Here is a 104,675-nt window from a genome sequence, read left to right as displayed (position 1 = left end):
ACCAAACTTTGCACACACATCGACCATAATGAGCAGCTGAGTCTTTTCATTTATTTGTTACACATCTTATTTTTTGACTTGTCCAAGCTAAGATCTTTTAAAGTCTCTCTAAAGATTGGCCTTCTTCTACAGAGCTCAAATCCTAAATAAAAACTAGGTAACTCATGAAATGTGGTGGGACGTGTTGCAAAGAAGAACCTATTTATATTTGGAACACATCAAAATAAAGGAGGAAATCCAGATTTTTTTCCCATTACTTTTGGATTGAATAATTCTACTTTTTCTAAATTTTAATGTATTACGAAGTGAATTTTAATTAGATATGCTCAAAGGATTAGACTTGGAGCAACATAGATACCATTAGATACTGGAGAGGATCCATATAAAGTATTTAGGAGGGTTGTTTTGTTTTTGACAACTAAATACTGCTAACAAGATACAATGTTTTTGCTTTCGTATTTCTTCTATAAATGACTTATAAACTACTACACCTTGTGTAGGTATTATCCCAAAGGAGGAACCATTGAGTCCTCGAATAAATATGGAATTTTTTTTTCACTTTTCTATAGCATTACAAGAATCCAGATAGCAGCCATTTAGCTAAAAGTAAAAATAATAACATACAAATCTACATGAAACTGAAGGATCAAGGATTGATATTATGGATGAAACAGGTGACTTATATTTTTTAGGAGGAATCTGCCATGTGGAACAGGAAATGCTGTTTTCCATACACCCAAACTTGTGAATCAGTCCAGGTAGTAGGCGTATGTTTTGTTGGTGAAATACAGGTGTTGCTTCCAAAAGGAAAATAACTGCGGGTGCAAAGTGACTCATCTGAGTTAATGCTCAGCATTGGCAGAAAACAATCAGTCCATTCTATAGATGTGCTACATGAGCGATGGGTGTATTTAGAGACGAGCTTCCATTTTCAGACCTCCTGTACTATCACCAGCAACAGACTGGCAATCATGTGTTTCTCCAGTGAAACAGAATCAGCATGCCTCGCTGCTTTTTATGGCAACAAACCTGCCCTATTTTCCCACAAGCAATAACTCTGCAACCACTGAACTCCCATCCCTTCTCCATATATCCTGACAGCTACCTTGTTGTTCAATTTGTTAGTTTTAGTTCAAATTACCCACAACACACACAGACTCTTGATCTTATCAGTAGATTAAGATACTCTAAATAACATGCATGGCCAACGATGCACGCTAGTGACCCCTGAGTTCAATTAGCCCTGGCATGCAGCCTAATTTCACAGCCTGTCCCCTGCTGCTGGACAGACACACTCACGCAGACAAGACAATGCAACTCCCTTAAACGTATATCTGTGTCTGCTGGTGATCAATGCATTCTTTAAAGGAAGCCCCGGCCGGAGGGTGTCAAAGCAGGGGGGGTGTTGAGGGAACGCAGGCTCCTAAGTAGAAAACAGAGAGAGCAGGAGTGAAGAGGAGAAGAGATGCAGCATGTGATGAGAGGTGAGGAAGGTGGCATTACGACTACAGTGATTGATGGATGCTCACATAAGGAGAGATGGTATCTTAGGAGGCTGGATGACCCCTGACCCAACCCATTAGACAATACGTGAAAACAAAAATCGCTGAAGAGAGATACTACAAGAAGTCCTGTCCTTATTTACATATTCATGGAAACTTTTATGTAAATGTCTTTGATTTTATAACTCTTCATAAGTGAAATTTTTTTTAATACAGTAGCAGAAACGACAATAGAAACCAAACAACATGACTTAAGTCATATAATACACTAAACATCATATTATACATACTAAATTGTGACTATGACAATTTATGTGCTGTTTAATGATGTCGTGTTTCATATATTGGTATTATTTACCTTATTGCATGACTTTAATTATTTTTTCTATGGATCCCAGGCTAGAAATATGATCATTCAAACAAATTAATAAATCCAATAATACTGCACCTCGATTCAAAACGATGTTGCCGATCAGCTGAAATTGGTGCATTACTTCTTAAATCTACCCGTTATGACCACAATTCAAGACGTAATTGTAACTGAATTATGAAAAGGTCTTAAAATCAAACGTGCACGACAACATAAAGTCAAACTACCAGGTAACACAAGCTGCAGGGGAGGAGAGGTGAAGGGGGTCCGGGGAAGCCCTCTGCCCTCTCTGTCTCCAGTCAGTCTACGCCAACATCTGGAGTCCACATCAGTCCTCCTCAGAGACTGGCACTGATGGAGAGAGGGATGAGAGGAGGGAAGGAAAACAGAGAAAACAGAAGAGAGGAAATGTATAGAGGTAAAGAGAATAAATCAGTGCTCTATATGTGTGACACACACATATATAAAATAAATATATATATGTATATATGTACAGTATAGGTAAATGTAGGTATACATCTGTGTTTGTGGTCGGGTGTTCATGTGTGGTGCTGATTATTTTTCAGTCATCATTTCACAGCAGATGTACACAGGTTAGCTTCTGTGGTGAAACACAGGAAACAGAGCAACCTGTGATCTCTGCAAAAACACTAATGGAAAACCGCTCAGTGAGAGAATATGGGTGTGTGTGTGTGTGTGTGTGTGTGTGCATAAATGCACAAGTGTGTGTTTATGCTCATGCATTCGAGTACCTGAAAGTTTACTGTCAAACTGAAGAACACACAAATGAAGGATTGCGTTCCCTTCGAGGGGAGTGGATACAGCGCATGTCTGCTTTTGCAGTAAAAATTGAGCTGAGTCTGTTTGATTTTTTTTTTTTTTGATAAATCAAACACCATTAATACTTAATTCATTCATCAATCAATCAGTTCTCACAAAAACCCATACGGTTAAATGACTTTTTCAGAATAGCTTCAAAAGCCATTTAGTTTTTCTGTTATTTGTTGCAAACGTTTCTAACTCTCTGATCGTTCCACTAATCCAGATATCTGCGCTGATTTGGATTCTAAAACAAGAAACAGACATCACTGACCTGAGCTACATGTGTTGGATGTCAAGATGACCCAAAACCTGATCTAAGACTATTTATCTTGGCCATTTAGATTTTCCCAGTCATCCCACTGACTTTGATATCTCAACTGTTTGGACTCGTGCTGGTAAACGAGATTTAACCGAGCCGGTGTAAACAGGTTGGAACCAAACACGCTTCTACCATTGCAAAAGAGATGTTACTGTGTGGGCGTGGGTGTGTGTGTGTGTGCAGGGGTGGGGTGGGGGTGATGGGGGGTCACAAGGATGTTCTTGACTGTGTCATCTCCAGCAGCTGTTTCCCTCAAACCCTGCCTCAACCACCCCCCTTCTCCCCCCCCCCCCCCCCCCCTCCCATCCCATCGCCTCACAATGAAACCAATACAAAGGAAGAGGAAGTGCCTCCCGTTAACTGGGGCCCAATCAAAGCCATCATTATTCCCGTGTCAGAAATTTTACAGGAAATAGCTTCTCAGAAAATATGCCAGCTGTGCAGGGAGTGTGGTATTATTGTCTCACAGGTCTTGTCTGTTTCTGCTTTCCTTTTTTTTTTTTTTTTTTTTCACTTATCAGTCGTGTGCTAACAAAGGGACACATAAGCCTTCTCGACCACATCACCGCTGTGCATTCACCAGGCAGGCAAGGCAGCGTGTTCTCTGGGGCGGGGTGGTTATTGTGCGTGCTGTGAAATGGGCTCCCCCGCTGTGCCTGCACCAGCTTCTTCAGTTCCCATCCTCACCCCAGCGATTGTCTTTTTTAAAACCGTGTGAGCAGACCTGCGCCCGGATAACACACAGATGCGAGTTTACATCCATGATCGCACACACACACACACACACACACACACACACTCACAGCTCTGCCTAAATCACATCTGCAAGAAGGGTGCTCAGATTACAGCGTAAACGGTGTGTTCAGGTGAATTCTAACATTTGCCAGATGCTGCGGTTTGAGTCACCAGAAGGTTAGCCTAACATTGGAGTGTTGTTGTTGGTCGGGGAGGGTGGAATCATCTGCCTTCCCTACCAAGGATGGGAGGTTAGTGGGGGGGGGGGGTTTCACATCTGGCAGGACCAGAAAAGGTCATTTATGAGCATTGTCTTCAGTGAGCACCACCGCTTTTGCTCGTCTGTGATATTCAAACCACAGAGCGCACTTTGAAATCGATAAACGGCGCAGTGGAAAACAAAAGCTTGCCTCTCGCTTGATGTGATCTTTGTCCTCTGTAATCTCCCTGTTTCACTGAGGCCTTACAGACATCTGGAGGACAATAATTAACTCGGTCCCTCGGCGCGTTGACACAGGTGAGCATTACTGAGGCTGTTAAACAGTCATTACAGGGATTCTACACACAGACACTCACAGAGATTGACTGCTAACATTCTTATACTGTAGTTAGTTTGTTCCATCAGACTGAGTCTCATTACCACTGACTGTATTAACACTCGCTTGTAAAAGATGACGTCCCATCCCACAGAGTCCTCATTCTCCGTGTGGAAATGAAATAAATTGACAGTCACTCTTCTTTGCGATTCCAAACACATTGTGATTTTTATCTGCTTCACACCTCTCACCTCTCATAAACTGGGCTTTGTCAGGCCTGTTGCTTGTTTTGGCCAAAGGAGCTGCTCTGCGTCCTTCACTGTGAAGCTTATCAGCAGCGTTTGAAGCGCTCATCTTTATCTGAGCTCACTGTGTTGAGGTCATCGGCCCGTCACAATGCTTTTCTATTTTCCTGGTGTCCCGCTGTGCAGATAATCTTTATTTTATTCACCCAGATTTTGAGATATCCAGCTCTGGAATCGTAAAAAGTGGCATTCAGAGGGGAAATAGCATGTGTTTGTGTGTTAACTATTACCTTTCGAACAGTAAAATATGATCCAACATTAACACAATACATAGAAAGCAGAAATTATTTTATCAATAGTTAGAAATTTCACTGTTGCACTGCTCTGTCAGATGATGCTGCATCGGGTTGCAGCATATAAACCATTACATTATGCAATCATGCACACCATAAAATACATTTCCATTTAAAGGGGTTCAGAGAGAATGAATTTAACAAAACAATTCAGAGTAAACGTAAGAAAAGCCACAAAAATAACAGGGTACCAAAGGTTGCCTTTCTGGAACATCCCTCCATGTCTCCACGAGACATAAAAGTTGTGTCTCGATCGGACATGCAAGACTTTTAAAAGGAGCTCCAGTGAAAATACATTCACATCAAAAAAAGCAACCACCAGAATAACCGCACCGCATTTTACTGAGCACCAAAGTTAAAAGAGGGGTGGGGGTCCGGGTTGGGAGGGAGGTCATTCATACAAATTTGACTGAAGAGACCAGAACTTGTGTTTCTCATGACATAAAAACACTCAACACTGATTTAATCCTGAACTGAAGCATGTCAAACAGGTCGTCCATCTTTTTCTAATTTCTGGTTTTGTCAAGGAGGCCAGGCAAACGCTTGATATTCTCTGTTGCACCGACTGGACAAGCGAAGAAATAAAGGATTCAATAACTAAATTTTGCGGGGGCTATGTGAACCACAAACCCTTGTGGTGAGTCAGTTCCACAGAGGAGACTGTGTGCCTTGTGAAAGTATTGGCCCCCCAAAAACTTGTTGACATTTTATATTGTGTTTAGAAATAAAAAACTGAAAAGTAGGATGTGCAAATGTGAGACCAAATGACACACAGATGAACTCTGTTTGTCATTGTTGTCATTTAGGCCAACATTAGATCATTCAGAAGTCATCGGGGAACTTCTGGAGTCGTTTAACTGAGCTGAGAGAACAGGGGGCCAATACTTTTGCACGTCCTACTTTTCAGATTTTTATTTCTAAACACAATATAAAACGTTGAATAAATTTGGTTCCACTTCACGATTGTGTCTCACATGTTGTTGATTCAGGAAAAATATTTTCAGTTTGTTATCTTTAAGTTTGAAGCCTGAAATGTGGGAAAATGTCAAAAAAGTTCTTGTGGGGGGCCAATACTTTCGCAAGGCACTGTAAGGTTTAACAATGCTGCTTGTGCTGACTTCAAAAGTTGTTGGTTGCTGTGAGAACTCAAAGTCTAATTATTCAGAATAAAAACAAACCCCTGTTTCTAAAACGATGGACTGCTATTGATCATTTTATTCCATTTTGTATTTTCATTCATTCATTCTAGTTCAAATCACTTTCAGTCTGTGAGAACAGACCAAACTTCTTATTTTGACTCTGGAGCATTGGAGGAAGCAACATATTTAGAAATCTTGATGGACTTTGACCCTCGACTCTTGCCAACTTTGTGGGGTGTGGATATTTTAAGTAAATTACAGAGTAACCAGAGAATGTTTGCAGGAAATTTCTATACAACAATACAGACATGGCTAAACAGTAATCGGGGTTTCCTGGTAGTGTTCCTCTCTTTGGGAGTGACTCATTGTTGTGTTACACAGAATTTCAAGCGATTTTACTTGGTACTGTTTAGTGTGCAGCTTTAAAGGGTAACACGGCTCAGGAAATGAACAAAACATAAGTTTCAAAAATTCCCACGGCAAAGATAAACACTGTTTCGAATTTAAGTGACGTGTTTTTGATTGTTTTTCATGCAAATCCCAAGTAAGACCTATTCCAACATGTCAAGCAGACCAGAGCAGCTGGCAGCGACCTTTACCCAGAATCCTTCTGTCTAGTCCATGATGACATGTGCAGCACACTGTGCTCCTGAGACGAGCAGCAGGTACACGACGACTAGAAAGACAGACAGACGGTCCAGTAGCGAGGCCGGGGTGTGTGTTTGGTTTGATTGGTTACAGAGCTCAGTGGTCTTTGTAAGCTTTTAATCAGGTCACACAGAATCCAGACCTCTCTGCTCCCGCTCTGCCCCCCACCCCCTCTTCTGGAGCTCTCTGCTAGGGGTGACCAAGAGGGGCACCGCTGACCCAGATTAGGGAAGGGAAAGTGTGTGTATGTGTGTGTGTGTGTGTGTGTGTGTGTGTGTGTGTGTGTGTGTGTGTGTGTGTGTGTGTGTGTGTGTGTGTGTGTGTGTGTGTGTGTGTGTGTGTGTGTGTGTGTGTGTGTGTGTGTGTGTGTGTGTGTGTGTGTGTGTGTGTGTGTGTGTTGGAGCATTGAAAGACGTCTTGGAAGAACACAATGCTAGAGACAGAAGGAGAAAGTCACTGCTGTGGCTCATCTTAGATTTCAGGGACACACTTGACCTAGAAACACATGACACGCACATGCACTCACACACACACACACACACACACACACACACACACACACAAACACACACACAGGTGCAGAGATACCCACCAGGGACCTAATGGCCTCTGTCTGTGTGTCTCTGTGAAGCCTGACCAGCTGAACCCCCGCAGCAGCGGAGCTAACATCAGACTCCTCTCTTTCTTTCTCTCTTCTCTGGTCGTCTCTTTCTCCTTTATGACGATTTGCCCCCGAGTCCTGCACTCATTTTCCACGCTAATGTTCTCTGCCCTCTGTCAGCTTGTTCTCCTCATTCGCCTCTGTTTCCTGATCAGCCATGCCAATTTCCTGTTAATATCTCTCCATCTACCCCCCCCCTTCCCAGTCCATGTAGCCCCCCCCCTCCACATGAACACGTGCATGAACTTGCATTGTGTGGGGTCTGCAAATACATTTTCGTCGTTTGCGACTTGCACAGGCTGGACACTGTAATGAGCTGTTGAATTTGACCACAAATGATGGGATTGTTTCATTTCCATTACTTTTAAAATCACATCCTTCCACCTCAACTTGCAGAGATTTTTTTGCAGTCAACATATCACTATGACATCTGACCGCTTTGTGTCCTCCCAACATTTTATTCAGCACAGTTTATAGCAGCCACAATGGCCTTAGCTTAAGTACGCTGGAGCCATTACAGTCCATTAATCGATTTGGATCTGACTCTTAACCACTATTTGCATCTTTACGTATCGGCCAGACTCCGTGTGAGGTCTCAGAGTACGAACCAAAACAGTCATTACAACGTCAAAATTGTAGTTTAGCTGAGTTTAAAGTAGATTTACCACAAATGTCCCACTTGCAAAACAGCAGTACGAACAACAATTACACGCGAGTGTTTTGTGATTATTATGGTCATCATCTGGTAGTCATTTGCAAATGGTTGCAGAGGACTTGATTTGGGTTATAACCATTAACACTGTAGCTCCACAACGGGAGAGCGTGAGACTGGATGAGAATCAGACTCATTCCTCCCTGGCGACGTGGGGATGACTAGCAATGTCTGCAGACGCTCATTCTGGTGTTTATTTGCAGTTTTTAAAACAGAGGAATGGTTTTAAGAAGGAAGATTAAGGCTTGTGCTGCTTCCATTAATGGTCATCCAGTGGACGAGTACTGCAAAAAGTTCTCCTTCGGCCCTAGAGGGGCTGTAAATAATAATTCTGAGTCTGACTACTCGACAGACATATGGGCAGCGGCGTCTATTCCGCAAAATTAGAATTCAAGGGTGTTTTGACTAATCAGATTCTCCTACACCAGCTGGAGTTGACCATGATCACTACATCTGACCTTAACTGTGCTTACACAAAGCCAGATGTTGCAGAATAAATGGAATGTTGTACTCAGGGATGATGAAAATGCCAAAACAATAGTGTGACCAAGAGCTGGCAGCTTCTCCACCCACCCAGGCCCACTGGAGATTACAACCAGCTTGTTTTGGCCACATGTGTGGTGGCCCTGAGCTTTATGGCCTTCTGTGGCTCGTGTCCCACCTGCAGTACGGTTGACCTCCGTTTATTCCTGCATGGACCAGTGAAATATTCACACCCAAGGACGTAGACGGGGCCACCTGACAACATGATAATGGTAACAGCACGGTTCCCACAATGGGCTGCCACAGGTGTGTGAAACCATTGTGTTATGTTGCTGACTTCTAGGTATTTCAAATCAAGGTTCCTCCTGGAATCACATCACCAGGTTTTGACCACTGCTGTTATCAAGGTATTGTATCCATTTTGCCGCCAACTGACTAACTTCACCTGAAAATGATAAGGGATTCCTATTTATAGATAAAAATGGAAGCCCTATTCATAAAGTGAATATACAACTCAGATGCTCCAATCCCAAAAGAATACTCTGACTTTTTAATATCACCACCAAGATGTTTGAAGAATTACAAAAGATCAATTATTTTTTCAAAATTATAAGTGAAAGCAGCAGCAAAATGAAACCAAACAGTTTTAAACCAGCATCTGCGGAAAATTGCCAGGTGATGGGACAGAATAAGGGGGTAATGTTTAATGACATAATGTGTGCATGACCTACAACCGTAAGATTTAAAAAGCAGCTTGTGCACATTAGAGAATGTCTATAAAATTCAAATGAGATCAAATTCCACGCAAAAGATATAAGAAATGATTGTTGATGCCACTAGACGATGATGTGGTTCTGTTTGCTTGCAGAGCAGCATCATGTGATTTCAAATCACACACGGGAGAGGCATTATGCACCCATTGTTTTGTGTACTGTAAACAAACAGAGGCCTCCTACAGATGTGCCTGCTCAGCAGGACGTATCTCCGTGTAGAAAGGACTAATAATATGCACCCATAATAGGTAAGCATGCATATATTTCCTTTTGCACATCTCACTGACTTCATGCCAAAAGCTTGAAGTTTTCAATCAACACAACTGATGCAAAGAGGAAGAGTCTGATTTTTAAAACACAGGAACAGATGACATTAATGAGGACCCAACTGTTGATTTCGGATCAACAGTTGGGTCGTCATCCACCTCGAAAGCGTGTGAATGTAGTCACATCTGTAAACCGGCTCAACATCGAACTTGCATGTTTAACAGCTGGCCAGAAAGCAGCAGTTTCATCGACATAAAATGCTTGACCTTCACAGAACATATGAATGTCTGTTCCTAATCTCGATGTGCAGTGTGTACAATGCCTCCTTACACACACAATGGGCGTATAGCTTGTAAATGAATGAATCCATGAATATCCTATATGAGAGTTTTTTTCTTAATGCATTTGGGACACTCTCTCTTAAAAATCAAGCAAGATCTTTGTGCATAAGCATGAACAAACAGACTTTAAGATAAATAACAAGTGACCAGTGCAAATCAACAATGTGCATAAAATGTCACTTCAGTGCCTGCGTCACATGGGAACAAAAGACTGGGATCTGTGGGCCGTTCAAAGCTGATGAGGAAGACTGTGGCGTCTTTGATCGGGGATAGAGCGAAATCAGGGGAATGAGGAGAAGCAGAGGAATCGCACGACACACATTTCAGAGAATTCAGTTTCACCATTTCTTAATTACCCCCCCCCCCAATCCCCACCCTCTTGTGTGTAGAAAAGATAACCTTCTGCATACAAGCAGGCCTCTCCACATGACAGTATGGAGGTTTACCCCCTTGGGCTCTCTAGTCTGAGTCCGTAATAGAAAGGTGTGTGTGTGTGTGTGTGTGTGTGTGTGTGTGTGTGTGTGTGTGTGTGTGTGTGTGTGTGTGTGTGTGTGTGTGTGTGTGTGTGTGTGTGTGTGTGTGTGTGTGTGTGTGTGTTTGGGGGAGGAGGAGGGGGGGGTGACCTGCAGGTATGGCCTCACACACGCGCAGTAGAGGAATAGACGTTTACGTTTATTATGACGGGCTTGTATTTTTGTCTGTAAAATACGACGGATTGAAATTTAATTGAGAGAGAAGAGAAGTGGAGGCGTTGCTAATTATGCACAGCGATTGTTGATGGCTTGATTGTCTGCGTCCAGCTGCACGGAGGAGCGGGGAGAGGGAGAGGGAGAGCGGGGAGAGGCAGACTCACTGACGCCAGGCTCGGAATTCTCCCATCCATTGAAAGAGAGACCCGATTGTGTCCGGGGCCTTTCCGACAAGCACCTGATCCCTGCTTAGACACACTAGTAAGTGTGTGTCTGTGTGTGTATGTGTGAGTGTGTCTGTGTTTGAAGGCGCGCATTTACGCACTGAAAACTCTGAAATATGCAGATAAACGAACAACACTCGTCACTCGAACTTCTCCAAGACTCACTATAAACTAATAAAAGTATTTTTTCCTGGTAGAACACCCCTAAACTCCTGAAATCTACCCAGTCTGTTCATTCCGCAAATATACAATTATATTCCCACCAGACGTGGGAAATTTGGGGCAATATTTGTCCTCCCTTGACATATTTAAGCAAGATATTTAAGGTCAAAGTCTTGTTTGGATACTGTGCTCTGCTCACACAATATATTTCAAAAATAGCACTGGACTCAAGTCCTGTCTCATGGTTCAATATTGTGGTTTGCTCTAAAATGGGTGACTTCTCATACGGGGTCAATGGTTGTGGGGAGGATGGCGGGGGTGTGAGTGCCAGGAGGAAGGCAGGCACTTGAACATCTGTTCAACCTCTGCGTGATGAGTAGGGTGTCTCCAGCCTCTGCGCGCTTACGCGCAAATGTGAGCGTTTCATCATAAAAATACAATCCTGCGTTAATTTTAACCCTCCCTCTGAGAGCCTCGCCAGAGTCACATAACCTACCATTTCTAGTGAAACGGGTTGTTCATAAACTCAGATCTGGGTGGGGGGGCATTTTTTAGGCTGTTAATGTTACGTGAATAATTCCATGCGACCTTTTTAGGTCGTATCCTACGCAATTAATCACAATAAACTCTGTATTTGTCCCAGTTTTAGTAGAGATCACTTGATGGCTGTCACTTTTCATAAGACATTGTAGTCTAGTTCATGTCCGCATATTAGTTTTTACACAAGTTACTGAGAATTTGCAAAGTTTTCCTCTAATTTTTTTTAGCGCAACTCCAGACGGGAGGAGCGCAGATCCACGTCCCTGATTGACAGAATGTCTCATCCAATAGGATCTCTGAGCGCCTCTGTTCCTCTCCCCTCTTGGTGGTGGACTGGGGAGGGCGGGCCATCTGCCAAAGGGAGGAAGGGGGGGGGGAGTGCGCGTCGGGGTGAATGGATGACGTCGGGAGGCTGGCGCCAGCATGTCTAGGACTGGCGCGTTAGATCAACACAGCTGGGCCGGGATAGGACACACAGCTGGCTCAGGCCTGCATTCCTCCACAAAACAGGATTGTGAGAAAAGGGGAAAATAAGACCCAAATAGGAGCAGAACGGAACGTGCTTTGATGTAAACTAAAAAGGAACAATATTTGTAAAATATTAAATTTTTAGGAACCATCTTCAGAAACCGGTTCAGTCAGATTGAGTGACTGAACCGATCAAGTGCCCTGATATCTATCAATTAATCCTAATCCCAAGATTGTTTCAGGCAATAAAAAGTGTTTAGCTATTTGATCCTAAAAGGTGAAAATAATAGTTAAAGTAATATTCATCTAACTATATTACAGAAATATCATATTTTCGTTCCAAAACTGCATTTTGATGTCTATCTATTGAATCTAAGGCTTCTATCTATCTATCTATCTATCTATCTATCTATCTATCTATCTATCTATCTATCTATCTATCTATCTATCTATCTATCTATCTATCTATCTATCTATCTATCTATCTATATATCTATCTTATGGAAGTTAAGTGAAATCTAAACTGTATCAAAACACATTTAATATTCGTTTAGAAACTCGTCTCCTCATTCTTAAAGTTAGTCGTGAGTTTTTCTAAACTTTGACTAACTGTGGGAACATTTTTCTATTCTTCTTAGATAAATGTCACCACCTGAAAGGTAAATATTCGATTGACAAAACCCTGAAGGCATCACAGCCTAGTTTCCTCATTCTTTCCACCCCGTCTACAAGGTGATGCTAGCCAATGAGATTCCGCTTGCCGTGTACACTGACCAATCAGAGCCCGCGGTGAGAAAGGGGGCGTTAGCGGGCGTGAAGCGTATAAAAGCCTAACTGTACATCGCTGTCGGAACATTATCGCTTCTAGGACTGTGCTGGAGAAGAAAACACCCGCATTAAACAATCTGCTTTAGCATTTTGGAGCTTTGTCGCTATCGTTTCACCTTCCGGTTCCACCATGAAAGCGATCAGCCCCGTCCGCTCGGTGAGGAGCTGCTACAAGGCCGTGTGCTGCATCTCGGAGCAGAGCCTCGCCATCAGCCGGAATAAACACTCGTGTCTGGAGGAGCCGGTGGGCGCCCTGTGCGACATGAACGACTGCTACTCCAAGCTGAAGGAGCTGGTGCCCAGCATCCCCCAGAACGAGTCGGTCAGCCAGGTGGAGATCCTGCAGCACGTCATCGACTACATCTTCGACCTGCAGATCGCATTGGAGGCGGAGGACTCAGCCGCGCCGGAGGTGCTTTTGTCAATAAAGGTGAGGGGGAGAAGATGCGGACGCTTTTACCTCAACGATCAGCAGTCTGTGTTGATTTTTTTCTTCATATTTTAATTTCAATTAAACCACATTTAACATTGCTTCCTGTGGATTTTTGTAACAATCCCTCCTCTGATGTATAACTGTGATGCGGCAGCAGATGTTCTCAGCTTGTTGTGTTTCTGGGAAACGTGTTCCACCCCCGCACAGTCTTGATTGTGTACTGTTACTGTACTGCAGTAAGAGTAAAAAGTGTCTCCATCTAACCCCTTTCTTCCTGCTCTCCATCCAGGCTGCGGATCTTACTCGTAATTTCTCCAAAGAGGAAAAGCGGTTGTGCCACTAGGTCGGACCCTTGGCGCGTTATGGTAAGTGTTTATCATTTGAATTATCCATCCTATCCTCCTGAAACAGTGTGATCATGAGTTGAACATATTTACTCTATGAGTAACAATGACTAGACTTTATTTTTTATTTAAGCTTGAAATACTAAGTTTTTCTGTTGGAAGATGAGAAGCTTTTCCATCCGCGTTCAGCGGGGCAGCCAATTAGAATGGACCATTGAATACGCAGCCGATTCCTCGCTATCTGCCTGGGGTTAATGAAAGTTCCATGCTAGGCGCCAGTCTGTCTGCTCTCCTCTGCAGGGAGGGAGGGTGAGAGGAGAGATCTGACTTCACTTTTCTTCCTTTCTCTCCATGCAGGTGCGGGGAAACACATGTCTCCACTTCACTGCGGGCAAGAGGACAAGAGGGGCAGAAAGGGTGGGATAGGTATTTGGAAGAGAAGAAGAAGAAGGAGGAGGAGGGAGGTGGATGGTTTAAAGAAAGACAAGTAAAAAAGTGGACCATTTCCAAGATGAGAGGGGATCAACAGTAGTGCATGAGCAAGAAAACAGAGACTCATTGTTTGGCCCCTGGACAGCCAAATCAACACACCAAAGCAGAAGCCAGGATTAGAAACTGAAAGCAACTGGCTTTATATTGCCCTGCTTGTGAAGAAAAAACCCTTTGGATCCCCTGTATGTAGAAGTAGAATTATTGGTACATTGTTATTTTGCCTTTTTTTAATGTGTTGCATTCCAAACAAACTTTTTTGTGGGTTAAAATCAACGCCAAAACGCAAACCCTTTCGACACCAAATCTCCCATCTCATTTAATGACCCCTTCATTATCATGCAATCTGATTTCTAACGATCTGGAAACTATTAAGAATTCATACTGACGTGTACATATCCACTGTGTGTGTGTGTGTGTGTGTGTGTGTGTGTGTGTGTGTGTGTGTGTGTGTGTGTATGTGTGTGTGTGTAAGGCATGAAATGTAGATGTTTTTTTCTGAATGGGAGTTTGAGTTTCCTTAGATATAATCAGAACTCTATACTAGAGTTTATTGTAAATGTTTGTAGGGATTGTGTTATTTCTACAGACAATGTACTGTGAGTTTTATAAACTCTTTATGAAGTGTGCTTTGTATGTATGTTCTTATGTAAAGAAATAAAAAAAATGTGAAAGAGTTTTTTTCTTCATAGTGTGTTTGATATAACGTTATGTTTGAGCTCTGGTGATTTCATGGAGTTAAGGCTGATCTAAATGTTGCTTGTCTAAATGTTTTGTTTTAGGATGGTACAAAATGATGCTACAGGGTGTAGTACCATTTCTGAATAATCTTGAGGTTAAGTGGTTTGGAATCAAACAATTTATTTTCCCAAGAAATAAAAGCTACCAGTCTGAAGTAGCTTAACTTTCTAAATTATGGAGGCTTATTATTCATAAATCAAGACTTTTACATCACGATCAATGAGCAACAACCACACATGCCTAAATCCATTCCTTTGGGAAATGTAATCAGTAATTCCTTACTAATACTGTATATTGGATGTATTTTAACTATTGGAGAGCTGGACTAACAGGAGGGGAACCCTATCTGACACACAGGCACAACATGACAACCTCACATCTGGATTAATACCCTGAATTCTTGCTGTGAGGCAGCAGCATTCCTGCTCCACTTAAAATGGTGCTTCACTGATCTTGGAAGATGACTGCCCTACATGTAAAGCAACATTTATGCATTAATAAGGAAAACTCAACTCTCATGACTCCTGGTCAGTTGTGTTTAGTGCCTTGAAATCTTGTCATACTACTCCACCTAGTGAACTTTCGGACATTTTTTTTTAGTGAGTGCCAAGGCTGACTATGCTTCATTTAGCAGCGATATTTCAACAACAGAAAATGCTTCTGGTCTTCGTTGTGTCCGTTGTTGTATATTTGTTTTTTGTTTTTTAAATACCGTAGTTTTTAGTTGATTTACAAAGATGATGAACAACAAACTCTTCAGCAAAAGGTTGAATGGAATGGGCCGGGTCTTCAATAATGAGATTACAGCGCCATCTAGTGGCAACAACAGCCTGCTTCCATCCCGTTTTACCACTAGAGGTTCGTTACAGATGATGAAATCTGTCAGTCAGTCATCTTCAGATTACCACCGCTGTATCCGCCGCAGCGGGTCACGGGGAGCCGGAGCCTATGTCGGCGGCATAGGGCGTGAGGCGGGGGACACTCCGGGCACGACGCCAGTGCACCGCGGACACACACACAAAGACATACAACCATGCACACACACACACACACACACACACACACACACACACACACACACACACACACACACACACACACACACACACACACACACACACACACACACACACACACACACGCGATCTTACTTCTGCTGTCCATTAGATGGCGCTCTGAGGCTAAGCAGCTGATCCTGTCCCTTGCCTTTTGTAGTCAAATACAAGATAGAAACAGAACGGAGATTTTTATTATTGTGACTTTTCCTTTTTTCTAATTTAAATATTAATTAATTTAACATTAATTTATTCATGTCACACATTATCTGCAATGTTGACATATGTTATCTAAATGAACAAAAGCACTGTACCAGTTTTTTCCCACAACCTCAATATTTTGGATATATTGTTCATAAAGTCATTGCATCCTGTCTTGGAGTAATTTAAAAAAAAAACCCCACTTCATTTATAACATTTTAGATTTTATTATTTCAACTGACTATATATATTTCAAACAAAGACATGACAATAGCCCGGCCTTCGTCGCAAGCCTGTTTTTGTCTTGGCCAATGGGGGTCAAGTCATATGGCTGGGTTTGGTAGCTGTGTTTGGGGGAGGGGTTGTTTTCTTTCAATATCTCCTCTGAGCCAATGGGCAAGAGTTGTACTGAATGAATCCAATTATCAATAATTATCTGTGAACTTCTCCCAGTAGCACTTTACTAGGAGTAGTTCTTTGTTTGAACTATAGTCAGGCCACAGTATTCTTACATCCAGTGTGTTATACTGGCTTAGGAACAATGTAACTGCCCTACATTATAGAACAGATCCTGGAAGTTAACTTCAAACTAATATTTACATATAATTTATAATGAATCACTTCACATGACCTCACCTAATGTCTTCAACTTTTTCGCAAGTGTAGTGAGCTGACGTTTTATTAAAATACATTTTAACAAATACACAGACAGACAGATAGACAGATAGATAGATAGATAGAAAGATAGATAGATAGATAGATAGATAGATAGATAGATAGATAGATAGATAGATAGATAGATAGATAGATAGATAGATAGATAGATAGATAGATAGATAGATAGATGCATACATACATACATACATACATACATACATACATACATACATACATACATACATACATACATACATACATACATACATACATACATACATACATACATACATACATACATACATAGATTCTGCAGTGATGGACAGGAAAGGAAGAAGGTCAGGATGCTGAAGGACACCAGACATGTGTCAGTTTGTCGTTTGCTTGTAAACAACAAGTAAATCGTGTTACTAACACAGTTACAAGAGCTTTGTATATCTGATTATATTTATTCACTCAGTCATGCGCCTCAAGCTTGAGAGCAAGTGCTTTATGTGGAACTCCTGCTACTGTCTCTTTAAGAAGAGCAGCGCCACCCGCTTATGACTGTTTAATGCAAATATGACACACAGAGCGTGCCGTCAGCCAATCAGAGGCGACTTCTAACCGCGGGAGATCTAAATTTCGCGGGAGCAAGTTTGGCGCTAAAATACTGTTCTTCCCCATCTCTTGTCCCCTTGTATGGAGCGCGGAGCTGTGAGCTGGACGGACAGGAGTCACTGCCCGAGCGGAAGGAGCAGAAGGAAGGAGACGAGGCTGGAGAAGACGAGGTGGAGCCCGGATCACTGAGACGTGGAAGCCCTCTGCTATCGGACTTTAACAAATTCTGGATGTTTCACATTTCCTCAGCCGACACTTTTTTTTAAAATAACTTGTAAGGCAAGTTGGATCTGCACTTTAACGGACAAAGGAAACAACAGCGACCCGTCTGCTGCAGTTACTGTCGAACATGAACAGGAAATAACGTCAGGGTTGCTTTTAACTTTCACATTTCATTGACTCATCTAGGTCGTATGGCTATTTTATAAGAGTAGATATTATATATTTAGTATAAAGCAGCAGCTACGGACTACTAAAAGAGGGGTTGCGCGCTGAGTGCTCACCACCATCACACATTTCGACTACCTCAGCTTTAGTTGGACTCAGGAACATGATGAGGATGCCCAGACGCGTCTCCCCGGCGGCGGGTCGGCACCAGGCCGGCCTGCCCTGCTCCCAGCCCAAGATGAAGGTCCTGTCCACCGCAGCAGTGAAGACTGACTTCTTCAGCAGCGGACTGTCCAGCCCGTTAATACACACGGTTCCGACCGGCTACTTCACCCAGATCTGCAACACGACCGAGGCCGAACAAAGAGCCAACAGCCTTTATTCAACCCCTAATGGACCGGAGGCGAAGCCCATCAGAGCATCCTCCGGCCGGCTGCCGGTAAAGAACCACACAGCACAAATACACGTTTGTTTGTTTCTTGTTGTTCAAAGTGCATTCATTGTCTTTCCACGTGTGGGTGGAATAATTCATCATTTACATCGGAATGCATGTGTGATAACATCTAACAGCACATTTGAATATGTTTGGAAGTGACAGGAGGCAGAGGAGCAGCTGAATGTGGATGGATGGATGGATGAATGGATGGTTGTGGACTCTGTGAAGATAGATAGATAGATAGATAGATAGATAGATAGATAGATAGATAGATAGATAGATAGATAGATAGATAGATAGATAGATAGATAGATAGATAGATAGATAGATGCAACAATAGTTAGGGATTACTTATTTTAAAAAGTCAGCTGCAGTTGTACAAGAAATGTTCCTTATAACCACGTGACACCTTTCATTAAGATAAAACACAACCTAACCGGTTCATATGACTGTGTGGTGGTGGAGGGGGATGTCAGGGGTCCCGACCAACCAGTTGGTGTGCTTTCCTGTAAACTGATGTGTCAGATGAGAATGTTGAACAAGGCCAATCTCATTTCTTTATGCAAGAAAAATGTAACCCACTTCCTGTTCTTTGAAAGGCTTAATAATCTGAGGGAACTGTCGAATCTTCGTTGCTCCAAACCTGCTGATGTTGGGGGTTTTTTAAATTACTTGGTCTATTTTTTTTTCCAGCCACTCAGCTTCCAGTATTAGATTTACTGATTGCTCTCAGGCTAAGGGGGTTAGGGGTTAAAAGGGTGTGCAGGGTCTCCAAATCTCATGTTAACCCCCTGCCCTTGGAGCCTCATTCTAGTGGAATAGGATTAGTGGGATATACAGTAAGTCCAGTGAGAAGCAGGCTACCAGCTGGCCTATCAGCAGCCAAGACGAACGTACAGTAATAGAAATACAAGGTGTCTTGGATGTGGGTCGACCTATACCATCATCAAACGTCTGTGACTGAGGAAAAAGAACTCTCCTCCTTGTGTAAAAAAGATGATGAATGTTTGAAATAATAGTGAAATTCTTCAATAAATTGAAGAAAATCAGGTAAATTCTACATGTCTTACAAATACTGATGTGATGGACTGAAATAAAACCTTTGCCAAATTCCTTAAATGTAGATTTTGACACATAGAACTGTCCCTTTATTCATTTTTAAGTTGTTATATGTAAAATTTGTTTTAACTCTTGATTGCCTCAAGAGAAAAAGAAGACTGTCTCTGACTCACAAGCCTGCATCTTATGCAGGATGGAGCTGAATTATTTTAACTATTTAACAACCTCCAAGATATAAAGAGACCGTTCTTTGTGATGCTGACGCAGCAGTTTCGCCGGACCAGGACGTGCTGCATCATCATGTGGAGCTGAACTCACTTCCTTCACTGTAAACAACATAACAACTATTGTTGTGTAGCCAAAAAGTTGGTTTCCTTTTGGGAGAAAAGTGAACGTTTGACTGAATGTCAACAGAGTCTGTAGAGATGTGGGTTTTACTCATTTATGATTCGAACTGGAGTAATGACGGTGTGTGTGTGTGTGTGTGTGTGTGTGTGTTTGGACTAGACTTGTGACGTAGATGTGTCGTAGAACTCTGGATTTTCCTCCAAAGTCCAGTGAAGACCATTTCCTTGCTGATGGCCGTAACGATCTGCGTCTCCACAGATAAATGAACTTTTCTGTTTGCTACACGACAAGCGACCTCAAGTCCAGTCAAACGGCGGTTTTGGGCCCACGACTCGCATCTGCATAATGTCAATGAAACAGTGTCCTGTTTATTTCGCATTCTTGTCACATGTGCGCGTTCCCAGAGTTCTAAGGAATGTGCACAAGCTGCCAAAAAGGCATCATCTCTGTTATCAACGTCGTGATCCGCCTGTTTCTGCCGCTTCGGCGGAGAACAAACCTCCTCTGTCGCCTCTCTACTTCCAGAAGCTGACAAGCTGGTGTGACGCTGGCCGCGTGCACTCCCTCAAACTTTGTCATTCACCCCGGAGCACTCCGGCCTCAATCGGGGGGGGGGAGTTGTGTATTTCACAGTATAACCCCTCCACCCTTCCCTCTTACCTCTCCCACCTCTTGAGGGGCAATAGAATGAGCACTGTAGGCTGTTTGTGGGGTAGTGTTGATGCCCGACCCATCTTGACTGAGGATGTGAAGAGACTTCGGGCTGCAGAAATTCCTTCACGTGGTTCTGACATGGCGTGTGATGTGTCGCCATGGAGATTTTCAACACCGCGGCTGAATAAACCACAAGATTCAGCCAAAAGAATGCACAGAACACAGAGGAGGTCACGTGCAGAGGTTGGGTGGAACTGGGCATGCAGGCGGGGTGGGGTGAGTGCAGACGACAGCGGGGTGATAATGTAGGAGATAAAGGGTTACTGGAGGTGTTTCTGGCTCCGGCCTTCAGCTCCTCCCTCGTACACACACATTTGTCGACTAGTTGAAGTAGTGTTTGCGTAATATGGATGACACACCATTGAAGGGAGCACCCAAACCCCCACCCTGCCTGTCTACAGCTGCAGGGTGAAACGGTTGGTGCTGCTCCTACAGCATGTCGCCATACCTGTAGCCGCCGCTCACAATAAAGACATTTAGGCAAAGGAATGAAGACATGGGTGCAGCTTGATCCCAACATTCAGGTCACGGAGGTTGTGGCCCTGGTCTGAAGAGAACGGAAGCAGATCGTTGGAGTCGTGCATCAAAATGTCGCCTTGAGGAACTCAGATGAACTCGACAGAGTCTGTTGTGTTCCGTTTGAGTCTTTTTTTTAGAGGAGACGTTTCAAAGTTGTAACCTCAGGAACGTGTTGTCCTGAAAAACAAAGACAGGAATGATACAAAAATAGTAAAACAGAAGTAAAAACAAGACAACTGTCACTTCACCACCGGGGGGGCTCGTCATCAGTCCATTTCTGTGAGGACATCCATACTTTCATTTGAAAACATGCCTCCCACCTACTCAAGGTTTATGCCCATTAAAAGGAAGTTTCTCAGCAAGTTCTTGTTCAAGGGGGCATTTGTTGGACCTCTTTTGGTTAACGTGGAAATTCAGTACTCTATAAATAAATTCATTTGGCAAACAAACTAAAGAATTGCATTCAACAAAAAAGCTAAACCTGACTACAGCCTTATTCATTAGAATCTCACCCTAAATGCCATTGCTGACCACCAGCCCTTTGCTGTGAGTCTGAGTCATAGTGGGGGTTTCTGTTCGGTGCCTCATGGATTAACAAACCCACTGAGAGCTCATGCACTTGCTGTGCTGCTCCAGATGTCGCCGGTCAAACAGGTGGACGTGTCAGGGGGCACGCAGAGACAAAGGCAGCCTTCATCTCCCCCCTACACTTATGTGGCATTTCATTCTCCTCTTTTCCCATCTCCGAAAAAGTCAAACGCCTGAAGCCATTAGACTAATAGAGGATCAGGATCAGAGGAAACGATCACAATCACAGGTCGACACCGGGCTCGGTGACACTCCGCTGGAGTCTGGTGAACTCATTCGGACCGGCTGCAGACTTTATTTCTGTTCTGCACAATTATTTTAGCTTAACATTAAGTTGCAGAAATATAGCATGTCGGGGTTTTCACCAGCATTCCTCAGCACTTTCAGTTGTGTTCTCACTCGTCTGCGGTGGCAGCAGGAACGAATGATTCCATGTGATTTATAGCTATTGTGTTCCAAAGGTTGTGTGTTTCTGACAGAAGCTGCCGACGTTAGTGACCCTCACGTTTACAATTATGGTAATCGACCTGCTGTGTGTGTGTGTGTGTGTGTGTGTGTGTGAGAGAGAGAGAGAGAGAGAGGAGAAAGGTTATGTGGGGTGGCTTCTGGGAGGGCGTGCGGGGGGGGGGGGTTGTTGAGTGATTCCAGGGACTTCCTTGGATTTTTGGATGCAGTGGGTTGAGAGTTAATCATCCCCCTTCCCACACACACACACACACACACACATACATACACACACACACACACACACACACACACACACACACACACACACACACACACACACACACACACAGACTCACACACACACAATCAGCCCCTCTTGAAGTGTGAGGGGGGTGCTTTGTTCCAGCACTTGAGGGTTGTTGGCACATTTACGACACTTCAACAACCCCCTATTTAGCACATTCACGTCCCATTTTCATGGAGGGGCCGGGTTTGGACGACACATTTCATTTTTTTGTGATTCAACACTGAACTCGACCTCATGTAAAGTCTTCATTTGTCACCGGAAAGAATGAAAGATGGTTTAACAAAGACAAATCACTCCTAACTGTAAACTGAGGATGCTGTTGTTCATGCAATGGCAGAAAGATCGGTGGAACCGTACGCCGAGGTATTTCTCTTTAATTCATGTGCATTTCTTTCTTTTTCTTTTTTTTTTCTTAAGGCTAAAAGGAAGCTGGACCTGGAGGACCCTCAGTACCTGCCAGAGTTCCGTACACCGAAAGGACAATGCAACATCACACCCAGAATATCAAGTCCAAGGAGTGAGTCCACCGTTCTTCTTTTTCACAGGAGAGATTTGAATGACAGTAATCTCGCTTATTCGCGCTTCAAGATGCCCAGCTTCACTACATCGCGGATTTTTAGTACGTGAATACGCTGCTTTCCGAGACTCACGGAAAGCAGCACACTTCTATGTAGTAAAGAAACACTTAAAAGTGCTTTAAACAGTCTGAGAATGTGGGAAAAGGTAATACAGGTAGAAGGTGGTTTAATATCAGTATGGGAAGGGTTTATAAATGTTTAAATAACCATAAATAATCAAATAAATAGGTCATCACTATATTAAAGATTTTCTTTTTGTGTGGGTGGTTCCTAGAACACATTAACCGCGAGTAACGAGGGATTAGTGCATTTAAACTTCTCAGGAAATATTATGACTAGTGCTGTCAGGCAATTAAGAAAATTAATCTAATGAATTACAGGATTTGTAATGAATTAATCTAAATAATCGCATTTTAATCTCATACCTGCTAAAGGCCCCCAAATAAAGGATTTGAATTCTTGGACATTACAAAATTGTAGTGCATGACTAATCAATAGAATGAACCAAGAAGAGAACATTTGAAATCTACATTTTTATTGATTAAGTGTGCTTTATAAATGGAATTCAAAAGAAAAAAGGTCAAGCACACCAGGGCCAAGTGCATTTTTCAAAAATGCAATACAAATACAGTTAAATGAAATAAATAAAATTCAGAAATAAAATAAGCCTGAGTCTCAAATAGGCACATAAGCAGAATCTCAATCAAAATGAATACTAAAGCTGACTCAATACAAGTCAAAATGAATAGTATAGCATGTCTCTAAATAAGGAAACATTAATAGTAAGATGCCAACAGGGTGGCATTTCCTTTAAAACGGTAAGCTAACGTTCAACTCTGTCCTTGACATGTTTTGCATTTAAATGATACGTTAGGCTGGAGCTGCTTCGGTGATATGAAAATTCTCTTTTACAAAAGGTACAAGTCACTGCGTTTTTGTTGATAGTCCCGTCTTTGTTCTTTTTATAAGTAAACTTTCCGCCCAAAGGTCCGGGTTTGCCTCACTCTCCTGTGTCGCGTCCATCTCTGTTGTCAGTCACCCTGTTTTTGACCAGTGGCGCAGGTACGAAGTGACTTCCACTGCAGCCTACGGGTCCCTCAATGGGACAAATTTAAAATGCTTGTGGAATGACTTGTCACTCATGATTAATTACGTTAATTTTTATAGCGCGTTAATTTGCAGCGAAATTTATTAATCTAATTAAAGCGTTAAACTGACAGCCCTAATTTTGAGTAAATAAATCTATAGAAGTGCGGTATTTTAATGTTAAACAACCATATATCTTTCTTGGTCTTTTCTCTTAGCTCCCAAGTCTCCCGGTGAACGATCGCGCTACGACACGTCTTTGGGCCTGTTGACCAAGAAATTTGTTGGTCTTCTCGCCGAGTCTCCTGACGGAGTTCTCGACCTGAACTGGGCCACTGAGATCCTGGAGGTCCAGAAAAGACGCATTTATGATATCACCAACGTCCTGGAGGGAGTGCAGCTCATCCGAAAAAAGTCCAAGAACAACATCCAGTGGCTGTGAGTATACTGCATGTGTATAAAAGCTTTGCTTCACAATCAATGAGGCTACAGCTGAACTTACTTCTGTTTACCCATCTGCCCCCTTGTGGCGATCAGGGAGTATGTAATCTTTTTCTGTCCACTGTTGAACAACCTCCTCTGGGTTTTGTCTATCACAATCTTCGTTTCTGAGTTCTTATAACCACTCCAGACCTCTTTTTATATATTTGCGTTTATGTGTCTCCTCCCAGCGTTGGTGACGTATTTGAAGGCGGTACCAACGGAGGACAGAAGGCATGCAGCCTGAGGAAAGAGATTACAGACCTGGAGAGCAAAGAGAAATTTCTAGATGACCTGATCCACAGCAGCACAGCACAGCTCAAACAATTGACGGAAGTTGACGACAACAAGAGATATCCTTTACCTACATCTGTGTGTGCGTCTGTACATTTCTCTGTTTTCTGCTCACAAATACCAGCTTCACTTCTGCTGCTGTTCTGACCCTTGACCCTGAGCCGTACGTTTGGTTATGTGACATATCAGGACATCCGCTCCATCGGCAGTCTTCGAGACCAGACGGTCATCGCTGTCAAGGCTCCTGCTGAAACGAAACTAGAGGTCCCAGACACCCCAGGGGTGAGCCAAGTCATTGTTGGTTGAGTCTTTCAGCTTGTGTGCAGCTGTACCCTCATCTTAATATCTGTATATACAGATCAGAGTCACATCACTCACAGAAGAAACTATCTTTTTGTTTTCCTGCATCTTCCTCCTACAGCAGGGGTCGTTACAGATCTATCTGAAGAGTAAGAACGGCCCCATCGAAGTTTACCTGTGTCCAGAGGAGGGTCTGGAAGATGCCAGTCCAGTCAAAAGTGCGGTCACCCCTAAAAAAGAGTTCCCTCAATTCCTGTGCCCTACAGCCGTCACCCCAACGGAGCCGCCGAGCTACGGCGTCAAAGAGGAGCCAGCTGAACGTAAGCGAGTCTCCCTGAAGGACAGGAGGCGTCTGTTGTTTTTATTCTACCATTATTACATAGAGGGTAACCATGAAAATACATTTTTTTTGTTAAACAGTTACCATACCTACACCAGCAGTGGCTCCAGCCTCCACTTCCTCTCTGCTAGACGTGGAGGGTCTGTTGGGTTTACCCCCCAGCTTGCTCCAGATCACAGAAGACCAGCTTCCCTCCACCTCCTTCACCCCAGATCCCAACACCCCCTTCGTCAGTTTCTCTCCACCTTTGGATCACGACGATTACCTCTGGAGCCTGGAGGATGGCGAGGGGGTGTCGGATTTCTTCGACGCATGCGACCTCGGAAATCTCTTGTAGTGCAGAGATAGAAGCGGGGCAGTGTTTAATTCCTTGAGGTATTACACTATGAGGCCATCTGCTTTTGGAAGCCTATTTTCATGGTCATAAAGTTTTTTAGAAAGTATTGTACAGAGAATTGTAATAAGGAATAAGAGATTGACACCGATGTGTGTCATCTCCAGCCTTTAAGAAGCACTGCTTACAAAGTAAGGATTGTTTGGGAATTTGCGTCACATTTTCAAAGATAGAGATTTGTAAAATCAAACCGATAGGGACGTTATGACGGATGTTGTATCAGCAGCAGCAAAACCTGATGAATTTGTGGATCAGGGAGTCTAAAGGATGTTTTTCCTTGTCCACGTAGCCTGAATGTGTTTGCTGTGACCTGTAGGGGGCAGTCTTATTTCAGGTTTAAAACACAGTTAAGTACAGAGTCTATTTCCTTCAACACTGGACAAATGAAGCTGTGAATAACCAATCGTTGTAGATCTGAAAGTTTCTGCAGCTTCTTCACAGATTACGTTGTGAAATCGGACTTTGAAGGCGTCCGTGTTGCTTCTGCCTCTGCTTTAACCTGCCTTAAGCTTTACGTCAGGGCATCATCTGAACCCACACAGGAGGGTCACCGTCGCTCTTGATAGTCCGGCAGCTTTATCTCAAATCCAGGTGCTCATCTATTGATGGGAGTTCGCTCATTTTAATTGTTGTTTTTTTTAGTTGTGTTCAACTACTCTTGTATTTTTGAGGAAATAACCCAAAAACTAAAGCAGAATCTGTGAAGCAGGGGTTGATTTAATATAATTCAGGTACAATTAGAGTAGTTGTTTTTCCCCTCCTTTATCCTGAAATGAATTGATTCTGTTGAAGTAACAACAGAATTAATTTGAAGTTTTTTGAGTCCATGTGTGCTTTCACCACACGAGGTTGGAGCAGCCATTACTTTACTTCGTTCGATGGGAATCGATCTAATCATTTGGCAATTTTAATTTTGTGCTGAAACGTGTTGGGTTTTTTTGTTTTGTTTTTTGGCTTTCCCTCTACGCTGCAGAGATAAGCTAACTGTCCTGTCCTATTGAAACTTGAAAATTGTGTGTTTTTATTATGTATGTTATTGACAACTTGGGAAATGGAAGTCATGGTGTGCCTGTGTGTGAGTTTTTACAATCTAGTTAGAGCATGTGAATCCAGAATTTGTAGTAGGGGATGGGGTTTCAAAGAGCATCCTTTTTTTGGGGGTATTTGTATATAGTTTATATTTATGGCTATTTTTCTTATGTTTTTCTTTTTCAATTGTTGATAATGGCCTTTTTTTCCCAGGAGGCACAATTGTTTTTTATGACGTGCAGCACTTCATATTTGGTAATATTGTGTGGTCTGTTTGACAAATAAATTCTCAAGCCATGTTTTCCACTGAAGATTGTGTGTCAGTTTTTATATTATCTCTACATTCTTTTACATGACCTGAGCAATTAACTAGAATTAACTAGAACTCCAGAATCTACAGAAGGAACCCTTTGAGATGTGGAGCCAGGGTATTGATCTAATATGAGGTGACAGTCCCATGAGCAGAGAGAATAGCCTCACTTGGAGAGCACAGTGATGGTGAACAAGCTTTAAAGCACAACCAGGAAGACAAAAGCCACCCATCATTCCTTGGGAGTCCATTGTTATGGAGACACAGTCACAAAAGGGAGCTGAGCGTGGTTACCCAGAAGGTCAAAGTTTAGTGGGTCACTATGGAGTGCTGTTCTGTGGGGAATAGCCATTGGCAAGAAAATACATCACAATTCAACAATCAGCAGTAAATGACATTTTTAAAAAATAAATTATCCCCGCCGCCATGAATCCCTTTGAATGTTTCATTTGTGTGGAGGACTGAGTGTCTTTTTCCCAAAATAAACTTTCAAATTCTCTTCTAAACAGGAGCCAAACACTCGTCTCCTCCTGAAATAATTTAGTTAACTTTAGTTAAGTCGTTCTCAGAAGTTATGTATGATGACAGAGGAAGCACACAGTGTTTGCCAGGTCCGATAAAGCAACACAGATCAGGCAGGAGAGCTCTCATTAAGGTTAAAGCTAACAAATGAAGTCCTGGTAAGGTGTGGGGTAGTAAAAAGGTTCAAACATGCTGGAAAAGTGATTTTATGATTCTATATTGCCAACAGATTGGGCGTAAATGTGAATGGCTGTGGTGAACCTATCCGGTAGCGAATGAATGAATGGATGGATGTGAGAAAGGCCCTCATGCATCTGCAGTAGTTTCCTGCAGTCCCTTATGTGTGCTCGCTTGTGAGCCCACATCAGGCGTCATTAGTTAGGCGTACGTTAACAGATGTTTCACACAACTTGTGTGTTAAATGCATAGAACTGACTGTTAAGTTGCTTGTGAAAGAGCAGACCGGCATCTGTTTGGTGACATCACACCATGAGACCAATTACCCTGACAACAGAGGACTGAGGTAAATATAAGCTAAACAAGAAAACCAACAAAAAGCAAAGGGTTCCTGGTACGAGTGAAGTGACAGCTTGTCCACACATGGACCAAACCCGTGGCTGAAACACTGCATGTCTTTGTAAAGGACCGCCATCTTTAAAAGCCACATAATGAGGTCCTTACTTTAAATAGAAGTCAGAGCAACTTAGGAACTATGAATGGTGTGTTTAAGGACACACACAATCTCATCCAGAGCTGCCTGAAAGTTCTGGCTTTTAATCGAGGCGGTGGACGTTTGAGTGAGTTGAGTTTGTATGAAAAAACAAAACAAAAAAACAATTCCTGGGAGGAAATAAAATAAAAATCATCTTTTAAACTTGCAGTCTGCAGAAAGGAGGAGCAGTCTGAGGAAAAGGAAGCTTCATACGTGCCACACCGACGAGGGTGGGGCTGATGGGGCAGAAATGACACATCTGCTGTCAGTTGGGAAGACGATCGAGGAGTTCCCCGCTACTTATTCTCAGTGCAGTTGTGCAGGTTCTGGAGGCAGATTTGTTTCCAGTGGGGTCCCTACCCTGTTCAAGACACTTCATGTGTTTATTCCAGAGGGGGAAACTAGAGTCCTGTGTTCAACAGTAAATCAAATCTCCTCTCTCTATCTTCCTCTTACTCTCCCCAGTCCTCCCATTCTCAGTCATCCGTGTCGACCAGAAGAAGGGGTATTTTACGGTAAGCCGGGGCCTCCTGGCTTGACAGGGGTAGTAAATTGATAGCAGAAGTAGTGAAGCTGAGTCAACATGCAGAGCGGAGAGGGAGAGGGAGATTTTTCTGTTGGTGGGGGTGAGTGTATGTATAGACGGGGAGGAGGGTTCTTGTTGCCTCACCTCCGTTGGGGTGCTGGGAAGCAGCTAGGAAATCCTGGCAGCTTTAATTGTTACTGGAAGACTTCTTTGGGCCGTTACGCCGCTTGCATCACATCCTCACAGAAGAAAACTGCTCTGATTTCAGTGGAACAGGACATTAGCAGGAGCAGCGGCAGTTTGACAAAGGAAAAGGGGGGAGAAAAGAAAGGAAAATATGAAGTGAATCACCCTGGTTTGTGTCCTGACAGCCATCATCCTCACCTCTTCTTTCTATTGTCTTGCGGCCAATCACTTCCCCTCTGCGTTCTGGGCGTCTACCCCACCCTTAAAGCAAGCTACTCTCCAAAAATATTTTCGGTGGATTCCCTCAGACCTTCTCTTCCTCTACCTAATCCTTGATCTTGTGTTCTCTGCCATATGTTCAGCGTGTCGCCAAAGTAAACCGGTTTGTTCAGTTTTACAATGAGATCCACGTTGGAAGACTGGCAGACACATGAAGGCTCTGTTTCTTTGCAGAAATTTGGAGCAACACAGAAAGATTTTAAATAAAATCAATCCGGACAGACAATTGTAGGCAATAAAAAAGCATGCAAGAAGTCATGGAGACGCTCGTTTGTTGCACATACATGAAGTGTAGGCACCTACTTGTATCATTGCAAAATGTGTTTGTACATCTTAACTTTTTGTCAAAGGAAGTGCTTGATAAAGTGGGTCGCCAGAACTATTTTTATGGCCCCTCATTGTTTGGATTTTGTCGTGTGCCTTCACTTCCTTGCATGAATGGATTTTTTTTCTCCTCAATGATTAATAGGTTTAACAGAGACTTGGAGCCTTTCTTCTGGACACTTTGGTGCTTAATTCTACAAATTAGTTCTGGCTTCTGTCAAATTTCACCTTTATGTTTCCGGGAGCTTTTGCTTAAATGTCATGTGTGTGTACATGTGTGTGCAAGTACAACACATATGTTGCGATGTGTCGGCATAATTACCACCCAGGAGCAAGTTTGACGTTGTGACTATAAGCAGCTCCACAGTGAGCGCACAGCAAAGACACAACCCGACTAGTGTACCCCATTCACTTTGCAGTTAGAGAGGATGGGTAAAACACTTAAACCATGCCTCGGATCTGCTTTTTCTTTGGGTATATTTGTTTAAAATAATCTTTATTAATCTCAAAATATAGAAAGTATTTTCCTGTATAAATCTAATGTGTACAAATATGTGGCTTTGAGGTGAAACCAGAGCTACTCCATTTGACTTGGGTTTCTAAAATCGCCCATCTGCCTTACAGAGTGTCTTGTGTCACCACTCTGCCCCAGGCGAGGCTCAGTGCTACACCTCCATTCTAGGTGTTGACAGGCTTGACAATGCTAGGCATGCAGGAATAACAGTAGTTTCTATAGGTCTACGCTCTTGTAGCTTTTCCCATCTTACCAATATTCTCTCTTCTTATTGTTGACTTTGCCAGATTATTTCAAATCAGCTCCAGGAATCCTCCCTCTATGAAAGAAATGGGTGTTTTCATGAGATGAAAAGAAAGACGCTTTGGTGCCTACAGCCAGAAGGATCATAGTGCACCATGAGTTCCACCCACAAAATTCCTACTGAACTGCAGCTCCTGCAAAAGACTTGCTTCAGATGGATGAAAATGTGTGTGAAAATGTTCACATAGAAAGCACTTGGATTCTACGCACCCCCCGATCATCATTAATCCATTGTATCACAGTACCTTGGACACACAGTTTATGTTTCATGTCTCAACCATCCACCCATTACCTTAACATGACCTAATTCAAGTATATATCTAATCTTCCAGGATAAGATTATGGCCTGACTCTGGATCCAACTATGTATGGAAATGGAACATCATAAGTTGGACATGTCTTTGTATTTTATTTCCATGCCAAAGAGGTCAAAGGGACGGTATGGGGTTACCCATGTCCATCTGTCCATCCATATGTTAGGCTGAATAGTAGACCCACATCAAAAAACCAGCAGACAGAAAAGTCACATAATTATCACTTGTTTTTGCGATAAAATGTGTATCTCATAATTGTTTTCTTCAGTTTGTTGGTTTCAAGATTCTTCTGCACATTTGAAAGTTCAGGTGATTGTTGTGTAATTTGGCTGACATTCAATGGTAAAGGGTGATCCCCGTCTCCTCAAGAACGTTTGTACACGATTCATTAACATTTCACACATGCTTTGTAGGGAGTGTAAAGGGGAGTATTTTATAATTGGTTCCTTCAGTTTGCTTATTTTCTAGAATTTCAGCAATTTTAAAATTCCAGGATTTCCATGTTGTTTTGTTAAGATGCCACTATGATAACGGTTATCGTCTGTCCACAGCAACACAAATGGAATTTCACCAGCTCTGAGTGACCGATTAGTGTTCATGTTGGGGAAAAAAAAACTTTACAGAAACAGACCAATGTGGCACTATTGAAAACGAAAAAAGAAAAAAAAATTACATAAAATCTGAATCCACAATAGGATCGCTCCTTAAAATCAATATATTCGTAATCAGACCGATATCCATTCATCAAAATCTATGAACAACTTCATGAGATGTGTCAACAAACACATAAACAAAGTTGACCAACTAAATGTCCTTTTTCATCCCTCAAAACGTTTCAAAAGCCCCTCTACAGTCTGGGGGTTTTAACATAACAGTCTGATCAAGTACATCTCCCCCTCTACCTCTTTCATGGAAATTCCTTGAGTTTTTCCCTTGCGCTGAATGAAGCATTCTGCGTCACCATGGTGACCAAAGCGCAAGGCTGTGGAGCTTGCATTGAAATGAGAAGTGCGAATGAAAAGAGACGGGCCTGTTTTCTCCCTGCTGCGAGCGCAAACATTCCCACGTGACGACGGGAGGTTTGCGCCTCCCTCGCTGGGCGGACAATAGCGTGTGGCGCACCTCAAGGCGCGCACTTTCAGTCCCAACTCCACCAGGGAGGTATCAACCGTCCCGAGGACTACTTTTCCAAATACATGGAGGAATAACATTAACATCTCTTCAAAACGGGAATGGCATGCATGCGTAAAACTTTGGCGCACTTTTCTCTTGAGTGATTTTTTTTTACACGCAGCTTCTCTCCAAACATGCCGGAACGAATCAGCGTTTCGGACTTTGTTATCCTGACAAACGAGGACTTATCCTCGCCGGGGACGTCAAGTTTTCAGTCCAAAATGACCGACTGTCGGAACACAGTTTCAGCCGTGGAGGAGGTGAGAGAGACACACACACACACACACACACACACACAAAGATCCGCTCCACATTTGTCTGTCGCTTACCTGTGCGTCACACCGAGCGCGTCACGCTCCTCCGCTTCACAAACACAAACACACGCACACACACACACACCTGAACTAGAACTAGAACTCGAACTCACCCAGGTTTTAAAAGGATGAACGACAGATTAAGTGTTTGTTTAAAATTTTTCAAAAGTTCCTGGGTTTTCCCCAAAACTAGCGGTAATACCTTTTCATCAGACCCATTTTAGGGGTGGGCGACCCCCTTGGCCTTGAACCGAGGAGCCACATCAAAAAAATGTCAAAGTTCCTAAAAATAGAAGTGCATTAATTTAGATTATTTTGGTGAAACAGCACCTTTAAAGGCTTTATCATATCATTGTCTTTTATCTCTATCTAATATATCCATACTAGTTTGAATGTCCCATTCAAACTAGTATGGATATATTAGGCGTCCCGCAGATCATAATCTGTTAATCCACATCTGATTGAATTATTCACTTTGAAATTTTCTGCAAAATTAAATATAAAAATAACTTTTAAATATTTTCCATAATAAAAATTATTGAAAAATAACTTGCACCAGATATCTTTATTTTCATATGAAGGGTTTTGACTTCCAAGCCAAAGTAATATGGAGGTCTCCATTAAAGACACAGCGGGAGCCAGGGCCCCCAGTAGTTCTTTGATGTCTGGCAGCATCCCTGAGAAGGACTGAAGTGTTTCTATCTATATCGACCAGTGTGTTCGTGGTGACGTGAGCAGGGTGACCTGGGAGCAAGACTAGTCCCGAACTGAGTCTTTTTGCCCCCCAAACTGCTACAGAACTTACGGAAACTAAAGGTTACATGAGGCAACGCAGCATTTAGAGCATTTTGTAGACCTTATCTCCCATCTCAAGGAGTCAGACTGAGATGGGACACGAACAGAACCCACATGGAAACTCATGTTTGTCCATGGTCCTGTTTGAACTGTCACCTTGGCTGAAGGCCTGTTCTTCTGTGTGTGTTCGCTTGTGTTTGTTTGAAATCTGTTCTCCCATATCTCGCCATGACAAAGGAGGAAACTGTGTGGCCGCCACAAACTCCACCATAAAACAAATAAAGTGTGCACACAAGCCTGCCCTTCCTTGTTTGTTTTCCTTGTAACCTGAGTCCGGTTTTTATTTTCAGTCGCTGTCGTTTTGCTGATACAGATTGGAAGAAAGACTTTAAATTCACACCCATTTGGGGGAAATGATTCCTTTCCTGTTCCATGGTTGTTTGACAGCAGCTTGGTCTGAAGTAAGAATCCGGTCTGTTTCCCAGATTGTTGTGATGGTTCCTCCTTTTGGTGCAGTGGATTCATTGCCCAGACATAGAGAGCCTTAAAAGAGTCTGTGAGAGATGAAATATCTTTATTATTGTCTAGAGACAGACTGCTGAGCGGCGCGGGAGACATCAGAATCTAGGATTCATAAAGAGAGCCGTTTTGGCAGCCGTCTGATCTGTTTATCTTGAACTGATATCCTAATTTATGACTATGACATGCTTGAAAATACATAGCTGGAATAGCTGCTGCAGGGAGGGACATGCTGGAATCCTACACATGTGCAGACAGACAGACAGACGGACGGACAGAATCCACCCACGGACACATGTAAATGAAACAGTCCCTTTATAGAGCTATGGTTATTGTATTTAATCTGCTTAGCTGGGGCCGGCTTGATTAATGGTTAGAGGAGTGTGTAGGCTTTTACCACCACATAAACCCAACTTGTTACTTATTACTCACAATTAAAAGGAAAGGTAATGACCAACAGATAAGGAATGGGTTTGAATCTTGTGTAATGGGCTTCATTTAAATGTATTTTTAAGACAGCAGCTTTTCCAAACACGATGTGGTTAATGTTGAAATATAATACTTAAAGTTTCCTGCATCAAAACGTGTCATCATGCCTTCTTAATGCAGTAAAGACATATCCCATATCCATAAAACGGGAAACATATCTGATGGCACTGCAGAAAGAGTGAAACTACTTTCTCAATATCAACATTCTTCCAGGTGAAGCTCTTTACCCTCTCCAGTGTGTGTGTGTGTGTGTGTGTGTGTGTGTCATCTGTTGGGTTCCCTGCTTGTTTGTGTGTCTTTGTGCGTCGTCACATTTCACTCAGTCCAACAACCTGTTTCATTTACTTGCAGCAGCTTGTTTCCACTTTTTATTCCCTGCATGCCAACTAGGCAGAGAGGAAAATATGGCTGAAGCTGCAAGCAACTCACCCTCACCAGCTCCCACTAAATCACTTTCCCATTCATTGTCTGCAATCACATCACACAACACCCACACACCGCCTTTTAATTAGAGAACCAACACTTAGGGAGTGGACTTGACCGAAGGAGACAGCGGTGTGTAAACAGCGCCATCGAACAAGGCAGAGCCTCCTTTTGGTCTGGATCACTGGTTCATTAAAGCTATTTCTGGTGACACATACTGTAGGTGGAGTACAGTGTGAAACGAGGCCTGTGTGACGAGGATTAACCGGATCCGGTTTCAAACTGTCTTGCTTTTGAATTGATCGATGACCCGAATACGATCGAGGCAGCTCGCAACTTGTGAAGATCTGTTGTCGCTGTGAGAAAGTGTCGTCTGAGCCCCGAAGGGCAGCAGCTCGTCGGACAGGTGGAATTAGACATGATGATGTCATTCCGTGTTGTACGTGTTTGTATAAGCAAATGCTGACTCACCTGTTCACACTTGTTCCACTGCATGAGGAAATGAAGCATTATTAAATGTAGGCATATCGCTACTGTCAGCTTGCGCTGGTGTTTGTGCTTTTATACGAGTGTGGGTTCCACTCATTATCTCTCAGTGTATATAATCTGTATGTTTTATGTGCAGAAGCAAATTCTTACAAAATTTACTTCACCGTATCATCAAAATAGAAATGTCGGTGTGCTGAAAGAGAATTCACAGGAATTGAAGTGTCAAGTCCAATCATAAAAATTTTTTCCTAAGTTTGTCTCGTCTCACCTTTCATTGCAGTCTCTGGAGATGGACCACACCACTCTACAGAGGATGAAGAAGATGATCAAAAGTATACACACCTCCGGACTCTGTAAGTGTCAATAAGTCAGATGACATCATTTCATTCACATGATATATATATATATATATATATATATATATATATCTGTTGTTTAAAATAAAAGAATCATTTCCTTGGTATTCCTGGACCTTTTACCTGTTTCCCTGTTTTATCAGCGAATGGAGTTTACTCAGGTGGCTGCTGTTCTGTCATTCATAGAATCTGGACTCGGACTTCAAATTCATGTTTGCTTTGCCGGGAAATTCAGCCTTGATCTTTGAAATGCTAGTTTAGACAGGACTGAGGTCTCCCTGCAAGTTTAAATTTATGTTTGGGATTATTTGTTAATGTGTAACATCACGCAAAAGTTTCATTTTTGTTGTCCATTATTACACCGCAGATATGTCCTCTGATTAAACATGTGTTAGTTTCCGAATAGAAGCCGACCTCTGTCGAGGCAGGGTGAGCTGTTCAGTGCTTCAATCGCGCCTGATTGAGGTGACCTCATCCAGTTTGTGTGTGTTTATGAGGGAGGCCTCATAATATGGGAGCAGGCCACGTGGGAAAACGTTGAGTGATTGTGTTTATATCTATACAAAGTATCTGGGTTTTGTGGTTTCTGCATGTTGGTGTGTTCAAGTGAATGGTATTCGCAGCCCCTGCAACAATGAGCTGCCATGCAGATCCATGGGGTCATTCATTTGATGTCGGTGCGTCACTTATTTGTCACGCAGGCCTAACCTCAACGACACGTCACCGTCCATCAGAAGTGAACATGACTAAGATGCAAACGTTCACCCCAAAATCTGTGTGGGAGCAGCAGAGGAACTGCTCAACATATCCTGGACTTGTTTTCCTGAACTTTTTTTTTTACAAGCCTGCTTCCCATTTCGAGGAAGTTTTAAGTAAAAAAAAGAAAAAAGAAAGAAAGTGAGTCACAGAGCCAGTTCTACACCAAATGCACTCAATAGTTATAATGGAGCTGCGGATCTCTGTGGCAGTTCTGCATTCAGGAATAATAATATGTCTAAGTTCTGGTAAAATCACATTGCTCCTTAATCAGTCCTGACTTTAATCAATGGTCTGACTCAACATGCATGCAGACACATTCAAACGCCCACTCCTCCCCTCCGTTACTTCGTCACTCAGGCAAAAACATGCACACATGGTAATATGTTCTCCTCTTTCATTCTCCGCGCCACAAAAAAAAACAAAAAAACAACCCACTAAGTATCACTGTTCTGTGAAGAAGCCGTGGGCTGAGAGTCTGTGTGTGTTCTGTCAGCGAGGGTCGGAGGAGACGAGCCGCTCTGCTGGTTAAATGTCAGCTATGAGATCATTTGAGCTCCTCTCTGACTCACCTGGTTGTCGTTTAAAACATGCATGTTGTTGTATTTAGTTTTTAGTTTTGTTTTTATGAACGCCTTGTTTCACCTGTTCTTAAATCTGCTACAGAAAAGACGACCTTACTGTACTCTTCCTGCTTTTGAATGTTTAGTCTGATGTCGGCCCTTCTGCAGATGTCCGGTCCATGTGTTGCTCGTTTCTCATCAGTTTCCCATCTTTGTTGTTTCAAAAATGATGGTTTCCAGGTCGTGAATTTGAATTTGTTTGATTGTCCTCATCTAAACCTTGCTTAAAAGCAGCTGTAGGGTAAATCCTCAGTGTAACGTAAACATCACTAGTGCCAGTCGCTTCTCACATTCTTTTCCATCATCCTTTTTCCATATGAATTTGAAAGACTTAGACCTCACAAAGGTCATGACCCTGAAGGGATTGAGGGGGGGTATGAGCCCAAGAGAAACCTGGTTCCCTTTCACTAAGATGGGTGGAAACCAGTTTTTAATTCATCCCACATGTCTTTCTTGTTAAAGTAATCTCATTGCAAACTAGGCAAATCAAATGTGTGTGCTTGTGTGTTGTGTTTCAGCTCATGTGGACAACAAGGAGCATTATATTGAGTTGCTGGAGAACCTGGGGAACAGCCACCTCACCCAGGACAACAACGAGGTCTCCACGGGTTTCCTCAACCTGGCTGTGTTCACCAGAGAGGTCACGGCCCTCTTCAAAAACCTGGTGAGGAGAATGGATAGGTCACCTCAAGTTACCCTAAGGTTTTGTGTTTTAAAGCACTCAAATAAGATCAAACTCACACACTAAAACATGTGGAGTGTGTTTGTGAATAATAAATGTGTGCACATGCACGCACTAAAACATGAACGAAAGGGGTTTTCAGCAGCTGCTGACTCAAGTCTCTCAGCTCCAAAATGTGGGGCAGCGCAGAACCCTCCCTCTGATAGTTTCTATGGCGTTGATAATTCATCCCAGACCTCCATGTGTGTGTTAACACAAACCGTCTCACTCGGTCCCACCCTCCCAATGTCAATCAAAGCCTCACAGGGGAACCTGGGAATTACAGATGCGAAGAGGAAGGGAGTCTAGAAGTCTAACAGGAGGGAGGTTTAAGGAGCGTAGAGTCGATCCGATCCGATCCAGTGTCCCCTGTCGCACGACTGCAGCATGTTGATCCATGTAGGTATTCAAGAGCTGACATTGATTATGTTCATTTTCATGTGTCAGAACTTGTAGAATCTGAATGACCTCAGGTTCAGATACCAATAGTGATTTTACTAAAAAAAACAACAAACAAGCCAGCTCTCCAGCAAGTGATCGGACATTATTTATGTTCAGATCCAGGTGCAGTTTGGTTGAACTCCAGCAGGATCTGTGAAAAAACTGCAGGAACATTTACAAACAGACCTTTCACATTTAAACACTGTGAGACCGGAAATTTGTGGATGGGAGGTGAGAAAACACAACCGTAACCACGCTGCATGCCCATGATGCGATAGGGGAGCCGTTGCTAATCGTGTGTTTCTGTAAAACGCAGCTGGTTGGGGTTATGTTGTTCTCTGAGTCATTGTCATCAGATCCCCAACAGTCTCAGTTCATCTGAATTTCATCCAAACCTCAAATTAATCTCCACTTCCACTTCTTTACATAAAAAGTGAAGAAAAACATTGCATCATGCTCTGACTCGGAGTAAAAAACATGTGCAGTGGTTCAAGTTATTGAGTTTTCTTTCAATGAATCACCAAAAGTGTCTGAATCACCGTGTTTTTGGGTCTCGTTTCCACACTAAATTTCCCCGAAATTCCAAGTCTATGGGGAACTGGTAATCTGAAGAGCAGTTAGAATGGGAGCGTTGGCTAACGCTGCAAGAGATAAGAGCCACCAGTAAACACTGTCCGGAATTTTTCTAACGTCTTTTCTGGTTTCCTGCTCTCTCTCATCTCACAGGTGCAGAATCTCAACAACATCATGGCGTTTCCTCTGGAAAATGTGTTGAAGTCAGAACTCAGGGACGGCAGACTAGTGAGTCTAGATTTTATTACAACTTCATTAAACACTATTTAAAACAAAAACATGTAAACTGGTCATGATTGTTGTGAGTTGGCCACTTTCACAGCCCTTTTGCCGCACCTGTTTGAAACTTTTTGAAACAGGTTGAACATATTTTTAGAAAAATGAACGAAATACGCACCATCCTCTATACTAGTGTGTTTAGATTTATTCTTCTGCTAAAGATGTTCTGTTTTCCAGCTCAAGAACTTTGTTGGCTTCATTTGTAGATATTGACACCAAAATCCAGTTTTATTCTGTAATTTCCTCTTAAAAGCTCTTTGCTTGTATCACAGAAACAGCTGAGCTTGCTAAAATATTGGATAAAATGCGTTTGTTTGTTTGTTCTGATTAACGGATAAGAACTTGGGTTTTTTCCAGTCCTGGAGCGATCTGCCTTTCCCAGTATTTGCTTTTTGCTTTGCCATGACAACAGGTGAGTTAGCCAAAGCAGGCTAATGCCTCTGAAAGCTCCTGTTGTTGTCCTGTCAGTGAAACAGCTGATATGACAAAGGAGCATTGCTTCACTTTAGACAAAGAACAAACTGCTACTGAAATCCCGTTCAGCCAGATATCCGACTAGTCGGCGCGTTGTGAATAATCGTGTGTCTGGTCATTAACTGTCTGGCTCCACCCTGATCCAGGCAGGTAACAACAGTAAATGTGGCATTACTGTGAAATAAGTAGGTCAATTAAATACTGATGTTTGATGGCAACATTTTCCATTGTTTTAATTAGTCTCAAATAAAATGTGTTTATTTCTCTTCTTCTCTTCAGGAGCTCAAGAAACAGATGGAGAGAAGTTGGAAGGAGTACGACATTAAAATGTAATCCACCATTTTTCTACCTTTCGCTTGTTGTCACACACTGTTATTCATCTTCAAACTACAGTATATTGCCTCATGAAAAGGAAAGGAAATGAAGCCTGAGACACGTTGCTGTTTCTGAGGAGGATCACGTTACACATTTACAGGTCTTACTCATCTTTTATGGTTCACAGAAGTTGCCGTTACAGCAGAGGTTAATGGGATAATGGTTTATTCCCCTCGACCTTTCTTCACTGCAAGTGCTGTGAAGTACATCTCGGATGTTGCACTTTGTTTCATTTTAAAATGCTACCAGAAGTGCTCACCTCCTTTTGGTGAGCACTTCATTCAGTCTCCTCTCCCTCATTTCTGCGCGAGGACGCAGATAAATCTGACAGAAGAAGAGAGTTGATAAGACCTGTTAGCAAGAATTACTTATTAATTAATTCTTACTACCCCCCCCCCCCGTCAGAGGGAAGCTGGAGAAGGAGAAGAAGGAGAAGACCAAGCAGCTGGGGCTGATCAGGCTGGAGGGATCCGACGGAGGGGAAGACATGGAGAGAGAAAGACGGAGCTTTCAGCTGCAAATGTGTGAGGTGGGGGATGAGTGCCAGTCAAAATACCAAACCCAGACATTTATTTCACATGGGTGGTCTACATTCTGGATTCTGTGTCCGATCTATGTTCTCAAATGCATCAGGGACTTTCTGTATATCTACAGTAATTGTTAAGATGGAGAAAATATGCTTTGGAAATTGAAACGTGTCTCCAAGAGCTGGTTCACCGACATTAGACACTGTTGAAAGGCAGATGCAAACACTTCATGACCCACACCTGAATGCTGAATTCTCCTGCAATGCATTGTCAGCAGTCTTGCAGAAACGTTGAGAAAAAGCGGTCGGGTTTGACTGAGACCAGCTGTTGAGGAGAGGAGGGGAAAATGGAATTTCCACTTGCTGCTATCCGCTCCACCCGTCTGTCGCTCTGTATTTCTTTTCCTGTGCCAGAATACAACAAATATACACAAAGAAGACACACTTCAGTGAACCTGTGTGTGCTTCAGCTGCGGGGAGACGGATGGATTTAGACTTGGTTTTATGGAGCACATACGATGCAGTCATTCCCTCCACACAGAGCTAATAAAACCTCTATTAGAACTCCCTGTTTTTTGCGGGGGGGGATATATTTTGGCTTGGTGAAATGAGACAAATGACCTTTAAAAAAAATGAACTGTGGCCTAGAGAGGAAGATACCCCACATGAAAGACCAGTTTGTCCAACTCGCTGTGTGTCTTTGCTTCCAGTACCTTTTGAAAATCCAGGAGCTGAAGGTGCGTCAGGGTCCGGATCTCCTCCAGAGCTTCATCAAGTACTTCCAGGCCCAACTCAGGTCAGTTGTAGTGAGTTGAGTTTTGCACAACAAGGTTTTAGTTTTCACCTTTCTCTCACAGGCTGCTATTAGTGTTGTTATCCATTTACCCATTTTATACTGAGAGGTTTACGTGACAAGAGAGTCTCCTCTACGGCCTCACCATGTGATGTTTGGGTGGGTGTGAACTAGGACGTCTGGACTCGACCGTCGTGACTCAGCATCTGTTCTCTTTCTGAACCCAGTTACTTTCAGGATGGACTGAAAGCTGCAGAGAATCTCGCTCCCTTCATTGAGAAGCTGGCTGCGTCTGTTCACACGGTAAATGGACGAAGCGGCCGCTGGTTTGTCGGTCTACCTGTTTTATGTCATTCTGTGTTTATGGGGGTGAACGTTAGTCATTGCACGGCTGAAAAAAACATTGTTTTCATCCAGTTTTGTTATGGTTCCAGAAGAATATTTCATCATGACTAAGAAGTCTGTGTAGGGTCTGAGCTGGTTGTTGCTGTCCTGACTCAAACTGATGTTATCACAATACAGATGCAATATCTCTTTTTCGTCATGTTTTCTTCATTTGTCATCTGTTGCTGTGTTATAAACGGGTAAATCTCTTAATAGAAGTGACTTTGTGTTTTACAAGCCCGTCTCAGAAACAGCCAGAGACCGGGAACACGAGCAGAGACTGTTACCAGAGCCTTTTCCCAGAAATACTTCCCCCCGTTTTCAAGAGATGAAACTGAAAGCATCTCTAATTTTCATTCCTTCCCTCCTGCCGATCTATTTCTCCAACCGCTCTGACTGGTTTCCAGTCTTCCATTCCTCTGGATCGCCTACTGGAAACGGACTGTAAACTGCGTTGCTGTGTGTGTGTTGGAGGTTTTTCTGGTTATGTGTGTGGGGAAAGCAGAGACCCGCTCAGACATGCCAGACCTCACCCTCAAGAAGGAAACTCATGCAGAGTCTGCCTAATAGTTCCCACCAAGAAAGTGAAAGATATCAATTGAACAAATGCAAATTTTACACTTGACTGTTCATTTTGCTGCTTTAATACAAAATGAATAACCTCCTGGGGCGACAAACCCCTGCACTGAGCTCCGGTGTTTATTATTTAATCCATAACACAGGTCTTTCTTGTCTTAACACACCCAATTCTTGGAACTAAAATAAAAAAAATAGGCATGACCAAATGGACATGTGAAAGCACAGGAAATAAGCTGTTGATCTCACTAATTAGAGCTTTTCTATTGCTGCGACTGAATGTGTCTTTGTGTGTGTGTGTGTGTGTGTGTGTGTATGTGTGTGTGTGTTGCAGGTGCGTGTCGACCAAGACGAGGAGGTGAAACAACTCACACAGCTGAGGGATTCCCTCAGATTACTTCTACAAGTGGAGGGGAAAGAGGTGTGCTTATTCACAACGCCCCATTAATTATACGCTACACACACACACACACATATATAGTACTTTGAATGAGCACTGTTTAGTAACACTGTTGATATATAAACAAGTTTGAATTTCTTTCTCACACAGGAGTATCTGAACCGGAAGAACTCCGGCAACGGCTACAGCATCCACCAACCGCAGGGCAACAAGAAGTACGGGACGGAGAAATCTGGCTTCCTGCTCAAGAAGAGCGATGGGTGGGTAAAGGCTTCAGTTCCGCTGTCCAAGTGTTAAAGGGAGATGTAACATCAATACTCTGATAGAAATTAACTTTGAAATAGGCTGTAAGATCTGCTCACTGACTCAGTGGAGGGAATTCAGAGCTGGGTAAGAAGGGAAGGTGTGGGGGGAGAAAGTGGGAGTCGGTCTGCTCCACCTGGTCCTCATTACTGCGAGATGAAGACTCCAGCAGGGGCCCCTCCTGTGGAACTTATTGGCAGACGGTCTAACTGGGCAGATCCAACCTCTGCGTCATGCTAGCGCACACACACACACACACACACACACACACACACACACACACACACACAGTCGGAGTGCTCGATTACAGCGCGATAGGGGGACGGGATGTGGTTGAGAACGGTGAATAGGAGACAGGAAGGAAACAAACTTTTCTCAGGTCACTGACAGCCATATGAATCCAGTCAAGATGAGGAGACGAAAGTAAAATATTTAAATCATCATTACTTCATCCAAAGGAAACATGTTAAAACTCTTAATAACTTCACATCCTTGTTGTCTTTCTTGGATGTTTCACGCATCTGACCTCTCATCTAACAGGATCAGAAAGGTGTGGCAAAAGAGAAAGTGTGGAGTGAAATTTGGCTGCTTGACCATCTCACACAGTACGGTGAGGACACACTGGATGAACTTGTGACTGTTCGCCCACATTCAAATGAAGTCCAGGAGTTTTCTGATGCTTACTTGTTGTCTATCTGCAGATCAACCGACCGCCGGCAAAGCTGAACCTACTGACTTGTCAAGTGCGACCGAACCCAGAGGACAGAAGGACGTTTGACTTGGTCACTCGTACGTTCAATCCTAACGTCACCGTTAAATAATGAAGCTGTGCTGCCGTTATGGGGCCCTGCCTGTTTTACATGAGTCACTATAAAAGCTGAAGAACCTGCATGATTCATTCAACTGTTGTGATGTGAAACAGGGGTTACTACGATGCATCATGCTTGTTTCACATCGTTTTATGCAACCATTATTTCCACCAGCCGTCTTCACCCTCTCCCTATTGAGCAACTAATTAGTGAGATACACTGACAGTGTAACCGTGGTGTCTCCGTTTCCATAGATAATCGGACATACCGCTTCCAGGCAGAAGATGAGCAGGAATGTGTGATGTAAGTATTGCAGCCCCTGAGTGAAGAGGTTTCACTTGACTCACTTTTTGTTCTCTTTATTTCTCAGAAATAAATATACATAAAATATAAAGAAATTCCTGCATGAAATGTACCTTTATTTATTTCTATGTGCATACTGGGAGTATCTACACAAAAGCTGGTGTTAGGAGGAATTTCTCATTATAGATACAGAGAGCAAGCAAATGGTCTTTTGTTTTGTGAATGTGGGACTAAGGGGGGTGCATGACGGCTGTTCTGTCCTCTGCTCTTCCCCCGTGTGGGGGGGCCTCCCTGCGTTCTCTTTGATGCGATGCGATGTGTCAGTTGAGGGTCAAAGTCGGCTTCTAGAGAAAAGTTCCACAGATTCAGAAATGGAAGATGCGAGGTTTAGTTTGAGTGTCTGCGGCAGAGGATTGTTGGAAATGAGAACGTCAGATTGATGATGAGAATTGAACAAAACCCACGGTGGACCACTTTGGATTTTCTTTTAGAAACGGTTCAAATGAGTGATCGTGGGGTTTCCCCTCTGAGTTCTTATGAAATCTGAACAAAACCATTTTGTGTGTGTGTGTGTGTGTGTGTCTGTACTTCAGTTGGGTGTCAGTGTTGCAGAATAGTAAAGAGGAGGCCCTGAACACAGCACTTGGAGGAGATCAGCTCCACCTTCAGGACAGCGGGCTTCAGGATCTCTCTCGTAGTATCATCGCTGAGCTTCGTCACATGCCTGGGAATGAGGCGTGCGCCGACTGTGGAGCTCCTGGTCATTCAGACATTTCTAATTATCATTTTAGAATTAATACATACACCAGGAGATAAAATTAGAATATTTTCTGACCAATTTTGAATTATTAATTGCACTTTTTATGACTTTTGTTTGTCGTGTGCCTCAGATCCCACATGGCTGTCGACCAACTTGGGCATCCTGACCTGTATAGAGTGCTCTGGCATCCACAGAGAGCTGGGGGTCCACTACTCCAGGATCCAGTCACTCACTCTGGACCTGTTGAGCACATCTGAGCTTCTGGTACAAAGTGCACACATGGAGAAACACTAAAACAGACAGTCTTTTATATTTCCTGATTTGACACATTACGTAACTCTCTGCTATTCATTAAAAAGTCACGACTGCTTTGTGTGTCGCTCCAGTTGGCTGTCAGCATTGGGAACACCAGATTCAATGACATCATGGAGGCTGGTCTTCCAAACGACGCTGTCAAACCAATGCCGCAAAGTGACATGTGAGTGCCTGATTTCTTTCAAGCTAACAATCTGACTCTAATAAAGTAATAAATACCAGTTTGTTGATTATTTATTCCCCTTCCTATATGTTTCCATTCAATATGTCTACGGGAAAACTAGGAATGCCAGAAAGGAGTACATCGTGGCAAAGTATGCTGACCGTCGGTACGTCGTGCGTAGAGAGGAAGCGGATCCAGGGCGTCTGTATGACGCAGTGAGAAGTCGTGACCTCACGTCTCTTCTGCAGCTCTACGCTGAGGGGGTGGACCTCACCAAGCCTCTCACTTCACCTGATGGACAGGTAAAGAGGATTTTCTCTCTCAAATGTGCTCCTTCAGGGAAGGACTGCTTGCCGTGAGGCCACATCGTCTTGTGACAAATTGAAACCCTAACATCTGCACAGATGTCATTTATTTAGCTCGAACGAGGGGCTACATCCTGACAAGGCCGCCCACCCGGCTCTTTCAAAGACCCACAGGATTTGTGCAAAGTGTCAAAAAGTTATGAATTTGTTCCTGTGACTTGAGAAGCGGAGCCAAAACGGCTAAAAATAACCCAAATCCTCCTCCTCTTGTGAGGACGTACAGTATGCAGGAGGTGTGGACGGGTGGAGTATGTGAAGAATGTGTTAATTGTCTTCTTGTGAGCTCAGTGCATGTGGGGAAGTCGTCAGGCCGTCTGTCTCCTCTGGCCTCTCGTCCGATCCTTCTCTGCTCTCCACTTATCCTCTCATCTTGTTTCCCACCCACCTCTGCTGTCTCCCTCTCAACGCCTCACCCTGTCTTTAATTACCTTCTTCCATCTCATCGTGCACTTCCTGCTCAGCGTAAGCAGCGTGTGCATTGTCACCCTCTGTGTGTGTGTGTGTGTATGTGTGTGTGTATGTTTGTTTTTCTCAGCGCTCAGTTTATTATTTCAGCTTTCAGGCCAGAGCTCACATCTCTGGAGAACAAGCGAGTTAAGCTCATTGAATTACAGACACTTCCGCCTTTCTTTCTGCCTTTCTTCTCTTTATGCGCGTCACATGAAGAGACCTGTTTTCACTTATAAACACACAACACAAAGGAGTCATAGTGCAGTTCACCCTCTATCAGCTTCACTATATTTCAGCCTGTTTTGAGTTTTTTGTCCTAACTTGTCCTGCTCTTCCTGTTTCAGGGGGTCAGAGAGACGGCTCTCCATCTCGCTGTGCGTTTGGAGGAAAGAAGCTCTCTGGCGCTGGTGGACTTCCTGTGCCTGAACAGGTGAGACTCTGAGCAATGGTCGAGTCTTGATTTTGTAGAGGATTAAGCGATGGGTTGCCTAGAAAGTTGCTAATATTTTACTCCATCTGTTTAAACAGCAACTGTTTAGAGAAGAAAACGGCAGAAGGAAACACAGCTCTTCACTACAGCGTCCTGCATCACAAGCCAGAGTCTCTCAAGCTGCTGCTCAAAGCGAAGGCGGCTCTACTCACAGGTACTTTTAATTCTGTTTACTCTGTTCCTCACTGCGGAGTGAATTCTGAACCCGCGTCCTCTTCTCCATCTCCGGTAGTGAACTCTGCAGGAGAGACGCCTCTCGATGCTGCACGCAGGCTGCAGCACCCGCAGTGTGTCGAGCTGGTGAGAACCCACTTTACCCTCATCGTTTTTGTTTTCTTGTGCATAAATACAAAGAAGACACACAGTTAGGAGAGTTCAGGGGAGGAATCGAGTTGCAACATTAAAATGCTGACCAGGAAATGGATAACAGAAACAAAACAAGACAACTTGTACAGATGGAAATACTACCTTAAAGTAACTCCCTGTACAGCCAAGCTCAACCAAGGGTTCACTCTCAGGACAAATTAAACTTATCCTCAATAGGATCCAGTGTGTATCGTATATAAAATGGTTTTATTACCCGTCATCCGCCCTACTCAATCAGCCGTACCCTGTGGAATATCCTGTTTTATTATGTACAGCTTTACAATTGTCCCTGTTTCCCAGTTGGCTGTATTTCATTTAGCATTTCTTTGTTTTCCGGTCTTTTTTTTCTTTTTTTTTCCTCACAAGCCACAACCGATGTGGTCTGGCCACAGATTATTTTGTTCACTTTGATAAAACATAGTTCTTTATTCGTATCTGTAAGGGAAATCCTGGCTTTGAAGCAGCAAAACGACAACAATGATAAATAAAGACTGAAGAAAAAAAATATAACCTAAGTTGTAATATATATGATATATAACTTATTTAAAATTTTTGTGTTCATTGGAGAAATGTATAGATGATCTTGCACGTTTGTGGTGTTCTGTGTTATAGCTGGAGCTGGCCCAGAGCGGGAAGTTTAACTCTCAGATCCATGTGGAGTTCGTGTGGGAGACGCAGCCTCAGGAGTTTTATGACAGTGAGGATGACTTGGATGAAAGGGTAAAGACAAGGAGGAGGGCAAAAAATAAACTAATCAAAGTTGAAGCGAGATGATAAAGTAACCTACTCATTCTGACTTCCTGCTTTGTCTTAGGTGAGCCCCCTGCCTAAAAACCGCTCTCCTCCGTCGTCCGGTGGAGGTGGCGGATCTTCTTTTGCCCGGTGGAGCGTTGCTAACGGGGTCAGCAGTGCTGTGGGAAGCAGGCCTTGTCAAACCTATGAGAATATAGACTTCTTATACAAAAATCAGGCAGCCAATAGCGCCCCCTGTGGAGCGTCAGCCCCTCCACCACCGCTGCCAGTTAAATGCATCCAGAGAGGTGAGAACCAATCCGAAATTTTGAAACAATACATGACAGTGAGACAGAATTACAAAAGGTGCTAAAAAAGAAATAGTAATTACATCCCGCTTCAAAGCGGGGATGTATTGTAATTATCAGCGTTTGTGTGTTCGTCCGTCCATTAGTCCACCAAATATCTTCTCAACCGTTGCAGATAGGAAGATGAAACAAAAAGCACATTAGTCGGGCGGCAAAGGGGATGAAAATGAGATGATGACCTTGAGAAAACTAGGTCAAATTTAAACTTTTATACACTTGAACCGGATAAGATAGAAAGACAAGTGAGAAGGCCAGTGTAAGACCATAGATCAAAGCTAGTGCTTTGATTTATGAGAGTAGTTCAGGGTAAAATTTTGAATTCAGGGGTGTCTCTGACTGCCTTGTTTGCATATTGAGTTTGTTTTACTGTTTATTCTAGAATATTTGGGGACATTGTTACCAGATAGGATTTGAATGGGTGTCAGTGAGAGGTTAATAAAGATGGTGTAACGTGCTGTGTTCATGTGTTTTTATTTTCTCGCCCTCCACAGGTCGCTCAGACCCTCAGATCTCAGCCACATCACAGGAAGCCAGCTCGCTTCCACGACGACGCTCAAACCCGCCCTCCCACTCCTGCAGTCCTCAGACGCAGACCAAACATAACGCCCCTTCACCCAATACAGAAAGCCAAGGCCAAGGGGGGAGACCACCGAGGTCTCCACATGGACAGGGAGGTCTGCTCAGGGGACAGAAGCAGTCCTGGGAGGGTCAACCTGGTGCTAGTTGTGGGTCTCAAAGCAGTACCATGACAGCATCCACTGTGAACCACATCGGGCCCGTCAGGTGAGGCAGACACTGCAGTTCAAGTTGATTCAAAATGTAAGGCCTTGTTCAGTCAGCGTTGTTTTAACTTCTCTTCACTTCAGTTCAGAGAAAACCACGTCGTACCGTCGGACCAGCAGTGGAGGAGGCAGCCAGGGAAGGTGTAGTGTGTTTTCTCCAACCTGTGTGGGCAGCCAGGAGGAACTGTACTGCAGCCTAGTGGGGAACAATCAGGGCCACGCTCCAGCTCCAGCTCCAGCTCCAGCTCCATCACAGCCACCTCCAGTGACCTGTATACCCCGATCCCGCAAGAACGCTATGGTACAACCGCATAGAAACCTCTTTCTGTTATGCCTGTCGCCTGCAGTTCAAATTCTTTGTTTCATTCTTGAGTTTCATATAACTTTGTAATGTGGAAAATCAGAAAAGGACCAAGAGAATCAAAACTGAATGGCATGTGTCCTCCAGGTTTCCGGCACCAGGCTGCATCAGAAGCGTGTCAAGGCTTTGGTGGACTGCAGGGCAGTCAGTTCAGAGCAGCTGGCCTTTTTCAAAGATGAGATCATTGTGGTCACGGCCACTACTGACCCCCACTGGTGGGTAAGTGTCACTACAACCTCTTCAGGATGGATGTCTTTTCCACCCATGTGGAAGATTTACATCTAATTTTAATCTATGATTTTTTTTTTGTCAACATATGTTCACATCACACATGTTTTTTATTATTCTAACAGGTTGGTCACATCGAGGGGGACCCGAGCAGGAACGGGACCTTTCCTGTCAACTATGTACACAAACTGACAGACATGGAAAGATGAAAGTAAAGTACATTAACAGTGAAGCAGCATCAGATGTTTACTGGAATATAGTGGATTTTATCCAAAGGAGTGGATAAGGACCTGGATCTAACACAAACTCATGGCTTGGATCACACTGAGACCATTAACCCATCAGGACATGCTAGGAAAAGGATGTTGGAATACGTAAATGGCACGTTTTAGAGATTTTGATCATTTAATATTTACTGTACTTATCCTGGATACCATCAAGGGAACTAAGACTTAAACTTTTTTTTAACTGCATCGTCTCTCTTGTTTTCTAAACCCATGAATGACTTTAATAGGTACGGATGCATTTGTGGTTGAGGAAAAGACTGCACTATTGTCCATTTAGCCATTACTGTTTTGTTTAAGTGTCCATACTGATCTAGCATCTGTACCTAGAGGGAAGACTTTACTGCAAGGCAAAACCCGCTTGGCACTTTAAACTCACTGAGAAGAAATGAGAACTGTAAATATGTATATAGTCAGCTGCTTGTGTAAAGATGGAGCAGCTTTTCGTTCTGACTGGGAACTTTCTAGTCTAAACGGCAGTATACTTAGGTTCAGACCTGCCCTGCGTCCTCCCCCGAGGTCTCTAGAGTGGCGTTGTGCCTTCCAGTCCGTCTACATGAAAGCGGCAGGCGTCTGGGCAGCCGAGGAGCGATCTGAAACTGAAGGTCTGGGCACGGCTCCCTGGCTTCCAGGAAAACGGAGGATCTGGTTTCCTGGGGCTCCAGGCATCTGTCTCTGGAGGAGCTGGACTAGCACAGAGTGTCATTTAAAAAGAAGACTCTGTTCTAGCAGAAAATGGCACTCTGAGAGTTTAAGGACAGAACCCCACTGCACTCATTTGTTCAGTGAACACACACTGTCTGTGGACACATCACCCGATGTGCACAAGCACACTTACACTTAACACACAGGTATCAAGGATTTTAGGGCCATTTACAGAAAGAGACGAGGGTGGAGATGGTAACCGGTGTAACCGGACCAAAATGTAACATATTTTAATATTTTATGTACAAGTTATTGTGCAGAAATTGTGTAAATCTTGTGTGTACTACCTATTTTCTCATCAGTTATCTTTATAACGGTAGTATCACTCAAGACGGTATTACTTCACGTCAGTGAATTAACGTCCTTTGATTCAATATCACTTTGAAAAAAAGTTGAAATAGACACACGGTGTTCACAAAGGATCTCGTCTCCCATCGATCCCAAACCGGGCCGGAGGGCAAGGAGCAGGTGTTCATTTCTTGTTAATAGTTCCTGATTGTACACAGACGAGTCCGTTTGTTTGTTCTGTCTGTTTCTGTCAATGTAATTTTGTTAAATAATTGATCATTAAGTAAACACCAGACTGCGGTGTGATCAAATAGTGGTGGTACAGTGATTGGCTGTAGGTATGAACTCATTTCAGATGTATTTGTAACATACATAAACTTCCTTTTAATAAAGTGCCAGTTTTTTTATATTGTAAATTGTGTGTTTTTTTACTCGTGTGGCCTTTGACTCATGGAGCATATAGAACCACTGAGTGATATAATTAAACCTGTAATGTACAGCTTGCGGCAAAATAATCCTGATCAATATAATATTAAATTGTTTTGGATACCATTTGGTCCAAAAATGAACTGGCCAGAAACTTAAATAAAGGGAAGAAATATAAAATGTTATGTATAGAAAATATATGATTTTGAAAGGCATTAAAAAAAAAAAGGCTATAAGGCAAAAAAAAAAAAAGCCTAATGGTGCAGTGAGGACTAGAAACTGAAATGGAAAAAGGCTGAAATATAGCAGACTTTGTAGCTTATATGCTGTGCATGTGGAGATTGTTCTCCCAGTAATTTCTCATGATCTCACAGGGTTTTTTTTCTGCTCATTTTAATGCCTCCCTAAAGCTAAATAGCTCCACATCCATCTTTCCTGGCAGCTTCCTCTGCTGCACACCATCATTTTGTCTCTGTCCGGATGTCACTTCGCTCTGAACCAGGATGATGGAAATCCAACCTGTCATTTATGTAACCAGCCAGCTCACTAACAGAGAGCGATCATTACTCCGCGGCCTGTTCTGTGCTGCCTGTATAGCCCATTCCTCCATTAGGCCTGCCAGCGTGGGCTAATGCTCAATATAGTAGGTTTATTATGTTTGTATGTATTCATGAATGGATTTTATTCATGCACATTTTATGTAATGCTAACGTACATCCTGCGGAATATAACTGTAATCCATGAAATGTTGAGTAAATCCTGCATTAATCTCCATTTATATTCTGGATGCTGGTTAAAAATAGTGTAGCTCAGGCTCATTATTAGCATTTATTATTATATGTAAGTAGTTTGAGAACATCTATAATTTGTGAATGAAATGTCACAGAGGATGCTCTAACCTTTTAATGTTCTACATCATCAAATCTGCCTGTCGAAAAGCGGTCTACATGGGAAAAGCCCTTCATTAAGTGAGCAGCAGCAGGAACAGAAGCTTAATAAGACTTTACAAATCCTGGCTTGCAATAATGAGCACTTGGAAATGGGATATATTTCCAATAATTCTGCACTTTCCATGCAAACACTTGGTTATCTAACCTCCATTAAACCAAGTAATCAGTGGATGTTCTGGCAAATAACTCTGAATGACTGTGTGCAGCTTTTTCCTGAGACATGAAACAGAAAAGCCTTTTTGTCATTGATCCTTTTATTCTAATAATTCAGTCTATATTACAAAAACCTGATACTGATTTAAATCTATTAACATTTGTGAGAGTTGTACATTGTAGATCTGTGCTAATGTAAATGATATTATCAAGGAATTGAAGTAAGTGGTAGCAAATTTAACCATCAGAATATCATTCTTTCACTGTACAGCAGAAAAGAAAAGCCTTAATAGAAGAAGTGCAAGCACATTAAAATACTAAATTCAAATCCAGCTGTTTTTCAGCACATGGACATAAATCTGTCGCAAATTTAAAGTTAAGGCTCTAAAATTATGCAAATAGCTGTGCCATTGAACATTTAAAACTCATTAACGACAGTTAAAATGAACATTCATACTCGTAGAATATACAGCGTTCAATCAAAAATATTGTACTATGAATAAAAAGTTATAAACACCTGATTAAGGTTCATTGAACTTGAACATATCTACATACATTACTGCACGTCATACAAATAAACACACAAAAAATTATTGAAAAGATACAAACAGAGTTATTTTCGGACCTGTGGTTGTAAATAAAGGGCCGTGAGATTCTACTGCTGCTGTGTTTGGGTTCTAATCTCTTCTATCAAAAGTCATGTGACTTTAAATGTAAACCAATGAATACCACATGATTTATTGCCAACCACGGGCTCAAACAAAATAGATATGATTATAATATACTGTGTAGTCGTGTTGAGGAAAAAAGATCCTTTACTTTAAAATTAATATTACATTCAATTTGCAAGTGGGCCCAGAGATCTTTGGGAGATATTTGTCACTGACAGAAAAACACAAAAAAGGTGCAGTTCCAAGACAAGGTGTGACAAGACAATTTCAACTTCCTCTGGTGCTTGATGGTCGTGAATCCACCTATTTAATCAATGTCAGAAATATCATCGCTGTTACCATCACTACCAATGCACAAACACTGTATAAGGCATATGAAAAGCAATAAATAGGCCAGCTGTATTTTCTGTAATGAATCTAGCTATTTACATAGGACCATGGATACATGTTTAAGGCCCACTAGACCTTTTTTTTTTTGCACAAACCTTCTACCTGCAGCTAGCGTAGTCATATAAATTTTTTGGTATGAATGCAGATGAAGATGGCAAGCAGTAATATCCTTGGACATGTGGAATGTTTATACAGTATAGAGATAATTGACATTCAAGTTACGTGAAATGTGAACGCTGAGAAGGTCAAAAGTGACATCAAGTCGGTCATTTCTTTGCTTGAAGGGATGCTCTACTGATTTAAGGGGCATCTATTAAACTAGGGGAATTACATGGGACTGGTTGGTCAAAAGTGGATCGCAATTCTATATGGGTCAAATCCTATATTTCCAATAATGCCACAGGATCTCTGCCCTTCATGTGTAAAATCAGAGGAGTGCCATCATGGACAAATGGATCAATTAAGCCCTTACTTTTAAATTTAAAACATTAACCAAGGCTACCATGTGCCATGGTTCTATCTGAAAAAATACTTTACATTATTGAACCTGTCCATTTATAAGGATCACAAATAAGAATACTGGGTCTGCAGGGTCTCTGGTGCATGCAGATCGATGAGGTCAACCTGCTTGCATCAAGACATCTTTTGTCTCCATCACTGCAACTAGGAAGAAATCCATATTAAAATATCTCAGGGCATGTGATGATTATTATAGAAACCTGGGATATTATACAATCAAATCACATGGTTCTGTTGGAAACAGCCTTGCTTTGTTCTCTGCTGAGGTTGTTTATAATATGATAGCAAACCTAGCACCATCAGGGAATCTGCTGCCACAGAAACTGCTTGTTATTCTTCAGTAGTAGCACATAGATAGACGGATGCTTAGATACGGATCCCACTCTGTACATGCTTTTTTTTTTTTCCTCCAAATGCTGCAGTGAGATTTAACACCTGCCTCTTTTCTATAACCTTCAAATGCCTAAAATAGCTACCTCTGGTGCATTGGTTGTGCGTTTCACACACATGCAGTGCTGAAGCTAGGATTTAGTGTCATAGATGAAAACAAGAGATACGTACTTCTTGCTAACACAAACACAACAGAAAAGGGAGGAAGAGAAGGAAGAATTAAGCCAAAAAATGAATATGATCTATAAGTAGAAATCAGGTCACCTACTGCTTATGGGATAAGGGTACACCTGTGCAATTGAACTAAATTATTGACCAATTTTTCAAATGAATGAAACTCTTTTGGCTTTGACATGCAAACCCTGCATGAAGCCATGTTTTCAAAATGCCACAAAAATAATTACAATACCAGTGAGGCACTTACTGTGCACTCATATGGCTTCTAAAAGCTTGTCATTGTCGCATAAAACGCCAAGATGCAATCAACAACTATGAAAGTCTAAACTTATTATTGAATTTAAGTCCAACCATCGAATTATCAAGTATGAAAACATTTTGAAAATCTTGTCAGTTGTAAGTAATATTACATAAAAGCAGCAGATACATTATAATAACCCTAACCCTTCAGGGGGGCCTCTGTCTCATGCTCTGCTGGACACATTCTAAAGGTTTGCGGGAAAGGATTTACAATCAATGCATGGTTGCTAGGCGACTGGATTAAAAAGGAACCACATGTGGGATGGTCCCAGTTTCAGCTCATCCAGTGATGTGTTCACACCGAATGTAAAGTGGATTTTCATCAGCAATAAAAAATTTCGGGACAATGCACATCTGGAGGTCAGAAGGTTGACGCAGAGTTTACTTTAGTTGTTTATGGACAGCCTCACAAAACAACTTCATAAACTTCAAGATTATAAAAAGGAAGAAAAGTCAGGGAGAAAAGTCAGCATGGAGAATCTGATAAATCCTGAAAATGAATTCCTTAATGTAAGTAAATGCAGAAATCTGATTTACGTTCGGCATGATAACGTAATAATGCTCTCTCTCTAAAACAGAGATTGTGAACATTGGATTGAATGTCACAGAGAAGCCAAGGCACATTTTCCATCTTTTGTCCGAGCCATGTAAATGCACACATTGCATATTTTGTCTTTTTCAGACTCTCCATTTCCTTCCTGTTTACTGCATTCTTGGTTTTGTGTAACCGTGTGACATTCAGCATCAGAGCCTCACCTGTGATTCTATCTCACCGTCCTTCACTTCACACCCCGAAGAGACAGATTGTGCAGTGCTGTCACCTTTCTTTACCTCACTTCTTTTTGTTGACTTTTTTATTTTTTCACACATTCTCCTCTCCTGTTACATTTTAAATCACCTTTACTGGCTTTTTGACAAACAAAAATGAAACATTAAGCGATGTGCACCCACCTCTTGCTGTCTAACAGCCCTAACAGTTCCTACCTCTCCTCCCACATCACCTGAAAAATGACTCATCCACACAACAAGAATTCTCCATCAATGAAGAATCTCTCCTACACAAATCCAACGCCGCTCTCACAAGCAGTGAGGGATTTCTGACAAGGATGGAGACATAATAACACATCCTGCACGCGTTGCATCGGAAATGATATGATTGGTTTACTAGGACGAGACTTTCCGCAGGACGCTGAACAGGAAGTTTCTTACTTTCATTTGTGATAATTGTAGGCACTCTAAAGACCTGGAGGACCAGCCTCAGAAGACAAGAGCAAAAAAGTGGAAACTGGAAAGCAGCCATGTCGATGAGTGATAAATAATCTATGTCTATCCTCCATTTAATGTAAAGCACATTTTAATGGCGGAAAGTCAAGCTTCTATTGTCCTATTTGAGCTTCACAGGCCAGGGGAGGCACGTGCGGAGACCCAGCATGGAGGAGAAGACGATTGTCGGTCGATGTTTCTTGAACCTCAGGCCTTTCTTCAGTCGCTGGCTGTTCTCAGCCACGTAAATCTCCCCCTGCTGCACACCACCAGACATCCGTGACACCAGTTCCCCATGAACCACCACCTCCTGCTCTGAGCGCACAAACACCTCCCTGAGCTCCTCCAGCCGTCGCTCCATCTCTCTGATGACCCGCTGACGCTCCTCTACCTCCAGGAGGCGGCGCCGAGCCGCCTCGAACTCCATGCTGGAGCTGGGGGTGACCAGCTTGGAGGACGGGGCAGTGGCAGAGGTGGACGGTGGGTCCGAGCGGGACAACAGAGCCCCCGTGACCCTCCGGAAGTCTCCCATAGATATGGACCGCCTGGTGGCCGGAGAAGCCAGAGCCAGGAGGGCAGAAGCAGATGTAGAGGATGGCATGGCTAATGGAGGGAGAGAGGGAGAAGATGATGATGGAGAAGGTGAATCCGGTGGGAGGAGATCAGGATGTGGGTCCTTATTCTCCACCGCTGCTGCCGCGTCCTCTGCTGTGTCCTCATCCTGGGCATGCGATTTTCTTTGTCGTCCCTTCATGGCTACTATTTATGTCTTACTGTTCTGCTGCCGTCTTGGTCGTGGATGCTGATGTCTTCTCTCCAGTCTTCCGGTGTGAGAGCGGAGAGCAACCGAGCGGAGAGTGCGGCGATGTGCAGTGATCCAGCTGGGAACGGCTCCATTCATTAATAAGAGATCTGAGCTGGGCGAACGCTTTTTCTACATCTGAGTGGTTATGCTTGGTAGGAGCCTCCCGGCAGCTCATTGGCTGCTGAGCTCACACGCATGTCAGCTGATGATTGGGCAGCTTGCCTCTTTGCTTCTGATGCTGGCAGCCTGACTGGTTTTTTTTTTTGTGGTTTTTTTTGCCTCGTCTTCCTCTACTGGAGTTTTGCTTCCATCAGCTCTGCTCGGTCGAGTAAGACAAAGCTGGAGGCAAGACAAGCAGAAGTATCATCTTTCTCTCTCTCTGTCCTTTTTAGCACACTGTATGGGCTCCCTTGCTCTTGAAATTCACCTCTTTCTCCATTCCTCTTGCTCGGCTGGTTGCCCCTAGCAACACAGTCTCCACATCAGATGGCAAACGCAGGAGGGGAGGGGTGATGCTCTACTTTCTCTCTCCACTTTATCACCTAGCTTTCTCATGGTTGTCACCCTTTCCCAGAACTCATTTTCTTCCACACTCTCTTTATTTTTTTGACCCATTTTACAGCCTGCAGCTGTCCCAGAAACCATAACCTCCTCTTTAGGTCACATAGAAACACTGCAAAATGCTCAGAAAACATGACCAGCATGAATGGCACTTTTAGTTACTGGTAACATTTCTGAATTTATTTTAGATACCACACACATGGCGAGCACTGATGACTCAGTCTGACTTAACAAATGGCATTTGCAGGATTTAAATGTGCATCAAACAAAATTCAAACCATTTTCATGAGTATAACTCTAAATTTAAATATGTTTAAATCTAATATGTTGTCAAGGCACTAGCCTACTGACGAATGTAAACTTTCAGCCATTTCAGTCCCCTTTTATATCACTGCTGCACATAAACGACTTTTTTACAATCAGTTTTACTACTGACCAGTTTCTACCTCATGATTATTGATTTGACTGACGTGATAGTGAATAGCTATGATCCCTTTTGCCGTTTTTCCACTCTCTACAACCTCCGTTCCACCGAGACGCTTAAGCTGACCCAACCTGTCTAGACAAATATCGACTGGTTCTGCTGCAGCATTGCAGGGGACATACGATATGATGGCATGAAGTGATGATGAGACATATTCACTCAAATAAAACACACACACACACACACACAGGTAACACTGATGCATTTGGAGCACTAAGTGATTTAAATAACTGCCTTCAAAAACAACGAGGCTTTTAGCCGGTCAGAGTTTATGCATGCATCTGTGAGAGCCCTGCTCTTGCATATTTGAGTATTCACTTAGTTCTTTGCTTTTATCTCAGGATTGGCAGTACATTAACAGCACAACACACACACACACACACACACACACACACACACACACACACACACACACACACACACAGACACACACACGCACGCACGCACACACACACACTTTCGCCCTGTTTTTAGCTTTACTGAAGGACCGGTCTCCAGAGATATGATAGCAGACAGACAGAACAGGTTGTACTTTAGGTGCTTATTGAAGGAAAGAATAACAGGAAGCTCTGAAGATGGTGTTCAGCTCTTTGTCCTGATGTTCAATAAGCTGGGGAGACTTCTGTGAATTTTGCTGCTGTGGAGCTGAATGACATTCCAAATTCAGTGTTCATTGTTATGTTAAATCACAATACAGCACATATCTGGACTTAACGCTATACTGAAATAAAACAAATCCATCATGAGGCTTTGAGTTTGCATAGTTTTACACTGAATGTGATTCACTGTGTCGTGTACTATTTAAAGAGACAATCATTTAAAATATACACTCTGATGTGATTGTGGGATACCTGCTGTTGCTTTATGACCTTTACTTGTGTTGCACAATTTTCCCCCTCCTGATCCAGTTATGCAACAAAACATGACATACTTGTGCAAAAGATTTTAAGGAACATGAAACCTATTTTTGGAAAGTTCAAGTGGTTGTGCAAGATCCCTCAGTTTGAAGCCATTCACTCTATGCTGATCCCACATGGTGTCCTCAGTTTTGCAGGAACAGATTGCTATCATCATGACAAACGTCTTGAGCAGCAGGGCTTGGCCTGCAGGCAAACAGAGGGAAGCTAACTACATTATTGAGACAAAGTCAAACATTGTACTTAAACACATTACTGTACATTTATACTTACGTACTATGTAGGCTCTAAATGCCTTCAACAGTTCCTCAAAAATACATTTTTAACTATCCCATTGTCCATTTCCATTTATTTCTCATCTCTCTTTTTGTAGCTAAATTTGGTGGAATCCTGTTCTCAATCTCTCATAAACCAGCCACGTTCCAGATTACTTTAATCTGTGCAGTACAAGTGTGTATTTGGTGTGTGTGTGTGTGTGTGTGTGTGTGTGTGTATGCACAACGTGAAGTGTGACCATCTGTGAATCTTCACTTCGTCCTGTCTGTGCTTGGTTATGCAGTAAGTGTAATTTCATTTTCCTCCAAAAGGTTAGCATCAGAGTTGTGTGTGTGTGTGTGTGTGTGTGTGTGTGTGTGTGTGTGTGTGTGTGTGTGTGTGTGTGTGTGTGCGAGCTGCATATTATGTTGCATTATACTGCTAATGCCAAGTAGTAGGTTACAACATGACATAATATACAGAAATGATTACATCATCAGATTTGAGTTAAATGTATAAAACTGTGCGGCAGAGTCAGGCTGGGGTAAATAGATGCTGACGTTTGAAAATAAAACCGTAAATGTGATGTTGACAAGTGTATAAAAATGTGTGTGTTTATCAGTGTTTGTTTTAGTGACAAATATTTTTCTCCGTCTGTTTTGAATGTGTAATTTGTGCAAGTTAAAAAGAAACGGCAAAAGGAAGGAGGGAAAAAATGAGGTGTATGAGAAAAGTGAAAAGTATGGATCTACCTGGGGAGTCAGCAAGCACGTGGTCTCAGGCCTTTTCTGGAGACTTGGGTTCTGCCGTAATGTTTATATAATTTTAGTCATTAGTCATTTTGTGTCCACGATACGAGTACCCATTATTGTCTGAAAGAATGCTAAAATGTTTTGCTGTCAAATTCCACAAATGTTTTGTGAACTAATTTTCCATCATTATGGGGGTCAATATCTTATACTATATCTTATACTATATCTTATACTATTTCTTTATGTGTTCTCCGGGTGGAGTAGTGATGGTGTCAGTCATCGTTGGCTAACCTCCCATATATGATGCATCTGTTATACGTTGCTTACACCAGCCATGAATCACATGCCTTTAGCAGATGAGGTGTAATTTCTCACATGAGTATACTGTACTTTATGTATTCAAGGTGTATTCTTATAATAGCGAGTACTGTTTTTTTTGCATGTGTCCAGTCTGTTTTGTTGCTATAGAAATGACACCTTGACCTTACAGCTATGTGTTGTTGACAGAACAACATGCAGTTTGTGGTTTTTGTGCTTGCCTATGCAATTTAACTGAACCACAGGAGATTCGCCGTGATGCACAACACAGCTAAGACTTTCAATGACCTCTTGAAGAGAGAGCATAGGAATAAACAACAAACTGGTTTAGAAAATCAAGTTTTCAGGGTAAGATCAGACATGACTTCCACCTTCATATAAACAATTCACTCACATCTTTAGAAGAAAAAAGACAAAAAGTGAGTTTTCACTTAAAGCTCTTTTCTCCCCTTCACAGGAGACAGATGATGCTGGCTTATTTCCATTCTGTAATCAATATCCCTCATTCCGCGGCAAGACATGTTAGTGTGTGTGCGTGTGTGTGTAAAAAAAGAACAGGAAGTCATTCACTGCAGTATAAATTACTGGTAAGGTGGCGTCAAAGCACAAAGAGCAGATCCCAGTGGGACTGTATCTGGACATAAATGGTATCAGCGTATAAATAATTAAATTTACTGCATTTCTCTTGGACATGCTCATGTGCAGTAGTTTCCAGCATGAATCATCATGTCAATAGGAGGAAGATGAGTGAGAAAAACCAGCTGCTACCATGTGAATATGCAAACGAGTGCTGTTTTGCAGTGTTTAATACTGCAGAGGAGAACTGGTTCATGGTGTCAGTGTCAAATGAAGCAGGAAACCGACGGACGATGAGCTGGAATGTGATGAAAGTTAAAATACTGCAGGCAAGGAGAAACAGATGGAAGGGCTCTGAAGACGATAATGCAAGCTGTGTCAATTGTGCATGAAATAAATATAAATATGGCCTTTAGTGCACCACAAACTACAAAGATGACAATTAATGGGAGATTAATAAACTCAGTAAGTGGGTTACAACTATCTTCATGGTTGTTGAATAGTGTTTGACTTTTACATAACACGTCTGTACTTAAACTCCCTCCAGTGACCAACTATGAAATCACAGTTTCTGCACTCAGGTTCCCATATCTTGATGGTAGATTTCCTCCAGGTATAATTGCCCCTGGGGCAAAACTTGTTCCCAAACAGAGGTGCAGTTATTCAGACAGAGAAATGCCTTTTGAAGACAGGACAAAACTAGAACAAGAGACAGTTTGTCATAGCAACTGAATTTTTATTATTTGTAAGATATAAAAATCTTCATCTTTATCAATAACATTTTACCATAAATTTAGTCAAAGTACGGAGAGTTTCTGCCACCAAACAAGAATTACAATATAACTTTGATCCCTTTTGAGGTATGACAGCTGGTTCATTGATTCGTTAGCCATTCAGGTCTTTCCTTCCACAAACTATGCTGTTCTTTTATTTTTATGTGGTATCCAAGACTCACCTGTAGGCACCAAAGATGAAAGTGGGGCCTACCCTCCAAAGCTACTCACGACACTCAACTCTTTTTTTAAGGGTCTCAAATTGAAAGTCGCTCAAACGAAAAATTGGGAAAATCATCAGGAGTGGAAATGGAAATCCAAACATTACAAAGGAACGAGTTAAACACAAGGCTGCTGGCATTTCTGTGATATTAACAACCTGTGATTGGATAGTTTTTAGAGGGCGGGAGGCTCTGTTGAAGCAATAATAGAATCAGGCTTTCTTTTTTATGTTCCTAAACAGAAGGTGAGGCCTGTACAGCAACTCCACAGACAGCTATGTGCTCAGCGTATCAGATTTTTAATCACCACTTCCTTTAAGCGAAACGAAAGAAATGCAAACAACAACAAAAGCAGCCAACACAGGAAACAGCATTCAATACATATTACCTAAGAAACACGGTGGAAACCCCCCCCCCCCTGGAATAACAAGAAAACAAAGCTAATACAGAATTTTCAACATGCCACATTGTTCCTTGGCAGGTTTTCTTTCACAGAAAGCCACATATTTTATTCGTTTTTGTAGTAATAAAAATAACAGACATCTCAAAGGGTTGCCAGCAGGTTGACCAAAGCAGAGGAAAAGAGAGAAGTGGGATAGCCACATGACATCATCACATCACCGGACATGCACGTGACCCTGCCGCATCCTGCAAGACAGTTTACATACACACACACACACACGTCATGCAGATGACGCCCACGCATGCACGCACGCACACACACATACTCACACACACACACAGAGACACACGCTCTGTAAAATGAAATGCAAGCATAGATTAACATTACACTCCGTCTTTTCTGGCTGTACCAAAGCCAAAGAGGCATTTACGGCAGAAATGTTTAATATTCATATTAATAATGCTTTTTTCAAAAACATTTAACAGCAGTCGGACATACATGTGTTTTTTTTGTGCCATCAGCACAGGTTGATTTGGTGGCACACCCGGTATAAAGCTCATCAACGTTACAAAAGAACACGACCGACGACAAAAACGGGCAGACAGGCGCGCAGCAAGCTGACAAACCGATTACAGCAACGGTAAGAAGAGAAAAATGTCGTTTTCACAATCAAAAAAAAAAAACAACGGCCGCATCGACTCTCTTGGCCGGTCATGCGCCAATGCACTCGCACTCTCTCACAAACATACACACAAAACACACAAACAGCACTAACACATCTGCCAAAATTCGACATCTTTTTTTTTTGTTTTTTTTTTGCCCCTCATCGCCCCCTCCCCCCCATCAATCTTTAAGATTTTTTGCCAGCCCGAAGGCAACTGGGCGGTAGCTGACACGCCCAAACAAGCAGGATGATAGAGACTACTGATGTCACAAATTAGGGGGCAGGGGGGAGGGGGCGGGACCACAGTCACCGTTTTCTTGGCTTGTAGGAGGCGGATGGACGCCAAGTCCCCGAGAGCAAGCTAACTGGGTGGTTGGAGTTTTTGTTCAGTCTCCATTGAGTTGATCGACTGTTTCAAGTCTCTACAGGGAGGTGGAGGGAAGCTTCTTGACGCGCCTCTGGGCGAGGAAGGAGCTCTCAATGGGCTTTAGCTCTGGGGTTGGCTGGGAGTTCTTCAGGGCAGAGTAGGTGGCAGCCATTGCACCCTGGACATAAATAACAGCATGGTGAGAGCAGCCAACAACTCCATAAATCATCTTGAATTAAGTCTTCTATTGTCAGCTATGTGCAACGATTAGTCAAATAGGCAAATAAAAACACCAACATGGCTCTTCTGCTTTGATAGACTTACAGAAATTGAATTATTTCAGTAATAAAGAACATTTCCGGGTCTCTAACCTTAACCAGTTTGGGGTCGTGATGTGGGAGCTGATTGGTTGGAAGTTTGTCCCTCTGGACGATCCAGGGATGTTTGAGGACCTGTTTAGCAGTCAGTCTCTGATGCGGATCCACATGAAGCATTTTAGATACCAGGTCCTGGAGGGAGCATGAGAAATGAGACCGTGACATAAGAAGAGTTATCTCTGAAGAACAGGAGCAAAGGAGCTGAGAGTCAGATTCGTAGCCCTACCTTGGCAGCATCAGACACGGTGTCCCAGTTTCCTCCATTCAGGCTGAAGTGGCCATTCCCTATCCTGTTTAGGATCTCATTGGGGGTGTCCTCGGGTCCGTTGGCGAATGGAGTAAAACTGGAGGAGATAAATGACAGAATGAGTACAACTCGCATTGAGGAAGAGAAATGTACTGAAGAAGTGCTGCTATTCACCCAGCCATCATGGTGTAGAGTAAAACTCCCAAACTCCAGATGTCACATCCTTCATCATAGCCCTGGCGTTTCAGCACCTAGAAAATAGAAGCACGTATTTTATTTTTCAACATTTGTAACGTTTGTGGTTTAATCTGAGTTGAAACAATGAGCGATGTGATCCCGATGTGAGACTGAATGACTGACTGCTCACCTCAGGAGCTACGAAGTTAGCCGTGTAGCACGGCGTCATCAGCAGTCCGTTGTTAGCGCGCAACTGCTTAGCGAAGCCGAAGTCACAAATCCTGATTGACTCTGGATTTCCTGAGTCGTCAACATAGAGGATGTTGCTGGGCTTCAGGTCCCGATGCACCACCTGGAGGGAGGGATGGAGGAAGGTAAGAAATGGTAAGTTCACAACTGGGAATTGAATTTTTTTAATTGAAGTGAATTGGGAAAGCAACAGAAGACATTTAAAAGGGAAAGACTGGTTTATGCTAAAATAAAGTAATTTTAAAAGAGGACGCGCCACAATGATTCAGATGGATTGAGTAATTAATGAATTATTTACTCGCTTTTACTTCTATGACAACTGTCACCACTAAAGCTTCATCTAAACAAAGTTCAAACTGGAAGCTTCATTCGCAGAATTCAGTTTCAAAATGTCTTTTTCAGCTTCTTAAGTCACCCTGACACGCTGTGCGCTGCCTGTGAGTGTTTCTCGTCGTCCTCACCCCCTGTGAGTGCAGGTAGTCTACAGTCTTGGCGATGGTGTAAAGCACAGCACTGGCTTCTCTCTCTGAAAAGAACTTCTGCTTCAGGATCCGATCCAGCAGCTCTCCTCCACGCATCAGCTCCGTCACCAGGAACACCTGCTTCCCATTATCGTACACCTGTGACAAAAAACACACACACATATTATCATATCAACTGTCACACATCAAAAAGTGTAATACAAGTGTAAATCTTGATTCATACATCCTTCAGCGTTATGATGTTAGGGTGCTGTCCGTATCGCAGTAGAATCTCGATCTCTTCAGAGGGGTCTGTGCTGGTCTTGTCAATCATCTATGAATCCCAGAAAAAAAAAGGAAATACAGTAATTTATTACGTCTAGTTATTTGGTGCCAGTCATGCCTTTAAATTTCATATTTAATAAAGATTTACCAATTTAGTATCATAACTGAGCTAATATGTATCACAAACACAACCATTGCTGTTTTGTGTTCCAGTGCTATGACTTGTGTGTATTTCTACCTTGACTGCATACTCTGTGTTGGTGGATTTGTGGATGCATCGTTTACAGACGGAGAACGAGCCCATGCCAATGTCTTCTTTCAGAATGTAGCCATCGCTGAACAGCAGGTTCTTCCCATGCAGCTGCTGCAGAGGAAGAATGGAGGATTGACGAGTGATGGTGAGGTGAAACGCCTTGGCGAGAAATAACTTTTCTCCTCTCCTAGGTATAAATCTGTGGCACGAGTCTGACCTGAACCACCGGGTGTGGCTGAGGTTTGACCGGCTCGGCTGAACCTTCCTCATCCAACAGAGTTGATGCGATGAAGCTGAAACCTCTAAAGAGCTGGTGAGCTCCGGCACTGGGGGGCACGCCGGGGGAGTCTGGAAGATATTGAGTCATTTTAGAGACAAAATGAAGACACAGATGTCCCCCACCACTGAAGGAACAGAATTTGTGCTGATGTGGGCAGACTCTTCCTCCTATCATAGGCGAATGTGGACATCCTGATGTAAAAAATGAGACAGGATGTACAATTTTAAAGCCTGTGTGAAATTGTCAACAGACTTCACACAGTAATGTATGAATACACAGAGTGACAAGGTGAAAAAGAAGCTAAAATCTCAGAGGCAATGAAAAAATATACGGTGATGAAAATTTTTAACTAGCAAAAAGCACCTCGTCAGCATTTTTCTGTTGTGTTTGGAGAGTTTCATGAAAAAATGTGAACAGATTTTTGAGTTATGCTCTGAAAACAAAACAAGAGGGAAGAACAGATGGAAACCATTCCAGCACTGACTTTGGGGGACCATAACCCACATGTCCACTGAACAGAATTCAGGACGGACATCCAGGCAATGGCAGTCCTCTAATACCCTGTGACAGCACCAGGTGAACTGACCTTTGGGGGTGCGAGAAGTGAACTCAGAATCAAAGTAGAAGGTGTCATCTGGACGCGCTACGGCAGGTCGGAACGGGGGCTTCAGTTCCCTTCTGAAGAGTTTCTGAAGGGAAAGCCACACAGTCGGGGCTCGGTGGTTGTTTCACATGTTTTTACTGTTCATTTATTGAAATATATTCGAATGGTTAAAACTCACATTCCAGTCAATGGTAGAGAAGAAACCATGCCGCTTGATCTCCTCTGCACCATCAGGACCAGATCCTGCAAAACAACAACAGTTGGCAGCAAGGAGCTCGACAATCAGACACACCAATGCAGAAATGTGCTGCTGCTGACCCAATCTGTTCACCGGGTTCCTCTTGAATAGAGCCCGGAGCAGAGACTGGGCCTCTGTGCTCAGGAACTGAGGCATTCCCAGACGGGCCCTGAAGGGAAAGGGAGACGGGTCAAAAGAAGTTTGACCAGCAGCAGAATGTGAAAACAGAGATTTTGTGTTTCTTCAGAACTCACTTCAGAATCAGGTTCATGGTTTCTTTGCGGTCCTTCCCTTGAAAAGGCAGCGCTCCGGTCAGCATCTCAAACTGCGACAGAGCACACAATAATCCATCAGCGTGTACGAACACAAATGCAACAGAATATTTACTGTATGGTAAAGGGTTGCCATGAAAACGATCTAAATTTGAAGTCCCTCCTGCTCACCATTAGTACTCCAAACGACCACCAGTCAGCGCTGTGGATGTGTCCCTGCCTGTTCACAACCTCTGGTGCCATATACTCCACGGTACCACAGAAGGAATAAGCTTTCTTCTCGTGATCAATGGCTTCTTTACACAGACCGAAATCTGGAAACACACAACCCGCGACACAATCAGCAATACGTCAATGAGAAATGAAACACACGTCTCAAAGCTCACAGCAGTTTGTGTCCGTTTATTAAGATTACAGAACATCACTTTATGAAACCGCCTAATGTCCTCTTTGGTTCAACAGTGACAGGACCAGGGGGAAATAAATGTCCCTGATTATGGATGATGATAGAGATTAATAGAAAGTGTGATGTGTAATCATTAACTTGGGAAACATAAAGGGCAGCATGCAGATATCTGGAGTCGAGGAGATAAGGCAGAGTCACTGATGTGAATAATGAAGGTCAACAAGGTAGAGGAATGTGTGTGTGTGTGTGTGTGTGTGTGTCTCACCTGTGAGTTTGATATGTCCCTCCTCATCCAGGAGAATGCTGATAAAACATTGTCAAACGATTAAATAATGAAGGTGTGAACATTTCATTCATAAAGACATACAATACTGTATAGCCGTGTTTTAAAGACGGTTAAAGGTTCACATGTTCTGCTTCGACGCTCAAATGGGGGGGGGAGCACTCAAGTCGATGAATGCAAATCAACTTTGTGTGGCAGTAACGCACCATGAAAGAGGAAATGCCATTGGAACTGAGAAAAAAAGAGGACGAACCGATGCAAACAATGTGTGGTGCAAAACTTTGAAAAGCTTTGCTTTTGTTTTGTAACAGAAGGTCACATTCGCAGGTCTGAAGGACAAACACCTTTTTGTTAAGAAAGATTATTTCTTCAATTTTAAATTGTTTGAAAATGCCACTTGGTGCTTTTAAACAGCAGGACAACAAAATCAAAAATGATTGTGGAGATAATGCATTAAAATGCATTTCTTTTCAGCTTCAGGAGTGTAGCAGAGACAGGTTTTTCTTACATGCTACAACAACAAATCTTACTACCAGATTAAATTTAATGTACAAGGGGATGGGAGAAACAAAATGCACAAATAAATGTATTTGTTTGCATCTCTTTCTGTGATTGTCCACTTGCTCTTACTTCTCAGGCTTGAGGTCCCTGTAAATGATGCCCAGACTGTGGAGGTGGTCCAGACCTAACGCCAGCTCAGCCAGATAAAACTTCACATCCTCCTCTGTGAACATCACCTGGGAGACATGAAGAAAGGAGGGCGAAGCATGAAAACAGTCCAATTACAGCATCACAATTCGACAAAGCTATTCGGTCAGCCAAAACACAAGGGATTTAAAAAAAAATGTCCTCACCTCTTTGGAGAGTCTAGTGAAGAGATCACCTCCTCGGAGAAAGTCCAGAATCAAGTATAACTTCCCTTCAGTTTGGAATGCTATAAATCAAATAAGATTCAACAGTACATCAGAAAACACATCTGGATTTCAAAGCAATAAGACTGTAATGAAATCAAATGGGCCAATAAAATAAAACACAAACGGCTTTGTGAGGTGAAGCCACCGGCTGACTCACCATAGTGCAGTTTGACGACAAATGGATGGTTGACATCTGCCAGGATGTCTCTCTCCATCTTGGTTCTCACACGGTCTCTCACTGGATGACAAGTAAAAGAGTAAGAATGCAAACAGACTTGCATCAGGTGGAAAATGCATCATTATTCACTACAGTGTACAGTGTACTACAGTGTATGATTAGCGCAATAAATGATCAATACTTTGATAGTTCACAATGATTATCTGAGGCTGAAAGTAATAAGACAAGAACAGCAGATCAGTGACACTTTAGGGTGTTGAATTTGAACACATCACAACCAAACTGATATACTGAATATTAGTTAGAATGACTGAAGTGCATATTGGGGTATGCTGTATTCAGTAATGGTCTTAAATAAGTGCTTTACACCCTCTTACAATTGTTTTTTACAGATTGAAAGCGGAATTAAGTGGTAAAGAGGTCTAATTTCAGGCTCTATAGAAAGAAGACCTGGATAGAACTTTTCACATCATTCAGGGGAGAGACGGAGTGAAAAAAAAAAAGTTCATGCCCCGATGTATATCAAGAGGGTTGTTCCATCTGTGCACACAAGTCACAAAAAAAAAACCCTCACCTGTAACCTGCAGTGGCTCTTATCATGCTAACATAAAGCTACGTATCTGTACTGTCTTTACATCAAAGCGAGGGCGCTGCCACTCAAATGGAATAAATCCATCTCAAAAATGAAAGAGGAAACATTACAAAATAATGAGGATTGACTCTACTAGAAAAAAAAGAAGCTATTTATCTTTTTCAGGACAATAAAATGCCACATGAAAATATAATTTTTTGTTTTTTATGTAAGGCGTACACAAATATGATCAGATAAAAGCAGCAAGCACTTATATTTCGAGGAGCTGGAGGCGGGTGTGTGAATATCAAACATTTGTCTTCTCTCAGATGATCAGATCAGCTGCGGATCAACCGTCATCCAACCTGACAGCACAATGCAGGCTGCGTTACCTTTGAGTGTAGCTTTCTTGAGGACTTTCATAGCATACAGCTGGTTGGCATCGGGAGGGGTCACCTTTCGCACCAGAAACACCTGCAATGAGCACAACGGAAACCCAACAAAGCCCCACTACATCAGATCTGAGGTGACGATTCTGAGAAAGGAGGGTGAGGAAAAGTGCAAAGGAAGGGAGTGGCAGAGACTCTGTGTGTACGTGTGTGTGTGTGTGTGTTACCTTGCCAAATGACCCCTGTCCCAAAACTTTGAGCAGTTCAAACTGGGAGGCGTCTGCCTTCTCTGAGCCCTCCTTGACCACGTGGGTGATGTTGATCTCCTTGATGTCTCCATCTTCCTAAGGAGAGCAAAATGGACAGCAAAAGGTTTAAAGAAGTAGATGATTGCCAAACAAATGGTTAAAACCGTTTCCTTTCAGTTTTGTGTGGACTGTGTGTAACAGAAAATGACAATACAGGAGTGTCTCTGCTGTAAATCCCACTTCATCAAAATAAAATACAGTACATCAGAAAGAGGAAGCAGAGTCAAAAATGAGATATGTGTTTCTAGGAGTGAGCGATCACGCCTCCCCGGGTGCTTCATGTGTGTTTTAAGTGGTTTCTAGAACATTATGAACATGCGACAGTCTTTTTCAAACCATGTGATATACCGTATAAAGAGCTCTGTTGCTTTACTCGTGTGTTTGCAGGGTGTAGCGCTGGCACTTCTACAACTGCTGACCCTGATGTCAACCTCATCCACAGCTCATCCCATGGCAATCGCCCAATCCGCAGCGAGCAGCAACATCGACAACAAGTCTCTTTTTTTAGAGGCGAGGTTATCAGGTGTTTGTACGCACAATCTCACGAATATCACACCCTCACTTCGCGGTGAAGCAGAATCCTTTGTTGTTTTCCTCCCAAATCCACCCAAGAGGTTTACAACTACTTTCAGCGATTCATTAAAAAACATGTTGTGTGCTGCGCAGTTCACTTCCCTTGAATTTCACCTCTGCAGATGCAACGAAAGCCATCAGAATGCAATGCAAATGAGAGGTGAAACTTTGAAACACATGAAGCTGAGGAGGAGACACAACCTTTGTCAGCAGCTAAGGGAAAATATCGAAGCAACATTGATTATTTATAAATCAATAAAGTACTGATTAGTTTATTATAAAAAAAAGTGACTGGATGACTAAATTGTTACTCCTGCTTTTTTGCAGTCATTTGTGATAATTTATCAATGACAAATAACTTGTTGTAGCGTTCCTACTTCCTCTATTTTTTACATCATTGTTGATTAAAGATCCTTCATTGTTTACAATTCTTTGGAGAAAATAATCAGTGAGAAAAAAGTTTTTGTTGCCTCCAGATTGCATGTTTCAGTTTTCTAACAATCAAAAACTGTTGTTTGATTCACTGAATAAACATGAATCCATTCAGAAACACAAGTTGTGAATTTAAACTAAATTATTCATCTGTCATCTGGATAATCGGTACTATGGATTCTTAACTTTCAACACTGACAGCCGTCGCCTCAGGCTCTGTGGCGTGGGACTTCATTTGACAACAGGAAATCAGAATTGGTCGAACATGCAGGCTTTCAGCTGCACGTCTTCCTAAACAACAACCGCTAACAGCCTGCAGTATTAAACCACTTCTCTGTTCATTAAAACCAAGTGTAAAGCTGACAGCTCTCTGGATACCGTTCAACACCAGGAGAAATCTCTTTACCGTCCAGCTGTTCCTTACAGCAGGTGAATCTTCGGCGTTGCTGCCTGCTGCTGTCGGAGACCTGCAGCCGTGACAGTGAAGGTTTTTGCTCTTTTTGGGCAGGTACAGGGTCAGCAAGCGGCTCAGGTTGAACTTTTTCTTGTTTTTCTCCATGTCAGCATTGTCCAATCCTCTGATTTACCATCCTACCTTGGTCCATAAGAATGCAAACACCGCACTGCCTCACATAAATCATCTTCAGCTCCTCTCATCTCACCATAAAGTTCACTTTAGACTCATTTATGAAGTCATGTCAGAATTTATTCTGTGGAAAGAAGGTAAATAAAAGAAATCCCCTTAAAGCCTCCGTTCTTTATCTCCTCTCTCTGCGGAGGACATCTGCCAGGGCATCAGCTATAAATGTTAATTAACACATTCATTTTCTCCTTTTGTTATTCCTCCCTCTCTTTCTCTTCGTGCAGGTCTGATTAGTTTTGTGTGTCCTCAGTGACTGACTGCAGCTGAAGCAAACTGGAAGCGAAGGGGGCAGGAAGGAAGAGCATGCTTTTATTCTCACAGTCCTGCACCCAAAGTGTCACAAACACAAGAGCAGCTAAACATGACACACCGTTGTCACAGAGAAACAGAGGCGGATTGACGGATGGCCATTAAAATAGCACCAAAAAGAGGAAGAGAGGTAGAACTTTGCCGCATCATACAATACGCTTCTGTCATGTAATGTTAAGGTGGTGTGACTGCAAAACCCAGCTTCCCTTTACCCACAATTCAACAAAGCACAAACTGGAGGAAGAGGGGAGGCAGGCAGAGAGAGGACGGGGGAGTCCCCTGCTTGGTGTCAACACAGAGACGATTCCGACAACTCACCCCCTGCAGATGACAGAGACTTTCCTGTCCGAGGCCAGCCATTACCCCCCCCCCCTTCCTTCACAGAATGGTCTATTCCTGCTCATCCTGCTCATCCTGTGTCTTAAAAAGGCTCTCACCGGTCCCTGAGCACCTCTCTCACCCTCGTTCTTACTCCATCTCTCACTTCATTACACATATATATCCTCTTTATTGAGAGGGGATTGGCCACTGCATACCCTTGTAAATCGAGCGCATGAGTCGACTGATTTTTCTGACCAAAAGGGAGATTAATCAAACTGTCAGCAGACCCTAGTTTCACTTGATTAAGCTGCATTAAAATCCAAAACGATACGTGATTGGTGGATTCGATTGCCAGAGGGAAAAAAAGCAAGTATGTTTGCCTGAAGTGGTTAAAAGGCAGAGATAATACTGAGAGCAGCACTACAATTATAACAGGCAGGACTGTGTTTGCTCAGCAAGGTGGAGGTGTAGATTGTTCTGACTTAAAGCAACGCAGTAGAAGCGGTGAGAACTTACCTGGGCTCTAAAACCGGCAAAGTCCTTTTCTATCCAGGTGATATGAGACTCGTTCTGGGGGGGGGTTAGGGTAAAATTTGAGGTGATGGGTTGTGTTTCAGTGATAACATTGAAATAATCAACATAAAATAATGCATTTTGTATTGCATTACAACAAAGGCTTCTTCCTATTTTAAAGAAATACTGCATAAGAAAGCAGAACTCACACACACACACACACACACACACACACACACACACACACACACACACACACACACACGCACGATTAAAAAAAGCACAATGGTGAAGGTTGCCTCACTGCTGACAGGAAAGCTCCCTTTCCTCCAACTTCCTCTTTTCTTGAACTGATTGCACTTCCTGACTGCTCCATAACTTCAGCCTGTGCGATGCACCAGTGGGGAGTGTTTAATATTTTTTAATTTTAGCAGAGCAGCATTTATCTAATTCATTGAGTTGACAACAAAAAAGGTGAAACGAGGTAGGCCAATGGTATTAATGTAAAAGAGAAATATAGTGCCGACTGACATTGTCTGGGGTCACAAATTGAAATACTGGCTGTATTCAATAACTGCTCATGTCTGTCTGACATTAAAGGAAACCATCTTCATTGTTAGCCTCATCATCATGCTAATGCCCTTTAAAACATCCTCTATGTAAGGAAAGTCTGCTGCTGTCATGCGTGCCCCTTCCACTCCCCATCGGCATACAGTCTTCACAGACTCACCATCTTTTCATCAGCCTCAGCAGAGCCATAAGCCGCCACCACCACCATTAGTGTCTGGACTCCAAGGGGGGTTTATCTTGTTTAATCTTCTGCAGAGTCAAAGACTTTCTGATTGACGGCTGATCATCTTCTGCATTTAAAAATCATCTTTACTTCATTCACTTTTGATTGAACTTCAGTTTATTACCAACAAAACATGGACGATACTTTATCACGAGTCTGCAATGGCACTTGTGGAGGTAAATCCTCCAAACTATAACAAAGTGTTAGATGTGCCAGCAAAATGAAAAGACAAAGGTTTGTCTTCCAATAAGTCAGCTACACTATGCACAACACGTTTCAGGGTTTGAGGAGGTGGAAGTTAAATACATCCTCCTATGTTTTTTGGCACTTCACAGCTCAGACAATGGCAGCTCGGCAGCATATCCAACTGTACGAAGGTAACCTCTCCTTGCTCCCACTCCTACTCTTTTTGCAGAAGCTTCAGGCAACTCCCCAACCCCTAAAAACATCCATCACCCAGGCACCACCTACACTCACAGAATTGGAGGTAAAAGACAAACAAAAGCAATAAAACAAAGCATCAACTTGCCTCTGCTGTGCGGGTTTTGGTGCGGAATAAGAGCCTCCACATGTCTGTGTGCGGATACTTCCATGTCACAGTCTTACAAATTCACCTCTGTGTCAGTCAGCTTATCTCTCCTGTGGTCAGTGCCATTATGACATCACCATACACATGCAGCAAAATAGGAAGTGAAGTTGGTTGCAGATCAAGTGGAAGTGTGTCATCATTGGAGAAAAAAAATTAAATGAAGTGAGAGGAAAAAGGGGGAGAAGTCTACTAAACAACTTTACCCAATCTGAACTGAAGTCGAACAAAACATTTAATTTGCATAATTATGCCACCTGTATTCAGTGTTGGTGATTACAGAGCTCCTGCTGGCAACAGTACAAGTTCACAAAGAAGGGGAGGGACCCGATTGCAAACTGGTAAAACCTCGACAAAATTCAGAATTCTTATAACATGTGATCATGTGTGAAATTTGCATTCTTCTTTGTTGAAAGTGAAATTCTCGCACTCACAATTAAATCTCAGCTAAAACGACAAGCAAAGAACATCACCTCTATTAGTCATAGTGTAATGCTCTTTGGTTAACACAAGGGGCCAGTGCAGGGCTACAGAGGGGCCAGCGGTCAGGGCTCCGCAGAACAGCATTTTGAGGCCGGAACTTCTGCAAAGCTACGGTATGTCGACACTGTCAACCCGTGACCTCTGCGAATCTCACTGCCACGGAACAAAACAGCATGAGTGACAAAAAAGAGCAGCCTTAAGGGAGTATGGAAGCGGTTGCAGTGATGCTTGAAAAGAAGCAGTGAAAGCTATACAGATTAAAATCTGGGGAAGGAGTACTTTGGAGGCCTAACAGGAGGCATTAGAAGAAACACTCATAAAAGATCAAGCGTGTGTCTCGCTTTCTTTCCTGGAAAACAAAGAGCAGCTGCACCTGTATGTTTGCAAATGTGACAGCTCAAAAAGATGGGGGGAGGGGGGGGAATACACCCTATGTCCAGAATTAAATGCATAAATGATGAATGCAGACTGAGGGAAACAGAGGAGCCTCAACATCCATCCAACAAACCGAACCCCAGTCTCATTAGTAGGAAAACAAATATTCTACATCGACTTTTTTCAGTGTGAGCACACAAAGACACATTCTGTGCTCCGCAGCGCTACTTGGACTATCACTCAGATTACATAATTAACTGAAGAGACTCTTCATAATGTAGGCAGTACATCAAAAATAACATGCCAGCATGGACATTTTTAGGGAAACACTTAATAATAAAACCGACAGATATTAAGCACTTCAAGTCGTGCCTACTAGATTTATTTCTGATGATAATCCAATAATCTTCATAAACTATTGCTAGAGCGTCACAAAAAATCATTATCATCCAATCACACAAATAAATTCTGGATTATTTGGTAAATCTTATATTGTACAAAATGTTAAGCCACTCTGAGCAAAACGTCCATTTCCATTCCTCGGGATACAGGAAGAGAGCAAATGAATGTTGCCGTGTGAAAATACTTCAGATTATTTCTTTATCCAAACATACAAACATACATGCTAGAATGATGCACCATGTGAAAAAGGCCATGTAGCGGCAGAATGAAGCTCTACCACCAACAAATCAATGATTTGAGAAATTACAGCAGCTCTACAATTTGGGAAGGGCGACTTTTTGTCTTTGGTTCTTAAATAATTGGGATGACTACCCCAATGTACTATTCGTCACGAGAAATCAGACCAAAATCGTACTATTACAATGTTTTCCAAATTGTAAACTCAGTGGATTTCATAAGAACAGAGAGATTTAACGAGCCTTATTAAAATACAGTATCCACAGTCGGAAAAAACATGTCTAGATTGCAAAAAACAAAACAAAAAACAGAACAAGCTTCCCCTAATAAAGCCAGTACTGTAATTAATTCAAACATTATTACTTGTTGCTAATCATGCAGCAGAAAGGAACAACACAAGATAGCAATCATCATGGAGCTGTGATTTACAAATACAAACATCTAATTACATTTAGTGATTAATTTAGGAAGACGTGACTCGAAATGGAGACGACTGTAATACAACAGCATGACAAACGTTTAATGCCTCGTGTGACTTAACCTTCATATGGGGAAAAAAATATTCACTGAAAAAAGCCAGGCTTGAAAGCATTTTAAAATGTGCTGGCACGCTGAAACATGTGAGTCGTCATATGATGCTGTAAAGCAACAGGTGACAGATTTCGAATTGAATCGTGTATTTTGTGGGAGATGCTTGCTGGCTTTGATACAAGTTGGTGGACATCTAGTTGATGAAATGAGTTTGCATTTGTGTGTGCATTGCCCACACTCTTGTGCACCAGTGTCTGGGAGTGTCGGCATTGCTGCCAGACATCCAAAACTGGCAGATACAAGAAAAAAAAGAAGTCTTTCTTCATTTTCATCATCCCTAAACTAACTTCGAAGGTAGCTGCTGAAGACTGCTGCTAAATTTCGAAGGGCAGGGCTGACTCACTCATTCAGCCTGCTTCTTTCCCATTCAATCTTTGTTCCCCTTTGATGAACAGGCTGTTCGTATGATGCACCTTATTTCCCTTCGCCCAACACTATCTCCATCTGTCCTCTCCCTGTTCCATTTGTTCTCACACTCTCTTTTTGCAGCCTAACAACACCTTATATGACAGCCATAACTAACAGGCTGGTTTAAAAAGGACAAGGTGGAAGAACTGGGAAGTGGCACTTCTGCGGATGGACGTTAACCTTGTCTCAATGCAATCCTGGGACATCCCATCATGGTGCTTTAATACTGGTTTAGCCTTGGACAGACAGGAGGGGAAACAGATTAATGGAACATCATATAGAAAGGTCAAGTTCAAAAGAACAGACTCAAGATACACAGCCAAGAAAAGATTTGGAACCCTAATCCATCACTATTTCATGTGATCATCTCTACACTATCCCAAGTAACGATGAGAAACTGGAGCTTCATCTGTGGACAAGAAGGTTGTGCTTATTCACAGGCCGTCACACTTACGAGGTAACATGTTCTGGGCCCTGACACCTCAGCCGAGGCTCAAATTATACACATCCTTTAGTAGCCTGTGCCATCTGTCTCATCTGCTGTTATAATTAAATTCACAACATACACTTACCAACGGCACCAAGTTTTACAAATACGATAAAGATACAAGAAAAAACACAATTGTGCCCGTTCAACCATGGAACACACTGAACCAAATAGAAAATCTAATCTTTAGCATTCAGTGAATCTTGACTATTATAGATACACGTTTTCTATCAAAATATCTCTGATAAAATAGTTGTGGATGCAACAGGAAAGGTACCAGAGGAAGCATAGGATTAGCAGAGATGCTACAGGAAATCCTGCGGTGGCACATGTAATATTAATAGCACTGGTGAGAATAGTAGTAAGATGATAGGTAGCACAGCTTTCCACCAGCTCACATAAGGCCATAATGACTTTGAGTAATATCCATATTGGCAGGAATGGTCCAATGGAGACAGAAATGGCAGGAAGTGGTAAAATAAATAAAGGACACTGCTCACTGTTCTAGACTTGCCAAGATTTTAAATCTTAGACCTGGACACATGACTAATTCACTAGCTCTTTATCAAGCCAACTTATTTTTAGACTGAATCATTATTTTAAGATTCCCTGAGATATAAAAAATCTATCTCGCTGTATGGACTGATATTTTGCTACCATTACGTAATTTTAACCTCAAATTCAGCATTTCTTGTATATTATCTACTCTTTTTTTTTTTTTGGCAGTGTGGGAGAGATAGATGAGGCACAGGAAGAGACGAAAGAGTGGATGCTGCTAGTACAAACAATGAGATCATCACAGTTTAACTAAGCTGGCTCGCTGCTGTGGAAAAGTGCAGCACTCATTTCCATGTACAGACTGTAGCGCCTGACAGCTAGACAGAAATACACAACCGATCAAGACACAAACAATAACATCTTGAGCTTCTTCTCGTGCAAATCCTGTTTCTCTGTCATCACGTAACTATTCCCACCCTCCTGGTTCAAATTCTTCACACCAGCCACGGAGAGTCTGAAATAGCAGCTTTGAAGCTTCGTCAATACTTCCTGTTCCTCCCTGTCGTGGTTCTGATCTTTCCTTAAATATCAAGCTAACCACTTGCCAAGATTGCAAAACACACATGGACTTCAATAAAAACACTTGTGTTTCCCTTCTGAGCATGTAATTTACAGGCATGATAGCCTTCTAGTTTGTTCTACAACATGTCCTATCAATCTAATATGAACTCCACTGCCGGCACACTGGTGATCAAAGATTTAACAGGACATAACCACCAAGTTTGGAGCCACCACATCATCATTCTGCCTTAATTGTCCATATAAGGGCCAACCGGCCCCCCTGTTTCAGGCTCACTAGAATATAAATGGATAGAGAATGCACGATGGGTTTAAAGGTCCAGTGTATAGAGGTTTACGGCATCTAAAGGTGAGGTTGCACAACCAAATGAACGTTACTCCCTCACCCCCCACTCTGGATTATCTGTTCTGGGATACTATAGAAACAGTGCGGTGCAACATGGCCGACTCTGAACGAAGGCCTGCTCCTTCTGCTAATTAAAAGGTCTCAATGTGAGGAAACAAAACACAATCCTTCTCAGTTTCAGGTTCTTCTATGATAATTAAGACATAATCCGGAATAATATTTCCAATCCATCAATATTCTGTTTTTATTAAGTCACTAAATCCTTTTGTGTCCCAAACACCAGATATTTAAACTGAGAAAACATGAACCCGTCATTGATGGATGGATTTCAGTTGAAATTGACAGTTAACCCAAAAATAAATATTCAGAGCTTGAATGCAAAGAGTGTTAACTTCTTGCCTAAAATGTTTTATCATGTCATCTGGAGGTGACTGTATGTTGTTAAGGTTTGTGCACCCACCTCTTTTAGTGGATACAGTTTTAGATTAGGAAGCGTGCATGCTTGATGAGGTCAGTCTTTGGGTACAACAATGCTATCTGTTAGTACTGCTCATATTTGACAAGTATATATAAGAGCAGATGATTAATTGTTCTCAAGGAAACAGTTTAAAGGTTTAGGCTCTATGTTTAAAACATGTGGTATAAGGGTAATTTGACAGATTTTTTGTTTGCTTCTTCGGGTGCTCATGAGATGTTAAAAAGGTGATGCTCCAAGTATGAACTTCTTCATGAATTTTCATGAAGTCTTCAAGTTTCAAAGGATGCATTTGTTTGAATTTGATTATTGCCTTATTAGTTGTTTTGGCCATTTGGTGGCAAGTGAACAAGCTGTGAGCACTATGCACTGACAGTATGCTAAAGACAATGTGGGAAACAGTTGCATTGTCACTAATTTGGGGTACTTCATAAATAGAAGCCCAACAGGTTTTACTTCTGTTCTGGTCTCTGTTGAATCTTAGGGGAATCATCTGGCATATCTTCAGAACTCCTTTGAAAGACTTAGCATTTCCAAAAATCCCTAGACCTCAGTAAGGACTTGCCCATCGTTAATCTAGTAACCACTATTGTACTTACACAGTCTTGTCCGTTACACTTAGTTTTATGGGGACTACAACCATGTGTGCTTGTTATACTGTGCATGGACTCCCACGACAAATGAAACATCATTCGCCTGCTGTGACAGAACACAGAGTTGATGAAATTGAACTAAAACGGTTAAGCTGAGTGCTCTGCAGTGTTGTGGTGCATGGCTGGGTGAATTCTCAGTGGCTTTAACTTAGACAAGGTGACTAGACTACCATCCAAAGCTGCTGTAAATGTTATAGATTGGCAAGAGTACTACGTACCATTATTTGCTTTGTTCATTCAGGAAATGGAGAATCGCCTCCGCTAATATCAGACAATGTAAAAATCAATGTGAAAAAAATTCCCCCGAAGCCCACATTGTATTAAAGCTCTGTGTCTTTACACTCGCACACCTTAGATGAGGAATTACACCGCTCTTGACCATAAAGAGTACATTTACTATTATAATTTACATTCTGGTGAAAGAATTACAGTTATTAAAAAACAAAAACAGATCTGGAATCTGATTTTTAAGTAAGATTTTCAACTCAAGGGTTTTGTATCCAAAGAATATCCAATTTTGTGTACCATTAACATAAGAGGGTGTTCATACTCATTCCCTGTTTGGCATTATGACTACCTTACTGGGGAGAATTAAAGGATCTGTAGCAGTATACATAAACTGACTGAAATGAATTCTGCAGCATATCTGAATTGACAATGTTGCTATGGCAACCAGAGGTCAAGGGTTATAAGCTCCTGGGGGTAAAATACTTCAAACTGCTGAGAAGGAGAAACAGATGAGAGAGAAATATAAACGAAAAACACACACAGATACAACAAAAGGCAAGACTCTGACCTGAGATGATAAACCAGTCCTTTATAAAGGGAAAGATAGAATTAGAAGAATAGATGTTTGATGAGCTCAAGAGAGAAACATAGGAATGGACAGAGCATAGAAAACCATTGACATCCATTTTAATGAGAACTACAAAGCATAAGAGGAACTGGTCAGAACATTTATCCTTAATCGGTGCTGAGAGGGGGAAGTGTGAAACTATGGCAACTGTGTTACTCCATCTCCCTTTCTCCCAGCATCCTCATTTTAAGACACGAACTGGAACCAGAGGCAAGGCCACATGAGCACGCAGGAAACATTTTACATGATGCTTTCAGGTAACATTTACCAGCCTATATTCCCATGAATAAGAGTACTTCTATGCCTTCAAAATCAAATTTCATAAGCGATTTGATGCAATAATTCTCCCTACACAATCTATTCTGCACGGAAATGATTTCATCTGCATCTAACCCAGAAGCAATATATTATGATGGCCTTTGAAGGCCAGCATTGTCACTTATGACTCCAGTATCCAAGACAAATGTACACACACAGGAATGTTGATGAGGCTTTTTCTTTCTCAGGGCAATGTAATCACATTGGTGCTCATGTACCTGTGTGTGCGCTTGTTTGTTGCAACTGAAGCCAAACATCACGAATGAATAGAAATCCCTGCTTGACGTCCAGCGTGACTTTATACTGCATGTGCAAGTATGTTTTGCCATAAACCACTATGCTACGAGCTGCATAAGTTGCAATCAAGGCTTAGCGACGGCGCAAGGACACAGTAACCATGACAACTAGGGCCCATAGCAGTCATGAATGGATGGAGGAGGGGAATGAAGTGAATAGATGGATGGATCATGAATCTGAGGGGTGGTCTGGTTCAAATCTAGTCTTAAATGATGACACTCATTGATATCTGGACAGACTTTGCCAGTACACACATGCATGCATGCGCACACACACGCACACACATAGAACTTTAACTAATACTTTAATTTTGTGAACCTTTTGTTTCCTGTGTGCCATTGGTTACCTTGTTTTCTGACCCCAAGCTAGAGATCTGAGCCAAGACACGAAGCATCTGCTAATCAGTGGCAAACCAGGAACTGCTGGTTATGATAAATGCTGACTATTAATAATCAGCATTAAAAAATGCTGACTATTAATAATCAGCATTAAAAAATGCTGATTATAAAGTTTATACCCTATTTGCCCAAGATTTACCCATGCAAAAAAACTTAATAAATCTGTATCAATAAAGCAGGTCAGCATGACATAGTCATCCAATTAGTCTGTTTGCTGTCTTTCTACCGCTGTTGAATTGTATGGGCCGTGAGACTGTTTTTTGGAGGTGGAAAGCGATTTTAAAATTATAATCATAACTTAATTGAAAATGTTGTTTCCAGTTACACGCCCACCTAGGAATTTGTTGTAATGACATTGCATGGAGTCAGGATGTCAAACATGCAGCCAAAAGAAGCTGATTAACCCAAGAGATAAATATTTTGATTATTGACCTACCTTTCAAGGAAAACTGTTCAATATTTGCTTTTTCCATCTCTTTTTTGTCCATCATGATTCTGAAGGAGAATGTTTTGTGCAATTTTTAAATTTCTTTTGGTATTTTATTGAATAAAATGAAAATAATCAGCAGACTGTTATTTCCATGCCCACATCTCTGCCGTACGACTTAGAAGAGCACAATACCAGCCAAGGATTTAGAGGCCCCTTCTAGCACTGAGGCAGTCTGGGTAATTGGGCAGTAAACCATCTCCCTGTGTTTGCGCTTTGTGTGTGTGTGTGCGTGTGCCAACAATCACCCCAATTCACCTCAACTGTTGCTGCCATTAACATCAACGTCTGCTGATGAAAAACATAGATAAGAGGACACAGACGCTTCAATCAAACACCAGCAACGCCCAAAAACATACACAGCACATAGACACACAATGCACAGCCCACTATCAACACTGATTAACTTCTCTCGAGTAAACTGCACACGCACACACACACCCTCTGGGCTTGTAGAGGCTATTATACTGTAACAAGGTCTGTTAGCTGCTGCATAGAATAAAGGCCCATTTTAATTTGTGTTAAATGTTTTTTGAAAGGCTTGATTGTATATGAGCATAAACACAACTCTCTGCAGCACACGTAGCAAGATGTGAGCGAGGATTTGCATGTATGTGTGTGCACTTTTGTATGCCTGTGCCTGCATGTAGATAAGCCTAGGTAATAGATTTTTTTTTACTGCAACCTGAAAATTAGATGAGCGTGTGTGTGTGTGTGTGTGTGTGTGTGTGTGTGTGGTTTGTGTGAGTGTGTGACAGAGTTGGACATGCGTACAGAGACTAATTTTCCACTCCACACTCCTAACTGACTAACTTGCCACTCAGAGGCAGAACACTAAGAGTTGTTAATATATAACAGATGAACCAGACACGGGTTAAAATACTCAAAGGATTTACATAACCCCGTTAGGACTCACAATACCAAACAAAATTTTGGGGACAAAAAAAAGCAGCAATCAGGAGTAGAAAAAGGTTTTCAGCCATAGTTCATTCAGTCTTCCTTTGAGTGACAAACTTCACTGAAAGTAAAAGACAGTTGGCTCAGAGCTAAAGCTGAACAGGATCGAACTGGATGGGACATTTAAGGTCACCTCCTCAAAAAAAAAATAATTTAAACAGCAGGGTTCCCTCTTGCCTACAAGTCATGATGATGAATTAGACTTTAGAGAGGAGCGCTTCGGAGTAGTGATGAAAGATAACGAGGGAAAAGGAGAACAGGACAAACTGTACAGAGCAAAATGATGAAGGGTTGTGACGGTGAGGAAAGGGGGCATCTTCAAGCCTCAGTGCTTTTTCTCATTTGGACAGCTATGGTGTGTGTGTGTGTGTGTGTGTGTGTGTGTGTGTGTGTGTGTGTGTGTGTGTGTGTGTGTGTGCGTCATCAGGGTTCCCTTTCGGTCATCATCGTCTACAGTGCTGCTGGTAAACCAGAGTCCACTCAGTGCACCACTTAGCCAGAATGCAGACTTATCACCAGGGATGGTCAACGTGACATATAACCAGTAGCAAAGTCACCTTTATCTCCTCCACCATTAATAAATTATATTTATTTTACATCCAAGGTAAATCTACTTTTAAAAAACTTTTTATCATGAAAATACTTGGAATACTCTGAAAAGAACAGGAGGACTCAGCAAGATCAAGCTTTCATAGTTTACATAGTTCTAAAGTTGTAAGTCTAAATGTTATTAAAAGTTAATAAACCTTGTGCAAAACAATCCTCTAAAGTAGTGATGTTAAAGTATTTGTGGCAATTCCACTTTCACAAGCCCTCAGTGTACATAAAGTTTTATAAACTTACAGGTACACTAGTTTCTATTGTTGGATCAAAGAAAAATCGTGTAGCATTCTTCCAACAAATTAAGCACTTAAAGTGTAATCAGGCTGAATGAGGAGTAAATATTTGATTGTATACCTTGTTTCTTTTCTCAAACAAGGTAGCTTTTTGCAAAAGAAGGGACCAGACTAATCGTAGCTGTGGCTCTGCAGGCCTTGAGCTGCTTTCATTAACTCATAAAAGCACTATCATTTTATGATTTGCTATCAAATCTTGAGATCAGTTTCCAGGAAGTGGCACGCTTGTGCAGACTAGATATTTGCAGGTCAGTGGAAATATTTAAAGCTTGTCAATAAACCATCTAGTAGAGTTCTATGAGTACAAACTCAAAGATTTGTTTTCTTTAGTAAATAATTTTGCCTCCACTACGTCAGCATCAGAGTACGTTTGGATGCTCAAATAAATTCATGATGATACAGATGCAGTTTATTCATTCTTGCCAAGCAGGAAGAGTATGAAGTGTGATAATGACTCAACTGGCAGTCGTTTGCCTCGTAACACCAGATTAAAAAATGATGAATCTATTAAGTTTTAACAGGAGTCTCAAACAATTGGCAATGACAGACACTGATTTTGTAAAAAATAACATTGATTAATTTTTTTCTTTGCCCTGGAGTTTCACACGTTGGTGAGCTTGGAATCGAGTGGTAAACTGAAGCACTGGGATGATGCATCGTTTGTTAGTAATACCCTTCTGGGAAAAATGACTTACAAACAGCTCACAGTTGTAATAATGTCCATCAGGGTGGATATGTGGAAGACAAAGCCAAAAAAATGGTTTTCATCGATCAGTTTAAGACACTTGGAAAGCAAAAATCAGATAATATCTTTAATCAAATGCCAGTGGGATGTGTTATATAATAATGTGTCAGGCAATAATAATATGTTATGACTCAATATTTCCATTATAGGTTTGTGTTGTGTTTGCACCCATAGGTTCCACAGTTGCCACCAAAGAACACACTTCTCCGTGGCAATTAGGCCTACATTGTTTCACAGGAGAGTCTCGCTCGTGTCCAACAGCACAGCGACATAATGCTGATCCTATTCTGGTTACAGTGGGCAGCACCTGCTCTTCCTCTCTCATCATCCTCGCCACCTTCTCCCTTAGCCTCATCCTGTGTCCCTTCTTTTTTTCCAAAGGCAGAGCTATGACTACTGCAATCTGTTCATTTTAGTGGCGGTGCAGAACGTAAACACGGTGTCACTTTCTATTAATATGTAAACGCAACAGCCTATTCAACGCTAATCCTTAAATGAAAATTAGATTAAACATAAATACTTCATTTTAACACACTTTTCAACTTAGGTTAGGTCTCTGGTTGAAGATTATCTAGATTTTGGAAGACCAGGTTAAAGAGCAGTGAATCAAGACACTCCATACGATGTTCGTGCAGTATATAATAAGGAATAGATTCTCTTCTGTGACTCCACTGAATTGGAGACATTCAATAACAGTATCAAAATGCATGAATCCAGATTTCTCATGGAATGACCATGATCACACCATTTATTTGTCCCATTCATAGAGTGGACCAAAATTTTTCATCATCTTTGAACAAATTTTAACCAAATTTATGACGAATTTGAAAAATGTAAGGACCCCGCTACCCAGGAGGAACCTGAACCAGCCAAGGTAAGTGTTCTAGTTTTGTTCTCCGCACCGTATGTCTTGGCAATGTGGGCAAAAAAAAATACATGTGGCTTAACATAAAGGAGGAAAGGTTCCGCACCCACATGAAAGCCACCGGTCATTTTGCCAACAATGGGACACTCTTGTTGGATATTTTCTCCCAAATACTGCATACACACACTACCTATGTGGAAAATGTCCAAATGTGATCAAGTGCACAGTGTTCACATCTCATCATAAATACAGTACACACAACTGTGAGCAGTCATTGAGCTAGTCTATGTAGCTGTGCATAATCACATGAGTAAATTCTTTTTAATTTTGTAATCTGTTATAATCCCCAAAGGGAAAATTGAGAATGCACTCTGTAATATGTTAGTCAATCACAATCATGCATATTAGTGTGTACAGGACCCTGTAATACACACAACTACACACAAGGGGGCCTGTAAGCATCCAATGCGAGGTAGAGTGGTGGGCAGCTACTTCTTGGTGCGCCCCAAATGAGCATCTTGTGAGGGGGACGGCGCCTTGCTCAAGGGTTCCTCAACAGTGCTTCAGAGGTGAGCTGACACCTCCCACTGTCAGCTCACACTCCGGGTGTTTTTTGGGCGGGAGCGGTAATCGAACCGTCGATCTTGGAGCGCTCTACCGCCCGCTCCACCACTGAGCCACTGCTGCCCAATAAAGCAATGGCAGCTTAGTGGTGCTCAAATCTTGCTAGTGAAAAAGAGACAGGAGGCACAAGACAGGACATGTTGATTTTCTGGCTGAAGACAGAAACAGAAATGAACAGCTTCTGGTGGCTTTAACGCTTCCATCCTAAAAGGGGTTAGAAATGCATCACCACAATTTTGTTTGAGGCATAGAATCAAGTCTAGCTGTGGCATCCTGCTCTATTGATCTTTCTCCAAAGACCAATGCTTCTCCTCTTTAGTGAGCTTGTAGTTTCTTAATCCAGTCTGACACGGCCTCTGTGGCCCTGAGCTGAATTGGAGTCTACAAACCGCTGCTCTGTCCAGAACCTTTGCTCATGTTGTGACAATGCCGGCTCCACCGATCCCTCCGGCATGCAGTGTTTCTGACTGGTAGAAGAACTGTAGAGTAATTACTTTATACTATTTTATGAGGTTGAAGCTGCAGAACCATCGTAATCCACGATGACCGATTTAATCAGGATATTCTGGCACCAATTTATGGTAATGTTTGACATGAACACCAGGCTTCTACAAATGTACAGATTTCCAGTAGAAGTGTGCAGCAGAAATATGAAGTACACAGGTCTTCAAATGCAAATTCAAACTTATTCTTGAACATTTTTCTTTATCCTGCATCTTTATCCCATCAACATCCATCTTTACCTTATGTGTCATTTAAAGACTTTCACTTTCAATCCCGAGTCATATTGAAGCAGCACAACTGGATACTTTAATCTCCAAATCCATCTTATGCAAATATAATCCTCCGGCATGTAACCAAAACAACAACATTTGCTGAAATACTGTTTGTTTTCTGAACCATTGAGATATTTGAGATTCAAATGATAGTCGAAAAAGTGAACTCCTGCACGCTCGTCTTTTATGAGGGTCTCTCACCTCTTTGGAGAAATTGCTAACTAGGCAGCTAATTGCATCGGCAAGGAAATAAAAGGAAGTGCTGGGGTATAAAATGTAATAATGCATGTTGCCGAGGGAGAAAAAATGACAAAGTAGAAGCAGTGACAGTAGGTGGGACAGCGAAGAGCAATAACCTCCGTCAACACGGTCATCTCAGAGGCTTTTAACTGTCTGACTCCTGAAAGAATGGGAAATCAGTGGCCGCATCTGTCTTATCCAGAGGTGATAAAGGATGAGTCCGACAGAATCAAACATTATTACATTAGAGGCAGAGATTAATCCTACGCAGTCTGTCCCTCTGCTATAACTGGGGCTTTTGTGCGTCTTAGTTTGTGCACATCTGTCAGCTGCCTCCTAGACAAAGTGTGGGCAAAGGCAAAGCCGTCAAACTCTTAAACGACAGTGGTGACAGCAATACAATGCGACAAAGGTGCTAATCCCAGACGGCACACACTGCTTACTGTTGTTATCTTCCTGGGTCTGTGTGTGTGTGTGTGTGTGTGTGTGTGTGTGTGTGTGTTTATGCATTAATGCGCACACATCTGGGTACACAGAGGCCGCATCTGCGACGGTCACAACAAACGTCACCTCCGTCGGCGCCATGGTGCTGCCATCATCAATCCCTCCTCTTGTTAAAATAAAGGTTGACATTTTTATTATTTCTACTGTCGCTCCTTTCTCAATCCAAGTCACATTTTCTTTGGGGGTGCAAAAATACACAGAAACAATCAGCACACACACACACAGCCCACAGCTGAGATACAGGAAAGCTGGAAAGCTGCTACAATTCAGGTTAAACCGAGTTCAAGACGTCACACATGGACAGACAGGCACCCACCTTTAAATCACAACACAATACGCACACGGAACCGATGGTAATTAAATCAGGGCATGTTAGACCGAAGCCTTCCAGTGATACATAGTCAGTGGCAGGCGGCTCTGTCCTCCTTACCTCTTCCCCCTCCCCCACTCACAACCCCTCCCACCAAGTCTGCAGTGGAATGTGCAGCGTTAAACTCCATCAGGCTACAAGGCGTGTCCAAACCTTGTTAATACAGGCCTTACTTACTGCCTACCGGGGGTCACTGCCAAGCAGATGTCGACATAGTGCATTACTGCTCTGGTGGCGTTTCACACTTATATGCCGTATTATAGGATACTGGTCAGATTTTTGTTTTCAAAATGTTTCGAAAAAAGTTTATCGATGTCGTGCTTCAACAAGAAAACACAAAATCGAGCCCAAGGTGCAGCGCTTTCATCTCCCGTGTGGGATACCACCGCTCTCCTGTAGATATTACGTGGTCATTTGACTTCAATTGGGATGAATCAATGTGAAGAGCTGACCTATTTCAGCCATGTGCATCTCCATCGATGACCTAGTTGTTCACATTTTAATAACGGGATTGTCACAAGCATTTGGAAATCCTTATAGAATTCTTTGAAAACATGTGAGCAGGAACAGAAGTTGAATAAGCAGGATTACCACATTCTCTGTGGTGTCAGGTTATTTCCTAAACACAAGGAAAATGATGGATGTGCTTCCTTGTTGCAATCTCAAACTATCAGGCACTCTGAATGCTGTGAATTGTTGCAACATCGCTGTGCAAGTGTGAATTTCACTAGGACCTCCAGGCATGCCAGGGTCGCGAAACTGTTTTATGCAAAAGGCCCAGTAAACTCACATGAATTTCACAATTAGTCAGCAAAACCCAAAAAAAAGATGGAAGGCAGTGGGGTGAATGAAAACATTTTAATGCATCTCGCCAAGAGGTGAAATGCGAACAAGGATGCAGGGATGCGAGCCAAAAGAGAAAGTCATCTTATGTGCGGGAGAGAGGAGACATTAGGCAAAATTAAAAAAATAAATACATGAAGACACCCATTGCTTTTTCTTCATTTGTCTTCCTGCCCTCAAAACCATTAAGGGAAGTTCAGGGAATTTACCAAACTGAAATCCCTCAAACCAACAACTGCTGCACGACTACTAATGCTGTCATTAACAGTCATGTAAAATGAGAGCAGACGGGCAGGAAACGAATGCCGCGTGAACAGACTTCCCTTTAAGAAATACAGAAATGTGCCTACACGCTGTTTTACTGAGATTAACATGAAGGGGAAAGAGCTACCCTGGTTTTGTCCATGGGTAATATCCATAAAGATCACCGAGTAATATGACATATCTTGTTTGTTTAATCCATTAATGCTGCAGCGTAGTGATAAACTGTGGTTGTACTTCTTTCCAGTCTTCAAACCAAGCAAGGCTTCATTTTCAGCGTGAAGATTTGATTGATATCAATCTTTGCATCCAACTCACTTCGAGGATGAGATGGCCACACATCTTTAGTCATGAAGTATTCATTCCATGGGAGGAGAGGAGCGTTAAGTGTTTTTTTGGTCTGTATTTTTCCTCTCATGATTTCCAGCTTCTCTGCAGACCACTTTGTATAATACAATCTCCAACTTTGATAACCATTTACTGTCTTAATTAGAGTCGCTGGTGGTAACTTAGCAACCAAACCTATTCACAAAGAAGCCGGGAGCTGTACTTGTTGTTAAATACGCATAAATTCTCAATGCATTGCACTGCATGGGCAATTATATCTTAGCACGGGAACAAACAGGTTATCATTTGCTTGAATCCACAGTGAGCACTGCCTCCTGTGGTCAGGAAGCATGGAAGCGAATGCATTTTACAACAGCGTGTTAACACATCCAGACCGATTATGCATACGCATTTATCGCCATCCATTGTGATAACACAGGCGTTGAAAGAAGACAGCCTTGTGGAATGTGCATGTATCATGTATGAGTAATGCCATATAAATCAAACGAAAAGTCAGGCTTTTAAAGTAAAGAGAACAGTTGCCATGCCTACAATATGCATGTGTACACAGAGATTCACAGAGGAGCTTTAGGTTACAGAGTAACACACAGCAAGGCGATGGAGACTTGACTTCGTGACTTTTCCCATTTCCTGACTCGCAAAGTGGGGATCTACGGAAGCCCGGAGGTCAAAAAGCTCATGGTGTGAGCTGCAATCCCTACCTACACTCTGTGGCCGTTGGTCAATATTTAATCAGCCTTGGAAACACTCATCACCGAGGCAGCGCTGAGCCCTGCTGATGAACGTATGGCGAGGCCTGCGATTTGTGATCTGGACGGATTAGCTGGAAGGTGCATTGGACTTCCATGAGGGTGAGATGTGCGTAAGTGTGCATCATTCCCTTCATTCCCAACATTCCAAGAGCGCGTCCGCAGCACTGAGTTATTCTGCCACTTCCTCCTTGTTGGTTTACTGCATGCCGGGTCTTTTCCCTCTGAACTGTGAGACACCGTTGGTGTTGACAGATGACTGACTGGAGGGTACACTATGCTAGCGGGAGGCTGACGTTTCCATTAGTCTCACCGATCCATACATTTGCAAACCTTGTTGACGGTTTTCTCTTTTCTCCCTTGCTTAGGGAGGAGAGAATGAATGGAAGGAGCAAACTGTTGACAAGGACTGCAGATGTATGGATTAAAACTCCCTTGCTCAGTTATGCTCCTTGCGCTCTGTCATTAATTCACAGATACCACTAACTCGCTAGTAAAACTACAAAAGTGTCACTGACTGAAGTGTCCGATGGGAAAAGGATTAACTTTTTTGGCTTTCTCCCCCGAGGTTTATTAGTTAGGAGTTCACCCTTTTCTCCCAAAAAGCAAGACTTTTTTTGAGTGCTAAATATTTGTTTCATGTATTTCACAAGGCATTTCACTGCTGCACCATTTCTGATAAATCAGTTTAGGGTTTGTTTGTTCTCTTGACTCAATGGTTCTTCTCAAGCAAACGCCTCTTTCCCAGGAGTAAACAGTTCATTCTCTCGACCAAGGAGTTCATGCTATTGACTCAATGCTTGTTCTCTCTGGCATTGTGAACAAAAAAAGGGTTCTAAATATGTTCAAGGGGCCACTCCCTGCGGCTGACACTGTCAAAGAGATTGCAAAAGTCTTCCATCATGACATTTTTTACATGAAACATCTCTAGAAAATGTACTCAGTCCACTTGGAGTGCCACTTTGAAAACATCCAACTTCCACAGAAAATGGTGACATCTTCTACCAAATCATATACAACTGCTTTTATATGACATTTTATATTTATTTACACTTTTGACAACCAAATGAACCTCTTTACATTTAAACTCAGCGGCCTCATCGAGCTTGTTGCCGAAAGAACAAATGTACACTTTTTCGGCCAGTCATCTCAGAACACTTGCTTTTTAGGTGTGTTTTTAGGGTTTTAGTGTTCTAATTTTAGACTGTCCCATTTCACATATGCGGCCAATAATCGCTTTGATGGCAGAAGTTAAAAATAGGTAATCTATGTTTCTCCCTTTGTGTCAAACGGCTTTGTGGTCTTGATAAAAGCCTCTCATTGCCCAGTTTGGGCCCATGGGATGTCAAGTGGCTGCCCCCTGCTATAATGGCTGTGTTCTGTTATTTGATCATCCCATCAGTACGTCTCCCATGTCGTTAGCAGCTGTGCCAGAATCGGTTTTCAACCTTTTGAATCTTTTTTTTAAATGGAACACAAATGATCACAGGAGGGGAAGAGGCCAAACAGAGACAAGAGCAACAGAAAGAGAAGAGGATGGTTTTGTCTTTAAGTGAGTAACATTGATAGAAGTTATTCAGCCTTCTAAATGTCCATTTGTCAGTTTGATTTGATTCTTAACCGGGTATCTCCTGAGACGAAACAAGCAGTTCAAACATTGTGTTCTCTCTGAACTTGCCTGTGATCCTTCATCTGATGGAACATCTTTTTGAAAGGCAGCGTGTCTAATAAGTTGTGAGTGGTTCCTCTGAGTTACCTTTTTATCTGACTGATAAAATTACACAGTGACATATTAAAAGGAAGAAGCAAAGTTTCCGGGGAAAAAAGAAAAGACACTTGGGTTTGAGAACAGTCATCTTCAAAGTGCGACTTACCTTACTGTCACCTTTACAATCAGGCTAAAAGCTCTGAAGAACTTTGGGGCGGGATGAAAGCAGTACAACTAGTCAAGTAATTTGTTCTTGCATGCTCAAAGGTTTTCACACCATATGTACAGAGAAGGGCAGAGAGACAAAAAAGCCCAAAGAGGGTTCAACTAACATTAGTTCATCCACTTACTCTTTCCGTCAGTCTTAATCGTTACCTTTACCCCTCACTTCCACCCCCTCAGCAGGTCTGGAGGAGCCAGATTACTCCCATGGCTAGAGTAGATAACAGCATCCATTATCAGATTCTCAGGCTCTAAACTGCAGCTCGACATCGATTGCTGTCGTGACAGATTTCAACCGCCCTGCCTGCTCGGTGCCAGAACGCTCCGGGATCGAGGTTTTACCTGCTCCCATGACAGCCGTGATCCAATGCCTCAGAGTGACAACATTTCCTTTTAAATCAATAAAAGACTTCTGACTTCATTTCAACATATGCATCAGAAGAAACATCAGCATCATATGCTAATTGGGTCTCTACATCCATCTTGTTTGAGAAACCTGATCTACCACTTCTGTAGACTCTGAGGTAGAAAAGAAGGCAGTCAGTGAGGACTTCCTAATGAACAAGGTTACATAAATGATCTGAACACTGAAATACTCTCCTGTAAATTGGAAAAACATGGGGCTAATGACTAGTACTCAGTCTAGAATTATATATTATTTACTCTTAATGGAGTCAAATTGTGATGAAAAGACAACAGATGTACCAGTCCAATCTAAACATCATCTTACATGGAATGAGATAATTACCGGTATGTAATTTTGACCGATTGTTAGCAGATCTGTGGAGGCCAGTTAAGATACAAGTCAAAATCAGTACTGAATCATAAGGTTTTGTACTCATTGTATTACGTACATATTAATCTGATGGGTTATAGGTTTCATTAAGCCTAACAACAGGACAGGAACCCATAGGAGGAAGTGAGAAGTGTTTCTGGAGGTCATCTGGGATAACCCGTTTAACCCGACCCTTGTTAGACAGAAGGGAATGTCTGGATGGATGTCTATATAAAAATTTAGTATACAGACAATCATTTTGGTTATACGGCCTATTTTACTAAAATAATTTAAATTGGTTTTGTATTGAGTTTTATTTTTATTCTATAAATGCATTCAAGTAGAGATGTCTGTTTTTAGTCGGCCTTCTAATGTTTATGTCGTTGACCATCGCGGTCCTGTCATGCTGACTACTTCCCATTGAGATAACTCAGCTCTTCCTCTGTCATACATATAAAAGGGATAAAAACATCCCCTTCAGACTTTGGCCCACACAAGACGTAAGTCAAAGAAAAAAAAAGCTTAGGGACGGGAACTTTGCCTTGTCCTTTGCTTCATGGCTGGACAGAAATCATCTGCGGGAGGAAACAGGATCATGTTTCACAGCCGGACAATGAAGCACAAAGGCCGGCCAGGAGGCAGGAAACGGTTGACCCGATGACTTTCATGCGTGTTTTGAGTGACAGGCGAGCAAGACACATTCATCATGGTGTAATAATACACACAATGGCTTTATTTTATTGACCCACAAGCATCATGATGCACAATGGCTAGGCTGGCTCGATCTGCTTCGCCCACACACTGGTCAACACATTAAACTCCAGCCTGCTAATGTGTTCTGAAGGTTGCTGATGCAATTGTTAAATGAATAAATTAAAGTCAGAGTCACACTTGTGTGTATGTCTGCTCTACTAAATGTCCAAAAATGAAGATTAACAAAAGCATTTTGCACTTCACTGAAATGTTGCCTCTTGTTTAGTCTGTCATGTACATCAAAGAATTCTGGGGCAGGAGTTACGTCGTGTCATCAGTTTAATTTATGGGATGTTGAATCACATTTGCTGGTGTGTGTCACAGAGATGGTATGTACCTTGACAGCAGGCGTGACTCCGTCCTCAGTGGTGCTTTGGCCATTCTGTCAAGAAAGCAGATGTGACAGTCAATGTGTGAAAGTGCAAATATTATGTATGTATGGATAAAGGAGGGAAATATAGAAAGACAGAAAGAGAAAGAGTAATATTTGCAAGACTGTGTGGGTGGCAACGGTCTATTGTACAGAGAGCTCTGCTCCACCATGAGCTAACCTAATAATCTTATGCTGACATACAAATGCACATCATCTCGCCTGCTCTCCTGTAGGTGCATCATGTTGATTATTGCTATTTGTAAAACAAGGCTCAGGCAAGAATATTTGGGAATTCAGCACAATGTGCAGAGCAACAGAGGTGGTTGACTGAGTCTGAACATGCAGCAGAAATTCAGTCAGATTACGGAACCATTGAATTCTTATCAATGCACTGGACCACAAGTTCATCCAGTGAATTGGGAAACAATGAACTGATGTTTATTTTTATTTGAACAGAATCTAAAAACTGACATTGGTGTCAAGTGTTAAGTTTAGCATGTTAGCAGGTAAAATATTCTAAATAGAAAAATACTTGATGCATTTCTTCTATTTTCTGTGCTTATAAAATCAAAACAGCAAATTTGCATTGGATTAGCAGTACACCACAAAATATCACAATATATTGCAATATGAAAATTCACAAAATCCAATTGTAGTGTGTTCAGTAGTTCCAAATTTATTGATTCCTTTCAAATAAAATATATAGTTCCTCAGTTCATTTTTTTCTCCGTACTATAACAACCATGTTTAATTTGAACAACTGACATGTAGGATGAACGGTGTGCCCTTTTGATGAGGCATAGTGTAACACCTCCGAAACCTGAAATAAACCTGTGGGGTCGTTCCACTGATCAAAGAAACCCAGATTTCACATTTTGACACAGACTGAGAATACCCTAAACAGAAACACCTCCCATTTCCTCTTTGTATTTCCTTTTCCTGACGCTATACACTTCCTCCACGACCTCTTTCTTCTCCCTTCCTCTTCCTTCAGACTGCACATAATGGGACAGACAGTTCACACAATGACAAGCAGTGGCCTTAACAATCAAAAGACCCAAAAGAGCCAATTTTGTCTCCCACTAAGGCCCTCTAATGTATTCTCTTCTACTTTGTTTTTCTGGTTTCACAAATTTCCAAAAGCTATAAATTGTCCGATCTGGGCATTTTTACAGAGCGACACTTGGATCTGGTTCCACTGCACTTGAGATCTGCAGGGACACAATTAAATTAAGCCAAACTGTAGTGGTCATAAAAGATGTAAGACGCTCTACTGTGAGATGACATGAGAGAAATGGAAATGATTAAGTGGCCGAATGCAAACAAACAGATTCACAGTTTCAGGAAAGCAAAGGGAAATATTCCCTCATCGTTCCACAGTCTCAATCTTTTCATTCATCATAAATTAACTTGGTGAAAGTATGTGCGGCTAGTTTGGTTTAACCCAATGTGGTGAACACCAGTGGCGGGATTCCTCAATGTGTGAGATTGGGCATGGTCAGTAATGCCTTCCTGATGCTGCTGCTCAACACATTTCAACCTCATTAGCTCCACACGGCTAATCCAAACGGCCCAGTTAATGGTGCCTTCCGTCCCCTGGGCTTCCTCATTTGAGAGCGCCGGCATTCAGCCACACACGCACACAAATAAGCCCTGTAAACACACTCAATAATCCTGCACACAACATTTTAAACTAAAGGGTTGTAGGAAATGATCAAAAGATGCACATATTGTATAGAAGACATTGAGTGGCAACAGGCATAACGTAGAAAGATTTACACTTCGTTCTATTAAATGAGCCTGACAGAGGTTTTAATTTCTCACAGGGCTCCTGTATGATTAAACTGAGCAAACATTCTCAGAGCGGTGACGCCGTCTGTGTTTGATAGATAAATCTGTTTTTTAACAATGTGATTGCGGCAGTGCCGTCCTGTAACTAGGCAACCAGGAAATACAATAACCGATGTCTTGTCTGCACCTGTAATCCTATCTGACTACACTTCTTGTAATCTCGCCGGTGAGTATTGACAACAGCTTGCATTACCAATGTCCCCTTTTGGCCAGGGAACTATTTCTATCTGAACGTCCCGCAACCAGAAAAGGAAGACAGGAAAAAAACAAAACAAAAACCAGCTTCACTTTATACCCCAAAAGTCCAAAAGATAAACCAGTTGCTCTCTCAGGTTGTGTTACATTAACCACATGCCCGCTCTGACCTTCACCCCTCTCAAAGCCCTGATCTGGTGTTCCACAGGTCGCACAGCCAGATTAGGTGCAAACACAGCCAACACACACAGGTGAGTCCATGAGGCAATGCATGAATGTGACTTGAACTTGACAAAGAGGTGATAGCGAGCCGCTGACCGCACCCGGCTGCCAAACACAGTGCGCATTCTGTGTTGCGTTCAAGTGCCATAACTCTAGAATTGCACAATCCTGCTCCATTCGGAACCAAAGCACGCTTAGCATCGGTTTCTATATCCCATGACATCAACCTTTGCGAATGAGAACTTCCTATGTCACAAAACATCCTTGGTTTTCCGACATCAACCTAAAAGAGCGAGTCTCTCCTCATCCGGCCCATCTGCCCAGAATCCAATGGCTGTATCCTGTTTAACTCTCTCTAAAGGTTTCCTGGCATCTTTCTCCTTAGTCAGTCTGAGACCTGAGGTGTCTATCTCTCTTTTTCTCTCTCCTTCATCGTCAACAGGAACCACAGTGTGCAGCTGGCTAGAAGGTTGGCGGCAGATATAAATGGCACAGATCCCACTGTGACCGGCATTGCCCAGTGTGATTAAATCACTTACCGATAATGGATTTTGAAAGCAAAGTTGGATACGAGGAGAAAAAAAAAAAAAGTAGAGCTCTCCTGATAATATACGTCACCTGAATATTCACACACAGCATTTTTACCAGTGATGTCACACAATGTGTTTATCAGACAGTTGGGAGCATTACAGACTAAAAAGCATGGATTTTTTGTCATTTTAAACGACGCACTGTTTATAGGTCCTGCACCGCCATCTGTTCGGCTGCGATACGCTACTCAGCCAAATCGTAAGGCCAAATACTGCTAATGGTGCAGTTTGCAGGACAAACTGAATCAGGATGACGCGGCTTTTACATTACCTTAAGTGAACCATGTTTTTCATTCATCGTAAAGCGGCTGAAGCTCATCTGGCCTACTGTTAACTGGAACAACTGCATCAACACAGTCATTAATCTCTACTTCCTTACCAGTGGTCGTGCTCCTTAATGAGAACTCGATGAGCCACGGCTCATTACGGCTTCGTGAATTAGTTTAATGAGCAAATCCCAGTTCAAACAATAACAGCAATCATTATTTCATTCGATTCCGGCTACTCTGTTTTTTCTTCTCGATGCTCCCTCAATTGGATTGTCATTACATTCGTAACAAGAGAGGCAAGGCAATGAAAGTAAAAGAACAATTTCTCTGCTATAATCAGGCTGTGTGATGACACGGAGGTGAGGGGGTGATGAAGCTGGGGTGCTTCATTGGTAAACTAATTTCAAAGGAGGCACTTCTTATAACTAGCCTAATGAAGCACAGGCAGCTCTCACACAGCTTGTGTGTTGGCTGATCATAATCATAAGGTGCTTCTGTGATATTCATGAAGCAAAAGTGGGCTCAAGAGGCCACTGAAGGGTTGGTCAATAGTAACGACGCTTCATCAGAGCACGAGGGGCATGTAGTCAGGGAGGGGGTCACAGACCTCTCTCCAACATGAATTCAATGTTAGGAGAATCAAAAAACATTTTGAACTAACCCACCTGTTTTATATTGATCACAATTTCCTTTTTAATCATGTATTCGCGGTAAGTAATAGGATGGCACTCAGAATTTAAATTCAATTAAGCTTAACCCAAAATCAAACTCACCGACCCTTTAGTCTGAATTTACAAGTTGTGTTGAATGACCCAATTGAGAAATCCAGCAGATCTGGAGTTTTATAAGGATCTGAACCAAACTGATTTCATGTAAATGTGCTCGGTGTTTTCTTTTTTTACTTGGAACTAAGAACATGCAGCTTACTCGGCAAGTTCAAAGCTAAAAAATAAAGTGGTAAACAACAACAACAACAACAACAGATACATGATGAGTCTCGTTTGCAGTGAGTCTAAGGTGGGCAGAATCTGTTGCATCTTCAAATACGCATTCAAGCGTGTGTTTCTGTTGCTAAACGTGCCAAAAGTCCTCCCTTACTTGCTGCAGTAGTACTACAGGACTAGTACCAGCAGCAAGCACACACTTATCATGACAACACAGGTTTGAGATCAGCTGCAGCAGGAACAGACTGACATCATGTTTTATCTATACAACTGGGACAAATAAACCACTTCTACATTTTAGATTACAAAATCCACCTGGATGTTAGAAACCACTATATTTGAAATGCACATACATCAACTTGTGTCTTGTTAATGGTCCTCTGAAGCCTAAAAAGAGGCGTTTGGAAACTACTTCACTGGTGACAAAACGGTCACAATGAACCTCTGCAGGCGCGCAAAAGCTTCAGAGACAGATTGGAAAGTAACGGGGTTTTTTTTTTGTTTTTTTTAAACCTAAAAACGTTTTCAAAATGATCAGAAATCGCCTTAAATTAAAGTGAGGGATGATAATAAAACACCACCCTGTTTGGCTGAGTGTCAAACGCACCCATGGGAGTGTAGACAGTGTCATCCACAAACTATGGAAAGCTTATTCATCACAGATGGACTTACCCTGATCATAAATGCGCACAGGACATATTTTATGAATTATTTATCAGGTCCACCCTCAGCTGCGCTCTGAGGATGAATCTGATACTCGATGGCTTTAATAATTTAACACTTTGTCACTTTTTTTTTTTTTTTTTTTTTAGAGAGATGACTTTCACCCCCCCCCCTGAGGTCTTCACACCTTCACCATTTTACTTTATACCTGTACATGAATTAAAGTGGACATTAATAATCGGACAGAACATGTAAAACTGCGTAAAAACCAGCGCGTCGTTACCTCCGTTTCCAGCTGCACTAGTTCCATCGTGGGCCATGGCTCCGCGATTTGAGCGAGAGGCATTTTCGCTTTGCCCCCCCCCCCTCTGCCTTCCTTAGCGGCTGAAGAAGGAATTCGGTCTCCCCCCCCCACCCCGGGTGGTGTCGGCGCCGCTCCTGTCAAGTGCAACTCACCGAGAAGCTCCTTCACTCCAAAGTCCAGGTAGTAGGGAAGATTTATCAGGACTTACTCTCTCCGCTTGGAGGGGTGGTGGTGGTGGTGGGGGGGGGGGGACGCGCAAGAACAACAAAAGCTTTGCAAACAGTAATCCTCCTCCTAGATGTGACTTCAGGCGTCGGGCGGTCGGTCACTTCTTGAGCGTGTTTCTTCAAAGTGATAATCCGGAGGAATTCACAAGAAAAAAAGCCCACCCCCCCTCAGTATATCCAGGTACACGCCGGACACTCAGGATTGAGGTTTGACAAGCTGGGGGAGAGCGCGTCGTGGAGCGGGTGCGACCCCTCAGACGGTTTTGCGCATGAGTGTAAATCCGCCTGAAGGAATTAGCCTTTGCACTCGACGGCCGTATCGGGACCTAAAGTCTTCCTCCTTCTGTGATTTCTCCTCCCTGGTGGCGTGGAAGGACTCCGCTCCCTCCACCTGGCTCCAGAATGCGTGTTATGCGCGCACAGACCTCAGTGTGGCTCTGTAGTACTAACACGCTCCAGCTCGGCCTGTGATTGGCCGACTCCAGAACGCTTCCATCCAGCCCACTTATCCGGTTGATCCGCCCAGATCCGATACCGCCACCGTGCGGCGAGGATATGAACTGCAAATACGTAATGCGAACCGCTCTTAGATGACAGCAGCAGGTGCATCAGAGGTGCATTGATTTTCTCGCCTTCATGGTCGGTCGTTAAAGTAATGGCAATCAATAGCTATTTAGCTGCAAGCTATGAAATTAGGGATATCTCAAAATAAGCACTCGCAGCGTGATCCAGAGAGTGAACCTGTTTTCCTTTTTCCGAGCCTGGAGTGAAGCTGATAGATATGTGAGAATGTGTCTACTGGCTTTAGAGCTTCATCATTCTTCAGGCCTGGAAAACAATTGTTCTAAATTGTCCTCTTTCACTACATCCATAAACCTCCTCTTTGGTCTTCCTCTAGGCCTCCTGCCTGGCAGTTCAAAACTCAGCATCCTTCTACCAATATATTCCCTATCTCTCCTCTGGACATGTCCAAACCATCTCAGTCTGGCCTCTCTGACTTTATCTCCAAAAACTCTAACATGTGCTGTCCCTCTGATGTCCAAAACTTGCATAATATATCTTGTGCAATAAATACAAGAGACCGGATTATGGGTCAAGACCAGTGTTGTTTGATTCTGTCTGCACGTTGCATTCATGCAGCGCTCTTTTCAGTGACAACAGCTCTTGTAACAGTCCTTCTCATCTTCAGTGATATAAAGCAGCCCATCCACCCTCCACACTTCTGCGCTTCATTCACTGCCGAGTGGATTTTGCTGTTGGCTAGTTTTGGTTACTAATGGCAACTGCAGAGCATCAAACCGCCTCGGCTTGGATGGATGAGATAAAATTTTGATTCAAATTAAGCTGAAGGTGGTGTGATACTTCATGGAAATGAAAATGAATCATTCATTTGAAAGCTGCATGTCACTCATGATGTATTGCCTGTCTTTAGATTGATTTGCTGCTATGTAAATATTCTATTATTCTACTTCTAATCTGTTAAATATATCCTGTATGAACTAGTCGGAGCTCTGTTTGAAATCACAGATGTGAAACTGGATCTTGATATATCTGTGAATTTTTGGACTTTGTTTCCAAGCTGGTAATAAATAATACCTGAAGAGGCATCACACGTCACACATTGAATTCACATTCCCGCAGTTGATTTCAGTGCTTAGGAGTTGCTTAAGTAATCCATAGTTTTGAGGTGATATAACTTGGGTGAAAAGGATGCAGCAGATGTCTGTTGATGCCTCTTCGGTGAGTTTTTCCTTCACAGAGAATAAAGGGAAGCCGTTTGATGCACAACAAATGTGTTTTCTGACGGATCCTTCTGAGAGAGATTGGGAGGTAGGACTCCAGCACCAAGAGGCGGTTTCATCCATCACACTCACATCACTGGTGATACTCTATGTCAGGGGTCACCAAATGGCAGACCGCGGTCCGCATCCGGACCGTGTGATGGTTCTGTCCGGACCCGTCACCACTACATGATAAATTCACCGGAGTAGATTTTGTTGGCGCATTTTTACTGCCGGTCGCGGCTACAGACGGCGGGCGCAGCTCCTCCAGTTAATACGGTAGTAGCGTCACTCAGTTCAGCCAATCAGATCGTTTCTTTACCCTGCTCTGTCAGCGCACCAGGAAGTGAGACATCCCGCTGCCGCTGTGAGTTTACCGCTACAGGAGCACAGAGCAAGGGACAGGGAGGACAGCATAGCTCCAAACGAAGGGAGGTTAAAGAGGAAAACTGCTGGTTAACGATGAGTGGACGAAATCTATGTTTATTCTTCCGTCAGGCAGTTCAAAACCATTTTACCTCACAGAGTCTGAACACGTAGCACTAATTTATTCATTAATAACGTGAAGCGCCACTATGAAACACAGCACAGAGCTTTGGAGCAGAATTATTTGAAGTCCGAGCTGAGGGCAAAATAACCGTGAGAAAAAAATGAGAGAGACCACCACCCTCTCTTTTTCCATCACTTTGTCATGGTGGGGAAAAAAGAGGGAGGTTGTGCCAAACAGTGGAAGCTTTCCAAAACAGTCAAGGTGTGCTCTGTGCACACCTTTTGCACAAGTAACCGTGTGCGCAAGTAAATTCCTGGCAGGCCACATGCCCCTTTCTCTCATGAAGAAAGTTCTGTTGGCATTTCCCCCTGAAAGACAGTTTTTATTCATGCTTTCTGAACATGTTTATGTTTTTTTACTTGAAGTTTAGGCCTTCAGTTCTTTAGGCTGGGATGTCTTTACGAGAAAAAGGATTATTCAGTTCTATTTGCACTTTATTTTTAATTCTGAGGTTTGAGGTTTGTGTGTTCTTCAATCTAACATAAAGGTTTGAAATTTATTTGCCTGGGTCTACTTTTATTTATGGTGAGGTAAAAGAGCTAGCTGTGCACTAATTTAAACATAACCTGCATTGAAAATGGATAATAAATGATAATGTAGACTTAGGGACCGGCTATAATACACAAACTCGACTTGGGTTCAAACCTTTTATGAAGAGGAAATTTTTTTAACCGGACCTCCGTGACTTTTAATTGAAAACCCCTGCTCTATGTCATTGCTATCCTAAAATTCATTATGATTAATCAATTTGTCCCAGTGATGGATTTGCACCTGCCTTGGGAACACCCATGGCTCCTCACGCCTATCTTCTCTTCATTCATCACACACTTCCCTCTCTTATTTCCCTTAAAACGATCATGAAAAAGGAATAGAACAAAAGGCCTGAGAATGAAGGCTGGGGCTGCATTTTTTTGTAAAAATCAATATGTTTTAGATGAAGGTCACTTGTGGTGAGGAGAAAATGATGAATTGCAGAAACAAACAATAAATCCAAAACTGCTGTGGTTTGGACTGACGCCTCTGACACTGTGGCTATCTGTTGTGAAGTACACTACTGTTCCAGGGGGGCTCTCTACTCACACAATGTTACATTACGTCAAAAATGACATCAATGACTCAGGGCTGTCTCCCATCCTGCAACAGGGACTCCAGGGAAATCCTACCCTCACCTCGGGCTAAACAAGAAGGATCATGGGTAATGTGACTCATTCCAGTTCGGCGTGTGTTTGCGATGGAGTATAAGACTCCACCCTGACTCATGTTTGTCCTGGAGTGAAGTGTGTTTCCGGAAGAGCTGAGCTGCTAAAACAGATGTGACAACAGACTGGCTGCAAATCGGATAAGAGAATGCAAAGAAAGCATTGTCACTGCTGCAGTTTGTAGACATCTAATGCTTTAAGCTTTACAGACTCTATATTCTCACAGTGCAGAGGTTGTGTTTACTAACTTAAATGGTCTTACTCTTTTTGCAATCATTTTACAGAATTACAGCAGCTGCTGCAGAGCAGCTCTGAGTGGAATCTGTTCGGTTCCACTCAGGAAAACCTTCTCCAATCAACCAGCTCTTCTGTGATATGAGGATAGTCCATGACTGGAAATGTTCTGCAAACTTCACCATTTTCAGGAGACTCACCAAAATCCTGCTTAATCTAGTAACAGAGAAGCATTAACACTTATTTTGTCTTGTCATTACTGTAATTATGTTCTCAAATATGTTTGAACATTTATTCTCTTCACTTTTTTTCTGACAAAAAACCTTTGTGTGATTTAGAAATTTGCTGTTTCTCTTATTTAATTGTATAATTTCTTCACTTTATTCATCCTTTGTCACCAATCCATGGACAACATGGACGCGCTGCTGTGTTGGTATTGTAGGTATTGCCATAGCACTTTTATTCCTGCTTCTGATGTGGTTAATGTGGTTAACTGCAACAGGAGAACTAAATTACTGCACTTCATAAATCGCGTGATATGTTCATTCATGTTCATAAAAGCTACACACTCTTACAGTGTGTGTTGGAATAATCTCACAATAATAAGTGGTCTACTTTTCATGTTCTGCACTCCATTGTAAGAATGAGTATCATTCTGAATCTGAATTGCACCTAAAGCAGATTAAAATATCCATCATAACAATGAGTAAATCTGAATTGCATTGAAAGCAGATTAAAAACACACCCTATCACACACTATCCGGGTGCGGCGGGGATTCCGGGCGGGCCTCGGTTTCAGTTTCCTTGTCGCTATTTGCGGTGGGGGGTCTGCTGGGTACTGCTGGGGCTATCACGCTGCTGGCTGGTGGGGCTGGCTGGAGGTCGGGATCTGTTGGTGGCGCACCGTCTGCTATCCGCTCATGGGGCTGTTTCGTTGGGCCTACGCTTGACCTTTGGTCTGGCTGGTGGACCGGTGATGGCGCTGGAAAATGCCTCAGTGTGTCGGGGGTGAGCTAGCTGCTGGCTGTTGGCCGGCGGTGTCCGGCTGGCGGTGGTTGGTGGGCATGTGTTGCGATGCTGTGGTGCCCGGCCTGGTGTGGGTGGCTGGCTTGTGGGCGGTGTGGCCCCGTTGGTTGGTTCAGTGGTTGGTCGTGAGGAGGAGGGGTGGGGTTGGTGGGGGGGGGGGGGGGCTGTACGACGGCTGCCTCCTCTGGATGGTGTGGTGGCTTTGGGCTAGTCGCTGGCCTCGGGCCTGCGGGGCTAGCCCTCTGTGGCCCGACGGCCGGGCCTGGTGGGGTGGGGCATGCATCGCCTTCATCCCGCTCTGTGGTGCCGTGGTGGTGCACCTCTGGGTTGTTGTTGTTGCGGGTTGGTGGCTTGGGCCAGTTGCCGGTTGGTCATCGGTAGCTTTGGGGGACGCCAGGCGCCTGTGGCCTTGCCGGGGCCCTGGTGGTTGTGGCCGGGCCGGGTTGCGGGCTCGGGGTGGTTGACCGGCTGTGATCCTGGTCCCCCTCATGGCCCTGTTCATGTGGGCCGGGGCCACACCAGATTGCCTCCAAATGTTCACTACACATACTGCACTATACAGTACATGATAACTTTTAGGCACATGCAGGACACAGTTAGGGCTTTGGGAATGAATGGGGGTGAGGGCAGTGGGCATGGTTGTGGGGCGGATTGCAGTGCTCTAGGGCGCTGTATCCTCCCCATATACGCCTCACTTGTCCTCCCCCATCCTCCAATTTTAATGCAACAGAAAGAAAAAAAAAAAGAAAAAAAAGAAAGCAGATTAAAAAAGAGTCCATGTGTCAAGCATATTTTTTTATTAAATTAAATAGTTTTTTTTATTTTTATTAATAATAAATAAAATTTATCAATTTATTAAAGTTTTTATTAAGTTGTTGATGAAACACAAGCACTAAGAATCAACTTCAAATCCATTGAGCAGAAAAATGATGCCCACCGAGGATAGAGGATATAGCATAATCTAACCACTTACATATTCATATATTTTAAATATTACACACTTTGTTTAAGCACATCATTTAATCTGGCTGTTTTCAAAGAGAGCACTCTCAGATCTTGGATTCTAATTTCTGTTATTCTGAACTCAATGTGGATCAACACAGCCAGAATCAATCAGCTGTCCAACAGTGGAGGAAGAATAATCGGCCAATCTCTGCGGATTGGGAGGATGTTCCATTCCAATTACTCAAAATTTCTCTGTGTCATAAAGAGATAATGAACAAAGAGTGTTTTTGTATTTGGATCATTAGAGGGATTATTATTTATCACAGAAACAAATAATTGGATGGTTGCAGATGAGGAGGCGAGTTTTGATCTTTCACAGAAATAAAGAGAAAGGAAGATGCCAATGGTTTTACAAAATGATCCATTGTTAGATGTTAAATAAAGTCTAGTTATCTTGTGTTGTTGACACTGTTTTGTTTTTTTTAAAAGAGTAATAGCACTTTAGGTTTACAATAGTCTGCAGACTCCTTGATGTAATGAGCATCAAGTTTAAGCAACATGTTTGGGCTTGAATTTGTGTCTCTGGTATTTGGAC

General features: G+C 42.5%; 5 protein-coding genes across 9 annotated transcripts; 3 read left to right on the top strand and 2 right to left on the bottom strand.

The window, feature by feature from the left end:
- The first annotated feature begins 12,829 nt into the window (after positions 1 to 12,829).
- Positions 12,830 to 14,760, top strand: id3 (inhibitor of DNA binding 3). The gene is made up of 3 exons (XM_068338748.1): positions 12,830 to 13,247; positions 13,540 to 13,615; positions 13,952 to 14,760. The coding sequence occupies exons 1-2, from the start codon at positions 12,948 to 12,950 to the stop codon at positions 13,591 to 13,593; spliced, it is 354 nt and encodes a 117-aa protein (XP_068194849.1). The 5' UTR covers positions 12,830 to 12,947; the 3' UTR covers positions 13,594 to 13,615; positions 13,952 to 14,760.
- Positions 14,761 to 17,429: 2,669 nt separating this feature from the next.
- Positions 17,430 to 27,033, top strand: e2f2 (E2F transcription factor 2). 2 transcript variants are annotated; one of them, XM_068338956.1, is made up of 7 exons: positions 17,430 to 18,163; positions 22,560 to 22,659; positions 24,025 to 24,244; positions 24,478 to 24,639; positions 24,748 to 24,862; positions 25,005 to 25,200; positions 25,301 to 27,033. In XM_068338956.1, exons 1-7 carry the CDS (start codon positions 17,888 to 17,890, stop codon positions 25,555 to 25,557), a joined length of 1,326 nt encoding a protein of 441 aa, XP_068195057.1. In that variant the 5' UTR covers positions 17,430 to 17,887; the 3' UTR covers positions 25,558 to 27,033. The 2 variants fall into 2 exon arrangements, with proteins under 2 accessions (XP_068195057.1, XP_068195056.1); XM_068338955.1 differs by having other exon boundaries at positions 25,002 to 25,200; positions 25,301 to 27,031.
- Positions 27,034 to 31,757: 4,724 nt separating this feature from the next.
- asap3 (ArfGAP with SH3 domain, ankyrin repeat and PH domain 3) lies at positions 31,758 to 50,600 on the top strand. Its single transcript, XM_068338390.1, has 26 exons — positions 31,758 to 32,066; positions 35,116 to 35,188; positions 37,089 to 37,234; positions 38,459 to 38,533; positions 39,338 to 39,387; positions 39,839 to 39,962; positions 40,670 to 40,755; positions 40,980 to 41,055; positions 42,047 to 42,133; positions 42,263 to 42,372; positions 42,956 to 43,025; positions 43,117 to 43,204; positions 43,479 to 43,527; positions 44,121 to 44,287; positions 44,418 to 44,551; positions 44,674 to 44,765; positions 44,887 to 45,067; positions 45,925 to 46,010; positions 46,109 to 46,224; positions 46,303 to 46,370; positions 47,049 to 47,156; positions 47,251 to 47,476; positions 48,028 to 48,319; positions 48,403 to 48,619; positions 48,767 to 48,898; positions 49,033 to 50,600. The coding sequence occupies exons 1-26, from the start codon at positions 31,941 to 31,943 to the stop codon at positions 49,114 to 49,116; spliced, it is 3,063 nt and encodes a 1,020-aa protein (XP_068194491.1). The 5' UTR covers positions 31,758 to 31,940; the 3' UTR covers positions 49,117 to 50,600.
- Positions 50,601 to 55,544: 4,944 nt separating this feature from the next.
- Positions 55,545 to 56,214, bottom strand: LOC137610493 (TMF-regulated nuclear protein 1-like). Its single transcript, XM_068338062.1, has one exon. The coding sequence runs from the start codon at positions 56,175 to 56,177 to the stop codon at positions 55,545 to 55,547; it is 633 nt and encodes a 210-aa protein (XP_068194163.1). The 5' UTR covers positions 56,178 to 56,214.
- A 4,600-nt stretch (positions 56,215 to 60,814) lies between these two features.
- On the bottom strand, positions 60,815 to 98,764 carry rps6ka1 (ribosomal protein S6 kinase a, polypeptide 1). 4 transcript variants are annotated; one of them, XM_068338099.1, is made up of 22 exons: positions 98,098 to 98,764; positions 93,045 to 93,089; positions 68,931 to 69,047; positions 68,707 to 68,788; positions 67,723 to 67,803; positions 67,506 to 67,585; positions 67,282 to 67,388; positions 66,634 to 66,671; positions 66,134 to 66,276; positions 65,945 to 66,015; positions 65,771 to 65,859; positions 65,631 to 65,695; positions 65,435 to 65,537; positions 64,786 to 64,916; positions 64,554 to 64,679; positions 64,275 to 64,364; positions 64,031 to 64,189; positions 63,511 to 63,672; positions 63,318 to 63,394; positions 63,123 to 63,240; positions 62,891 to 63,028; positions 60,815 to 62,697 (listed from the first exon to the last, which is right to left on the bottom strand). In XM_068338099.1, exons 1-22 carry the CDS (start codon positions 98,158 to 98,160, stop codon positions 62,575 to 62,577), a joined length of 2,208 nt encoding a protein of 735 aa, XP_068194200.1. In that variant the 5' UTR covers positions 98,161 to 98,764; the 3' UTR covers positions 60,815 to 62,574. The 4 variants fall into 4 exon arrangements, with proteins under 4 accessions (XP_068194200.1, XP_068194202.1, XP_068194201.1 ...); XM_068338101.1 differs by lacking the exons at positions 93,045 to 93,089; positions 98,098 to 98,764 and adding exons at positions 71,806 to 71,859; positions 73,125 to 73,221; XM_068338100.1 differs by lacking the exons at positions 93,045 to 93,089; positions 98,098 to 98,764 and adding exons at positions 71,806 to 71,859; positions 72,533 to 72,605.
- Between the last annotated feature and the right edge of the window lie 5,911 nt (positions 98,765 to 104,675).

Source organism: Antennarius striatus, chromosome 17, assembly GCF_040054535.1.
Source record: "Antennarius striatus isolate MH-2024 chromosome 17, ASM4005453v1, whole genome shotgun sequence".
NCBI classification, from domain to species: Eukaryota; Metazoa; Chordata; class Actinopteri; order Lophiiformes; family Antennariidae; genus Antennarius; species Antennarius striatus.
Note: the sequence above shows the minus strand (reverse complement) of the source record. Positions and strands in the feature narration are given on the sequence as shown.

What these genes read in the sequence shown, in the direction of transcription:
- id3 (XM_068338748.1), top strand. Translation starts at nt 12,948, where the DNA reads ATGAAAGCGATCAGCCCCGTCCGCTCGGTGAGGAGCTGCTACAAGGCC. An exon ending in AGGTGCTTTTGTCAATAAAG is followed by an intron (nt 13,248 to 13,539) that starts GTGAGGGGGAGA and finishes CTCTCCATCCAG; the next exon opens with GCTGCGGATCTTACTCGTAA.
- e2f2 (XM_068338955.1), top strand. Translation starts at nt 17,888, where the DNA reads ATGATGAGGATGCCCAGACGCGTCTCCCCGGCGGCGGGTCGGCACCAG. An exon ending in CATCCTCCGGCCGGCTGCCG is followed by an intron (nt 18,164 to 22,559) that starts GTAAAGAACCAC and finishes TTTTTTCTTAAG; the next exon opens with GCTAAAAGGAAGCTGGACCT. An exon ending in AGGTCCCAGACACCCCAGGG is followed by an intron (nt 24,863 to 25,001) that starts GTGAGCCAAGTC and finishes TTCCTCCTACAG; the next exon opens with CAGGGGTCGTTACAGATCTA.
- asap3 (XM_068338390.1), top strand. Translation starts at nt 31,941, where the DNA reads ATGCCGGAACGAATCAGCGTTTCGGACTTTGTTATCCTGACAAACGAG. An exon ending in TGGCTGCGTCTGTTCACACG is followed by an intron (nt 41,056 to 42,046) that starts GTAAATGGACGA and finishes TGTGTGTTGCAG; the next exon opens with GTGCGTGTCGACCAAGACGA. An exon ending in TACAAGTGGAGGGGAAAGAG is followed by an intron (nt 42,134 to 42,262) that starts GTGTGCTTATTC and finishes TTTCTCACACAG; the next exon opens with GAGTATCTGAACCGGAAGAA.
- LOC137610493 (XM_068338062.1), bottom strand. Translation starts at nt 56,177, where the DNA reads ATGAAGGGACGACAAAGAAAATCGCATGCCCAGGATGAGGACACAGCA.
- rps6ka1 (XM_068338098.1), bottom strand. Translation starts at nt 70,575, where the DNA reads ATGGAGAAAAACAAGAAAAAGTTCAACCTGAGCCGCTTGCTGACCCTG. An exon ending in ACACAGAGTATGCAGTCAAG is followed by an intron (nt 64,365 to 64,553) that starts GTAGAAATACAC and finishes TGGGATTCATAG; the next exon opens with ATGATTGACAAGACCAGCAC. An exon ending in ACGACCCCAAACTGGTTAAG is followed by an intron (nt 62,698 to 62,890) that starts GTTAGAGACCCG and finishes ATTTATGTCCAG; the next exon opens with GGTGCAATGGCTGCCACCTA.